The sequence below is a fragment of the Aotus nancymaae genome, unplaced genomic scaffold, assembly GCF_030222135.1.
Source record: "Aotus nancymaae isolate 86718 unplaced genomic scaffold, 86718_ANA_hifiasm-v0.15.2.pri h1tg000016l, whole genome shotgun sequence".
NCBI classification, from domain to species: domain Eukaryota; kingdom Metazoa; phylum Chordata; class Mammalia; order Primates; family Aotidae; genus Aotus; species Aotus nancymaae.
This window is the reverse complement of record NW_026988428.1, coordinates 63,462,306-63,594,758: the sequence shown is the minus strand read 5'-3', so window position 1 is coordinate 63,594,758 and position 132,453 is coordinate 63,462,306. Positions and strand designations below refer to the sequence as shown.

General features: G+C 42.0%; 4 protein-coding genes and 1 long non-coding RNA gene across 17 annotated transcripts; 2 read left to right on the top strand and 3 right to left on the bottom strand.

Annotated features, from left to right (window-relative positions):
• Positions 1-32,183: 32,183 nt before the first annotated feature.
• On the bottom strand, positions 32,184-41,884 carry LOC135275411 (uncharacterized). The gene is made up of 3 exons (XR_010343027.1): positions 40,733-41,884; positions 39,608-39,803; positions 32,184-32,698 (listed from the first exon to the last, which is right to left on the bottom strand). It is a non-coding gene; the product is annotated as an uncharacterized LOC135275411 (long non-coding RNA).
• Positions 41,885-42,403: 519 nt separating this feature from the next.
• Positions 42,404-70,296, top strand: PHC1 (polyhomeotic homolog 1). 4 transcript variants are annotated; one of them, XM_064377451.1, is made up of 15 exons: positions 42,404-42,481; positions 45,282-45,442; positions 47,095-47,205; positions 48,308-48,388; positions 48,921-49,070; positions 49,951-50,106; positions 59,872-60,364; positions 61,983-62,764; positions 63,582-63,729; positions 63,985-64,196; positions 65,119-65,233; positions 66,523-66,631; positions 66,840-66,990; positions 67,420-67,651; positions 68,867-70,296. In XM_064377451.1, the coding sequence occupies exons 2-15, from the start codon at positions 45,329-45,331 to the stop codon at positions 69,019-69,021; spliced, it is 3,009 nt and encodes a 1,002-aa protein (XP_064233521.1). In that variant the 5' UTR covers positions 42,404-42,481; positions 45,282-45,328; the 3' UTR covers positions 69,022-70,296. The 4 variants fall into 4 exon arrangements, with proteins under 4 accessions (XP_064233521.1, XP_012313819.2, XP_012313818.2 ...); XM_012458396.3 differs by lacking the exon at positions 42,404-42,481 and adding an exon at positions 42,932-43,722 and having other exon boundaries at positions 49,975-50,106; XM_012458395.3 differs by lacking the exon at positions 42,404-42,481 and adding an exon at positions 42,932-43,722.
• On the bottom strand, positions 54,441-54,860 carry LOC105721351 (large ribosomal subunit protein eL28-like). Its single transcript, XM_064376742.1, has one exon. The coding sequence runs from the start codon at positions 54,858-54,860 to the stop codon at positions 54,441-54,443; it is 420 nt and encodes a 139-aa protein (XP_064232812.1).
• M6PR (mannose-6-phosphate receptor, cation dependent) lies at positions 69,930-79,625 on the bottom strand. 3 transcript variants are annotated; one of them, XM_012458399.3, is made up of 7 exons: positions 79,296-79,625; positions 75,697-75,876; positions 74,905-75,071; positions 73,607-73,716; positions 73,212-73,342; positions 71,959-72,085; positions 69,930-71,486 (listed from the first exon to the last, which is right to left on the bottom strand). In XM_012458399.3, the coding sequence occupies exons 2-7, from the start codon at positions 75,873-75,875 to the stop codon at positions 71,364-71,366; spliced, it is 837 nt and encodes a 278-aa protein (XP_012313822.1). In that variant the 5' UTR covers position 75,876; positions 79,296-79,625; the 3' UTR covers positions 69,930-71,363. The 3 variants fall into 3 exon arrangements, with proteins under 3 accessions (XP_012313822.1, XP_064233522.1, XP_064233523.1); XM_064377452.1 differs by lacking the exon at positions 79,296-79,625 and adding an exon at positions 79,162-79,272; XM_064377453.1 differs by lacking the exon at positions 73,607-73,716 and having other exon boundaries at positions 79,296-79,623.
• A 345-nt stretch (positions 79,626-79,970) lies between these two features.
• Positions 79,971-123,485, top strand: KLRG1 (killer cell lectin like receptor G1). 8 transcript variants are annotated; one of them, XM_021673802.2, is made up of 9 exons: positions 80,047-80,369; positions 101,939-102,058; positions 110,122-110,197; positions 110,439-110,504; positions 111,092-111,190; positions 113,921-114,025; positions 117,244-117,413; positions 121,851-121,951; positions 122,595-123,485. In XM_021673802.2, the coding sequence occupies exons 5-9, from the start codon at positions 111,109-111,111 to the stop codon at positions 122,704-122,706; spliced, it is 570 nt and encodes a 189-aa protein (XP_021529477.1). In that variant the 5' UTR covers positions 80,047-80,369; positions 101,939-102,058; positions 110,122-110,197; positions 110,439-110,504; positions 111,092-111,108; the 3' UTR covers positions 122,707-123,485. The 8 variants fall into 8 exon arrangements, with proteins under 8 accessions (XP_021529476.1, XP_021529477.1, XP_021529474.1 ...); XM_021673799.2 differs by lacking the exon at positions 110,439-110,504; XM_021673801.2 differs by lacking the exons at positions 80,047-80,369; positions 101,939-102,058; positions 110,439-110,504 and adding an exon at positions 79,971-79,989.
• Positions 123,486-132,453: the final 8,968 nt, after the last annotated feature.

The window sequence follows — 132,453 nt, the reverse complement described above, 5'->3', positions numbered from 1 at the left end:
ATCACAATGTCTTCTTCTATTTTTTGTTTGTTTGATTGTTTGCCTTTCAGGACAGAAGCTGGAAAGAGACTCAGTCCTCTGTGACGTTACTGGAGGGTGGAACATTCTTCTGTCTGTTGAAGAAGAACTCATTCAATCAAATCATTTAATTTCTTTGACTAGTAAATGGGTAACAGATGAATATATCTGAATCTCAGCTATAACACTTTCTACGTCCTTCACAGGGAGATAGGATAGGAACAATCACACAAAGGAGGCATTATATGGGGAAGGTCATAGGGGGAAGAAAGTTTATTTAGCCATTTTGTTTAGCCATTTGTTTCTCCAGAGAGGAGACAGTGGTAGAGGGTGAACCAGGGAAGATAAGAATGTCTTCCAGGCCGGGCACAGTGGCTCACGCCTGTAATCCCAGCACTTTGGGAGGCCGAGGCGGGTGGATCACGAGATCAAGAGATCGAGACCATCCTGGTCAACACAGTGAAACCCTGTCTCTACTAAAAATACAAAAAAAAATTAGCTGGGCATGGTGGTGCGTGCCTGTAATCCCAGCTACTCAGGAGGCTGAGGCAGGAGAATTGCCTGAACCCAGGAGGCAGAGGTTGCAGTGAGCCGAGATTGCGCCATTGCACTCCAGCCTGGGTAACAAGAGCGAAACTCTGTCTCAAAAAAAAAAAAAAAAAGAATGTCTTCCTAGACCAAACGTGGTGGCTCATGCCTGTAATCCCAGCACTTTGAGAGTGCAAGGTGGGCAGATCACTTGAGGTCAGGAGTTCGAGACCAGCCTGGCCAACTTGGTGAAACCTCATCTCTACTAAAAATACAAAAATTAGCTGGATATGGTGGCATGTGCCTGTAATCCCAGCTACTTAGGAGGCTGAGACAGGATAATCGCTTCAACCCTGGAGGTGGAGGTTACAGTGAGCCAAGATTGCACTACTGCACCCCAGCCTGGGCAACAAAGAGAGACTATCTCAAAATAAAATAATAATAATAATGTTTTTCTGGAGTTTAAGGCTATGGAAAAATGCGATTTCAGTCTTTGGGAACTGGCTAAAAAAATAAAATTGGAAAAGAAAATCTGTGCTTTAGTTCTATACATATTTCTTTGGATACCAAAAGTTCTTTTAAAGATGATGATTATCCTTTCCCAAAAACTCACAAGGTGGCTTCTTCCTTAAACTTTTTCAACCCAGACTTCTCAAAGAATCATCTTAAAGATGTGGGGACAGGTTAGAATAGAGAATTTTAATTATGGGGCTGTGCTCATCCAGCTCGCTACTGCAGGGCAAACAGTGATCGATTACAGGAAAAGTGGCTGGCCAGAATGCCCTCTCCATCTCTGTTGGTTTCTCTTCTGCATGTTTCTCCCAGCCTTTCCCCACATGCGATATCTATCACTGTGCAGACACGTCCTCAGAGCAATGCTTTTGTTTTGGAAACAGTTTTGTAGGCAAAGGAGTAAGAGAAGTAAGATGAATGATATTTAACAGAAAAGATTCTCTAGGCAGTTACACCCTTTTATCCTGGGTATCCACTGGATTCATTGTTTTCATTCATTCCTTGATTATAAATTCTGACTGAAAAGTCAGGGAAAATAAGTAGATAATACAAAAACAGAAAATGACAGATGGGACCTACTTAAACCAAAGAGCTTCTGCACAGCAAAAGAAACTACCAACAGAGTAAACAGCCTACGGAATAGGAGAAAATATTCACAAACTATGCCTCCAACAAAGGACTACTATCCAGAATCTATAAGAGAAAACAAATCAACAAGAAAAACAAACAAAAAATCCCATTAAAAAGTGGGCATACCAGCCTGGCCAAGATGATGAAACCCCATTTCTACTAAAAATACAAAAATTAGCCAGGTGCGGTGGCATGTGCCTGTAATCCCAGCGACTCAGGAGGCTGAGGCAGGAGAATTGCTTGAACCTGGGAGACAGAGGTTGCAGTGAGCTGAGATAGTGCCACTGCACTCTAGCCTGGGCAACAGAGCAAGACTCTGTCTCAAAAAATAAAAATAAAAAAAATAAAAGTAAACAAGTGGGCAAAGGGCATGAGCAGACACTTCTCAAAAGAATAGTACAAGTGGCCAATAAACATATGAAACAATGCTCACCATCACTAATCATCAGAGAAATGCAAAATCAAAACCACAATGAGATACCATCATCTCACTAATTAGAATGACTTATCAAAGTCAGAAAATGATAGATGTTGGCAAGGTAGCAGAGAAAAGGGAACACTGACATACGGTTGGTGGGAATGTAAATTAGTTCCACCACTATGGAAAGCAGTTTGGAGTTTTCTCAAAGAATTAAAAATAGAATTACCATTCAACCCATCAATCTCACTACTGGGTATATAGTCAAAGGGAAATAAATCTTTCTACCAAAAGGAAACATGCACTTGTACGTTTATCGCAACACCATTCACAATAGCAAAGACACAGATCAGCCTAGATGTCCATCAATGGTGGACTGGATAAAGAAAATGTGGTATGCATATACCAGGGAATACTATGCAGCCATAGAAAAAGAATGCAATCAGCCCAGTGTGGTGACTCACACCTGTAATCCCAGCACTCCGGGAAGCCCAGGCTGGGGCAGCGGCCGGGGGAGGGTCACCTGAGGTCAGGAGTTTGAGACCAGCCTGGTCAACGTGGCAAACCCCATCTCTACTAAAAATACAAACAATTAGCTGGGCATGGTGGCAGGCGCCTGTAATCCCAGCTACTCAGGAGAGTGAGGCAGGAGAATCGCTTGAACCCGGGAGGTGGAGGTTGCAGTGAGCCGAGATCGCACCACTGCACTCCAGCCTGGGCGACAAGAGCAAAACTCTGTCTCAAAATGAATGAATGAATGAATGAATGAATGAATGAATAAATAAATAAAATGTAATAATGTCCTTTGCAGCAACATGGATGCAGCTGAAAGCCCTTATCCTAATGAATTAATGCAGAAACAGAAAACCAAATACTGCATGTTCTCACTTGTAAGCGGGAGCTAAACATGGTGTACACATAGACACAAAGATAGGGACAATAAACACTGGACATTCCAAAAGAGAGAAGGGAGGAAAGAGGGCAAGGGGTGACACCTACCTTCAGGTACTGTGTTCACTATTTGGGCAATGGGATCACTAGCTGAAACCTCAGCATCACGCAATATACCCACGTAAAAAAAACCTGCAAATTTACCCCCGAATCTAAACCTGCATATGTACCTCCTGAGCTTAAAATAAAAAAAGCCAGACATGGTGGCTCACACTTGTAATCCCAGCCCTTTGGTAGGTGAAGGTGATGGCTCACTTGAGCTCTGACTTTGAGACCAACCTGGGCAACATGGCAAAACTCCATCTCTACCAAAAATACAAGAATTAGCCAGGCATGGTGACGTGTGCCTGCAATCCCAGCTACTGGGGAAGCTGAGGTGGTAGAATCGTTTGAACCCAGGAGGCAGAGGTTGCAGTGAACCAAGATCGCACCACTACACTCCAACCCGGGCAACAGAGCGAGACCTTGTCTCAAAAATAAATGAATGTGTATGCCGAAGAGAATATTTCCCCAAGCCCAGGGTCACAGTTGCATAAATTGTTCTGTCCCTTTCTCCTTGACCCTTGTGTCTGTCCTGGTTCTTCTAGGAGTTCCCATAGTGAGGGAAGATGGGGGAAGATACCCGAAGGAGGTCATTCCCAGGCTTGCCTCTCGGGTAGCAGAGGAAGAGAACAGAGAAAACTCTAAAGAAAAAAGGTAGCCACAGAAGCCCCTTCCACTCACTAAAAGCTCCACCCCATGTACATGTGGGGTCTGCAGCACTTACCAGACCATCCCTTCTTTTGGAACGAAAAGAAATGGTGATCCTCAAGACTTAAGAAGTCATGTGGGCAGAATACATCTTAAATGATTATGAAGACTCTTTATTCCTGTATCTTTTGTATTTCGAATAGGATAAAAAGAATATTATTGGCCATGCACAGTGGCTCACGCCTGTAATCCCAACACTTTGGGAGGCTGAGGCAGGTGTGGATCACAAGATCGGGAATTCCAGACCAGCCTGGCTAACATGGTGAAACCCCATTTGTACTGAAAACACAAAAAATTAGCCAGGCATGGTGGCATGCACCTGTAATCCTAGCCACTCAGGAGGCTGAGGCAGGAGAGTCACTTGAACCCAGGAGGCGGAAGTTGCAGTGAGCCGAGATCGCGCCAATGCACTCCAGCTTGAGCAACAAGAGCAAAACTCTGTCTCAAAAAAATTTATCAACCACACTGAATAATAAGATGTCAATGAGAAAATGTACATTGTCCAACTCATTGAAATACAAACATTCGTGCATATTTGAAAAGTAAAGTGATTGTGAGGAATAGGTGGCATTTAGCATTCAAGTGACACTTGGTATTATAGTACTTATAGCAAATACCGATATACATATATTTATTATATGTCAGGTATTGTACCAGGTCTGGGAATACAAAGATAAACAAAATGAAGTTTCTATCCTGAAGACGCCGACAGACTTGTGGAGGGAGGAAACAAACAGATTAACAGTCATAATATACTGCGACAGAAAAGAATGATAGAAGAAAGCACAAAAAGCTATTGGAGGCTGGGCACAGTGGCTCACGCCTGTAATGCCAGCACTTTGGGAGGCCAAGGCAGGCAGATCACCTGAGGTCAGGAGTACAAGACAAGCCTAGTCAACATGGTGAAACCCTGTCTCTGGTAAAAAAACAAAAAATTAGCTGGGTGTGGTGGCAGGCACCTGTAATCCTAGCTAATCAGGAGGCTCAGGCATGAGAATGGCTTAAATCTGGGAGGTGGAGGTTGCAGTGAGCAGAGATCGCACCACTGCACTCCAGCCTGGGCAACAGAGCAAGACCTTGTTTCACAAAAAAAAAAAAAAAAAAAAAGAGGATAGGAGAAAGCACAGTATTCACCCAAGTAATTCACCGTACTTATGAATTGTGTGTGTGTGCGTGTATGTGTGTGTGGGGGGGGTGTGTCCTCAAAGTTAGACTGGGCAAACAGATTGGTTAATGACTTGCTTTTCAGAAAGATGATTCTAGCAGTAATGTGAAGAATGGCATGGAGAAGAAGCTGAAGTCCTTGAAACCGTTTAGGAGACTGCTATAGTTCTCCAGGTAAAAGCTGGTGAACAGGCGGTGGGAGGGAGAGGAGGGGACATTCAACAGCTACTCAGCTTAGGAGGTAGAATCAGAAAGACTTAATGATATCAAAGACAAAATGTACCAGACAATTACAGAGGTGGTTTTATTCGGGCCTTTGCAATCAAGAGCATGTTCATTAATTAATAACACCTCAGAGAAAAGGAAGGGGACCTGAGGTTTTATAGAGGCATGTTGGTCAGGCTGGTCTCAAACTCCTGACCTCATGATCTGCCCACCTCAGCCTCTCAAAGTGCTGGGATTACAGGCATGAGCCACCGCACCTGGCCACGAAAGGTGCTTTCTATCATGCTTGAAAAGCCTTTCTCTCTTCTGCCTGGAGGACTTACACTAGTCTTACAAGGAATGGCCTCCAAGGTGTGTTTCCTACTCTGGCAAATCTTCCCTAAGAGTTCTCTGCTCTTATATCACCTGTGCTTCCAGCAGAGGATTTACCAAGCTGGGTTCACGCTTTCTGTTGACCCTGCCACCTCCCCCATCAGAATGTCAGATCTCTGGAAGCTTGGACCTGTGCTGGGTGCTTCCAACTTCCCACCACCACGCCCCATTATCTATTATCTTTATCACTGACAAAAAGTACAATTTTATGTGGAGCAGCAACGTACCCAACTAAAATTGGCACCTTCTCAGAATCGCTTGCAGTTAGAGTTAGCCATGTGACAGAATTCCAGCCTACAAAAAGTAACCGGAAGTCCCTGGAACGTATTTCCTTCTTGAATAAAATGACAAAGCCTCACAAAGGAAAAGCTTTTGGTTCTTCCACCTCGTTACTGGGGCAAGGACAAGATACCCGGAGGAATAGTAGCCATTTTGCGACAGCGCTGGTAAAAACCACATGCTGAAAGCCGGGCATGGTGGCTCGCACCTGTAATTCCAGCACTTTGGGAGGCCGAGATGGAAGGGTCGCTTGAGCTCTGGAGTTCGAGACCAGCCTGGGCAACATAGCAAAACCCAGTCTCTACAAAAAATAAAAAGTTAGCTGGGTGTGGTGGTGCACTTGTGGTCCCAGTCACTCGGGAGGTTGTGTTGGGAGAATCGCTTTGAGCCAGGGAGGTTGATGCTGCAGTGAGATTGTGCCACTGCACTCCAGCCTGGGCGACAGAGCCAAACCCTGTCACAAACAAAAAACCAAACAAACCTCCCAACACCAAAAAAGCCATACACCAAAGATGAGAGGGCAGAGACCAGTGGAGCCCAGCTGCTTGAGGACTTCATGGATTCAGCCTGGATGTGCACCCTTGGACATCCTGGATGACCAATGAGAAAAATAAATGGTTTTTTTTTTTTGAGACGGAGTTTCGTTCTTGTTACCCAGGCTGAAGTGCAATGGCGCTATCTCGGCTCACCGCAACCTCCGCCTCCTGGGTTCAGGCAATTCTCCTGCCTCAGCCTCCCGAGGAGCTGGGACTAAAGGCGTGCACCACCATGCCCAGCTAATTTTTTGTATTTTTAGTAGAGACGGGGTTTCACCATGTTGACCAGGATGGTCTCGATCTCTTGACCTCGTGATCCACCTGCCTCTGCCTCCCAAAGTGCTGGGATTATAGGCGTGAGCCACCGCACCCGGCCCCAAAGTAAATGGTTTACTTTTTTTTTTTTTTTTACCTTTTTATTGAAGTATAATAAACAGAAAATAAACATATAAGTGTACTTCAGTGAATTTTCACAAATCGAAAACATCCATATAACCAGCATCCAAAACATTTCCAACATTCTTTTTTTAAAATTATTTAATTTTTTTGAGACAGGATCTCACTCTGTCACTCAGGCTGGAGTGCAGTGGCACAATCACAGCATGCTGTGGCCTCAACCCTCCAGGGGTCAAGTGATCTTCCTGTATCACTTTCCTGAGTAGCTGGGACTACAGGCCCGTACCACCACGCCTGGCTAACTTTTGCTTTTTTTTTTTGTAGAGATGGCGGTTTTGTCTCACATTGCCTAGGCTGTTCTTGAACTCCTGGGCTAGAGTGATTCACCTGCCTCAGCCTCCCAAAGTGTTAGGATTACAGGCGTGAGCCGCCATGTCCAGCCTCCAGCATTCCTGAAGCCCACTCGCCAGTTTTGGTCAACAGTCTTCAGGAGCAACCATTACACTGATTTCTAAGAGCATAGATTAGATTTGCCTGTACTTTTTGCCTATAAAAACAGGCATATGTAGGCCGGGCACAGTGGCTCACACCTGTAATTGCAGCACTTTCAGAGACTAGGCGGGTGGATCACCTGAGGTCAGGAGTTCGAGACCAGCCTGATCACCATGGAGAAACCCCATCTCTACTAAAAATACAAAATTAGCCAGGCATGGTGGCGCATGCCTGTACTTCCAGCTACTCCGGAGACTGAGGCAGGAGAATCGCTTGAACCCAGGGGACAGAGGTTACAGAGAACCGAGATCATCCCATTGTACTCCAGCCTGGGCAAAACAGACAAGTTTCCAGACAAGAGTGAAATTCTGTCTCAAACAACAACAACAACAAACAGGAATATGTACAAATTTGTAGTTTTATTTCTGGTTTATTTCATGCAACAATGTATCTGTGATATTCATCAATATTGTGCATAATTATAGATTATTCATTCTATTGCTACATAGTATTTCGTTGTATGAGTATGCCTCAGTTTATTTATCCATTATACAATTGATGGGTAGTTTGAGTGCTGCTATTGTAAAAGCAAAATAAATCTCCCCAAAATCAGTAGGCCAAAGGGAGAAGTCGAGATGGGAACTGTGTGGGGCAAACCTGCCTCCCATTCTATTCCTAAAGAAGAGAAAGAGAAAAAGAAAGAAAGAATGAATGAATGAAAAAGAAAGAAAGAAAAGAAAGGGAGGAAGGAAGGAAGGGAAGGGAAAGGAGGGAGAGAGAAAGAGAAAGGGAAAGAGAAAGAAAGAAAGGAAAGAATGAACAAAAGAAAGAATGAAAGAAAAGAAAGAAAGAAAGAAAGAAAGAAAGAAAGAAAGAAAGAAAGAAAGAAAGAAAGAGAGAAAGAAGGCTATATACCTCCCTCACAATTTACCCACAGGAAAATTCCTTGTTGACAAAGGACAGGCATCCCTCTGCTTACATGAGACAAATGCATATCTGATTGCTGCCTTTGCCTGTTGCTTCTATCTATCTATGACCTGGAAGAATAAGAAAATTCATAGAGATAGAAAGTAATCTATCTATTACTTACCTACCTGAGACCTGGAAGCCCCCTCCCCACTTCAAGTTGTCCTGCCTTTCCAGACTAAACCAATGTACAACTTACATATATTGATTGATGTCTCATGCCTCCCTTAAATGTTTAATTCCAAACTATGTCCCGACCACCCTTGGCACATGTTGTCAGGACCTCCCAAGGAGGTCCTTGTGTCACAAGCGTGTCCTTAATCTTAATAAACTTTCTTTTTTTTTTTTGAGATGGGGTTTCACCATCTTGGTCAGACTGGTCTCGAACTCCTGACCTCAGGTAATCCATCCGCCTTGGCCTGCCAAAGTGCTGGCATTACAGGTGTGAGCCACCACGCCCGGCCAACAGAACTTTCTAAATTGATTGAGACCTGTCTCAGATACCTTTTGGTTTACACTACTACAAATAGCACTGCTACGAATATTCTATTTTTTTTTTTTTTTTAAGACAGAGTTTTGCTGTTGTTACCCAGGCTGGAGTGCGATGGCGCAATCTCGGCTCACCGAAACCTCCACCTCCTGGGTTCAGGCAATTCTCCTGCCTCAGCCTCCTGAGTAGCTGGGACTACAGGCATGTGCCACCATGCCCAGCTAATTTTTTTTTTGTATTTTTAGTAGAGACGGGGTTTCACCATGTTGACCAGGATGATCTCGATCTCTTGACCTCGTGATCCACCCGCCTTGGCCTCCCCAAGTGTTGGGATTACAGGAGTGAGCCACCGTGCCCGGCCCCAATATTTCATTTTTTTAATGGTCAGATAATATTCAATTGTGTGGATATGCCACATTTTGTTTATCCATTAGTCTGTTGATGGACACTTGGATTGTTTCCATCCTTTTGCTATCATTTTTTTTTTTTTGAGATGGAGTCTCACTTTGTTGCCCAGGCTGGAGTACAACAGGTTAGCAATTCTTCTGCCTCAGCCTCCCGAGTAGCTGGGACTACAGGCGTGCACCACCACACCCGGCTAATTTTTGTTTTTTTAGTAGAGAGGGAGTTAGGCAATGTTGGCTAGGCTGGTCTCAAGCTCCTGACCTTGGGTGATCTCCTGCCTCGGCCTCCCAAAATGCTGCCATTACAGGCTTGAACCACTGTGCCTGGCCTGCTATTATATTTAATGCTGCTATAAACATGCACATTGAAGTTTTTTAATTCTTTTTTTTTTTTGAGACAGAGTCTCACTCTGTCACCTAGACCGGAGTGCAGTGGTACAATCTTGGCTTACTGCAACCTCTGCCTCCCAGGTTCAAGAGTTCAAGCGATTCTTATACCTCAACCTCCCAAGTAGCTGGAATTACAGGTGAGAGGCACTATGCCCGGCTAATATTTTTATGGAAACAGGGTCTCTCTCTGTCACCCAGGCTGGAGTGAAGTGGTGTGATCTCAGCCCATTGCAACCTCTGCCTCAGCCTCTCCAGTAGCTGGGCTTACAGGTGTGCGCCACCATGCCCAGCTAATTTTTTTGTATTTTTGGTAGAGACGGGGTTTCACCATATTGGCCAAGCTGGTCTCAAACTCCTGAGCTAAGGCAATCCTCCCGCCTTGGCCTCCCAAAGTGCTGGGTTAACAAGCATGAGCCACCATGCCCGAGCAGAAGTTTTTTTTTTTTACTTTTATTTTAGGTTCAGGGTACATGTGCAGGTTTGTTATGTATGTAAACCTGTGTCATGGGGGTTTGATGTAAAGATTATTTCATCATCCAGGTACTAAGCCTAGAACTTAGTGATGTAGAAGTTTTTAAGTGCATGTGTGTTCTTATTTTTCTTGGGTGTAAATGTAGGAGTGGAACCGCTGAGTCATATGGTGACTCTGTGTTTAATCATTGGAAGAATTGCTAGACTGTTTTCCAAAGTGACTATACCATTTTACATTTCCACCCACAGTATATAAGCTGACTCCTCCACATCTACTTTGACACTTGTTTTTGAGACAGAGTCTCGCTCTGTCACCCAGGCTGGAGTGCAGTGGTGCGATCTTGGCTCACTGCAACCTTTGCCTCACGGGTTCAAACGATTCTTCTGCCTCAGCCTCCCGAGTAGCTGGAACTACAGGCACGCACCACTACATCCAGCTAATTTTTGTTTTTTTAGTAGAAACAGGGTTTCACCACATTGGCCAGGCTTGTCTAGACCTCCTGACCTCGTGATCCGCCCACCTTGGCCTCCCAAAGCGCTGGGATTACAGGCGTGAGCCACTGCACCCAGTCTTACTTTTTAAAATTTATTATTATTATTATTATTATTATTTGAGATGGAGTCTTGCTCTGTCACCCAGGCTGGAGTGCAGTGGCATGATCTTGGCTCATTACAACCTCTGTCTCCCAACTTCAAGCAATCCTCCTGCCTCAGCCTCCGAATAGCTGGGATTATAGCCATGTACCACCACACCCAACTAATTTTTTGTATTTTTAGGAGAGACGGGATATCACCATGTTGGCCAGGCTGTTCTGGAATTACTGACCTCAGGTGATCCACCCACCTCGGCCTCCCAAAGTGCTGGAATTATAGGTGTGAGCCACTGCACCCAGCCTATCTGTTTTTCATGTTTTATTTATTTATTTTTTGATACAGCCTCGTTCTGTTACCCAGGCTGGAGTGCAGTAGCATGATCTCAGTTCACTGCAACCTCTGCCTCTGGGTTCAAACAATCCTTTTTCCTCAGCCTCCCAAATAGCTGGGACTACAGGCGTCCACCACCATGCCTGGCTAATTTTTGTATTTTTGTTAGAGACAGGGTTTGGCCATGTTCATCAGGCTGGTCTTGAACTCCTGGCCTCAAGACATTTGCCCACCTTGGCCCAAAGTGCTGGGATCACAGATGTGACCCATCATGTCTGGCCCTGTTTTTTAATTCTAGTCATCCTAGTGGATATGAAGCAGTATGTCATTGCGGCTGGATATCCTCTGATGAAAAAGGGTCTGCTCAAGGCTTTTGTCTATGATTCTGGGTTGACTTTCTTCTGAAATTCTTTTTTGTTTTTAATATGTTTTTTCTTTTTTTAACTTTTTCTTTCTCTTTTAACTTTTATTTTAGGTTTGGGGTACATGTGAATGTCTGTTATGTACGTAAACAAGTGTCACAGGGGTTTGTTGGACAGATTATTTCATCACCCAGGTATTAAGCCCAGTGCCCAATAGCTATCTTTTCTGCTCCCCTTCCTCCTCCCATCATCCCATCTCAAGTAGACCCCAGTGTCTGTTGTTCCCTTTGTGTTAGTAAGTTCTTACCATTTAGCTCCCACTTATAAGTGAGAATGTGTGAGATTTGGTTTTCTGTTGCTGCATTAGTTTTGCTGAGTATAATGGCCTCCAGCTCCGTCCATATTCCTGCAAAAGACATGGTCGCATTCTTTTTTTTTTTTTTTTTTTTTTTTTTGAGACGGAGTCTCGCTCTTGTTACCCAGGCTGGAGTGCAATGGCGCGATCTCGGCTCACCACAACCTCCGCCTCCTGGGTTCAGGCAATTCTCCTGCCTCAGCCTCCTGAGTAGCTGGGATTACAGGCACACGCCACCGTGCCCAGCTAATTTTTTTGTATTAGTAGAGACGGGGTTTCACAATGTTGACCAGGATGGTCTCGATCTCTCGACCTCGTGATCCACCCGCCTCGGCCTCCCAAAGTGCTGGGATTACAGGCTTGAGCCACCGCGCCCGGCCTCTTTTTTTTTTTTGAGACAGAGTTTCGCTCTTTTTACCCAGGCTGGAGTGCAATGGTGCAATCTTGGCTCACCGCAACCTCTGCCTCCTGGGTTCAAGCAATTCTCCTGCCTCAGCCTCCCAAGTAGCTGGGACTACAGGCGCGCGCCACCATGCCCAGCTAATTTTTGTATTTTTAGTAGAGACGGGGTTTCACCTTATTGACCAGGATGGTCTCGATCTCTTGACCTCGTGATCCACCTGCCTTGGCTTCCCAAAGTGCTGGGATTATAGGCTTGAGCCACCGCGCCCGGCCCTGGTCTCATTCTTTTTTATGGCTGCATAGTAGCCCATGGTTTATATGGACCATATTTTCTTTATCCAATCTGCCATTGATGGACATTGAGGTTGACTCCATGTCTTTGCTATTGTGAATAGTGCTGCAATGAAGATTTGCATGTATCTTTATGGTAGAATGATTTATATTCCTCTGGGTATATATCCAGTAATGGAATTGCTGGGTTGTTAAATTCTTTATACATCTAGGTAAGAGGACTTTGTGAGATTTTCAAACTTGCAGAAAGTTCAGAACAAACTTTAGTATGGCAAATATCTTCTTCAGTCTGTGGGTTGCCTTCTCACTCTTTCAGTAATGTCTTTGGTGAACAAAAGTTCTTAATTTTAATACAATTCAAGTGAGAATCTTGTCTGGATGTGATGGCTCATGTCTGTAATCCTAGCACTTTGGGAAGCTGAGGTGGGAGGATCACTTGAGGCCAGGAGTTTGAAACCAGCTGTCTCTACAAAAAAAAATAAAGAGAAATATTTACTTCAAGGTCAAAAAATGTTTTCCTTAAGTTTTCACATGAAAGTTTTTTGGTTTTTTTTGTTTGTTTGTTTTGAGACAGGGTCTCACTCTGTCACCCAGGTTGGAATGCAGTGCTGCAATCTCAGGTCATTGCAACTTCTGCCTCCCCAGCTCAAGCAATCTTCCCACTGGGCAAAGATGCCTCCTGAATAGCTGGGACCACAGGAGGCACATACCACCATACCCTGCTAATTTTTTGTGTTGTTTTGATAGAGTTGGGGTTTCGCCATGTTGCCCAGACTGGTCTCGAACTCCTGGACTCAAGCAATCTGCCCACCTTGGCCTCCCAAAGTGTTGACATTACAGGTGTGAGCCACTGCGCCCAGCTAAAAGCTGTTTTTGTTTTAATTTTGTCTGAAATTGCTTTTTGCACATGGTATGAGCTAGGTCAAGAGACTTTGTTTTCCTACGTGAATATTTAATATGACTCAGATCATCTATTGAAAGAGCATCCTTTCCCCACTACATCACAGCATGTGGCTTTTATCATAAATAAGGTAGCCATACATGGGAGTTTATTTTTGGATTCTGTTTTGTCTTATTGTTTACTTCGCCTATCCTTGCAACCATATCACACACACACACACACACACACACACACACATACTATAGTTTTATTATAGTTCTTGATTTTGGGTAGTGTGATCCTCTAGTTCTGTGATTCTTCTTCAAGATAGCCCTAGCTGTTCTTGGCATTTTGAATTTCCATATAAATTTAAATCAGTTTGTTAATTTCCTCAAAAAACCTGCTGGGAATTTAGGAGGATTGCTTTGAAACTATAGAGTTGAAGATGACTGACATCTTTATAATATTAAGTTTCCAATTTATGAACATGCTCTATCCCTTAAGCATTAAGTCCATCCTCAATTTCTCTCAGCAGTGTTTTGTAGTTTTCAATGTAGTGGGTGTTGCACATCTTATATTAAATTTATTCCTAGACAGTTGGTTCTTTTGATGTTATATAAACAATATCAGTAATAACATCTAATTTCCTATTTATTTTGTATTTGGACTTTGAATCCAGCAGCCTTGCTAAATTTGCTTATTGCCTTGGATTTATTCTTAGGTTCTTGTTTTTTTTTTTTTTTTTGAGATAGAGTGTCGCTTTGTCGTACAGGCTGGAGTGCAGTGGCACGATCTCAGCTCACTGCAATCTCTGCCTCCCGGGTTCAAGCGATTTTTCTGCCTCAGCCTCCTGAGTAGCTGGGATTACAGGCGCGTGCCACAACGCCTTGCTAATTTTTTGTATTTTTAGTAGAGACGGAGTTTTACCATGTTAGCCAGGATGGTCTCGATCTCCTGACCTTGTGATCCACCCGCCTTGGCCTCCCAAAGTGCTGGGATTACAGGTGTGAGCCACTGCGCCTGGCTCATTTTCTTAGGTTCTTTTAAATTATCCTGGTACACAATTGTGTGGTCCATGAATAATGACAGCATAGTGGACTCTGTGGCGCAGCACCCAGAACCACCGCCTTTCAATCAGAAGAATTTTTTCCTTCAATTCCTTGGAGTGCTAAGGGCTGACAGCTACCAGTTGTGCCCCCACTGGACTTCTGCTCTCAGCTATTGTCCCCCCATTGCCAGGGACAGCCCATAATCAATAACTAGCTAATCTGGAGGATAAAGGCTTTGCCCATGCCTCATTCAGGATCACTTTGCATGACTATCTCAGCTCTGGAGCTCCTCACAGGAGTTATCGTGACTGAGTTGAAGCCCAGCTTCTCTCTCTGCCTAAAGTCGCTTCTTTCACTTCCCCATGGATGTTGATCTGGAGAGTGTTAACTAATTTCCTGCATGCTGATCTATATCTCAAAGTCTGTTTCTTGAACAAGTGACCTGTAACAGTGTTGACAGAATTGGCCTAAGAAAGCAACCTTAAATTGTGCTTTGGGAGTGAACTCATCAACTGATCAGCTGCTGAAGAGGACCCCATCACTGCAGGCAGGTGGAGCCTTGATAGCCCCGGCATAGTTAGCAGTGCCATTGTTGAAATTTCTACCGGTACTGAACTGAATATCTGTGGAAGCAAATGCAGGGGGCTGGGCATTGTGTCAGGTGTTTGGGACATACAGGGAAAATAGGATTTATTTACTTATTTATATTTTTTTGAGACAAAGTCTTGTTCTGTCACCCAGGCTGGAGTGCAGTGGCATGATCTCAGTTCACTGCAACCTCTGCCTCCTGGGTTCAAGCAATTCTCCGGCCTCAGACTCCTGAGCAGCTGGGACTACAGATGTGCGCCACCATGCCTGGCTAATTTTTTTGCATTTTTAGTAGAGATGGGGTTTCACCATGTTGGCCAGGCTGGTCTCAACTCCTGACCTCATGATCCATCCGCCCCGGCCTCCCAAAGTGCTGAGATTACAAGTATAAGCCACCGCACCCAGCAAAAATAGGATTTATAAAAATAATGGATGGCCACACAGCTGTGGGTGATCACACCTATAATCTCAATACTTTAGGAGGCCGAGGCAGGCAGATACTTGAGATCAGGAGTTTGAGACAAGCCTGGCCAACATGGTGAAACTATGTCTCTACTAAAACTACAAAAATTCGCCAGGCATGGAGATGTTCACCTATAGTCCCAGCTACTTGGGAGGTTGAGGCAGGAGGATCGCTTGAACCCAGGAAGCAGAAGTTGCAGTGAGCCAAGATCATGCCACTGTACTCCAACCTGGGTGACAGAGCAAGACTCCGTCTCAGAAAAAAGAAGAAGAAGAAGAAAAAAAGACCGGGAGCGGTGGCTCATGCCTGTAATCCCAGCATTTGGGGAGGCAGAGGCAGGTGAATTACCTGATGTCGGGAGTTTGAGACCAGCCTGACCAACATGGAGAAACCCCATCTCTACTAAAAATACAAAATTAGCCGGGCATGGTGCTGCATGCCTATAATCCCAGCCACTTGGGAGGCTGAGGAAGGAGAATAGCTTGAACACGGGAGGCAGAGTTTGCAGTGAGCTGAGATCGCGCCACTGCACTCCAGCCTGGGCAACAAGAGCAAAACTCCGTCTCAAAACAAACAAACAAATAGAACAATAGAATTGGATGGTTTTTGGTAAGGCCCAACAGATGTTTACAGGAAAGATAATTATATGTTGAAGGTGGTTAAGAAGTAATTAAATGCCAAGTATAGAAGTCACAGGGCTCCTGGCAGATACAAAAATGTTCAATGTCTGCAGCCAGAGGGCAGGAAAAGCTGAAGACCAGTTCCAAGATTTCATTATAAGAGGAGCAGTTCCCGAGCCAGATGCAGTGGCTCACGCCTATAATCCCAATACACTGGGATGCTGAGGCAGGTGAATTACTTGAGTGCAGGAGTTTGAGACCAGCCTGGGCAGCATAAGAAGACCTGTCTCTACAAAATATACAAAAATTAACTGGACGTGATGGCACACACCTGTGGTCCCTGCTACTCAGGGGGCTGAGGTGAGAGAATCACTTGAGCCTGGGAGGTGGAGGCTGCAGTGAGCTGTGAGCGCACCACGGCACTCCAGCCTGGGTGACAGAGTGAGACCCTATCTCGACAACAACTAAAAAGATTTTGGGTTTTGCAAATAATGTTAGAAAAATGTAGCATGAGGTTATACGCAAATGTATCTATCTATTTTTGACAGGCAAGAATTTTGTCACATTTTGTAAGCGGAAAAAACTGCATTTCATTCTTTCCCTTCTAAGGAGAGGTTACAGTCATGGTCAGAGAAGACATAACTGTGGTGATTCTGCTGGCTCTTTGAAATAGAGTTGATGACACTCAAATCATGAGATTGTTTTATCTTCTGGGGATTTCCCCTCTGGGGTCCCCTTCCACACTCTTCATGGAAGCATGGAAGTTTTCTCTCTTCTCCTTTTTTTCTTTCTTTCCCTAAATAAATGACTTTTCTACTATATATATATATATATTTAGCTTTGTTGCAGCTATTTGCTAATTTAGGACTTTATCATGTAAGGATAGCCCTGATAGTCATAAGTCATGGGACTTTCTCTCAGGGCTATGGTCCCTACCACTATATACTTGTCATAACAAAAGATGGAGTGACTTAAACAACAGAAATTCATTTCTCAGTCTGGAGGGTACAGATTCAAGATCCAGGTGTTGGCAGGTTTGCCTGGGGCCTCTCTCTTTGGCTTGCAGATGGCTTCACATGGCTTTTCCCCTGTGATTACACATTCATAACTCTCTTCTTCCTCTTCTAAAGACATCAGTCCAGGCCGGGCACTGTGGCTCACACCTGTAATCCCAGCATTTTGGGAGGCTGAGGCAGGAGGATCCCGAGGTCAGGAGGTGGAGACCATCCTGGCTAAGAGGGTGAAACCCTGTCTCCACTAAAAGTACCAAAAATTAGCCGGGCGTGGTGTTATGCACCTGTAGCCCCAGCTACTTCAGAGGCTGAAGCAGGAGAATCACTTGAACCTGGGAAATGGAGGTTGCAGTGAGACAAGATCGCGCCACTGTACTCCAGCCTGGGCAACAGAGCAAGACGCTGTCTCAAAAAAAAAAAAAAAAAAAAAAAAGACATCAGTCACATTGGATTAGCCACCCTCATGGCCTCATTTCACCTTGATTACCTCTTTAAAGGCTGTTTCCAAATACAGTCACATTGGGGGTTATGGCTTCAACACATACATTTGGAGGCCAGGTGTGGTGACTCATGCCTGTGAGCACTTTGGGAGGCCAAGACAGAAGGACTGCTTGAGCTTAGGAGTTAGAGATCGGCCTGGGCAACATAGAGAAACCTTATCTCTACAAAAAAAAAAATTAACAAAAAAATTTAGTGGAGTGTGGTGGTGCATAACTGTAGTCCCAGAAACTTGGGGGCTGAAGTGTGAGGATGGCTTAAGTTGAGCAGATATCATGCCACTGCAGCACTCCAGCCTGGGCAACAGAGCGAGATCCTGTCTCAAACAAAACAAAAAATAAAACAAAAAAAAATCATGTAAATTTGGGGGAACATATTCAGTTCATAACACATCCCTGAAGAGATTTGGGTTTGACCAATCAGAACTAATAATTGTGTTTTCTATGACACAAACATCAGGAAACATATGAACTCAAACATTTTTTATTGCCTACTTCCTATAATTTTTTTAAAAAAAACACATTCCTGTCCAGACGCAGTGGCTCACGTCTGTAATCCCAACACTTTGGGGGTCCAAGGTGGGTGGATCACAAGGTCAAGAAGTTCAAGACCAGCCTGGCCAAGATGGTGAAATCCCGTCTCTATTAAAAATACAAAAATTAGCTGGGCATGGTGGCATGTGCCTGTAATCCCAGCTACTTGGGAGGCTGAGGCAAGAGAATCGCTTGAACCCGGGCGGCAGAGGTTGCAGTGAGCCGAGATCTCGCCACTGCATTCCAGCCTGGGCAATAGAGTGAGACTCCATTTGAAAAAAAAAAAAAAAGCACACATTCCTTTGCATATTTTCAGTCAACATCTTTTTTTTTTTTTGACAGGATCTCTGTCACCCATGCTGGAGTGCAGTGGTGCAATCACAGCTCACTGCAGCCTCAAAATCCCAGGCTCAAGCAGTCCTCCTGCCTCGGCCTCCCGAGTACCTGAGACTACAGGTGTGTGCCACCACACCAGGCTAATTTTTGTATTTTTTGTAGAGACGGGGTTTTGCCATGTTGCTTAGGCTGGTCTCAAATGCCTAGGCTCAAGCAATCATCCCGTGTCAACCTATCAAAGTGCTAAATTACTGGTGTGAGCCCCCATGCCTAGTCTTTGTCCACTTTATCACAGAATTTTAATTAACATGTTTTTATGCTTAAAAGTTTTGTTGATCATCTTATCAAAGTTTCTGCCATAAAAATACATATATAACTTCAAATATCAAAGCATTTTTATTTTACAGGCTCAAATATATTCAAGGCTTCTTGTGGATTCAGTTAACATCACAATTAGACATATTGGATCAAAACAGCACACAGTTTAAAAATAAGAAGTTAAAAAATATTTTTTAAAAACTATATTTGTTTTGTTTTGATACACAGTCTTGCTCTGTCACCAGGCTGGAGTGCAGTGGTGCAATCTTGGCTCACTGCAACCTCCACCTCCCAGGTTCAAGCAATTCTCCTGCCTCAGCCTCCCCAGTAGTTGGGGTTATAGGTGCGTGCCACCACACCCAGCTAATTTTTGTATTTTCAGTAGAGACAGGGTGTCACCACATTGGCCAGCTGGTCTCAAACTCCTGACCTGAAATGATCCTCCCACCTTGCCTCCCAAAGTGTTGGGATTACAAGCATGAGCCACTGCGCCTGGCCAGAAAATATCACATATTTTAATAAATAAATATTAGACATAATAAAAAGTAAAAATCAGAAACACATTTTCTTTTTTTTTTTTTGTCAGACAGAGTTTCACTCTTGTTACCCAGGCTGGAGTGCCAATGGCGTGATCTCGGCTCACTGCAACCTCTGCCTCCTGGGTTCAGGCAATTCTCCTGCCTCAGCCTCCTGAGTAGCTGTGATTACAGGCACGCGCCACCATGCCCAGTTAATTTTTTGTATTTTCAGTAGAGACGGGGTTTCACCATGTTGACCAGGATGGTCTCAATCTCTTGACCTCGTGATCCACCTGCCTTGGCCTCCCAAAGTGCTGGGATTACAGGCGTGAGCCACCGCGCCCGGCCCCCTCAGAAACACATTTTCTAATGCCATGAATGTGGTTGGGATTTTTTCAATTATCCAATAATATATTAATGCATACATTCACAGATGATTATTGCTTCTTTCTTTTCTTTTCTCTCTCTCTTTCTTTCTTTCTTTCTCTCTCTCTCTCTTTTCTTTTTGACATACAGTCTGGCTCTGTCCTCCAGGCTAGAGGTGCAATGGCTTGATCTCAGCTCACTACAAGCTTCGCCTCCCTGGTTCAAGTGATTCTCCTGCCTCAGCATCCTGAGTAGCTGGGACTACAGGTGCCTGCACCACGTCTGGCTAGTTTTTGTATTTTTAGTAGGGATAAGGTTTCTTTTTTTTTTTTTTTTTTTTGAGATGGAGTCTTGCTCTGTCACCTAGGCTGGAATGCAGTGGTGCCATCTCGGCTCACTGCAACCTCTGCTTCCTGGGTTCAAGCAATTCTCCTGCCTCAGCCTCCTGGGTAGCTGGGATTACAAGCATGCACCACCATGCGTGTCTAATTTTTGCATTTTTAGTGGAGATGGGGTTTCACCATGTTGGTCAGACTGGTCTTGAACTCCTGACCTCAAGTGATCCACCTGCCTTGGCCTCCCAAAGTGCTGGGATTACAGGCGTGAGTAGCCGTGCCTGGCTGATAATTGCTTATTTCTAGAATGAGACCAGAATCAAGATTAATTCTTTTTTTTTTTTTTTTTTTTAAAGAGAAAGAGAGAGAGAGAATAGGAAGGAGGAAAAAGGAAGAGAAAGAGAGAGAGAGAATGGGGAGGAGGGAGAAGGAAAAGAAAGAGGGAGAGAGAATGGGAGTATTGCTTTCTTGCCCAGGCTAGAATGCAATTTAGTAATGGGTATTGAAAACCTCTTTTATACTGATAATTATACTTAATGATGTAGTCAGGAAGGAATAAGGGAAGAAGATAACAAACAAACAGCCAACCAATATTTAATTTAAACCTATGAAATGCTATGCGATTACTGAGGAGTGATTTACTTCCAATTATATAGTCACCTTTGGAATAGGTGTGAGGTGGTAATGTATGTTTTGTGTATTTGAAGTGGAGAGTTCTATAAATGTTTATTAAGTTTACTTGTTCCGGGTCTGAGTTCAAGTTCTGAATATCCTTGTTAATTTTCTATCTCGTTGATCTATAGAATCGTTAGCTCTTCTTGTTGCATTGATCCTTTTGCCATCATGTAATGTCATTCCTCGCCTTTTTTGATCTTTGTTGCTTTAAAGTCTACTTTATCAGAGGCGAGAATTGCATCTCCTGCTTTTTGTTTATTAGTTTATTTTTACTCTCTGTTTGATTGGTAAATCTTCCTCCTTCTCTCTGAGTCTTTGTGTATTGTTGCATGTAAGATGGGCCCGGATGCAGCGTACCGATGGGTTTTGGCTTTTTTATCCAATTAAAATATATATAAGTTTAATACCGGCGTTTGATGCTAGCTGGCTGTTTTGCCCATTAGTTGATGTAAATTTTTTATTGTGTTAAAGTTCTTTGCTTTTTGATATATTTTTGGAAAGGCTGATATTGGTTGTTCCTTTATATGTATAGTGCTTCTTTCAGAAACTCTTGTAAAGCAGGCCTGGTGGTGGTGAACTCTCTAAGTACTTGTTTGTTCGCAAAAGATTTAATTTTTCCTTCGCTCATAAAGCTTAGTTTGGCTGGATAGGAAATTCTGGGTTGAAAGTTCTTTTCTTTAAGGATGTTAAATATTGGTCCCCACTCTTTTCTGGCTTGTAGGGTTTCTGCTGAGAGATCTGCTGTAAGTCTGATAGGTTTCCCTTTATGGGTAACCTGACCTTTCTCTCTGGCTGCCCTTAGTATTTTCTCCTTCATTTCAGCCCTAATAAATCTGGCGATTATGTGCCTTGGGGTTGGTCTTCTTGAAGAATATCTTTGTGGTGTTCTCTGTATTACCTGGAGTTGAATATTACCCTGCCTTGCCAGGTTGGGAAAATTTTCCTGAATGATATCCTGAAGAGTATTTTCCAACTTGGATTCATTCTCTTCATCACATTCAGGTACACCTATCAAACGTAAATTAGGTCTTTTCACATAGTCCCATATTTCCTGGAGACTTTGCTCATTCCTTTTCATCCTTTTTTCTGCATTCTTGTCTTCTCGTTTCATTTCACTGAGCTGGTCCTCGACTTCTGATATCCTTCCTTCTGCTTGATCAATTCGACTGTTTAAACTTGTGCATGCTTCGCGAAGTTCTCGTGTTGTGTTTTTCAGCTCCATCAATTCACTTGTATTCTTCTCTAAATTGTCCATTCTCGTTAACATTTCGTCAAACCTTTTTTCAAGGTTCTTAGTTTCTTTGCATTGGGTTAGAACAAGTTCTTTTAATTCACAGAAGTTTCTTATCACCCACGTTTGGAAACCTGCTTCTGTTATTGGAACACACTCGTAATCTATTAAGCCTTGTTCCGTTACTGATGAGGAATTGCAATCCCCTGTAGAGGGAGAGGCATTCTGATTTTTAGTATTCTCTACCTTTTTACGCTGGTTTCTTCCCTTCATTATATATTTGTCCGTCTGTTATCTTTATAATTACCGACTTTCTAACTGGGTCTCTGACGTCCAACTTGTTGATTCCCTGCGCTGAAATCTGAGCAATCCACTGAGCCGGCCAAAACAGCGGTGTTAAGATTGATGGTGCTTTTCTGCCCGGGAATCTCCGGACTCTGCACCAAGAACTGGCGTGCTAAGGCACCAGCAAAACCGCCACGCCGGCCACAAGAGTCGCCCTGGCGACCCGTGGAGCTCCTCCACTGGGAATCTCCTGGTCCGTGAGCAACTAATATTCGTCTGAAAGTGTGGCGTCCTCTCGTTCTTTGCGCTTTCACTGGGAGGTAGGTGCCCGAGCTGCTAATCATCAGCCATCTTGGATCCGAATCAAGATTAATTCTATTCCAATTTTTAATTTCTTTAGGCATATTATTTGAGAAATCTCATTCATATAAATAGGAATCGAAGGCATTTAGGTTTAGCAATGCCAGTGAATTTTGTGAACTTTTTCAAGTTATATGCCAAAACCGTATAATAATCTTTCATCAAAAATTAGCACTCAATTTGATTTGCTGCTCCTTTAATTTGATTGAAATAATTGTAAATCTTGACTTCTGAAAAGATTTTTCATTAAGGTACTTTATCTACACAAAGTGACAATATTTCAAATTATCTTTGGTGGTCAAGAGGTTGTGTGTGTGTGTGTGTGTTTACCCCACAACAACATACCATGGAATGGATGAGAGTTTCAGTAACCTTTTGTAAAGTGAGCAGGGAGAGGAGAAAGAAGATGCTTTGACACCTAGAGCCCGTTCTTGGTGAAGTGTCAAGATGGAGACTGCATGTGGAAGTCAAAAATAAAAAAATCTTTCATTTTTTTTTTTTTAAAGATAGAAACAGGGTTTCACCGTGTTGCCCAGGCTTTTCTTGAACCCCTGGACTTGAGTGGTCCACTGGCCTCAGCCTCCCAAAGTTCTGGAATTACAGGCATGAGCCACTCTGCCCAGCCTGTTTTAAAAATCTTAATTGGCATTTAATATGTGTTCAATGAATATTAGCTATTATTGTGAAGAGAGATTCTGGACCCTTCTTACCAGGAGTTAAAATTTCCGGTTTCAATCTAGGCCCCAGATGTTTCACTGAGGCCTTTCTCTTTTCTCTTCAGCGTCCCCAGCCCCAGGAAGGGTGGAGGCTGCTTGTACCTAGGCCAGAAGGCGACACCTTCTGGTCAGAGAGGAGATTACACAATGGTGTCCTGCGTTTAAACTTTTTGTTTTATTCTGTTTTAGCGTTTATTTTCGAATAGGCAGTACTTGCCCATGTAAAAATTCAAAGGTCCAAAAAGACACTTTCCACATTTCTTCTCTCAGTTCCCTCCTCGGATGTAACCTATACTATTAGTTTGCCAAATGTTAGCGCCCTGAAATACCACCTGAAATCTCAGATACGCAAAACTGGGTTTATTCACAGCGTTAGCAAGGGAGCCTTGCGAACTCTAGCAGCATCTGAGAGGGGACAGCAAAGGGAGGATATTTATGAGTTTCTAGGTTGGATTAAGGCAGGCCTTTCAGGAAAGGGCTTTTATTAAGTTTGGGTACAGATCATGATTTAGCAAGGTGAGGGTTTCAAAAAGTTTTTGAGCTCGAATAAAGTGCACTGGAAAACTAAGCAGTTTAAAATACGCTGTCTGAATATTCCTGAAACGAACAATACCATTATTTGCAACTTTTATTTTAAAACTTCTTTTTAATTAAAAAAAAGTTAAAGGCATAAGAATGATACAATGGACTTTGGGGACTCCAGGGGGAAGGGCGGAAAGGGGTGAGGGATTAAAAAAACTACAAATTGGGGCCGGGTTTGGTGGCTCATGCCTGTAATCCCAGCACTTTGGGAGGCTGAGGCGGGCAGTCACCTGAGGGCAGGAGTTCGAGACCACTCTGGTCAACATGGTGAAATCCCGTCTCTACTAAAAATACAAAATTAGCCAGGTGTGGTGCATGCCTGCAATCCCAGCTACTCCGGAGGCTGAGGCATGAGAATTGCCTGAACCCAGGAGGCGGAGGTTGCGGTGAGCCGAGACTGCGCCATTGCACTCCGGCCTGAGCAACAAGAGTGAAACTCCGTCTCAAAAACAAAAACGAACAAAAAAAACTACAAATTGGGTTCAGTGTATACTGCTCAGGTGATAGGTGCACCAAAATCTCACAAATCACCACTAAAGAACTTACTCATGTAACCAAATACTACCTGTGCCCCAAAAACCTATGGAAATAAAGAATTTTTTAAAAAATTTGTGAGTGCGGAGTAGGTATATGGGATAAATGAGATATTTTGATACAGGCATGCAAGGTGTAATAATCAAACCAGGGTAAATGGGATATCCATGACTTCAAGCATTTATCCTTTGTGTTAAAAACAACACAATTGAGGCCGGGCGCAGTGGCTCACACCTGTAATCCCAGCACTTTGGGAGGCGGATGGATCACGAGGTCAAAAGATCGAGACCATTCTGGTCAACATGGTGAAACCCCGTCTCTACTAAAAATACAAAAAATTAGCTGGGCATGGTGGCGCGTGCCTGTAATCACAGCTACTCCGGAGGCTGAGGCATGAGAATTGCCTGAACCCAGGAGGCAGAGGTTGCGGTGAGCTGAGATAGCTCCATTGCACTCCAGCCTGGGTAACAAGAGCGAAACCCCGTCTCAAAAAAAAAAAAAGAAAAGAAAAATACAATTAGGCCAGGCTCGTGCCTGTAATCCCAGCACTTTTGGAGGCTGAGGTGTGTGGAACAGTTGAGGTCAGGAGTTCAAGACCAGCCTGGACAACATGGCAAAAACCCGTCTCTACTAAAAATACAAAAATTAGCCTGGCATGGTGGTGGGCACCTGTAATCCCTGCTACCTGGGAGGCTGAGGCAGGAGAATCTCTTGAACCCAGGAGGCAGAGGTTACAGTGAGCTGAGACTGAGCCACTGCACTCCAGCCCAGGTGACAGAACGAGACTCTGTCTCAAAAATAAAAAAAAAGAAAGAAGGAAAAGAAAAGAAATATGATCTTTTTCCCTTTACCAGTTGTAGAAATCCAAAAACTGAGTATGAGATATTCCTTAAATAATGGCAATCCGGCCAGGCGCGGTGGCTCACGCCTATAATCCCAGCACTTTGGGGGGCCGAGGCAGGTGGATCACGAGGTCAAGAGATCGATGAGACCATCCTGGTCAACAAGGTGAAACCCCATCTCTAGTAAAAATACAAAAATTAGCTGGGCGTGGTGGTGCGCACCTGTAGTCCCGGCTACTCGGGAGGCCGAGGCAGGAGAATTGCTTGAACCCAGGAGGCAGAGGTTGCGGTGAGCCGAGATCGCGCCATTGCACTCCAGCCTGGGTAACAAGAGTGAAACTCTGTCTCAAAAATAAATAAATAAATAAATAAATAATAATAAATAATGGCAATCCAACAGCATTTGCTCTGTGGTAATATGTGATGTACTTTCCCGAAGTATGTATATTTAAGTATTTTGTGTTGAATGGAATTACTGTTTGAAGTATTGTAGTGTTTTCCCTCTTAGCAGTTTATCTAACAGACTATGGTTTTGGCAAAATCTGTGGGTCACATTTTCTTATTCCTGATTTCCTCTTCTCCATCACAAAGCAGAGTGCAGGGCTGAGTGGCAGGGAACAGAAATAATGATTCCATAAGCACTGAAATCTGAAGGCCAGCAAAGGGGCCTTCATTAAATGCGAACCTGTTGGACACCCACTGAGTGACAGGCACTGCACTGGGGACAGGATGAATGTGACAACCACACTCCCTACCCTTCCCAGGCTCGCAGCTTAGTGAGGGAGAGCAACGCTGCCTGCCCTTCACGAGGGGATGAATGTGACAAAGGACAGTCATATTGTGGGAACCTAACCTAATCTTTGGGCTGAAGTAAGAATTCCCAGAAGTGACACTCAAGTCAGGGGAGATAGCCTATGCCTTCTCTGGAACTGAGATTACTTTTCTTCCTTTTTCTGGTTTCTGTGTTCAGCCACTTGTTCTGTACATCTTGTGGTCTGCTTTCCAGAGATTTTCAATAGGAATGCACACATAGAATTTCCAAATGAGCAAGTCAGCATCCTAAATACATAAGAATCCATCCTGTGACTAACGTCCCTCATCGGCAAGAGCCTCTCATGTTAGTTCTCCTAGGGAGAGATGACCCTGTACCTTTTTTAGTTCTCAGAAGATGGAGTAAAGACCATTTCCTGCATTCTGGATAAAGTTCAAGAAATGCCCTTCATTGGCGGAAGGTAGAATTATAATTTCTTAGAAATCATGTAATCAGGTCTCTTCCACTGAAAAATGAGGAAACTGAGATCCAAAGTGCAGAATTCTTTTTTAAAAAAGTTTAATTATTTTTCGGCCGGGCGCGGTGGCTCAAGCCTGTAATCCCAGCACTTTGGGAGGCCGAGGCGGGTGGATCACGAGGTCAAGAGATCGAGACCATCCTGGTCAACATGGTGAAACCCCGTCTCTACTAATACAAAAAATTAGCTGGGCATGGTGGCGCATGCCTGTAATCCCAGCTACTCAGGAGGCTGAGGCAGGAGAATTGCCTGAATCCAGGAGGCTGAGGTTGCGGTAAGCCGAGATCGAGACCATCCTGGTCAACATGGTGAAACCCCGTCTCTACTAATACAAAAAATTAGCTGGGCATGGTGGCGCATGCCTGTAATCCCAGCTACTCAGGAGGCTGAGGCAGGAGAATTGCCTGAACCCCGGAGGCGGAGGTTGCGGTGAGCCGAGATCGCGCCATTGCACTGCAGCCTGGGTAACAAGAGCGAAACTCCGTCTCAAAAAAATTTAAAAAAAAAGTTTAATTATTTTTAAATTATTATTAATATTTTTATATTTTTTGAGATGGAGTTTCGCTTTTGTTTTTCAGGCTGGAGTGCAGTGGTGTGATCTCGGCTCACTGCAACCTCTGCCTCCTCGGTTCAAATAATTCTCCTCTCTCAGCCTCCTGAGTAGCTGGATTACAGGCACATACCACCAGGCCTGACTAATTTTTTGTAGTTTTAGTAGAGATGGGGTTTCACCACCTAGGCTGGTATCAAACTCCTGACCTCAGGTGATCCACCCACCTCAGCCTCCTAAACTGCTGGGATTACAGGCATGAGCCACTGCATCCAGCCTAAATTATTATTAATACTATTATGATTATGATTATTTTAAGAGACAGGGTCTTGCCCTGTCTTCTGGGCTGGAGTGCAGGTGTGATCACGGCTCACTGTAGCCTCAAACTTCTGGCCTCAAGCGTTTCTTCCACCTCAGTTTCCCAAAGTATTGGCATTACAGGGGTGCATCACCTTGTGGGGCCCCACAGTACAGAATTTTTTATAATATCCAGGAGACCCGAGGGTTGTAGAAACTTTGTAATCTTGAAGAAAACCAGATGTGCTGATCAAACGACTCTCTCCTCATGAGCCTTCTGGGATGTGTGGGAAGTGGGGACCACTTGAAAGAAAGGATAAGGTAGCTGGGTGCAGTGGCTCGCGCCTTTAGGGCCGGTATTTTGGGAGGCTAAGGTGGGCGAAATGCTTGAGCCCAGGAGTTCGAGACCAGCCTGGGCAACATGATGAAACCCTGTCTCTACAAAAAAAAAAAACAAAAATTAACCATGCATGGTGGTGCATGCCTGCAATTCCAGCTATTTGGGAGGCTGAGGTAGGAGAATCACCTGAGCATGGAGAGGGTGAGGTTGCAGTGAGCCGTGATCATGCCACTACACTCCAGCCTGGGTGACAAAGCAAGACCTTATTAAAAAAAAAAAAAAAAGAATAAGGTATCCTAGACTTTTCTTTTCTTTTTTTGAGATGGAGTCTCGCTCTGTTGCCCAGACTGGATGCAGTGGTGCAGTCTCGGCTCACTGCAACCTCTGCCTCCTGAGTTCAAACAATTCTCCTACCTCAGCCTTCTGAGTAGCTGGGATTACAGGTACCCACCATCACACTCGGCTAATTTTGTTTGTATTTTTAGAAGAGATGGGGTTTCACCATGTTGGCCAGGCTGGTCTTGAACTCCTGACCTTGTGATCCGCCCACCTCGGTCTCCCAAAGTGCTGGGATTACAGGCATGAGCCACCATGCCTGGCTGACTTTTCTTTTTTTTTTTTAACTGGAAAAATGATTACAAACAGAACAGTGAATTCCATATTGTCTGTATTAACATAAGTACAAAAAGACTTCCCAACAGATGAATGGGAGTATTAAATTCTTGTACTGTGTTACTACTGTAATACATTACCACAATCTTAGTAGCTTTAAATAGCACACATGTATGACCTGACGGTTCTGGAGGTTGGAAGTCTAAAATAGGTTTCCTGGGCAGCAGCCAGGGTGCTGGCATGCCCATGCTGCCTCTGGAATTCACCATATTGGTCAGGCTGGTATTGAACTCCTGACCTTGTAATCCACCCTCCTCAGCCTCCCAAAGTGCTGGGATTACAGGCGTGAGCCACTGTGCCCGGCCTGTTCCTGTTTTTTCTAGTTTCAGAGCTGCATTCCTTGCTTTCCTTGGCTCACGGCCTCCTGTTTACTCTCTGAAGGCCACAGCAGGGCATCTATAAATTCCTACGCCTCTGTCAGCACATCATACTGTGTCCCTCTGATCTCTTGCCTCCCTCAGGACTCTGTGATTACACTGAGCCCATGCAGACAATCCAGGATAATCTCCCACCCATCTCAAGATCCTTAATTTCATCATGTATGCAAAGTTTTTTCTGCCACATGAAGTAGCATTAATGGGATTAGGATGTGGACAACTTGGGGACCATTATTCAGCCTGCCACAATGGCATGGATTTTTTTTTTTTCTTTGACACTCTGTCTCCTAGGCTGGAGTGCAGTGGCAAGATCTTGGCTCACTGCACACTCCACCTCCCAGGTTCAAGAGAGTCTCCTGCCTCAGTCTCCCAAGTAGCTGGGATTACAGGCACTCACCATCATGCCTGGCTAATTTTTGTATTTTTGGTAGAGACGAGTTTCACCACGTTGGCCAGGTTGGTCTCAAATTCCTGACCTCAAATGATCCGCCTACCTTGGTCTCTCCGAGTGCGGGAATTACAGGCATGAGCTACCGCGCCTGGCCAGGCGTGGATAATTTTAAGGAAAATAATTTATAAACTCAACTTCCAAAGGCACTTTCCCAAAACTGCCCACGGGTGTGAAAAGAGTGAAGCAGCCAGATTGTTTCTTCTTTTTCACCTCCTCTTTCACAATTGCCTCCTCAACCTTTGCAAAAGAAAGGCTTACCTTCTGTACTCCTCCAAATCTTACTCTAAGTGCATTATCCCAGGGTGTGGACACCTCCCCAAAATTCAAAAACAGCTACAAATAAAAATACTGGTGTTGATATGAGAGAGTAAATTACTTTAATGACTGGATAATAAACCTTTGGAAAAATTATGTGGCTTCAATTCCTTGTTTTCATATGACCTACTTGAGTTATTAGCTAATAGATCATCATGAATAATTTTCAATGATAGATCATTATGTAACTTTTGGCCTAAGACATAGGAGTTAAAAAACAAATTCAGGCCAGGTGCGGTGGCTCAAGCCTATAATCCCAGCACTTTGGGAGGCCGAGGCGGGTGGATCACAAGGTCAAGAGATCGAGACCATCCTGGTCAACAAAGTGAAACCCCATCTCTACTAAAAATACAAAAATTAGCTGGGCATGGTGGCACGCGCCTGTAGTCCCAGCTACTAAGGAGGCTGAGGCAGAAGAATTGCTTGAACCCAGGAGGCGGAGGCTGTGGTGAGCCGAGATTGTGCCATTGCACTCCAGCCTGGGTAACAAGAGCGAAACTCCATCTCAAAAAAAAAAAAATTCAGTGACATTACTATAACAAGACCTTTTCCCTTTCTATCTACTTTTTCTTTTCTTTCTTTTCTTTTTTTTTTTTTTTTTGATCTTGCCCTGTTGCTCAGGCTAGAGTGTGAGGACACAATCACAGCTCACTGCAGCCTCCAACTCCTGGGCTCAAGCTATTTTTCTGCCTCAGCCTCCCAAGTAGGGGAGATTACAGGCACCCGCCACCATGCCTGGCTAATCTTTGTATTTTTTTTGTAGAGATGAGGTTTTGCCATGTTCCCCAGGCTGCTCTTGAACTCCTGGGCTCAAACAATCCACCTGCCTCAGCCTCCAAAAGTCCTGGGATTACAGGCTGTGAGCCACTGCACCCACCCCAATCTATCTACTTATTCATGTGTGCCACTTATACCTATCAGACAAAATGACAGGAATATAATTGATGTGAACCCTAGCCCATTCTAGCAATAAATTCTAACTATTCAATCAACTAATTGTAAGAAAAAAAGAAAAAAGACTTCTACATGACATCCATTTAATTGAGCTGGATTGCCTTTTTTGTTTAATAATAATTTATCAAAATTCACATTATTATTGTTTTCACCTAATTATGTACCACTAATAATTGTAATGATTACTGAGTCTGGAATGTACTATCAAGACACTTCAACCTTCAGGATGACAAGTTATTTCTTTTCTTTTTTTTTTTTTTTTTTTGAGACAAAGTTTCACTCTTGTTGCCCAGGCTGAAGTGCAATGACACCATCTCTGCTCACTGCAAACTCTGCCTCACTGGTTCAAGTGATTCTCCTGCCTCAGCCTCCCAAGTAGCTGGGATTACAGGCATGCACCACCACGCCCAGCATATGCCACCATGCTCAGCTAATTTTTGTAGTTTTAGTAGAGAGGGGGTTTCACCATGTTGGTCAGGTTGGTCTCAAACTCCTGACCTCAAGTGATCTGCCCACTTCGGCCTCAGAAAGTGCTTAGATTACAGGTGTGAGCCACCGCACCCGGCCATGATTTCTTTTTTAAAAAACATATTTTATGGATGTAGTTTCAGTTTAGTTTCTAGCGCTGGAGGTCAGAAGCCTGGTTTTACTGGGCTGAAAACAAGTTGTTGGCAGGGCTACACTCCCTCCTTAGGCTGTAGGGAAAAGGCGATCAATCCAAGCATAAAATAGATCACGACAAAATCTGTGAGAAAAATGGAATGCGAATACTAGATCAAAGAGGAAAAATGGCATTTTTTTTTTTTTTTTTGAGACAGAGTTTTGCTCTTTTGCCCAGGCTGGAGTGAAGTGGCGTGATCTCGGCTCGCTGCAACCTCCGCCTCCCAGGTTCAAGTGATTCTCCTGCCTCAGCCCTCCCAAGTAGCTGGGACTACAGGTGCCTGCCACCATGCCCGGCTAATTTCTTGTATTTTTAGTAGAGCCAGGGTTTCACCACGTTGGCCAGGCTGGTCTTGAACTCCTGACCTCAGGTGATGCACCTGCCTTGGCCTCCCAAAGTGCTAGGATTACAAGCGTGAGCCACTGCACCCGGTGACAAAATTTTAATGTTAAAAACAACACTTTGATTAAAATAAAGACCTTTTCAGCTGCTGTGGTGTCTCGCAACTATAATTCCAGCACTTTGGAACTCTTGAGGTGGGAGCACTGCTTGAGCCCAGGAGTTCAAGACCAGCCTGGACAACACAGTAAACCACTGCCCAACCCACAAAACAAATGACCAAATAAATAAATAAATATCTTTTCATGTATTTTTTCATTAGGTTATAGCCTCTAGCTGTTGTCTTTTACATGTATTACACTGAATGTGTTTATAAGAATAATGTTTAATTTAAAATCATTTTTTTACAAATCTGCCAGAAATTATATGTTTTGCAACATTTAAATTTGTGATGTCAAATTTTAGACGTCAACTTAAAAATATAAGCCGGGCACGGTGGCTCACGCCTATAATCCCAGCACTTTGGGAGGCCGAGGCGAGTGGATCACGAGGTCAAGAGATCGAGACCATCCTGGTCAACACAGTGAAACCCCATCTCTACTAAAAATACAAAAAAATTAGCTGGGCATGGTGGCGCGTGCCTGTAGTCCCAGCTACTTGGGAGGCTAAGGCAGGAGAATTGCTTGAACCCAGGAGGCGGAGGTTGCAGTGAGCCGAGATCGTGCCATTGCACTCCAGCCTGGGTAACAAGAGTGAAACTCCGTCTCAATAAGAAAAAAAAAAAAAAAAAAAAAAAAAAATATATATATATATATATATATATATATATATATATATGGGGCACATATAAAATATTTTCTTTTGATATACACTTTAATATTTAAAAATTAATTTTATAAATGGTGATTCTTTGAATTCTCATGTTAACTCTTTAAAATTTTATTTCCTTTAGGGGAAATATATTACGAACCACAAAACTTCATCTTAAAACATAGAGATGCTGTAGAAATGGATGACATTTACTTAGCTCTCTTTCTTTCCCATTGTGACCACAAAAATGTCAACAAACAGACAAGAGACCTATACAAATGTCTATGATAAGCAGTCGACTTATCACTCACCTCCAGTGTCATGAAGAGAAAAGAACTGAGGCAGAGTGCACTGATGGGGCAATCCATTCTCTCCAACTCTGGCAACTCTAACAGTTTCCTTAGTCAGATTTATAGTTGCCACAAATATTCTCGGAAAGTTGGAAATGGAAGGAAGAGGCTGGTAGGTCTTATTTCAGTTCAATACTGGGCTCGTGTCTCTGGTTCCCATTGATTCAGTTACTTCACAAGTCAGAAGAGGCAGAGAGTAACTAATAGATGCAACTGGCTGCTGTCTGGTGGTGGAAAGAAAAATCCTGAAGGTTATCATTCAAGATCCTACAGGACATTAACCATTTTTGTATCCAACCCAGCAATCTTACTAACATTCCTTTGTTAAATTGCCTAGAAACACCCATGCTTCTCAAATGCACTTTGAACTGATTTTGATACTTTACAGATTCTTTCATTAATTAATAAGTTGTAGAAAATCTTTGACATGTATTCACTTTATATTTGCATGAGTAATGACTCTAGCATTTTGAAAATTATATTTTAATATGACTTTTACAGAACTAAAATGCTGCCACTTAAAATGATACCTGAGCACTTACTCATTGATTAGTCCAGCCTTATGATGACATGAATCTCCCTGTCACCAGCACACTAATGCAGTTGGCAACTGACTAAACTTCAGGCAGCGGAGAATGTTTAGCTGCTTGCTGCTTTTTGAAAAATAAATAAAGGGCTTCAGAATATGCCACCCCAAAATATGCTGTTTTGGCATAGTCATTTGAGCTGAAGGCACAGGAGAAACAGCTGAGGCAGGAAAAGCTCTCTGATTCTGTCTTTCTACCTAAAAACAGGTACAATTTTCCATGAGAATCGTGCCTTCTGTGTATGAGGAATAGAACATTCTTATCACCGCAGAAAGGGAATTGACACTGGAATAGATCTATGTCAACGGTCCTACTAAAATAACCTTTAACTTCCACTGGTTTACCCCTTTATATTTCCTAGTCACTGTCCCACAATTTAGTGCCATTATACCAAGCCCCTTTGTTTTGCCACATCTCCATAATTTATAATTCTTTGTGTAAAAAGGTACATCATAGTTCCTTGGTATCTGCAGGGTATTGGTACTATTGCCACCCGTCATATATACAAAAATCTGAGGATACTCAAGTCTCTTATATAAAATGGCATAGTGTTAGCATATAAGCTATGTACATCCTCCCATATAGTTTTTTTTTAATTTAATTAATTTTTTTTTTTTGAGACAGAGTTTCGCTCTTGTTACCTAGGCTGGAGTGCAATGGCGCAATCTCGGCTCACTGCAACCTCCGCCTCCTGGGTTCAAGCAATTCTCCTGCCTTAGCCTCCCAAGTAGCTGGGACTACAGGCGTGCACCACCATAACCAGTTAATTTTTTGTATTGTTAGTAGAGACAGGGTTTCACCATGTAGACCAGGATGGTCTCGATCTCTTGACCTCGTGATCCACTCGCCTCGGCCTCCCAAAGTGCTGGGATTATAGGCATGAGCCACCGCGCCCAGCCCAATATTTTTTTATTTTATTTTATTTCTTGAGAAAGATTTGCTCTGTCACTCAGGCTGGAGTGCAGTGGTGTGATCTTGGCTCACTGCAACTTCTGCCTCCTGGATTCAAGCGATTCTTGTGCCTCAGCCCGTAGCTAGGATTACAGGCATGCACCACCACACCTAGCTAATTTTTATATTTTTAGTAGAGACAAGGTTTTGCCAGTTGGCCAGGCTGGTCTTGAACTCCTGGCCCTAAGCAATCCACTTGCTTTGGCCTCCCAAAGTGCTGGGATTATAGGCATGAGTCACTGTACCTGGCCCTCCTGTATACTTCAAATCATCACTTATACCTAATACAATGTAAACGCTGTGTAAGTTGCTGTTATACTAAATTGGAGTTTTATACATTTGTATTTTTTATTTATTTCTAAATATTTTTCATCTGAGGTTTGCTTAATCTATGGATGTGGAACCTGCAGATATGGAGGGCCAACTGCCTCTTTGGGACTTTTTTTTTTTTTTTTCTTGAGATAGTCTCTCTCTGCCACCCAGGCTGGAATGTAGTGAATGGTATGCTGACAATTCTGAAGGCATTTCTATTTTTATTCCACCAATAATTTTAAAGCTAGCCGGTTAAGTTACACTTTAAGTCACATGAACTTGAAAATTGCTTAGACTTATTTACTTAATTTCTAAGTGCTCTTTTACTTTTAAGCCAATTTGATAGACACAACATATAACAAGTATACCTACAAACAAACACATCTAGACATGTATATACACACTATACACACACATCAACGAAGATCCAATACCTTGTCACCTTAGCCATAAGATAGCAGTACAAGCTTTTGGTTTTGCTTCAACCTAATAGATAATACAAGGAAGGCTGTGAATCAAAATTTCAGATAAAGCAGTCTCCACAGCAGTTTGATATTTAAAGGCTAGGCCTCCCAGCCTCCCCAGACTTCAAGAAGCTCTGGGGCCAAACAGTACCAAAGGAGGGCATCACACATTAAACCAGCCACACCCCTGCCCTTAGAACAGCAGCACAGAAGCCTGGACAAATGCAATGCCATTCCACTTTCCAATTAGACAGTAAATTTCAGATTCTAAACAATTTTGGGGCCAAGCAGCATTGCAACTGTGAGAGAAAATTCTTTTTTTTTTTTTTTAAGGACAGAGTTTGGCTCTGTCACCCAGGCTGGAGTGCAGTAGCACCTGATCTCGGCTCACTGCAACCTCCACCTCGTGGGCTTGAACAATTATTTTGCCTCAGCCTCCTGAGTAGCTGGGACTACAGGCATGCACCGCCACGCCTGGGTAATTTTTTTTGTATTTTTCGTAGAGACAGGGTTTCACCATGTTGGTCAGGTTGGTCTCGAACTCCAGACCTCAAAGGATCCACATGCCTCGGCCTCCCAAAGTGCTGGGATTACAGGTGTGAGCCACCGTGCCCGGTCTGCGAGAGAAAATTCTAAGAAGGGTTTAATACTAGACCTCAGAACCTCTGCCAAGAGCGTCCTGTTTGGAGAGTTTAAGTTTCGCAGAACCCAGGGAGCATTCTCCTGTGGGGTCCAATCTTAGAGTTCCAGACGTCTCTGGCCTAAGGTGGGCGCACCAAATGCAAGTTTCCCCTCCAAAACATACTATGAGATTTATAAGAATAGCCATGGACTGTAATGAGAACTGGATGCCTGGTGAGCCTTTTGTCTGTTAGCCAGTAGGGTATCACAAGGAAGAATTTAGCATATGAAAAGAAGGTTTAAATTGCCTGAAACAAGTGCCAGTTTGCTCTGCACTGTGCAGCACATAGAGATCAGGGACTATGCACCGAAAAAATTAAAAACAAAAATGTCCTAGGCGGGGCGCACTTCGGGAGGCCAAGGCAGGCGGTTCACCTGAGGTCAGGAGTTCGAGACCAGCCTGACCAACATGGAGAAACTCCATCTCTACTAAAAATACAAAATTAGCCAGGTGTGGTGGTGCATGCCTGTAGTCCCAGCTACTCGGGAGGCTGAGGCAGAAGAATCTGGGAGGTGGACGTTTCGATGAGTCGAGATTGCCATTGTACTCCAGCCTGGGCCACAAGAGCAAAACTGTCTCAAAAAAAAAAAAAAAAGGGTAAGCTGGGCGCGGTGGCCCACGCCTATAATCCCAGCACTTTGGGAGGCCGAGGCGGGTGGATCACGAGGTCAAGAGATCGAGACCATCCTGGTCAACACGGTGAAACCCCGTCTCTACTAAAAATACAAAAATTAGCCGGGCATGGTGGCACGTGTCTGTAGTCCCAGCTACTAGGGAGGCTGAGGCAGGAGAATTGCTTGAACCCAGGAGGCAGAGGTTGTGGTGAGCCGAGATCGCGCCACTGCATTCCAGCCTGGGTAACAGGCTAAACCAAACCAAACCAAACAAAACAAAAAAAAAACAGGAGGGCGGATTGTCAGAGCTCAGGATTTTGAGACCAGTCTGGGCAACACGGTGAAACCCCGTCTCTTCTAAATTAGCTGGGTATGGCAGCGTGTAGCTGTAGTCCCAGCTACACGGGAGGCAGGAGGCTGAGGTAGAAGAATCACTTGGGAGGTGGAGGTTGCAATGAGCCAAGATTGTGCCACTGCACCCCAGCCTGGGTGACAGAGCGAGACTCGGTCTCCAAAAAAACCCCAAAAAACAAAAAAACAAAAAAAATTGGGCAGGGTGTGGTGGCAGGTGCCTATAATCCCAGCTACTTGGGAAACTGAGGCATGAGAATTGCTTGAACCTGAGAGGTTTAGGCAGCAGTGAGCTGACATCATTCTACTGCACTCCAGCCTGGGTGACAGAGTAGACTGTGTCTCAAAAAGAATATAATAAAAATTAAAATAAATAAATAAAACAAGAAAGAAAAGAAAGAAGTCTGACACGCCTCTCACTGGGTGAAAATCAAGGTGGCAGCAGGGCTGTGTTCTTTTCTGGAAGCTCTGGGGAGGATCCATTTCCTTGCTTTTTCTGGCTTCTGAAGGCTTCCCACATTACATGGCGTGTGGCTCCCTTCCAGTGTCAAAGACAGCAATGACAGGTTAAATACTTCTCACATCATTCAACCTGTCTTTCTTGCCTCCTTCGACGCTTGTGATTCCACTGGGTTTGCCCAGGTAATCCATGATAATCTCCCTATTTTATAAGGTCAACTGATTAACAACCTTTATTCCAATTGCAACTTTAATTTCTTTTTGCCATGGAGCATAACATATTCACAGGTTTCACAGACGGGGGACATCCTTGGTGTGGGGCATTATTCTGCTTACTACAGTTTATCAGTAGACAAGAGAGAAAACAGAGAATTTAGGGAAATAATATATACATCTCTATTTTCTGCTGAGACATCTCCACAGTGTCTTTATAGACTGATAACTAGAGCTATTTCTCTAGTTAACAACGGCAGAGTGGGCCTTCTATTGCAGGTATTTACCATGGCAAATGCCAAGCTTCTTTGTGCAAACATTTATGTATGTGCTAAGCATTTTAAACAGATCTTTTGCAGCACTCTATTTTCACACTGTGAAGGATGTAATGTAGTTATGAGCTTTGAAGTTGGACAGACCTGAATTTAAATTCTGACTCCGTTACTTATTACCCCTATGAACCTTGAGCAACTTAACTAATCTTCTAGAGCTTTAATTTCCTCATCTGTAAATTAGGGATTAAAAACAGCTAGCAGAAAAGGTTATTGAGTGAGTTGAATGCAATAATGTATGTGAAGCCATGAGCAGAGGCTCTAAGTATATTCTGAATTGTTTTTCCTGTAGACTTTTTCCCAGGTACCTGGCTCTCTTGCCCTAGGACACACAACCCCATAGGGTATAAACCTAGTGCTTGGTCCCCCATGGTTTTGCTCCCTAAATCCTGAAACAGGAGACTAGAAGACACATTTTAAGCCTGAAAGAGGTAAATTTAGTATACAAGGAAGGGAATACTCTTTTTCTTTCTTTCTTTCTTTTTTTTTTTTTTGAGATGAAGTCTCACTCTGTCACCCAGGCTGGAGTGCAATGGCACAATCTAGGCTCATTGCAACCTCTGCTTCCTGAGTTCAAGAGATTTTTCTGTCTCAGCCTCCCAGGTAGCTGGGATTACAGGCATGCGCCACCACACCCAGCTAATTTTTTTTGTATTTTTGTAGAGACGGGGTTTCACCATGTTAGGCACGCTGGTCTCGAACTCTTTACCTCAAGTGATCCACCTGCCTCGGCCTCCCAAAGTGCTTGGATTACAGGCATGAGCCACCCTGCTCAGCCGGGAATACTCTTTTTCATATAAAATAATAGTAAGTTCATGAACTAAACTAATTAATGCATAACTCAACTAAATTGTGAGTTAATAAGGTTGTGATGTAAGCTGAATAAAACATAAAGGGTAATTTAGTCATATTTGGTGATGACAAAAATATATTAGTTACTAAGGAAAATTAATAATAGCTTGTGCTATGCATCAGGTCCCATGTGAAGTGCTTTATAAACATCTCACTTATTTACACCAACTACCAACTGTTAGCCCTGTTTTACTGAAAGCAAACCAAAGTTAAGGGAAGGTGCATAATTTGAAATCATAATAACTGTCTAAACTGATGAAGCGTATGTCATTGTTAGTCTTATGCTCCTTAAGGATGTGGCGGTACATCTATATCTTTTGTGGGCAATGATGATTGGACTATTGGGCTGACCAATTAGTATGTTAATTTTAAACTTCTGCTTGAAGAAAGGAACTATGGAAGGTATTAGTAGCAAGGGATGAGAGGTATCTTTATATCTTTTAATTTCATATTCTTTTCTATGAGAGAAGGGCAAGAATCTAGGAAATTAATTCAGTTAACTAATATTTATTGGACATCTGCTGTTTGCTAGGGATTATGAAATATCTCTCTTCTACATTTATCATTTAGACTTCATAGACTTCAATTTTCTTCACTGAAAATTGAGGGGCTTAGGTTTTTTTTTTTTAGATGGAGTTTTGCTCTTGTTGCTCAGGCTGGAGTACAATGGCACAATCTCGGCTCACCGCAACCTCCACCTCCTGGGTTCAAGCGATTCTCCTGCCTCAGCCTCCCAAGTAGCTAGGATTATAGGCATGTGCCACCATGCCTGGCTAATTTAGTAAAGACAGGGTTTCTCTATGTTGGTCGGGTTGGTCTCAAACTCCCAACCTCAGGTGATCCACCTGCCTCGGTCTCCCAAAGTGTTGGGATTACAGGTGTGAGCCACCGTGCCCCACCTGAGGGGCTTAGTTTTAAAGTTCTTTTTTTTTTTTTTTGCCTTTTTGCTTTAAATATCTAAGATCCCATAAATCCACTCAATCTTCATTTTCTCCCAACTAGACCTGAAAGTGGCATGCAGAATTAGAGTGAGATATGGGTGGGATGTGTATGGTGGTTCACAAGCCACAGCTGATGGTGGGCAGAGTAAGGTCATGATTTTCTTTTTTTTCTATGTCTTCCTATTCATATTTGCACAAAAACATGGTCACACATTCTTACGTGATGATTTGTAGTTAGACACATGCCAATGATGCTAACACTTTTGGGTAAAGGACATCTCTTCCTTCACAATTTATTGCAGAATGCTGGGTTTACAGAAGCTTGAGGAATGCTTAAGCAATGTTCAGTTGATATGAGGAGTTTTATTAGCTTACCTTCTAGTCTGTTTTCTTTAGTTGCTGCCAAACATCCTTTAAAATCAGGATCCTTCCTTATTTAGAGAAGTTTGCAGGAGGGCTTCAATTTCTATACACCAGATTAAATGCTTTTCCTTCTCACCTGTTTAGGTTAATGGCCCTCAGTGTTATGCAGAGTAAAGAAATTATGTAGCCTCCATGCAGAAGAACCATACTGTTTGAAAAAGAAAAGACTAATTCCAGCAGAGTCATTAAATGAAAATGAGAAAGTTTAGAAAAATAAAAAATAAAAAAAAGTCAGTTGAGTGTTCTCTGGGAACACAAATTGTTTTGCTGTTTAGACCGAGATAAGCGCTTCAATGCCTGCTCTCAAGCTGATTTAGTCTATGAAAATGATTTTCTTATGAAGGTTTTCCTATATCATTATTTTGCTGTTGATAAATTTTTTTTATACTAAATCTTTTTTGGTGGAAACTGTTTAGACCTATGACCTTAGAATACTGGCCTGACTTGGAGAAAAATGAACTTGAAAAGAATACTGTGGCAAATGGAACACACACCTTTACATATAAAAGTTAAACTACCGGCCCATAGTCAATATAGCATGCCCCATGACAGATTCTTCTCAGGATAAATTTACAACAGGCACGCAACAAAATATTTATCGCTTATTCCCTAACATTATCGAGTAGCTGTAGGAGCCGGTGACCCAGTAAGCACAAAAAAAAAATCTTCAGCGGTAGAATGTTAACTATACGCAGTAGTAGTAATTCTGCTCCATTTGTAAGGAGGCTGAAATGCAATATGGTCATGTACCTACCCTCCTGGTATGCAAGTTTCATAGGCTATTGAAAAACAAGTGCATACCTTCTGGTATCTGCATTCCTTATTCTTGGAATAGCTTAGAAACCTTCTTTAGACACTTAACAGTGATCATTCTCCCAGGGAAACCAAGGAAGCACGAGTCATGTTTCTTGACATTAATGTTGCATAATCTGAAAAATCTATAGATGCTTTTTTTCATTGGTGCTAGAAAATTCCGCTTAGGCTCAACATCCATTTCTAAATTTCTGCAAGAAAGCTTTAACTCCTTTGACATGCCAAAAATCCAGGTGTGAATTAAACAACTAATGCTTTATTTACCTCGTTTGCACCACTAGTTCTCCCAGTCGGAATCTTTTCAATTCATCCTCAGCCAATGCCTGTCATCACACGGCCTGGCAACACACCCTTTCACCTCCTCAAACCCCGTGTCTTCGCTCTTCCAGTCCTTTGGCTGCCCTCCGGTTTCTTCCCGCACGTACTTGTCTGACTAGTTCCTAGAAGCCTGGCAGAGATCGTTCTCCGATTTAAATCTGGCTGCCACAAATTAAGAGCTTGAAGTCCAAGTATTCCTCTCTCAAAGCAAAATCGAAATGGATATAATTTATAAGCAAAGATAATACTTTTTTTTTTCCTCTAAAAACAAACCATGCATGGGCTTTTAAAGGAGAGAAAAAGAGTGGATTGACAAGAGAAAATAACGGCTGGGACAGAGGTTAGGAAAAGACTGATAGCAAGAGAAGAAGCATCAATCCCAGTTGTTAATCCACGAGGCATCCTCCAGCCCTTCTGTAAAGGTTAATGAAGGCAGTAAGGCAGTTTTGTTTTGTGCACTGATGCAATCCAGGCTTCCATGGTTTAGCACATAGTAGGCGCTCTATAAATACTTATTGAATGTTGAAGGACTGAGAGAATAATTAAAAACCGGTAAACTGATATCATAAATACAATGACAAAGGCTCCCCTATCAAATGTTTAGTGTTCCCAGAAACAGCCCCATTGTTCTACATCTCTTTATACTCTGGCCTTTTCCCGTTTTTGTCATTCGAACTCTTATGTATATATTTAAATCGAAGCACACACAAATTCCTGAAATGACAAACTTAAATGCTATCCAAAGGAAGTTATATTAGGTTGCTGCTTTGAAAATGAAGTCAACTCCTAATGGGTTCGCTGTTTCTGTAGCATTCTTTCCCGCCTTCTTGGAGTTGAGGTGAGGGATTAAACAATCAACCTTCTCTCTCCTTTCTCTCATTCTCGAAGTTTTCCTTTCCTGTGCTTCATTTCCTTTCCCAGTCTATCGCTTCTCTAGGGTTGTTGCTTTGCTCTTCCTCCCTCTCTGCCTGTTGCTGCCTTTGATCCTTTCTTTCTACCCCTTATTCGCAGCAGCTCCAGAAAATACCTTCTTTCTCCCCTTCTCACGTCACTTCCCTCCCTTCTCCCGCCTCCCTCTCTTCTCCGAGAGGTGCGTTCCCCACTAGAGGCCAGCACTTTCTTAGTTTCGTCCCTCCAACCGGCGAGCAGAACTCGGAGAGAAAGAAGGGGGAAAAAAGAGGAGAAAGAGAGCGAGAGAAGAAAAAACCCCGGGGCCTGGAGCGCAGAGGCCCGGGAGCTGCGTCGCCATGGCAACGGGCGCCGGCAGGAAACGAGGGACGCGCGGGAGGGAGGGGGCGGAGGGCGCCGAGGGGAGGCGGAGGGACGGGGGAGGGGTCCGGCTGCCCCGGAAGCACCTCCCCGCAGCCCCCTCCTCTAGCCCGGCCCGCAGCCCCCGGCCTGCGGCCCCCACCTTCTCGGCCAGGCAGGAAGTGACAGGCCCGGAGCGAACCCCGGAGGTCTGGCTGAGCCGCGGCCGGGCCCGCACCCGGAGCGGCGGGAGGGGCGGGGAGCGGCGGCCGCGCCGGGCACCTCCCACCCCGCCCTCGGCGCCCCCGCCCCTCCAGGAAGGGGAGGAGGCGAGGGGAGCCCGCCGCGGAGGCCGAGCGAGCCCCCAGCCCAGCCTGGCGACTGGGGACCCCGGCACTTGAGGTGGACGCCCCCGGGAAGGACTTGGGCGCGGAGCCAGGCGAGAAGGTAACCGGGCGACCGAGGGCCGGGGAGGGGCAAGACCTCTGGGGGCTTGGCTGCGCGGGGATGTTTCCTCAGCCACCTCCATCTGTGTAACGCCCCAGGTACCTCCCCCAGTTGCTTTCCCTGCCTACCTTTGGCGCTGAGCTCTGCGGTCCTTCGGCTCTGCCTGTCCGAGTCTTCTGGCTATTCATTCCGCTGCGCTTCATGCTGTCCGTCCGTCACCCTAGCTGTCTCTGACTGCTCGTTTTCTTATTCATTTTTCCTTCTCTGACTTTGGTCCTTTCAGCCGAGCATGCTGTCCAGTTATCTCCCTGCTTTCGTGGTCCGCTGGGTTCCTCAGCCTCCCGTTGCTATCTGTATGCACATGTCCCTGCTCACTTGGGTCACTTCACTCCGGGCGCACCACTGGATCCACCACCTTTCCCCGGTGTATTTGATTTCTCTTTGAAACATCATTTTCATTAAGGTTCTGTATATGAACGAGGACCCCTGGGCGTCTATTCTCCCTGTTCCCCTGATTACTACCATGTCTTTGGCACAGTCTTCCCTGAACTACCCCCTTCTCCCGTCCGCCTTCCTCTGTCCCATCCTTTCTACATAAGAGTTTCGTGCTTAGGGATACTTCCTCCAACTCTCGACCCCAATACCAAGTCCACCTCAATGTCCCTTTCTAGCTCCCTTCGGTAGGTCTGTGCGCCTATCCAAACCATGTACACCTCCATGCTACCTTTTAGGATGACTGTGGCTTAGCTACTCTGGGGACATCTGTGGATCAGCTTCTCAATCTCTTCCAGTTTAATTTTGAAAATTTTAATTCCTGGTGCTGCCCAAACTGTTTGTTGTCTTCATTTTTTTGTATTTAATCTTGTAATCGTAATGTTGATCACAAGTGAATACATTTATGTGCCCAGGATCCAGGAATCCTGGTTTTGATGGCAATTTTCTTTGATTTTATTGAGACTTTTAAGCTGGTCCCTTTACATCTCTATTTCTGTTTCACAATCCAAAAACAAAACAAAACAAAAATTATTAATAAGAATTCGGTTTTGGGGGAGACGAGGGGTCATACAGTTTGTAAGTATTTTCACATGTGAATGTAGACATTATGGTCTCTATACCTAGTAAAGGGGTCTCATGTCTCTGAGTCCAGTGAACTAAATCCAGTAACCTATAAAAACTATGCCGTGCTGCCTCTAATCCTTACCCACTTTTTTTCTTCACATGCTGATAATGAGGATTCATGGGTCTGTATCTGTTTAGTGCTTTGATATTTTGGCAAAAGATGTGGGGAGAAGGTAGATTAGTTGAAGCTGATATGATTTTTCTTATGTACTTTTTGGGTTATATACATGTTTGCAGTGACGTTTTCTAGTCCTAAATGAAAATAAAGATTTGGGGGGGGATAATGGTGTGATCGGATGATACTGGGAATGATAATAAGAAATATCCTCAGCTTTATTGCCAAGGCCAAGCAGTTTGATTTTGTTTACTTTGCTTGTTTGTTTGTTTTGGATGCAATCTTAAGACCAGTCCATTCACCCTAATAAAACTGTTGACAACCCTTAGCAGAAATTCTGGTTTGATGTTTATATTCTTAAGCCAAATAATATTTTGGCGACCTGATATTTCTAGTGGCCCAGTGCCTCAGAAGTAGAGAAAATAGTGTGTAGCGTAACAAAAGAGAAAAACAAAAGAATGAGTAAAAACCTTATTGTCATTTAGTGCTGCTTTGGAAGAATATTTCTTCTCATCTCTTGTTTCTTTGCTTGGTTCTTAGCAATGTTTTCATATGTGTCTTTTTGCAAATTTAAGTGTAGTCTCCAGTGGGTAAATTCTGACACATTAGTAGACTAAAAAGTTGCATCTTACTTTCTTGAGGATTTTCATTGTGTATATTTCTATGTTTCATACTTTGGAGTCATTTCTTAAAATGGTATATTACATTCAGTATGAAGCCTTCTTTGCAGTGAGGCAACAGGTATAAGGAGGGAAAGCGACATGCCCGAGGTGTTATTAGTAGCCTGAGCTGGAACCAGGCGGCTATTTGGGCTATGTGGGCTGCAGGTGAGCTCTTCTGCCTCCTAGTTTTATGACCTTCCATGACTCAGTAAATGTGTTAGTATCTTAAGGTCCTTCTCCATAAAATGAGGGTAATGAGTACTCACTATCATAGTGAGAGACACTGCCTTAATCACAGCTTGGTTTGAAGAAGCATGTATTTGTGTAAAGACTTGATACTTACTAGGACAATTTCTTTAACCTCAGAAAACCTCATTTTCAAAGTTGTAAAATCAGGATAATAGTGTTTACCTTACAGCACTGCTATGAGAGATAAAATATAGGTGAAGTGCCTAGCCCAGTGAAAGGAGGCAATTAGTGGCTCACCAGTAAGTGGTGACTCATTCGGATGATAAGAATGCAGATGCAGACAAAAATGAGATAACCAAAAATTTTAAGTGGGAAGATTTTAAACTGTTAAAAAGTGCTGTGGGAATATCAGGTGGCTTTGGTATTGTAAGGTGCCATCTCACATTCTGGCCATTTTATTTAATGACACCCATGAGGGAATATGTAAAGGTTGTTTCTTCGGAGACTGCATAGCTTCAAAAGATGGTAGCATGGGGAAGACATGGTTGCAAGAGTGTATTAAAGATTTGGGAGTTCTAAGATGAGAAATCATGGCTTATGGAAGAGGAGGAAGACTTGTAGACAACTTATGGATTTCCTGTGTTCTTGAATAGTAACATGAAATAACAGCTTGGGATCAAGATATAAATTTTAACCTTTTGCTGCTTCCATCTAGGTCTTGAGTCAGAGCACCAGCCTTGGGGACCCTGGACCACCACTATCATGGAGACTGAGAGTGAGCAGAACTCCAACTCCACCAATGGGAGTTCCAGCTCAGGGGGCAGCTCTCGGCCCCAGATAGCTCAAATGTCACTATATGAACGACAAGCAGTGCAGGTGAGGCTCACTTGGCTCTGAGGGACCGTGGTCTGTGAGTCTTGACTTATATAGGCAGTGATGCTGGAAAATAATTGTGCTCAGTTCTTTTTCAACAAACTGGGGAGAGTTGGGTTAGACGATGACTAAGGTCTCTTCCAGCTCTGAGACTCTTAGGAGTTTATAGAGGTTTGGGCAAGCAAACAGGGAAATCCAGTCTTTCAAATAAGGATTTAAAAAATACCTTTCAGTTCATGTAGCTAGATTCTGACTAACCCTTTCTCATCCTGGATTGCCAGGTTTTTAATCTTTGGTCATTCTTGTAAATCCCCTTGAGTAATAGAAGTATCATGGAACTCTTTAGAGACTTATTTTTAAACAAATAGCAAATTCCATGTTTTTATTAATTCTGTTAGGGAATGAGGTCTTTTAGCAAATATTTTGGTTACTAGAATAACTATACATATTATGCAAATAGTTCTAATTATTAAAGAATAAGAATACAGAAAAGTCCAGTTAGCATTAAAATCAAAATACTAGTTTCATTTTATAAATATGTATTAGCACTGTACTTTAGATGTGTGAAAATGCCAATTAGTTGAATTCATTGAAAATTTTACCTGATGAAATCTTTTAGAAGCCACTATTTATTTTTTCATTATTTCCTACCCATTAGGGCTGTATTATCTTTACTGTATACCTAAAATATACTTCCACATTTTCTCATTTTATTATTATTATTTTTGAGATAAGGTCTAATTCTGTTACCCAGGCTGGAGTGCAGTGGTGCTATCAGGGCTCACTGCAGCCTCAAACTCCCAGACCCAGGAGATTCTTCCATCTTATCCTCCTGACTAGCTGGGACGATAGGCACATGCCACCGTGCCCAGCTTTTTTTCTTATTGTCTTTACATTAATTGACATCTTGTTTGTTTTCAAGCTATCTAGTCTTTGCTATGGCATGTATTTCCAGCTCCCAGTTGGAGAAATAAGAGTTTGTATAAATTGCACTGCTTTACTTTTCTTACATATGAGAATAAACCATAGATTTACAGTCATGCCTCAGTTAATGACAGGAATCCATTCTGAGAAATGTATTGTTAGGTGATATGTAGTTGTGTGACTGTCAGAGTGTACTTACATAAACCCAGATTACATAACTTAGTGTACACCTAGGTTATATAGTATAGCCTGTTGCTCTGACCACTCTTGTATATGACTGTAATTGTTTCTTCCAGTCTTTAAAGGACTATATAGACTTACTGAGGCAGAAGTATCTCTTTAGGCCAAGAGTTCAAGGCCAGCCTGGGTAACACAGCAAGACCCCGTCTCTAAAAAAATTTTTTTAAAAATTAGCAGGACATGGTGGTGCACACATGTATTCCTAGCTACTTGGGAGGCTGAGGCAGTCAGGAGGGTTGTGTGAGCCTAGGAGTTGGAGGTTACAGTAAGCTATGATCATGCCACTGCACTCCAACCTGGGTAATAGAGCAAGTTGACCTTGCTCTAAAAAAATAAAGGAAAATAAGCTGTTGACAATTTAGCCCAGTCTCCCATCTTTTCTGGTTTCTGTCCTTCCCTTGGCCACCTTTCACACAAATACAGTGATTTACATAGAATAGGAGCTAGGAGTGGTCCATTCTAAATATTTTATCCTCTCTCTCTTTTCCTAGGCTCTGCAGGCACTGCAGCGGCAGCCCAATGCAGCTCAGTATTTCCACCAGTTCATGCTCCAGCAGCAGCTCAGTAATGCCCAGCTGCATAGCCTGGCGGCCGTCCAGCAGGTGAGAGGTCAGCAGCCAGCTGGCCCGAGAGGGAGGGAACAGGCACCACAGGTGGGTAGGGAAGATTTTCTGGGCATATTGCATCCTATACTAAGCCAGGCTGCGGACGGTCTCCTCTACCTTCTGTCCTGTGGGAGGATGGATGCATCTTAGCTTCTGGGCTTGCAGTAAGAACTGTAGAATCACTTTTTAGATACAGAGTGGCTATGTTCTAGACCTGCACTGTCTAATATGTTAGCCACTAGCTACATACTGCCATTGAGTGCTTGAAATGTGGCTAGTCTAAATGGAGATGTTTTATAAGATTTTAGAGTTAGACTACTAAGTACAAAAAAGGTAAAATATCAGTAATTTAAAAACATTAATTACACTTGAAGTGATATTTTATATTGGGTTAAATAAAGTAAATTGTGAAAGTTAACTTTTCCTGTTTTACTTTTTAAAAATTTTCATAGTAGAAAATTACATATGGGGTTCACATTATATTTATATTGGATGCCTTGGGACTAGACTTTCATTGACTCATGATATGACCTGACCAAAAGATCTTTTTCCAGCTGGGCGTGGTGGCTCACGCCTGTAATCCCAGCACTTTTGGAGGCCAAGGCAGGTGGATTACTTGAGGTCAGGAGTTTGAGACCAGCCTGGCCAATATGGTGAAACCCCATCTCTACTAAAAATACAAAAATTCGCTGGACATGGTGGTGTATGCCTGTAATCCCAGCTACTCCAGAGGCAGGAGAATCACTTGAACCTGGGAAGCGGAGGTTGCAGTGAGCTAAGATCACGTCACTGTACTCCAGCCTGGGTGAAAGAGCAAGACTCCCATCTCAAAAAAAAAAAATCTTTTTCTACCTAAAAGAGAGTGGGAGCAGGACAGGTTGCCTCTCTGCCCCAGGAGAGTTATGTGGGGCTAACTGGTTAGCATATGTGGTAATGTGAGGATTATTGGCCTTGTGAATATACTTTTTTTACCTTAGAGTGGAATCTCTCTGTTCATAATGTGAAATCTCTGTTTCATGCTTGTGATTTATTACTAGAAGACTGAGGGCTTTTTCCTTCACTGTCTTTGCTATTTCTTGTTTCCCTTTCCCTTTAACAGGCCACAATTGCTGCCAGTCGGCAGGCCAGCTCCCCAAACACCAGCACTACACAGCAGCAGACTACCACTACCCAGGCCTCGGTGAGTACTGCGTCTCCCACTGAGAGGCTTCTCTGCCTGGGTCTTTGTCTCTGGGTTAAATTACTTTGTGTTGCTGATCTGAGAGTGTTTTTTGAGCCATCAATGGTTACTGCTCTTAAGTAGAGAATATTAGTACAAGGGAAAGTAACCAACATTAATCTATATTGGAGTCTCTAAAGAGAAAGTCTAAGGAAGAAAGAAAAGCAAATCCTGGGGAAGAAGAGGAGATGACAAAATAAAGGGACTAATTCCTGGACTCTTCAATGAGAGAAGTAAAATCTGTTCTGTTTCAATATTTTGTCTTCTTAACTGTTAACACTAGTGGTTAGAGACTGTTGGGTTTTTTCACTTTGGTAATACCCTAAAGTAGCCAGGATGACAGTTTCAGATAGGAAGACATTATTCATTTCCCCTGACTCCCTGAAAGTGAAAAATTCTGTTCTTGACTGTGTGACTCTGAATTTGTCAGTCATGTACATTTCCTTTTACTTTTCCTAAATCCTTAGTCTTGGTTCCTTTCTATACCACACAGATCAATCTGGCCACCACATCGGCCGCCCAGCTCATCAGCCGATCTCAGAGTGTGAGCTCTCCCAGTGCTACCACCTTGACCCAATCTGTGCTACTGGGGAACACCACCTCCCCACCCCTCAACCAGTCTCAGGCCCAGATGTATCTACGGGTAAGCCACAGATGCAGTCACCATTGCCCCAGGGGCATAATTATCTGGCCCTGGCAAAGACTTGAGTGAAAGCCATTTTTTTTTTTTGCGCAACAGAGTCTCGCTCTGTCACCCAGGCTGGAGTGCAGTGGCGTGATCTCACTCACTGCAGCCCTGCCTCCCTGGTTCCAGCGATTCTTCTGCCTCAGCCTCCCAGGTAGCTGGGATTACAGGCATGTGCCAGTACACCCAGCAAATTTTTATATTTTTAGTAGATACGGGGTTTCACCATGTTGGCCAGGCTGGTCTTGAACTCCTGACCTCAGGTGATCTGCCCACCTCAGCCTCCCAAAGTGCTAGGATACAGGCGTGAGCCACTGTGCCCGGCCAAAAGCCATTTTTTTAAACCATGGTTACCCAGATGTCTTGAGACAAACTGGGATCTGCTTCCCATACTTTACTTACTCTAGAAGTGATGCTCCGTGTTCACAGGTAGCCTGTAGATTAAATTAAAATCTTATGCTAGAAAATGTTGGCCTAACATTTGACTAAATTAGTGTTAGATATAATCTACCTTTAAAACTATGGCTCAAGTATACAAATTCTGTGTTATCCTACCTACTTACCATATATAAGTACTTGTTCTAAAATCCTAATTTTCTTTACTTCTTTGATGTGTGACTCTTTGACATCAATCTGTAGTTTTCTATGCATTCTAGGTTTTTTTCTGGATGACTCGTCGCATGTGGAGAGTATGAGGCTCCTGGGTTGGTGTGGAATGGGCGGGGCACAGCTGTTTAATATCTTCCGTTTATTTTGTCTTGTGGTCCTTCCTTTCCATCTCTTCTGTCTCTTCTTTGCTTCTTGTCTTCTTTGCTCTTTCTCTTCCTCTCCTTGCCAGCCACAGCTGGGAAACCTATTGCAGGTAAACCGAACCCTGGGTCGGAATGTGCCTCTAGCCTCCCAACTCATCCTGATGCCTAATGGTGCAGTGGCTGCAGTCCAGCAGGAGGTGCCATCTGCTCAGTCTCCTGGAGTTCATGCAGATGCAGATCAGGTTTGTGGCAACCACTTTACCTATGGGTGGGCACTGGGCAGGATGAAAAGAATGACCATCGACCTGGGTCCACCCTTCTGCCCCATTACACTTTTCAGAATTCTTATTTTTGTGTGTTTTTTTTTTCCTTCCTTTGATCACCATAGAACTTGAATCCCATATAACCTTTGAGTTAATTTGAGTTAGAAAGACAAGGAGATTTACCTGAAAATAGTCCTGTAGATCTGGGACGTCTTAGTTTCAAGATAGGATAAATTTTCCCACCATCCTTCTAGTCCTCTGTGAGTCAGTTTTATTTGGAGAGTGTTTTTTCATTTTTTTGTTTTGTTTTGTTTTTGAGACAGAGTTTCACTCTTGTTGCCCAGGCTGGAGTACAATGGCATGATTTTGGCTTACTGCAACCTCCACCTTCCAGGTTTAAGTGATTCTTCTGCCTCAGCTTCCTGAGTAGCTGGGAGGGATTACAGGCATGCACCACCACACCCGGCTAATTTTGTGTTTTTAGTAGAGATGGGGTTTATCCATGTTGAACAGGCTGGTCTTGAACTCCCAGCCTCAGGTGATCTGCCCACCTCGTTCTCCCAAAGTGCTGGGATTACAGGTATGAGCCACCATGCTCGGCTGTTCGGAGTCTTAATTCTCTCACAGTACTGTCAGAAGAGAAGAGATTGTTGAGGGAATTCTTCTGTTAGTTAGATGTAAAGCTGACCTGGCTGAGTTACTGGAGGAATGTTTGATGGCTTCTGTTTGTGAGTTACTCTAGTTCTCAACTCTTTTAGTCTCCACTTCCTGTTCGCTTTTTTTCGCGTAAAGGTCTTCCTCACCATTACTTCCCGTGACTTATTCCCAAAATACATGTATTTTTGAGCCTGAATTTTTAGCTTCTTATGGATGGGACACAACTAGGATCTTCCCTTTAGTTTATCAGTAAGCTGGTAAAATGTTGAGTTCTTCCTAGGTGCACTTTTGTCCCTCCCTGTTTGTGGGTTCCGTACCTGTAGGTTGTGCATCTGTGGCTTCCACATCCACAGATTCAACCAACTGCAGATTGAAAATATTTGAGGAAAAAAAAAATACAAGAATAAAAAATAATACAAGTAAAAACACAGCAGAGTATGACTATTTACATAGTACTTGCATTGTATTAGATATCATAAGTAATTAAGAAATTATTTAAAGTATACAGAAAAATGTACTATGTGCACAGATTATATGCAAATACTACTCTGTTTTATAAAACGGACTTGAATGTGTGCAGATTTTAATGTCCATGGGCCTGGAACTAATCCCCTGTGGATACCAAGGAATAACTGTATTAGAAATTTTGCAGGGTTGGCTGAGTGCAGTGGATCACACCTATAATCCCAGCTCTTCGGGAGTTTGAGGCAGGCAGATCATGAGGTCAAGAGATTGAGACCATCCTGGCTAACATGGTGAAACCCCGTCTCTACTAAAAATAAAAAAATTACCTGGGCGTGGTGGCGTGCGCCTGTAGTCCCGGCTACTTGGGAGGCTGAGGCAGGAGAATTGCTTGAACCCAGGAGGCAGATCGCGACATTGCACTCCAGTCTGGTAACAGAGTGAGACTCTGTCTCAAAAAAAAAAAAAAAAAAAAAAGAAATTTTGCAGGAATAAAAAAGAAATGTGAGTCAGGTCTTTAAAGAGCTTAGAGAATGAAAGTGCTAAGCTAGGCTGGGCGTGGTGGCTCACTCTTGTAATCTCAACACTTTGGGAGGCTAAGGTGGGGTGGATCACCTGAGGTCAGGAGTTTGGGACCAGCCTAACCAATACGGTGAAACCCCATCTCTACCAAAAACACAAAAACTAGCCGGGCGTGGTGGTGTGCGCCTGTAGTCCCAGCTACTCGGAGGTTGAGACAGAAGAATTGCTTGAATTCAGGAGGCAGAGGTTACAGTGAGCCGAGATCGTGCCACTGCACTCTAGCCTGGGTGACAGAGTGAGACTTTGTCTCAAAAAAAAAAAAAAAAAAGAACAAAAAAAAGAAAGTGCTAAACTAAATAAACTAAATGGTACTAACTTTGAGTGACATGAGTTTGGAAGAGAGTTGGTTTCATTACTTTGCAATGCCTTATTGGGATACTTGAGCAGAGTCTTGAAGGATGACTGGATTTGATTTGGAGTGAGAAGAAAACAGGAGAGAACAGCAAGCGTTAAGATAGTCATATATTTAAATATGAGTATGTGTGGTGGGCATTGGAGATGAAGGGATAAATTAAATAGAATCAACAGGCCTGATGATCGAAGAGAGGTCATTGCTAGTGTGGGGCATAAAAAACAAGTAAAGGAGGTTGTAGTTAACTTTATAGGTTGCAGGGACCATTGCTAGCTATTGAACAGCAGATTAAAGGATGTGGAAAGTACTTAGAAAGAACTATAGAACTATAGGAGAATAACTGTTCTGACAGTTTCTGAAGAAGAAAAATAAGGGAACGTGCTAAGAAACTCTTGGGGTCATCTAGCTATAAGGCAAGACTTTATTTTAGACTATGGTGGTACCAGTGGGAGCCAAGAATGAGGTCGGTCCCATTTCTATATCCGGTTCTTTGATTTATCCACCCATTCATTCATCAGGTATTTGAGTGTCAATATGTGGAAGAACAGAGGGCAGTAGTTAAAAATATGCATTTGATGTTTGGGTCAGATTCTAGCTCCACTACTTACCGTGTGACCTTGTGCAAATGATCTGACATCTTTCGGTTACCATTTTTTTTTTTTTTTTTTTTTTTGAGATGGAGTTTCGCTCGTTACCCAGGTTGGAGTGCAATGGCGCCATCTCAGCTCACCGCAACCTCCGCCTTCTGGGTTCAGGCAATTCTCCTGCCTCAGCCTCCTGAGTAGCTGGGATTACAGGCACGCGCCACCATGCCCAGCTAATTTTTTGTATTTTTAGTAGAGACGGGGTTTCACCATGTTGACCAGGATGGTCTCGATCTCTTGACCTTGTGATCCGCCCGCCTCGGCCTCCCAAAGTGCTGGGATTACAGGCGTGAGCCACCACGCCCGGCACCATTTTTTAAAATCTGTAAAATAGGTATTGTAATATAACTACCTCAGGGTGTGTTGTGCGGACTAAATGAGTTGCTATGTTTAACTGCTTGAAGAGTGCCTGGACGTAGTGAGTGTGTAGAAGTAACTACTATTGCTAATATATCAAACATTTCTTAGCCTTGGATGCCCAAGAAAGTCATGATGACTACATTTATGGAGATCATAGACCATTGAAACACCAGACATTTAACTAATAATCACCTGAATGCGGAAATAATTGAGAAAGTACTGAGTACTCTGAGAATCTAAAAAGGGATCTAATTTAGCTTTGGCATGGGGTCAAGCAGGTGACATTTAACTTGGGGTCTGTAGAAGTTAGCCAGATAAGGATGTGGAAGGACAGTGTTGGAGGCAGGAGAGCATTGTGTCCAAAGGCCCTGAGGAGGGAAGGAACTTGATTCGTTTGAGGAATTAAAAGTCTTTTTTTTTTTTTTTTTGAGGCGGAGTTTCGCTCTTGTTACCCAGGCTGGAGTGCAATGGTGCGATCTCGACTTACCGCAGCCTCCGCCTCCTGGGTTCAGGCAATTCTCCTGCCTCAGCCTCCTGTGTAGCTGGGATTACAGGCACGCGCCACCGTGCCCAGCTAATTTTTTGTATTTTTAGTAGAGACGGGGTTTCACCATGTTGACCAGGATGGTCTCGATCTCTTGACCCCGTGATCCACCCGCCTCGGCCTCCCAAAGTGCTGGGATTATAGGCGTGAGCCACTGCGCCCGGCCCTTGAATTAAAAGTCTTATATTCGACTGGGTGGTGGCTCACGCCTGTAATCCCAGCACTTTGGGAGGCCAAGGTCGGCGGATCACAAGGTCAGGAGATGGAGACCATCCTGGCCAACATGGTGAAACCCCGTCCCTATTAAAAATGCAAAAATTAGCTGGGCTACATAGTGGTAGCCTGTAATCCCAGCTATTCGGGAGGCTGATGCAGGAGAATCACTTGAACCCGGGAGGCGGAGGTTGCAGTGAGCCAAGATTGCGCCACTGCACTCCAGCCTGGCAACAGAGCGAGACTGTCTCAAAAAAAAAAAAAAAAAGTCTTGTATTCTTAGTTTGGCAAAGTGGGGCTAAACAGGTAGGAGGAACCTTATCTTGCAGGGCCTTGGGGGCTGTGTTAGGGATTTTAGGCTTTTTGCAAAAAGCAATTGGAAGCTGTAGAAGGATTTTAAATATGGAAGTGTCATGGAGAAATTTGAATATATTTTTGTTTAGTTTTGCTTTTATTTTTTTGAGAAGGCCAGCTGACTATTGCTTTGGGAGCAGGGGGCTCAGGAGCTCTTGGTAGGGCGAGTCCGCTTCCTCTTCACGATCACAGGCTTCTGGCTGCGCAGGATGGCGCTGGCCCTGCGGATAGCTGCCATGCGCAGGTCGAACCGGTACTTGTTCTTGCGCATCACGTGTCTGATGCTGATGAGCGTGGCGCGAGCATTCTTGTTGATGGTGGTCCGCACGTATGAGGTGGCAGGCTTCCGCTGGCCGGATCTCCGCTTCATGACCACCACGACACCTTTGCGTCGGCTGCCGGCTGCCGGCTCCACGCCCACAGTCTTGCGGTGAATCAGCCCATTGCAGCGGAAGGAGTTGCGGGCCTTCAAGTTATTGGGCTCGGTGCTGTAGGTCTGCTTGTTCCTCTTGATCAGGAAACTGGAGCAGTTCCGCGCAACCATCCATTGCAGATGCGCAGACATGGCGTTGGCTCCTCTCGGGGCGGCGACCTGAGGCGGAAAGAGCTTGTTTTGCTTTTTAAATGCCGTGGTGATTTCCTCTATGGAGACTAAACGGATATGGTGTGAGTGCGACTGAAGGGAAAGTAACTGTTCTAACAGTTAAAGGAAAGATGGTGTTTATATTGGGGAGTAGCAATGGAGATGGACAGAAATACATAGACTTGAGGATAACTTATCTATCATTGAAGAGGGTGAACTAATTTAGTAGATGTGGGTATTGAGGGAGATACCAGATATGAGATCTGATGTAGCAGTGGGGTGGCTGGTGGTGCTGTTTATGAGACGAAGAATGTAGAAGTGTATTTAGAGTGATGTTCAGTGTTGGACATGCAGACTTAGAAGTGCCTGTGAGCCATCCGTGAGGAAATACTGAGACTGCAGTTTTATTATGTGGTTCTTGAGCTCAAAGGAGAGGTCTGGGTTGGAGATAAACATTTGAGAGTAGTAGGCATATAGATGATAATTGAAATTCCTCATCTACTAAATTAGTTCACCCTCTTCAGTGTTTAAAATTGTGTGGGGAGGCAGCGTGCTGTGGCTCATGCCCATAATTCCAGCACTTTGGGAGGGCGAGGTGGGTGGATTACCTGAGGTCAGGAGTTTGAGGCCAACCTGGCCAACATAGTAAAACCCCATCTGTATTAAAAATACAAAAAAAATTAGCTGGGCATGGTGGTGCGTGCCCATTGCCCCAGCTACTCGGGAGGCTGAGGGAGGAGAATCACATGAATCTGGGAGGTGGCAGTTGCAGTGAGCTGAGATTGCACCACTGCACTCCAGCCTGGGTAACAGAGGAGACTCCGTCTTAAAAAAAAAAAAAAAAAAAAGAGCTGGGCACAGTGGCTCATAGCTGTAATCCTAGCACTTTGGGAGGCCGAGGCAGGTCAGGAGTTCAAGACCATCCAGCCTGATCAACGTGGTGAAATCCTATCTCTACTAAAAATACAAAAATGAGCTGGGCGGGGCGGCGCATGCCTGTAATCTCAGCTACTTGGGAGGCTGGGCAGGAGAATTGCTTGAACCTGGGAGGCGGAGGTTGCAGTGAGTTGAGATCACGCCATTGCACTCCAGCCTGGGTGACAACAGGGAAACTTTGTCTTAAAAAAAAATTGCCTTGGGTGATAGTATGCATTGAAGAGAAGAACGTTTAATATGGGACCCTGAGGTAGGATGAACCTCCCTTTGGAAAAGGTGTTGAAGATTGGTAGAGGGTAATGGGCTGACAGAGGGGAATGAGGAAGAGCAGCAGATAGGAAAATCTGGACTGTGTAGTTTCATGAAGGCAGGGGAACCGATGTTACAAGATGTGCATGTGTGCATGCATGCGTGTGTGTGTGGGCAGGGAACATACTCTTTCTAATGTAGAGAGAGAAAGAAAGATGGTTTTATTAATATGGAGAGAGCTGTTTCAGTTGAGTTTGAGGGGTGGTGAATCCGAAGTAGTATAAGTTTGAGGGGTGTGAATGGCTTGTGGGAATGAATATATTGACTATAAACAGCTATTGAGAGTTTAGCCGCACTAGGAAAGGAAGGTGGAACTGGAGAGGGGAATGGGCAGGTCATACATGGTGATGGGGTAGCCAGTGGAGAGGGAGAGGTTGAAGACGAGGCAGTGGATATTATATGCTTCTTGAGATGGCAGAAGGAGATGGGATACAGAGTGCACAGAAGGATTGATTGCCTTTTGATAGGAAGGAGAAGAGAAGGGAGAAGGGGAAGTGATGGGTGTGTATGCAGATAAATGTATAGATTTGGTGGTGGAACTGATGAAATAACGCTTATATAATGGTTTTTGTTTTCTCTAAGAGGTGAAGAGTAGGAGAAGAAAGAGAAGGTAGTCTGAGGTATAGGGAGAGAGTGGGAAAGTTTGAAATAGCCATTATGGAAATGAAGCTGATGGAAAAACTAGATATTAATAATTGTCAGATAATATTATGTGCTCTAGCACCCAATTCTGATGATTCTTGTAAATATCTCTCAAAAGCCATCAACTCTTCTCTTCTTTACTGCTAGTTTTTTTTTTTTTTTTTTTTTTTGGATACAGAGTCTTGCTCTGTTGCTCAGGCTGGAGTGCAGTGATGTGGTGATCTTGGCTAATTGCAACTTCTACCTCCTGTGTTCAAGCAATTCTCATGGCTCAGCCTCCTGAGTAGCTGGATTATAGGCGTGTGCCACTATGTTGGCTAATTTTTTGTATTTTTAGTGGAAGACGGGGTTTCACCATGTTGCCCCTACTGGTCTCGAACTCCTGAGCTCAGGTAGTCTGCCCACCTTGGCCTCCCAAAGTGCTAGGATTAGAGGCGTGAGCCATTGCACCCAGTCTATTGTACTAGTTTTCTAAACGGTCTTCTTGACTTCAGTCTTACCTGCTTGTAATTCTTTTCTGCATTACTCTCAGGAAACTTTTACTAACTTCTTTTTTTTTTTTTTTTTTTAAGGCAGAGTCTTGCTCTGTCGCCAAGCGCCAGGCTGGAGTGCAGTAGCGGAGTCTTGGCTGACTGCAATCTTCGTCTCCTGGGTTCAAGCAGTTCTCCTGCCTCAGCCTCCCGAGTAGCTGGGACTACAGGCGCATGCCACCACGCCCAGCTAATTTTTGTATTTTTTTTTTGTTGAGACGGAGTTTCACTCTCGTTACCCAGGCTGGAGTGCAATGGCGTGATCTCGGCTCACCGCAACCTCCGCCTCCTGGGTTCAGGCAATTCTCCTGCCTCAGCCTCCTTGTATTTTTTAGTAGAGATGGGGTTTCACCATGTTGGCCAGGATGGTCTTGATCTCTTGACCTTGTGATCTGCCCACCTTGGCCTCCCAAAGTGCTGGGATTACAGGCGTGAGCCACCGCACCCAGCCAACTTCTTTTTGTAAAATAAGAAAATATATGTTGTTACTACTAATTTTTTAATTGTACTTCTGGTACACAGAATTTGATAAAATTATAATCTTTGGGTCATGACACTTTCTCACAGTTGTTCTCATCATAGCCTTTTAAAATTTATTTAGTAATTTTTAATAATGTAATAAGCAGTATGCAGTTTGATCTATTGCCTTCCCTTGCCCATAGGAATGAGCTTTCTGATTTCTAAGTCTGTTCTTCCCTTGAGTCCTTTTTATATAGTTTTATTGCATCTCGATATTTCTAAAAAGCCCTTTTTATTATAAAAAATTTTAAACATACAAAAATAGAAAAAGTATGAATTCCTATGTACTTACCATCCAGCTTCAACAATTATGGATACATGGCCGGTGCATTCAGGCCCTTCTCCACCCATGGAATATTTTGAAGCAAACCCCAGACACCATATATATATTTTAATTGCATTGAAATATATAAGGTACTTGTGCTGTATGTATACTTCTGGAAAGTGCTTTCTTAATAACATATTGTCACAATTCATTTGTTTTGTTGTAGTCATTGTAGTTTATTAATTGTAGTTTCTATATACTGTTCCATTGTTTGAATATACTATAGTTTATAATATTCTCTTCTGTAGATGGCCCTTTGGGTTGATTCCACTTCATGGTTGCTAAGAATAGTGCCACTGTGAACATTCTTATACATGCCTCCTGTGGTACATGGCAAGAGTTTCTCTTGTGGAATTCCTGGGTTGGAGGGTGTGTGAATGTTCAACTTTAGGATATGATAACAAGTATTTTCTAAAATAGGAAGTGTATTGATTTATACTTCCATCAGAAATGTATAAATGTATAAACGAATGTTTATTCTGATTAATAACCTTTATTGGCTTCTTATAATCAGTTAAGCGGACATCATTCTTTCCTTTTATCCATATTTTGGAGTACTGACGTGCCGGAACTGTGCTAGGTGCTTGGAATATAACAATGAATAAGACAGATAAACTTGCTGTTCCCAAACTAAAGTTCAGATTCCTATTTCAGCACACCAGGCCCTTGATGGCCCAACACCTTCCTTCCTCCCTAGCCACAACCTACCTTCGAAGGTTCATTTTCTTTCCATTCCTGATAACTTACCCAAACATAATGAAGTATTTATAATTTTGAAAAATGCTCACAGCCTTTTTAGAAATTATACAATTTTTTAATAATATTTAAAAATAATATCCCTTTTTTTTTCCCCCAGACAGGGTCTCACTTGGTTACCCAGACTGGAGTGCAGTGGCAGGATCTCAGCTCACTGCAGTCTCTGCTTCCCAGGCTCAAGTGATCCTTTCACCTTGACCTCCCTGGTAGCTGGGACTACAGGTGTTTGCCATCATGCCTGGCTAATTTTCTGTGTTTTTTTGTAGAGGCAGTGTTGCTGGTCTCGAACTCCTGAGCTCAAGCAATCTGTCCACCTTGGCCTCTCAAAGTGTTGGGATTACAGGCGTGAGCCACCATGCCCGGCCTAAATAATAATCCTTTTTTAGTTCTGGTCTTGCAAATGCTGTTACCAGTATCTTTAAACCCCCACCTTCACCATTACCTACTAAGGGTCAGATCAGTTTCACTCGTTTTAGGAAGCCCTTCCTTGATCTCCCCAGTCTTAGTTGTTCTTCCTCCTCTGTACTCCTATGGTACTGGGTGCATATCTATGCATATTATTGTATCATAATTGATCATTTTTTTGTCTTCTCTAGTAGAAAGTAATCATTAAGAGCAGACTATGACTTTCCTCTGCATTTCCAGTATCCAGTGTAGTACCTGAAGCATAGTAGGTTTTTGGGAGGTGCTGAATGATTGAATGGAGAGGAGAGGGATAACTGAAGAGATAATTTGAAGGAATAAATGACCACACGATGATAAACTTGCTAATGAATGAAGGTGGCTGAAAAATCAGATATGGTTCCAGAGTTCCTCCCTAGGAGGTAGGAAGGCCTTAAAGTATTTTGTAAAGGCAGAGATTCAAGCTGAGGTAGTCTGTGGAATATGACACAATAGCTGTCTTGACTGCTTTTGAATCTTTGACCTTCACGCCTCTAGTCCTCCTTTTCTCAATCTGTTTTTTCCTGTCTTTCAGGTGCAGAACTTGGCAGTAAGGAATCAACAGGCCTCAGCCCAAGGACCTCAAATGCAAGGCTCCACTCAGAAGGCCATTCCTCCAGGAGCCTCCCCTGTCTCTAGCCTCTCCCAGGCCTCCAGCCAGGCCCTAGCTGTGGCACAGGCTTCCTCTGGGGCCTCAAGCCAGTCCCTCAACCTTAGTCAAGCTGGTGGAGGCAGTGGGAATAGCATCCCAGGGTCCATGGGTCCAGGTGGAGGTGGCCAGGCACATGGTGGCTTGGGTCAGTTGCCTTCCTCAGGAATGGGTGGTGGGAGCTGTCCCAGGAAGGGCACAGGAGTGGTGCAGCCCTTGCCTGCAGCCCAAACAGTGACTGTGAGCCAGGGCAGCCAGACAGAGGCAGAAAGTGCAGCAGCCAAGAAGGCAGAAGCAGATGGTGGTGGTCAGCAGAATGTGGGCATGAACCTGACACGGACAGCCACACCTGCACCCAGCCAGACACTTATTAGCTCAGGTAAATTGTCACTTATAATGTCATTATTCTCTCAGAATTCATGTGAAAGTTTCAGAGTATATTCTTTGCCTTCCCCCTGCCCGTTTCTGTTGGCCCCTAAATAGTGGAAGGAATGGGAATCATATCAGCCTTGAACATATTAGTTCAGGGTCCGGAGGACAAGTGACAGAAACAGATCTTATCTGTTTCTACCAGGCAGTAGTCTGCTTTCAAGTTGCCATGTCCACCTTCTTAGGCCATGAGTTCTTCAGTTTATCACTGCCTATTCATTCATCCTATCTTACTGGATTGCCTACTGTGTTCTAGGAATTACTAGGGATATGTTTTGAAAAGCAGATTCCCTGTCTTCGTGTAACTTAGCATTTACTATAAGGGATGAGTTCTTTCCTCATTGTTTAATGTGGTTACTTGGTCCTCTGTAGAGCAGATACAGTACAAATGCCTTAGAGCACTTAAGACTACTAGACAAAGAAGCAGGGTGCGGTGGCTCACACCTGTAATCCCAGCACTTTGGGTGGCCGAGGTGGGTGGATCACTTGAGGTCAGAGTTCGAGACCAGCCTGGCCATCATGGTGAAACCCTGTCTCTACTAAAAATACAAAAATTAGCTGAGTGTGGTGGTGCATGCCTGTAGTATCAGCTACTTGGGAGGCTGAAGCAGGAGAAAGTTTGAACCCGGGAGGCAGAGGCTGCAGTGAGCCAGGATCGCACCACTGCACTCCAGCCTGGGCAACAGGGCAAGACTCTGATAGTTTATACTTGCCTTCAGATTGCGGGTTAGATGTAGTTAGATGTGTATATCTTATTTGGTAATGTTGATTTTTGCCTTTTTTTGTTTCTAGCACTTTAGTCATTGATATATTTAGGTAATTTACTCACAAAAAATTGAGTTAATTAGTTATTACTATACTTGGTATTTACATACTGTAGCAATTCTATTTCTAAAGTCCTTTCTTACCATGATTTGCTTTGATCTTTGGACAATCTAGTACAATATGGAGAAGTAGAGATTGTCAACCCCAGTTTACAATGGAGGAAACTGAGTTAGGTCAGCGCTTACAGGTGCTGACTCTTAAGACTTTTAGATGGTGATCTAAGCTGATGATTTGTAAAATCCAAGTCACTGATGGGAAGACATTGGTATCTTTAACTCTGGGTATCTATTCTTTCAGTGCATATTAAGTGCTTCTGAAGTGTCAGGCCCTGGGCTGTGTTCTAGGGATGTGAAAATGAATAAAACATGGATTTAGTCTTTGAGAAATTCCAAGTCTAATGGAGGAGGGGCTAACCATTCTTCTTTGCTGAGTATAGAGTAAAAGAATACAATATTTAAGTATGGCAAAGATAAGAGGCACAAGAAATTGCTGAGATCTTGAAATGATTGAGCAAGGGAGTTCTTTCTTTGAGGTCTTTAAGACCAGTGGCAGTTGGTAATGTCTGATTCAGTGGAAAGAGTATGGATGAAGTGATGTCCAAGTTTCATACTGGCTAAATTAGTTTTCATTGTATGATTCCAAAACTAGGTATATCTTGGAAAAATGATTTTACTTTGAATTTAGACTGATTATTATTCTCTGCTCTTTTTTCTCTTTGTTCTATTCTGGGATTGTTCCTACAGCCACCTACACACAGATCCAGCCCCATTCACTGATTCAGCAACAGCAACAGATCCACCTCCAGCAGAAACAGGTGGTGATCCAGCAGCAGATTGCCATCCACCACCAGCAGCAGTTCCAGCACCGTCAGTCCCAGCTCCTTCACACAGCCACACACCTCCAGTTGGCCCAGCAGCAGCAACAGCAGCAACAGCAGCAACAGCAGCAGCCGCAAGCCACAACCCTCACTGCCCCTCAGCCGCCACAGGTCCCACCCACTCAGCAGGTCCCACCTTCCCAGTCTCAGCAGCAAGCCCAAACCCTGGTCGTTCAGCCCATGCTTCAGTCTTCACCCTTGTCCCTTCCACCTGATGCAGCTCCTAAGCCACCAATTCCCATCCAGTCCAAACCACCTGTAGCACCTCTCAAGCCACCTCAGTTAGGGGCTGCTAAGATGTCAGCTACCCAGCAACCACCACCCCATATCCCTGTGCAAGTCGTAGGCACTCGACAGCCAGGTACAGCCCAGGCGCAGGCTTTGGGATTGGCACAGCTGGCAGCTGCTGTACCCACTTCCCGGGGGATGCCAGGTACAGTGCAGTCTGGTCAGGCCCATTTGGCCGCCTCGCCGCCCTCATCCCAGGCTCCTGGTGCGCTGCAGGAGTGCCCTCCCACATTGGCCTCTGGGATGACCCTTGCTCCTGTGCAGGGGACAGCACATGTAGTAAAGGGTGGGGCTACCACCTCCTCACCTGTTGTAGCCCAGGTCCCTGCTGCCTTCTATATGCAGTCTGTGCACTTGCCGGTGAGTGATGTCTGATGGTTTTGAGGGCACTATTATGCATGAAAGTGGACCTGGGGCCGAGTGGAAATAGAGCTTAGTTTAATAGGGGAATAAAGAGTTAAGAGGGTTAATACTGGTGTTTATCTGCTGCTTCTGTAAGAGAGTGACATTATTGTATATAATACTTGAACTTTATATTCCTAAATGTGTTGTTATTCTGGATTTTTGGATATGTAATACTGTTAGATCAAGATAGCCTTAACCAAATCAGTCTTTGAAAAAAATAGCAGTTCTTGGTTGGTCTGCATGAATACAGGGTCTCAAGACCTAGGTCAGGACTCAATCATGTTACATTTTCTTTTGTCCTGATGTAAAGTTATTAGGAATGACCAGGAATTTTAGTGTGCCGTGGGAAGTAGACAAATTGGGAAATCTGGAACCAAGAAAATTTTCTTTGAAAGTATAGTAATAATTCGGTGGCTCACGCCTGTAATCCCAGCACTTTGGGAGGCCGAGGCTGGTGGATCACGAGGTCAAGAGATTGAGACCATCCTAGTCAACATGGTGAAACCCCGTCTCTACTAAAAATACAAAAAATTAACTGGGCACGGTGGTGCATGCCTGTAATCCCAGCTACTCGGGAGGCTGAGGCAGGAGAATTGCCTGAACCCAGGAGGCGGAGGTTGCGGTGAGCTGAGATCGTGCCATTGCACTCCAGCCTGGGTAACAAGAGCGAAACTTCGTCTCAAAAAAAAAAAAAAAAAAAAAGAAAGTATAGTAATAATTGTGGTTCTTTATTATCCTTCATTTGTACATCTTTGTTTCCTTCACTATATAGGGTAAACCCCAGACATTGGGTGTCAAACGCAAGGCTGACTCTGAGGAGGAGAGAGATGATGTCTCCACATTGGGTTCAATGTTTCCTGCCAAGGCATCTCCAGTAGCAGAGAGCCCACAAGTCATGGAGGACAAGAGCAGTCTTGGAGGTGAGTAACTGACTTCTAAAGTGCTGTTGGAGTGCACACAGTAGAGAAATATTCTGAGTGAGCTAAAAGATAAATCTGGTTGAGTAGAAAATGGGCCAGAAGTTGGTGGACAAATAAACAGATCCAAAAACAGGGAATTCAGAGTGAATTGCCAAGAGTGAACGTATATTATTGTGGAAGATCATGCTGGCTCAACTAATACATGGATCAATATGTCATCTCATGTCTGTTCCTTAATCTGTGTTTGTTTTTCAGAAAAAGCTGAACCAGTGGCTAATGTGAATGCTAATACCCCAAGCAGTGAACTAGTAGCCTTGACCCCCACCCCATCAGTACCACCTCCTACATTAGCCATGGTGTCTAGACAAATGGGTGACTCAAAACCCCCACAGGCCATCGTGAAGCCCCAGATTCTCACCCACATCATTGAAGGCTTTGTTATCCAGGAAGGAGCAGAACCTTTCCCGGTGAGGGCAGGGCCATAATGTGGGACTTTGAAGCAGGGACTTAGTCTGATTTTTGTCTTTTCAAACTCCAGTAAAAATAAAAGGTACAGGCCAGGATCAGTGGCTCACGCTTGTAATCCCAGCACTTTGGGTGGCCGAGGCAGGCGGATCCTGAGGTCAGGAGGAGTTTGAGACCAGCCTGACCAACGTGATGAATCCTCATCTCTACTAAAAATACAAAATTTAGCTAGGCGTGGTGGTATGCATATTGGAGCTACTTGGAGTAGCGCCTTCCAGCTACTTGGAGGCTGAGCCATGAGAATCACTTGAACTCGGGAGGTGGAGGTTGTAGTGAGCTGACATCATGCCACTGCACTCCAGCCTGAGTGACAGAGCAAAACTCCATCTCAAAAAAAAAAAGGCACAGAACTATTTAATTAGAGAATGATTCAATTATGCTATTCAGTTAAAGAAGGAAAGGAAAAGGAAGAATAGAAAAAAAGGAAGAAAGTAACCTTTAAAACCATAATGTTTAGATAGATAACTAGTTTGTTTTATAATGAATAAAATTATAATAGAGAAGTTAAGGAGCTTTCCTAGGGTTTGCAGAACCAGGACTAGAACTGAGGTGTCTTGACTCCTAGTGCATTCTCAGCACCATAGGAAGGAAGAGGACAAAATAGGTAGCCAGTGTAGAATCCTGTTCTCCAATGGCTTATCTGGAAGAAAAAAGCCAGTGACTTTTTTTTTTTGTATTTCCAAACATTCTGTAGAGACCAGTTGCTACCCTTGATTACCATATTGAAAGTGATTCTCTCTGAACCAGACTTGGTCATTAAGAGATCCAAGTAAAGACATAATATTGATTAGGAAATGTTGAGGAAAGCTATAGAGAGGCAGAAAGGAATCAGGCTAACTTAACTCTTAACATTTTCTGGGACAGGTGGGTTGTTCTCAGTTACTAAAGGAGTCTGAAAAGCCACTACAGACTGGCCTTCCGACAGGGCTGACTGAGAATCAGTCAGGTGGCTCTTTGGGAGTGGACAGCCCATCTGCCGGTAAGTATTTATTTAGATACCCATTTGGGGAAGGAGGCTCATGGAGATGTGTTTGAGGACTCAGTATAAAATAGTAGTTACCTATTTATTTGAAGTAGAAATAAGGCTGGTGGCTCATGCCTATAATCCCATCACTTTGGGAGGCTGAGGTGGGCGGATCACCTGAGGTCAGGAGTTCAAGACTAGCCTGGCCAACATGGTAAAACCCCATTTCTACTGAAACACAAAAATAAGCTTGGTGTGGTGGCATGCGCCTGTAGTCCCAGCTACTTGGGAGGCTGAGGCAGGAGAATCACTTGAACCTGGGAGGCAGAGGTTGCAGTGAGCTGAGATCGTGCCACTGTACTCCAGCCTGGGCGACAGAGCAAGACTGTCTCAAAAAAAAAAAAGTAATAAAGTGAAGTCCATCTACACATAGAAACCATATTATATATCAGAGTATGTAGAATCACAGAAAAGGAGTTATATAAAATAAGGGGAATTTTATCCAGCTAAAGTAACCTTTGGAATTACTCTTTAAAGATGTATTTTTTGACCGCATGTGATGACTCACCTATAATCCCAGCACTTTTGGAGGATTGCTTGAGCTCAGGAGTTTGAGACCAGCCTGAGCAACATAGCAAAACCTTGTCTCTACAAAAAAATATAAAAATTAGCTGGGTATTGTGGTGCATGCCTGTAGTCCCAGCTACTTGGGAGGCCAAGGTGGGAGGATTGCTTGAGCCCGGGAGGTGGAGGTTGCAATGAGCCAAGATAGTGCCACAGCACTCCAGCCTGAGTGACCCTGAGTGAGACCCTGTCTCAAAAAAAATTTTTTTTTTCAAAAGATAATCTAAAATAGAACATTTATATCCTTAAACTCCAGTTCTCCTTATTCTGGATTTTATAATCTATCTTAAGGACTGTTATTTACATTTTACCCCTGTTTTTGGAAATCTTTGTGGTAGAAGGATCTTATATCTTTCTAGGCATTAATAATTAGTTCCTCTCTCCTACTCAGAAATGGAATCATATCTGAAATCTCAGACTATGAATTAGGATAAAATTAGTAAGACATTGAAAATGTAAACAGTTTGTCTTTAGGTTAGTAAGACTTCATAAAGTTCTCAAGGGACAAGTCTTCATGGTTTTAGATTTTGAACTTTGTGTTTTAGGGATTCTCAACCTAGGTTGTGTAGGTTTTTTGGAATAAACCCTGTGAATAATTTTAGAATCCAGCTCTGAGCCTAATGATTTCCTGAGGGGCAGCAGAAACCCATGCTGACTGTCCAGCATGCCTTGTTTTTTAGAGTTAGATAAGAAGGCGAATCTCCTGAAGTGCGAGTACTGTGGGAAGTACGCCCCCGCAGAGCAATTTCGTGGCTCTAAGAGGTTCTGCTCCATGACTTGCGCTAAGAGGTACTTTAGGCACCCTCCTTGCCCTCAGCACTGATATCTCCATCTAATGTTACACCCCTTCCCCAGGATCACCTCATAGCTGATATTTCATGTCTCCCTCCTTGCTTTTATTCCCTTCCCCAAATCAGTTCATAAACAGCAACTCACATTTAGAGCAGGGTAGTCTTCTGTAGCACCATTGACATCCTATATATGCCCTGTCCTGTAGGTACAATGTGAGCTGTAGCCATCAGTTCCGGCTGAAGAGGAAAAAAATGAAAGAGTTTCAAGAAGCCAACTATGCTCGAGTTCGCAGGCGTGGGCCCCGCCGCAGCTCCTCTGACATTGCCCGTGCCAAGATTCAGGGCAAGTGCCACCGGGTGAGCTGCTTGTTGCAGAGCCAGATGCCTTTAAACTGGGTCTTTTTTCTTTCCCTACAGGGCAATATGTTTACCCAGGTCAGAGGGTGTGAGATGAGAACTCTGGTTTCACATTGGTTGCATTACTCCAAATTCCAAGAGATTCTGACCCCCAAACTCCTCTTACCTAACTACTGGTTCATGTATCCATTCATCCTTATACTGTACTTGAGTAGAGAAAATCTAGATCCATTGTAGGTCATGGGGAAAATCAAGGAAGTGATTTCTATTTGAGAGACACTTGAGAGTAGATTTCAGGCATTTGCAAATAAAGTGCTGCTTATTTCACATAGTTTTTCCTCTACGCCCAACCCAAGGTGGTTAGCGAAGAGAGAGAAACCAACTTATGACACTGTTGTTCCTGACCTCACTCGTCTATTTTCCCTATAGGGTCAAGAGGACTCTAGCCGGGGTTCAGATAATTCCAGTTATGATGAAGCACTCTCTCCAACATCTCCTGGGCCTTTATCAGTAAGAGCTGGGCATGGAGAACGTGACCTGGGGAACCCCAATACAGCTCCACCTACACCGGAATTACATGGCATCAACCCTGTGTTCCTGTCTAGTAATCCCAGCCGTTGGAGTGTAGAAGAGGTGTATGAGTTTATTGCTTCTCTCCAAGGTACCCTCTCTTCAACATAACCCAGAGTGTTTTCTATGTCATCCCACAGGAGCCTTGATAAGAGGGAAAGTAATTGACTTTTAAGCAGTAGGAGTTTGAATGCTAATATAGAGACTCTACTCCTGATAATTTATTCAAGTTAACTTCCTCATTTTTCTGGGTTGACATTATCTTCTATAGTGTCAGCAATTTTACAGTGATTCCTGTATCTTACGATGTAGCTACATTTCTCACTAAATTTTTGGATAAAATATTTTTTATGTATAATTAACTATGATACCTCCCATGGAGAACATTTTTCAGTGGAGCAGGGTATTAGAAACTAAGTGGCCATTGTTGCCCCACTCTTCAAAGAGGGCTTGTTTGCTATTCTTTTTTTAAAAAACAGAGATAGGGTCTCCCTGTGTTGGCCACGCCGGTCTTGAAGTCCTGGGTTCGAGAGATCCTCTTGCCTTGGCCTCCCAAAGTGCTGGGATTATAGGCATAAGCCACTGCACTCAGCCTATATGCTATTCTTGACAAAGAGTTTTCTCCAGAAAAGAAAATCACCCTACCCTTCTTGATATTTGTCTGAATTCTGGGCCCTTAAACAAAAATATCACTAAGAATCTTTTTGCCAGTACAAAAGAAGACACGTTTCTATTTTTGTCCTCTCCCTTCCCTTGTCTCCAAGCTATTTGAAGTTATTTCTATGTTTAAACCATTTACTTGCTTTTCCTTTCTTGATCTTGGACCTTAGTTTTTGTTGTTTTGAGACAGTCTCACTCTGTTGCCCAGGCTGGAGTGCTGTGGCATGAATTTTGACACATTGCAACTTCTGCATCCTGGGCTCAAAATGATCCTCCTGCCTTAGCTTCCCAAATAGCTGGAACTGTAAGCATGCATCACCATGCCCAGCTAATTTTTGTATGTTTTGTAGAGTCAAGGTTTTGCCGTGTTGTCCAGGATGGTCTTGAACTCCTGGGCTCTCAAGTAATCTGCCCATTCTGGTCTCCCAAAATGCCGGGATTACAGACGTGAGCCTCTGCATCTGGCCATTTTTAAAAATAGCCAGTTGCTTTCTGATTTCATTTTGCTTTTAAAGCTTGCCATCTGACTTCGTATTACTGAATTTAGGACAAGTACTTTGGAACTAATCATTGCTAGACCTGTTTCACTTAGTTTCCCTCCGCCTATCATCTGGTGCTACCTACATGTTCTTACCATTTCTTCTAGGCTGCCAAGAGATTGCGGAGGAATTTCGTTCCCAGGAGATTGACGGACAGGCCCTTTTATTACTTAAAGAAGAACATCTTATGAGTGCCATGAACATCAAGCTGGGCCCTGCCCTCAAGATCTGCGCTAAGATAAATGTCCTCAAGGAGACCTAAGGTGGCCCTCTTGCACAAACCAGCCTAAGGCAGACACTCCCCACTGTCCAGGTTATAACCTGGTATCAGCAGAGACTTTGCAGGGAAGATACGAGCTGTTCCAATCATCTAACCTTTCGTAGGGGATTATTGAGACAGGGAAGAAAAGTGCAAGAATTGGTTGCTGGTGCTACACGGCGGCAGCTTTGACATTTTCTCTGGGTTCTATTTTATTTTACAATTCTCACCATTTCTACCTACCTTAATCCAATCTTTACGAGAGGCAGTCTAGAGAACTAGGACTGCTCGGCCTTATCCTGGAGTGGAGCATTTAGCCCAGGTCTCAATTCTCTAAGAGGAGGATTACGTAGTATGGTAAGGCAAGGAAATGGGTGGAATATAGGTTGCCTCCCCAATGGGAGAGGTAGGGTTTTTCTAGCTTGTGTGACACAAGTAGGAAAATCTGGTACTCCCCCTCTTCCCTCTGGTTTGTCCCAGTGTAGCTGTGGCTCAGAGCTTTCTCTTTGCTGTCACTTACTCCCTTATGATTGAAGATTTTGTTCTGCATCCATGGCAGGATCTCCAGCCAGTGTAGAGACTTGGTTGGCATCTTTCTTATGCTGCAGGGACTGAAAGTATTTGACCAGGACACATGTGGCTGTTGTCATTCTTTCTGCATCCCACTGTTCTCCTCCAACTTTTGTGTTATTTTGTACCCTACTTTTCAGTTCCAACTCTGCTCTGTCCTATAGCTGTATAAAACCAGAGTGTGTGGGGCTGAGATCAGGAGTATAAGTACCTGCCTTAGGCGCCATTCCTTATACAACAAAAATATTATTTTTTCTTCCTCAGTAAAAGGATGAAAATTGGTCTCAGTTGTCTTACTCTATTCCAGTCTCTGCCCACTTTCACACAAATGACTAGGCCAATGTGTTTTGTTTGTTTTTTAATCATTAAGAGTTTTTGTACAAAAAGTGGTATTTTTTTCTTCATTTTAAAACACCAGGGTGTGGGGGAGGGATGCAAACGAATAACAAAAAAGATGCTTTTATAACATTATTTCCCCTGTTTAGAAAGAAAAAAAATCACTCCAATAGTATTGAAAAGTCCAAAGATACCATTTTCTTTTCCTAAGGCTTATAAAAGGCCCCCTGCCTATTGATTCCATCCCTCTTTTGTGTCCAGTGGTGCCATGTTACTCTTCAGGCCCAGGGGTTCACTATTACAGAAAGATCAGTCCAGGTTTCTGGGCACATGGCCTAAACAGGAAGATGGAAGCATCAGAGGATTAAAAACCTTTCCCCACAGAAATGTGGGCAAGAAGACACTTCCCTGAGCCAGCAGAAGGGACAGGTGCAGCAGCATTCCACACCCAGCGCAGAGGACAGCAGAGCCCTCGATGTCCCACTTCTGCTTCCATTCCCTTTCCAGAAGATTGAAAAAAAGGTCAAAACCACATGCCTGTGAAGAAAGTGCGACATATGTTTAGAAATACTGGCATAGGGAAACAGGAGTAAGAAAAGCTTTACCAGCTTTTACTACAAATGAGAGAAGAAAGCCATCAGGATCCCACCACCAGAAGGTAAACTAACTTCCCTTTTCTGGAACACCTGTGGCACAAGAGTTCCAATTTTCCTTTCCAACGGACTGGATTTCTGGAGAGGCTATATGTGGACAGATAAGACCACAATCCATGGCCCAGTCCCAGCTATAAAGTCGCCCCAATTTCCACAAATGATGTGATGGTACCTTATGATCCTGTAATAGGGAAATTTCACATTTTTCCTGTCCTAATCCCAGAGGTGGGAGAAGCAAGTCTAGAACATCTCCAGGCTCAGACTAAACGAAAGTACTTGGACTGCAACCAAGTAATCACTGCAAATTAGTTCCAAGCAGCAAGAAATACCAGATTCTCATGGAGACTACTATAGGGTACAGAATAACAACATGAAAGCAATCAAACCTGTATAAATAATGTTTCTGGCGGTTTTTTTTTTAATTAAAGAAATCCAGTGTCTCAAAAACTTGTGAAAATGTGTTTAAAAAACAAAGGGCCAGTGAGCCTGTCACATCAATCTGCCCTTATGCCTACTGTACCTTCTAATGTCAATGGAGTGCAAAAGCCTGTTTTCACAGGCCCTATTTTAACTCTCACAACTGTACCTCTCTAGAGAAAAAACAGAAAATAGAGAACAAAAGGAAGGCAGTTCTACTAGTGAGAAGATGCAAATTAAAAGCAAACTGGAAAGCAAGAGCAGTAGTAAGGGTGAGATGAGAGACTGGAGTTGGGACTGCTTGAGAAATCTGGCTATGTAGCTTTGGTTTGGGGGACCAAGGAAGAGGCTGGACATAAAAAGTGCAATCTACATTGGTAGTAAATGGTCATCCCTTTCTTCTGACTCCTCCCCCAGCTGGTCATCCCCCACACCACGATATGCTGCAGGCACATTTCGAGGTTTAGAACGGCAGACAAAGTCGCAGCCATCCTGTAGAGAAAAAAAAGAAGGAAATAATTTGGAGCATCCAACTTAGAGTATGAGAAAGTGTACATAAGGTCTAGAAATGTGGTAAGAATTGGTTCTCTACAGGGATAATGAGAAAACCTAAAAGATGTGATGATTAGCCTAAATTCAATTGGGGGTATCAGGAGTAAAAGTTTCTTCTAATTAGGCCTCACCTTCTTCCTACCCAGGCCCACTTAAAAGCTAAATCAGATTTAGAAGAGCCTACCTGGTCATTGTGTTGCTCTTTCAGCAATGTCTTAAGGCCAGAAACAGAGGCTATGCTACTTACTACTTTGTACTAGAGCAACTGACTGTCTTGTTGGCTGGGACTTTTGTGGTTTTAGCACTCAATGTCCTGTGTCCCAGGAACCCCCTCAGTGTGAGCAAACCAGGATGGTTGGTCACCCAACCTTGCGTGCAGGCTACCAATTCACCCAGCTACCCTGTTACTTACTGCTACCAGGTTGCCAAGATCCTGCCAGAAGGCTAAGTGGGGAAACTGCTCCATTCCTTTGGCTCCCACCACCAATCGCTGGTATAGGAACCCCCCAACAACATAAACAGCAACCAGTGATGCAAACCTGTATAAAAAGAGACATCTATCGTTAAGAACCGAGTAACAGTAAAACTCAGGTTAACATCTATATTTATTGTTAGCTGTTTCCTAAACTACATTCCCTGAAAATGAAAAATAAGGAGTGATGTTAAATGAAAATGGAGGCTGGTAACTCTTAGAAAATCAATTAGAGTGCCGTTAGTCCAAGGGAAGCAAAGGCCCAGACAAAATGTGAGTGTGTGATTCTGACTATGGCCAAGAATAATCACCATTAAGTATATGATTACATTTCTCTAAAAGTTTTAATAATCTAATGAAATAATATTAAAAATTGCCTAGTCCAATGCAAATCTATACTGGAAACTAAACATTAAATCTCATTTTAAAGAAACTTGCATAGTCAGAATTTTTTTTTTGAGATGGAGTTTTGCTCTTGTTGCCCAGGCTGGAGTACAAAGGCACAACCTCGGCTCACTGCAACCTCTACCTCCTGGGTTCAAGTGATTCTACTGACTCAGCCTCCCAAGTAGCTGGGATTACAGGCATGTGCCATTGTGCCTGGCTAATACTGTATTTTTAGTAGAGATAGGGTTTCACCACATTAGTCTGGTCTTGAACTCATCACCTCAGGTGATCTGCCTGCCTTGGCCTCCCAAAGTGCTGGGATTACAGGCGTGAGCCACTGTGCCCTGGCAGAATTATTTTATAGCCAGAGGATTTAAAAAGTCATCCCCGTCAATTTATTTTTTTTTTTGAGACGGAGTTTCGCTCTTGTTACCCAGGCTGGAGTGCAATGGCGCGATCTCGGCTCACCGCAACCTCCACCTCCTGGGTTCAGGCAATTCTGCCTCAGCCTCCTGAGTAGCTGGGATTACAGGCACGCGTCACCACGCCCAGCTAATTTTTTGTATTTTTAGTAGAGATGGGGTTTCACCATGTTGACCAGGATGGTCTCGATTTCTTGACCTTGTGATCCACCTGCCTCAGCCTCCCAAAGTGCTGGGATTACAGGTGTGAGCCACCGCGCCCGGCCATCCCCATCAATTATAGTATAACATATACACATACAAGTTGTGCTCATTTATCACCATATAATTACTGACCTTAAAAACAAAAAGAAGGTCTGTTCTGATAAAGGAATGCATACTCACGTGACAAGTAAGATAGAACCCACGCTGAGGTGAGAGATCTCTGGGGAACAGGCCAGGCTGCTATCCATCTCAAAGAGGTAGAAACAATCTTGGACTTTGCCTCGCTCCTCAGACACAGGGTTAAAATTGTCCTGATGATGAAATGGCATAACACAACATTTAGGTGGTAAAATATTTTGACTCCTATTCAACAAAATAAAAAACACAAAAAACATCTGATCTTTCCTGGTTCAGCGGCCTATTTTCCATGGACGATGCTTGTCTGACACAGACACTGAGCTCCTAGTTTTCTCATGTCCATCCCAATGTATCGTGTCCCCTCTGGATATTCTCCCCCACCTCAGGTCATTCCTTTCAATCTCCTCCCTAGGCTTATACAACCCAGGGTGCCTCACCGCTAGGGTGTGTCGATTGCAGGAGATCATCACCACTGCACGACGCTGCTCCTTGCCACAGTGGTTGTCATATTCATCACCCCCTTTATAGATCAGCATGATCCAATTACCTGAGGAGGGACAAGGAAAATGGAGCTACGGGGTGGGGGAAAAGCAGAGGCAGATCTGGGTGGTATGGCAGAGTGGTATTGAGTAATTCATTGCAATTGGTTATAAGTAAAACAACCCTCATCAGTACAAATTCGGTATACCAGAAATGCCAAGCTAAAACTTATTTCCATACAAAGCCTTGTGTTCCCTTAAGACAACCAAGAATCAGATACTCATTTAAGAAGAATCTTAATTTTCAACACTAAAGGTAGGCAAGTGACAATGCAAAACCATTATGATCTATACTTTAACACTGATTCATTTTCTGAATACCTGCTAAAAGCAAAAAAAGAGGTTTCATACAATTGCTGAGCACCAGAGGTAAGCCCATCTAATATTTAAGCTTAGCCTCAGATAAATTCAAAATGGTTAATATTTAAGACTGGAATGCATTTCTCTTTAGCATTTACTGTGTTCAAAATTCTTTTTCAAAATATCATTTGATTCAATAATTGTGAGGAGAATAAAGTGAAGATTCCGCTCCTAGTTTTGCCTATGAGAAAAGGTCAAAAGGTGATAAGACTTTTTAGTCACAGGATTAGGAAATAGGAGAACCTGGTCACATGACCCCCAAACCCTTTTGTTATTTTTTAATTGTATTATTTATCAGGAGTAAACAGCTACCCTGTATAATTTAGTTATTTATCTGTATGGGAGGGAATTGGACCATAGGTGCTTACATAGTCCCCTCCAGCAATATGACTTTTAAGAAATATCACCACCATAGCACAAAAGTCAGTGGGTAAAGTTTTGTAGACTGACTAGTTTGCAAAAAAAAGTTTGACCTCTTAAAATTTAATTGGTAAACTTTGATTAATTTCATGAAAAATGGTGGTGGTTGATATTTTTAAGTTTAGTGTGAAACTCATTAAAAGTATTTGGGTGAATAAAAGGACTCCAGGCTATAGAATTCTAGCTGGAGTCTTCTTTTTGCATAAATTTTTCACTTTAATGCACAAATGTCCTGAGCTGTGGCTACAAAGGAGCTGTAGAATTAGGCATCCTGTGGCACTTTATAGTCTCAGGTGTGCCGAACCACACATATGATATACTGAAGAGCCTGGAAAGGGCCAAGACATATAGGATTGTCAGAGGGATTAACCTGGGATCAATTAGTCAATCAATGGTAGGAAGGGGAGTTTTCTTACTTCCATTGAAGATGTGAGTCTCGTTGAGTCTCCCTACCACCGTCTCCTTCCCATTACTTTTGTTGATTTGCACGAGGCCTGCCCCAGAAGTGTGGTTGCCAGCTTCCCGGCACACCCTGAATATGTAGATGTATGTTTCTGAGCCCTGGCCCACAGTGCTCTCAAAGCTGTAAAGAAAAGTGGGAAGAAAGAAGAGGACAGTTACTAGCTATCAGCCTCAGGAATAACAGTACCCCTTTCCTTTAATTAAAACAAAATATAACAATGTGCTCGATTTACTTATCTGAGGTCATGGCTGAGTGAATATTTGTTTAATTGTAAGATATTCATAAACTTGACAGATTATGCTGATGATGAATTATTAAAATACACCACCCAAGACAGCTCGATATTCTAGTTATTTTTAGAATGCCTGTTAGTAACCATGTCCCCATGAATAAAGGTCCATGTTCATGGGATACTCTCATTTCTTAGGGACTAACTTCAGATTTATGTATCTGAAGATTCCTGACACTTATAATGACATGTGTAGACCTAAATATGTTTATCTGCTATTTCTAAAGTCCTATATGTAGATACCAAATAATGCTTAAATTTCTACAAGCTGGTCTCTTGGATCCAGTCTTGGAAGCAGCTACTCTTCTGTGAAAGATGAGAAAACTGCACACGGCAACTAAAAACTGGGCTGTGAATTTGCTCTGTATTATAAAAGAGAGCACATTATGAAATAAAATCAGTAAGAGGAAGACACTTTAATATTTTCTCAAGCTCTTTAAGGTTCTTCTCATTTACCTTTTATTAAACAGTGGTTTCAACCTCTTCACTAGAGCCAACTCTTTCTCTGATTCTTTACCCTTTTCTCCTACCAAGTCGCAAGTTTTTTCTTCTGTCTGCCAGGATTCTCTCACTGCCACAGCCAGGAGTAGCAGCAGTAGCAGTCTAGTCCTCCAGGAGCTGTAGAAAGGGAACATCCTTTTGGGAGAGAGTGTGTGTTGGGGAGGGCAGGTAGGATCAGGAGAGGGGAAAGAGATGAAGCATATGAATGTTAATAAATGGATGGCATTTTGATTATGCAGAAAGTACAAGATTCTCTGGCATATGCAACACAGTACATTTTAATATTTCTGTAACAAGAGCACCTGCAGCAGAAAACTCATTTATATGTAACTTTTAGTTGAATGTATAGGTGAGTCTTTCAGACCAAACTACAAGGTTGAAAAGAGGGTAATGAGGAAAGAACGAAAAAGAAGGATGACAGCTTGGATGGAGCCATCTTTGCCACTTCACTGTTTGATGGCTTGATGAAGTCTTCTGAAACCTCTTCGGCCTTCATAGGTCACAAATCTCAAGGGTATCTAGACTTCCAATAAGTACAGTTGTCTTTCTACACTGCAAATCAATGACAACAAAGTGGGAATCACCAAGCCACTTTACAATTTTGTAAATTCAATTCACCTGCTGCTTATACTGCTCTAGGAATAAAAACACACAGCTCTCTATCCCAAACTTACTAGGTTGGTACAAAGGATTTTGTGGTTTTGGCAATAAAACAAAACAAAACAAAACAAAAAAACCCCTAATATTTTCTTTTCTCTTACCACTTTCATACCCAGGACTCATTTACCCTTGCAAAACAGTTCACTCTGGTATCTGTTAATGATCTGTCAGGCCACTGCTACTTGTTTATTCCAACAGTATCACAAAAAATTTCCTGATTTAACTCCTCTAAACTTTTCTCACTTAACAATAAAATGCTGCAAGTCTGGACTTTGGTTTGAATACTCTCTTTTTTTTAAAACAGAGTCTTGCTCTGTTGCCCAGGCTGGAGTGTTGTGGTGTGATCTCGGCTCACTGCAACCTCCGCCTCCTGGGTTTAAGCAATTCTCCTGCCTCAGCCCCCCGAGTAGCTGGGACTACAGGTGCATGCCACCACACCAGGCTAATTTATGTTTTAATTAATACTTTATGTTAATAAATTAATATTTTATATTTTTAGTAGAGACGCAGTTTCACCATATTGGCCAGGCTGGTCTTCAACTCCTGACCTCGTGATCCGCCCACATTGGTCTCCCAAAGTGCTGGAATTACAGGCGTGAGCCACCATGCCTGGCCTGGTTTGAATACTCTTTTAAAGTCCTCTAGTTCTTTCTCATGCTGCTCCACTGACTCCACCGCATTTTTAAAACATAAAACTTGAAATAGGCAGAATTTTCATGAGTATTAGTGAGTTTAAAGATTGGAAAATGGAAGTTCCAACCCTGACCCTGAATGCACTTATCCCATTCCCCTAAACAAACTAACATCTGACCTTCTATTTCCCACACTCACTAGGGCAACGAATGCTGGGAAACTGTCTACTTGACTTCCTGTACTCCAAACATCAATTCTCTACTGTAATATTATGGTATTTTCCACAGAATATATATCTAGCCAAGAGGTCCAAGGCCCTCATAACACATTTAAAGCATGGAAACCACAACAGCAGGAAACAACAGACTACTGCCTTGGGCCAGGTGCTGTTCCAAGCACTTAACATATATTAATTAACTAATTTATCCTCACAACAACCCTATGAGTAAATACAATTATTGTTGCTATTCTACCAATAAGAAAACTGAGACACAGCTAGTGGAGTAAGCCAGAGAGTCTGGCTCCAGAACTCACGGTCTATGTTTAACCACTACATGTATATTTCCACTCTGAAAATAATAAGTTTTTGGAGATGACAGTAGGCAGCCAAAACTGTGGTTTCTTGACCCCCGCCCCGGACTAAGAAGTGAAGGGAAGTGATTCCTCACATAGTTGACTGAATGAGGTGAAATAAAGAACTCAGACCTCAAACTCCACCTTCCCTAGGTTAACCCATTGCTCAACACACAACTTGACCAGCTGATTCACTAAAAAGAAATAGGAGACTCCTTTTTCTAGACTTAGCCTGCCATTTTCCTTACATTCTCTCAAGGACCTAATTAAAAACTGACAGTTGATAATATCTTTTCCTAAATTAGAACAAAGAATCTCACAAAATTGGGAAGAATGAAAGGTTAAACACCTCATTAGCTGAGTTGAACTATCTTTCATTTGCTTATTATTCAGAAAGTTAGGATGATAAATTTATACTCTTCTTCTTTCCTGCTTAAGGGTTAGCTATAAATTTAAGCTGCTTCTCTTTGATTCAATAGCATAAGCGCTAAATGTTTTACCTAGATTATATTCATTAATCTTCACGAACCAGAAAAATAGGTATAATTTTTCATACTTCAAAGACAAGAAAACAGATGCTTTACAGAATTACTTGTTAAATTACTTGCTGTACATTACAGAGATATTAAATGTGTGTGAAGTTACTGGGGCAATTTAGATGATTCGTGGCATAAAGCTATCTGCTGGAAAACTTAATAAACATGGGTGCAACAATCAGGAAAATAATGAAATGCGAGGGATGGGTAGCCCCTTTTTAATATGCTACAATTAGATTCTCAAAGTAAAAGAGTTTGTCTAGATACTCTGGAAACAAGCAGGATTTTATGACCTTGAAAAATCTCTTTCAATTTTCTTATTCTCTAACAACACATCTATTTTAATTGGCAATGCTAAAAATTCTCCTTTAATAGGGTGGCCAATGACAAAGCCAGCAACTGGGAAGCAGCTTAAACCACTGGGCCTCTGTAATACTAACTTCCCCATCTGTTAAGACAGCCATGGCCATTTTCCAGTGGAATTTCTACGGTCTTCCCGCTGGCTCCTTTCTGATGTAGCCTTTATCCCTTTTCCTCCAGCAGCCTACACTTTTAGAAAAGCAGCCTCAACTGGCTAAAAGGCCTAAAGCTGAAAGAACTCAAGAGAGAAGGAGCTTCTGAGAAGTAGTGGCTATGTCCCAAGAGCGGAAGCTCCCCACAACGGAGAACACAAGATAATCCCTCCATCAGCCATTCTTATCCACACCATAGTCGCATCCCCTCAAACTTCTCCCAGGGTGCTAGAAATTCTCGCTCCGTCTAGTGTCCCAACTTTCGAACTGCTTGGAGCCGTTATCTTCTCCAAATGATGCTACTTGACCTCCCACCGTGATGCAGGCTAAAATTCCTTCTATAAATAAATCCGCGAACACCTCCAACGGACTCCATACTTGGGGAATCTTCTTTTCCCTGCTTTCCAAATATCGTAAATCCCCTCTCTGGTCTTGGAAGTCCTTTCTCTCTCAAACCTTTCGGAACTCCGTGACTCTCAACCCTCACGCCTCCGCCTCCATTCTACCTGTCAGGGCTCCTCGGCCAGATTTTTGGCTAGAACCATGGTCAAGGGAGACTTTGCAATCCCGGCTCCTGTCGTAGACGCTGAGGTGTGAGCGCACCCCAGCCCGCCTCCTTCTCCACGCCCCTCACACTCACGTGTCGCGGGAAACTGGAGCAGCCAAAGCTCAGAATCCCCGGTGAATATTCGTCTGGGGATGGGAGACGGGGCCTGCTAGAAGCCGGCCGCAGACCCCGGTCCCGGAGCTAGTGTCAGAGGCCAGCGTCGCCCCTAGCGCCTCGATGTGCCCCACTCTGGAAACCGGAAACAGGAAGCGCCAAGAAGCTGCTGGGCAACCGCTCCTCCCACCAGACCCTGCAGCATGTGACCATAGAACCATTTCGCCCCTTTCCCCTTCCCGGTCTCCCTGATAATCTTAAACTCTGATTGGCCAGTGATCTGGGAGTTTAGCTCCGCCCTCGTTCCATTAGTTCCAATCACTATCGAGGTTGTCTAGTTTCGACTTTTCTGCTCGTCTTTCTCCCAATGGGGGGTCCCAGAGTTCCGCCTGCAGGGCCTCTCGGCTCGCGCGCCCCGGTCACGCGGGATCACGCGCCGGACCGCTCCTCGGTAGGGTCCGAGAGAAGAGGGTGCGAGGGGCGGCGGAAGCGGAAGTTACGCAGAAGCTCCCCCTCGGGCTCGGCGGGAGTTGTAGTTCTCGCGCTAGGTCTCCTCCGGAAGATTCCCTAGACCGTTCGCCGCCTGAGAGGGATGCTGTTCCGCCGCGTGGAAGCTTCGAGTCTCTACTCCACTGTTGGCCCCTAGACTAGAGTAGTGCAGCGACGGGGCCATGTGCGTCCTGGCTTTCTTTTTCTTTTTTCTTTTTTTTTTTTTTTTTGAGATGGAGTCTCACTCTTTCGCACGGGCTGGAGTGCAGTGGCGCGATCTCAGCTCACTGCAACCTCTACCTTCCGGGTTCAAGCAATTCTCCTGCCTCAGCCTCCGGAGTAGCTGGGACTACAGGCGTCCGCCACCACGCCCAGCTAATTTTTTTGTATTTTAATAGGAGACGGGGTTTCACCGTGTTGCCCAGGCTGGTCTCGAACTCCTGAGCTCAGGCAATCCGCCCTCCTCAGGCTCCTAAAGTGCTAGGATTACAGCCCTGAGCACCCGCGCCCGGCTTATGTCCTGACTTTCTTGACGACACCTTTCCTCTGTACTTCCTTTTCCCAGTTGAGTACCTTGGGGTGAATTATGACTGTTACTGTTACCTCTGTCGTTCCTTACTGCCTCGTGGCATTTTGCTTAATTAGCATGCTCTGCAACCACCTCTGTTCGCCAGAGGTTTCTTTTGCAAGGTAGGAAGAAACGAGTAAGCCGATGGTAGTCTTTGTGCCTTTGCTAAGATCCTTGGCGGGTTCCTTGTGTCTTCTTAGCCGCTTGTTGAAGTCCTGCTCGTTCTTAAACGCTGTTCAAAAATTATTGCTCCTGCAACTTCCTGATTCACTCTCTTCAGAATTAACTATGGACCCCCACTTGTGGCTTGTACCTACCCAGCTTTAGCATGTTTTCATTCCACTTACTCTCTTAACGTTGCTTTTATGTGTGCCTCACTGGCTATATACGGATGAGTGGATTTTGATCCTTACCTCTCTTATTAGAGCTACTACAGTGTTTTGAGTCTAATAATAATAAAAGCTAACGGCTGCATCCCTCAGTGGTGCCCCGCAGTTTTATAAGTGCTTTAAACGATAATTAATTCACTTGATCTTGACACCAACCTTATGAGAAGTATCTTATCCCAAATTTACAGATGAGTAAATTAAAGCAGATAAAAGCTGAGTAACACCGTGGATTCCACAGCTATTAAGTTATGGAGCTAGTATTTAAATATGGAGCACTACGCTGTACCTACTGTATGCCATTCTGCGTTTCTTTGTTTATTAATAATACATTCAGTTCAGGCTGGGTAGTAATCATATCTAGGTTGGATGTTGCCTCAATCAAAAAATAAAATGGAAAGATTATTTTCTTTCTGAAAATGAAAGTAATTTGTGATCAGATAACACAGGAAACAAAACAAAAATCATACATAAACTCACCAGGAGGGTGTGTATTTCTTTAATGAATATATGTTGTTTCCATTTTTCAAAAATTTCATGTATCAGCCTCACACTGGCTTATGCCTATAATTCCAGCACTTTGGGATTCCAAGGCAGGAGGATCACCTGAGGCCAGGAATTCAAGACTAGCCTGGGTAACATAGTAAGACCCCTTCTCTCAAAAAAAAAAAAAAAAATTAGCTGGGCATGATGGCGCATGCCTGTATCCCCAGCTGCTTGGGAGCCTGAGGCTGGAAGATTGCTGCAGTTGGAGGCTACAGTGAGCTATGATTGTGCCACTGCCCTCCAGCCTGGGTGACAGAGTGAGCACCTATCTCAAAAATATATGTTTATGTCAAATATTTTTCCATCTCCTTAACTTTACAAATAAACTTTTTAATAACATAGTATTTAGTTCTATGCATTGCTACTTAACCAATGCCACCAATGTTGAACATTTATTTCTACTGACTTGCTTTTATCAAGTAATTCAACACAGCTTTACCAAGCAATTACTATGTGCCAAAACCACATAATATATAATATAGGTCTTGGGGATACAACAGAGAAGAAAGACAAAAGTCCCTGTTACAATCTATTCTAGAATTGATGTTCGTTTGTTGGTGAATTCAAGTTTTGATTTAAGAAATCTTGCCTCTTGGTCACTGCCTAGAGTAGCATTGGGCTAGAGAGGAGGAAGTGTTTTATGTTGGAAACGGAGAATGAGCCAGAAATGCAATTGAGTAGGTTGAATAACTTGTTTGCTGTCAGAGTGGAAGTAGGGTGGGTTTCCCTTTCCAACCAGAGGCAAGCAACCTGGGTCACTTCCTTGCTTCTCAGACCTCAGTGCCCCTTCTGGGTGCTCTCTGTGTTAAAACGCTTACCTCTGAGAACTGAGTTCGAGGTTCTTGCTGGGGCAAAAATCGAAATGAGCAGGGATTTGGTTGTTGTTGTTATTTGCATTACTGGCCTGCCTCTTTTCTAGCCTCATTTTCTAGCACAATCCCCACAATAAACCTATATTCACACTCCCTTCTCTCACACAACGTAAATTGTTCACTTTGTTTAGAAAGCAGCCCTAGGATTGTTGTCCTGAAATCAAATGGGAAGGATGCCTCCTGTTCAGTATAATCCTAAGAGAGGAAGGTAACTAACAGACCCAGAACCTCAGATTCCTGAGTAGCTGGGCCATAGGCGCAAGCCACCATGCCCAGCTAATTTTTGTATTTTTTGTAGAGACAGGGTCTCACATTTTTGCCCAGGCTGCTCTCAAACTTCTAAACTCAAATAATCTGCTTGCATCAGCCTCCTAAAGTGCTGGGATTACAGGTATGAGCCACTAGGCCTGGATCAGATGCTTTTCAAAATGATTATGTTTACCATATTTCAAGGACTTTAGTTTTTGATAACTTTCAATTTTAATATAATTTATCATTTATAGAGAAGATGCAAGGATAGTACAAAGAACTCTGGTACACACACTACTTAAAAAATTCATCTCTTTCCTTTCCATATACATTAGTTAATTTTGAACAGGTTGAGAATAAACTTCCCATTGCCATTCTAAATATGTCAGTGTGTATTTCCTACAAACAAGGATATCCTCTTATCAAAATTAGGAACTACAATATTAATACAATATTATCAGATCCATGGTCTATATTCAAAATTTTATCACGTGTTTCAATAGATGCTCTGTATAATTACTTCCCATTTCCCAGCAATCATAGGAACAAAGCCAGACTCACACATTATAATTGTCATTGATCTTACTTTACTTTGAAATTTTGATAGGTACTGGCCACTTGTTTTGTAAGATGTCTTTCATTTTGGTTTTGTCTAATATTTTCTGATGTAGGATTTTTCTTGGTCACTTTGCCAACTGGGAACCCCTCCATGGCTAGTGACCCTCCCTGCCCCCAGGCCTCACTCAGCCCGCTGCCTATGTTTAGTTTGTACCTGCATGTTCGCTGGTTCCTGGACTCCTGTCTTGCATCCAAGAAGAATGAGGATATGCTGACAATTTGAAGGATGAGGATGAAGAAGAATTTTATTGAGTGATGGAACAGCTCTCAGTGGAGAGGGGATGCCTGGGTAGAGGTTGTCCCCTACCCCTGCAGTCAGGTGGTTTCTTACCCAATGTGGCTGGGTCTGGGCTTTCATGGGTTCAGAATGAGAAGTTTGTGCTGACTGGTTTGTGAGTATGCAAAAAAAGTTGAAACGAAGACACCACTGAAAGGTGGGCACAACAGTGTAGAAAACCAATTAGGAAAGGGTAGGTATATGTAAAATAGGTGAAAGGTGGGGATCAATCAGAGAAAAATGTGCCAATTGGGAAGAGAGGTTCTTATTCCGGTCCTTGGATTTGACTTTCAGGCTTTAAACTGTCTTCAGCTTAAAGATGGGGTTTCACTGAGGACCTGCCCTTATCTGCCTAGGCATTTGTCTGCCTCCTGCCGCTATAATTTCCTCATGATTATATTTAAGTAAGCATTTTTTTGGATAGAAATGCAAGAGAAGTGATACATTTTTCTCTCAGGGTTCATTTGGAAACAGATACCATATTGGTGATTTCAACAGGAAAATTTTAAAGAATTGTTTTCTAGTAAAAGATGATCAGTTACTAAAAGAGGATTCTGTTACACAGAAGTAGCAGCTACAAAATGGAGCCGTTACTTCTAAACTGAAGAAGTGTTAACAAAGGAGTTACTTAAAGGAAATGCTCCCTTACCCAACTGCAAGATCAGAGATTCAGATCTCTGAGGGGAGGGTGTGGTTCCCACCGCAGGAACATGCAGCCCGCCCACTGATGAGGCAGAGAAGCTGCTGGAGATTGTGGGCCTGTTGAACAGCCAATGGGAGCCTTTTACTGGTGGCTCCTTTATCCTTCTGACATGTCCATATCATTTTTTGAGGAATTCTTTACTTTCAGGCACATAAGGTGTTCCATGTTTATCTGGTTGCGTTCAGCATAAATGGACCTGGAGGACATCATGCTGAATGAAATAAGCCACACACAGGAAGAAAAATACCAAATGATCTCAGTTGTATGTAGAATCTTTAAAAAAAAAATCACCACAGAAAAAGAGTAGGAAGATGGTTACCAGGGGTGGGAAGATGTAGGTCAAAAGGTACAAAGTTGCAGTTAAATTCTAGTGGATAACATGAGGACTGTAGTTAATATTGTATTGTATACTGGTACTTTGCCAGGAGAGTACTCTTAACACCAAAAGAAAAAAAAAGAAAACTACATGAGATGATAAATTTGTTAATTTGCTCGACTGTAATAATCACTTCACTATGTATATGTGTATCAAAATATCCTGTTGTGTGCCTCAGATGTTTATTAAAAAAAAAGTCTTTTAGTTCTCTTACCCTTATCCTAGAATCAGTTGTTTCACCAAGGGGTCCTGGTTCTTTCAGTGGAAAATGGTATTGAGAAACCAAGATGTGTTTATGATTTGTGTTTGTTGCTACTTGTGTGTCACTGCTTCAGTCCTTCTCAGCAGACAGAGCTAGGAAATTGTGTATTTCCAAGAATGAACCAAGTTCCCATTATGCTCAATATATATATATATTTATTCACAGATAAGAAAGCACAGGAAGTGGTTTTATAACTGATAAGCCATACAAGCCATACGATTGTGTAGAGCAAGCCTATTAGCAAGAGTTCCATATTTGTTTAAAGTTCTGTTTTCTCTTGTTAAGGCAAAATATATAAATCATGGAATGTACAACTCTTAAGGATACAATTCAATTAATTTCAACAAATGCATCATAGCTGTCACCCCCCTATAATCATGATTTAGATTTTCATCATCCAAGAAAATTTCCTCATGTTCCTTTCCAATCATTTTCTCCTATTCCTAGAGGCAACTATCAATCTCACTTTTATTTTTTTTGAGACAGAGTCTCTATCACTCAAGCTGGAGGGTGATGGTGCAAACATGACTCACTGCATTAACTGCCTTCCAGGGTCAAATGGTCCTCCCACCCTATCTTGTGAAGTAGCGGGGACCACAGGCATGCGCCACCATGCTAGGATAATTTTTTAAGTTTTTGTAGAGATGAGCTTTCCTATTTTGCCCAAGCTGGTCTTGAATTCCTGGGCTTAAGTAATCTTTCCACCTCAGCCTCCCAAAGTGCTGAGATTATAGGCATGAGCCACCAAGCCTGGTCTTTTAAATTTTTTTTAACTGTAGATTAGTTTCACCTGTTTTAGAACTTAGTATAAATGGACAGATACTGATAGTGGTGGGAAGTAAACAAATTCCTAGGCAAATAGGGGCAGGTCCCTGGTGAAACCCGAACTTCAAGCCAAAGACAGCCTGAAGGCTGCAAACCTGGTTGCCAGTTCTGGGTAGAATCCAAGATCCAAGTGAAAATTTCCTCAATGTCTTTTAGCCAATCAAATGGTGCTTTTTCCAGGCCACCTATGGACCAATCAGAATGCACTCCCCATTCTGAGCCCATAACATGCCCCCCCGACACACACACTGACTCAGCCACACAGTAGGACTACCTACCTTTGGGTCCCCTCTTCCCTGAGAGCTGTTCTGTCGCTCAATGAACGTTCTCTCCACCTTGGTCACTCCGCAGTTGTCAGTGTAACCTCATTCTTCTTGGATGTGGGACAAGAGCCCGGGACCTGCCGAACAGCAGGTGCAAAAGAAGCTGTAATGCTGTAGCCATTCTGCCCTTTCCTGGCACCACGTGGCTACCCCATATTACAGGAAGTGATGGTGGGGCCAGGCCAGCCTAGGAGCTGCAGGCTGGCAGGACTGAACAAGTTGGGACATGCTCCCGTTTGCCGAAGCTTGTGGATGGTAGGAACAAATGAACTGTAACAGAAATGAGCTGAGATTCTTCTGGGGTGCACGCCTCGGGATTCCCTAAGCCACAGCTGTAACACCCCCACCACACACACTTTTTTTTTTTCAGACAGAGTCTTGCTCTGCCACCCAGGCTAGAGTACAGTGGTGAGATCATGGCCCACTGCAATCTCTGCCTCCTGGGTTCAAGTGATTCTCCTGCTCAGCCTCCCAAGTAGCTGGGATTACAGGCACCTGCCACCAGACCCAGCTAATTTTTTGTATTTTTAGTAGAGACAGGATTTTGCCATGTTGGCCAGGCTGGTCTCAAACTCCTGATCTCAAGTGATATGCCCACCTCAGCCTCCAAAAGTGTGGAGATTACAGGCATGAGCCACCACACCTAGCCTTTGAGGTTCCATGGTTGCTGATGTCTCTGAGTTTTTTTGGGAACCACTGCATTCTGTTTGTCCATTTGCCAGAGTCCAAAGCAGAAGCTGCTTGCAGTATACCTGATCCAGCTACAGCTTCACATAAAGCTGGTGCCTGGAGGTGCCTGCCCTGCTGTAGCAGCTAGCATGCCTGGCTTGCCCTTGGCAGGTGTGAGATCTGGGCCAGTAGTGTGAGCCAAGCGAGCCAAGCACAGCCTGCCAAGCCCAGTGGGTGGAGCCAGCCCAGTAGTCATGAGTGAATTTTGAACAGGGTCTCTCCCCGCCCCCTGCCTCAGCTGTGGAGGTCTCTAGCTGTGGAACGACATAAAAAAATCCTGTGTCAATACCATGTTCCTTTTGCATTTGTTTGTTTGACTTCTTTCAGTGTAATATCTGTGAATTTGTAAGTATCAGTAGTAGGTTTTGTTTTGTGTTTTGGTGGGGTAGTATTACATTTTATGAGTACAGTAGCCTTCCTTTCTCAGGGGACGTGTCCCAAGGCCCCTGGCATGGACAGCACCTAACCCAGTTGCCTTCAATGAGAATATGTTTCTGTTTGTATCTTCCACCCACAAATTTAATGCCTTTTCCATCTTAACTAAGCACTTACCATAGCCCATGGCAGTAACTTTTGCAGTTTGAGTTGTGACAGCAAAACTAGCACATATTTCTTTTCCTTTCTTCACAATTTAACAGATGGAGGATTTATTCTTACCATAGATGTTAGCAACAGTTTTTTTTTTTTTTTTTTTTTTTTTAGTAAGTCGAGAACCTTCACCTTTTTATTTAAAGGAAGCACTTTTCACTTCTCTTTGGCATATCTGCATAGCCAGCATTACTACTCTTGAACTTTGTGGCCATTATTAAGTAAAATAAGAGTTACTTGCACTGCAATACTGTGGCAGTCAATCTGATAATTGAGAGGGATGGTAATGGGCAGGGAGTGTCCACAGCGTGGCTCCACTGGATGAAGGGGTGATGCATGTCCCAGGGGAGATGGAGCAGGACAGTGCATAATTTATCATAGTACTCAGAACAGCATGCAATTTAAAACTTATGAGTAGTTTATTTCTGGAATTTTTCATCTGGTAGTTTTAGACCTTGGCTGACCACTGGTAACTGAAGTTGTAGAAAGCAAAACTGCAGGCCAGGCGCAGTGGCTCACGCCTGTAATCCCAGCACTTTGGGAGGCTGAGGAGGGTTGATCATGAGGCCAAGAGATCAAGACCATTTTGTCCAACATGGTGAAACCCATCTCTGCTAAAAATACAAAAATTAGCTGGGCATGGTGGCGCGCACCTGTAGTCCCAGCTACTCATTAGGCTGAGGTAGGAGAATTGCTTGAATCGGGAGGTGGAGGTTGCAGTGAGTGGAGATCGCACCACTGTATTCCATCCAGCTTGGTGACAGAATGAGACTCCGTCTCAAAAAAAAAAAGTGCAAAACTGCAGATAAGGGTGAGGAACTATTGTATTTCTCATCTTATCCATTCTTGTTTTGGTAGGCATTTGGGTTCTATCTATGTTTTCTTTTAAGAATCCTTGGTGACTTCTCCAGCCCCTCCTGTCGGACCGCAGAACCTTGCCCAGGAGCTGATTAAATTTCTTGATTCCAATAACTGGCTAAGCAGTAAATCCAGATTCGGCTGTATTCTTGGCTCCTGTTTCTGCTCCTATTTCTTAACTCTCTTATCTCTCTCTCTCTCTCTCTCTCTCTAGATAATGGCCATTTCTTGCTTTCCTCTAATTTTGACATGTGGCAGATAGCCCTAGCCCTGTCTTTTTTTGTTTTCTTCCTGAAAAAAAAAAAAAGAATCCTTCTAGTTTTATGTTTACGTCTGTAATTTATTTTTTAAATTTTTTAGAGACAGGGACTTGCTATAGTGCCCAGGCTGGTCTCAAACTCCTGGCCTCAAGTGATCCTCCCAACTTGGCCTCCTGAAGTGTTGGGATTACAAGCATAAGCCAGTGTGCCTGGCCTGTGATCTATTTTGAATTAATTTTTGTGTATGGTTGAGGTAGGGCTGAGGGTTTTTTTTTCCCATATGGATATATAATAACTTCCTATAACATTTGTTGACTGTTTTTTCCTCCCTTAATTACTTCAGAGCTTTGTTGACAATCGATTGTATAAATGTAGTTCTATTTCTGGACTTAAATCTATTTAATTGATATCTTTGTTTATTATTATGCTAATAACACACTGTCTTGATTCTTCTAGTTTTATATTAAGTCTTGAAGAAAGGTACTATAAGTCTTTCTTGTTTTTTCAAGATTGTTTTGGCTATTCTAGGTCCTTTGCATTTCCATATATACTTTAGAGGCAATTTGTCAATTTCTGTTAGAAAATCCTGCTGGGGTAAGGCACAGTGGCTCACACCTGTAATCCCAGTGCTTTGGGAGGCTGAGATGGGAGGATCACTTGGGCTCAGGAGTTCAAGACCAGCTTGGACAACATGGTGAGACTCTGTCTCTACAAAAAAACCTAAAAATTAGCAGAACATGGTGGCATGTGCCTGTGGTCCCAGTTACTTGGGAGACTAAAGTAGGAGGATCACTTGAGTCCAGGAGGTGAAGGCTGCAGAGAGCTGTGGTTGTACCACTGCACTCCAGCAGGGCAGCAGAGACATACCCTGTATATAAAAAAAAAAAATTCTGCTGGGGTTACAATTGGGGTTGATATGAATCTGTAGATAAATTTGGGGAAAGTTGACATCTTAATGTTGAGTCTTATAATTAATGAATATGAAACCACCTTTGCAGAACTTTAAGTAATGAGAGAAGTCTAACATGGTTGAGTCCATCTTGCTTCTAACCTCAGAGGTTAAATTGTTTTTTTTTTTTTGTTCATTCTAATGTGGGGGCCAAGGTAACTGTGAGGAATTTAGTTTACAGTTAAACTTTGAGACAAGGAAAACTCACCTCACTTCCGTTCAGAGATTGAAGCCACATTCATAAGACAAAGTTAAAATTATGGTAGGGGCTTGAACTTTGCTAAAGAATAGGCATAGTTAAACAATGATGCGCCATTGCTTAGCTTGTTTTTGTTATATAAGTTGCTTACTGCCCGAGTCATGTATCCGGGGTGGCAAGATTCAGAGCTTCTCCAACTACTCCTATAGGCAATACTACTATTGTAAAACCTAAAGAACTGGTCTTCGAGACATTTTTCAGATTTAGCGTTTCAACAGACCAAGAGACGCCACCTGGTCCTGAGACCTGTCCCAGGAAATGACTTGGCTGCATGAATACAGTTTTAGACACCCCTATGATTTCATTCCTAGCCAGTCAGTTGTTTCACTTCTCTAGCCCCCTGCCTGCCAAAATAGTAGTTAAAAAACCCTAGCCTCTGAACTCTTGGAGGGCGATGGGTTTGAAAAGTGTCTCTCCTTCTCCTCACTTGGCTGGCCCTGCAATTATTAAACTCTTTGCTGCAACACCTGCTGTTCTCATTGTTTTTTTCAGGGCAGCAGGCAAGAAGAACCCCTTGGGCTGTGACAAATAGGGTACAACTCTATATATGTAGGTCTTAATTTTTTTCAGCAATGTTTTACAGTTTACAGTGTAGAGGACTTACCTGTCTTTTGTTACATTTGTCCCAAAGTACTTTATTTATTTTATTTATTTACTTTTTATTAAAAATTTGTTTTTAATCAGGTGGGGACTGAGCCTGACGAGGCTGCAGGGCTGCGAGGCCCTGCCCCCTCAAACTACTTTTTTTTAATGGTTTTAAAAATGAAGTTATTGTGAAAGATATTTCATGAATGTTTGCTGGTGGTATATAGAAACACAATTGGTTTTTGTATTTGTAACTGTATTCTGTTACCTTGCTACTTATTTTGGCTGTTGCTTTTTAGATTTGTTAGGATTTTACATATAGACAATAAATTTCTCTGCTAGTATCTATTTTCAGACTTCTGCTTCTGTTCATGATAGTATAACTGGGACTGGATTTATTCTTCCATCTTAAAAAACTGGCAAACCGGGGGAAATATATGGAACAATGGCTTTCTGATATTGGACAACAGATAACACAAGACAGTGATTCCTGAGAGGAGGGGAGTTAGGTGAGAACCACAATTCCCCCTGCTTAATGCATGGAGAGACTATCTAAGGTGCAGTGCAGGAAGGGGCCCCAAACAGCCTGGCAGTTTCACTGAGCTTCAGAAGGAGAGAGTGTGGAGTGTGGGAAGACTAAGGCAGCTAAGATTTGTGGGTCAGAGTACCAGAGAGAAGAGAGATTTGCAGAGTGAGCTCTAGGTAACTACAGAGGAATCCTCTCAAGCCTTTGGTTGAGTTCTGAGCTGAACCACTTCAAAGGCGTAGGCAGAACAACTCCTAGATCTCACACAGGGCTGGGAATAGTCAGTGTTTTCACCTACCAGAGTGGAAAGATGTTCTCAATATATGGGGTTTTCAGTAAAGTTCTGAGAAGACTTTTGACTCACTAGCAGGTTCAAATTAGTACTAAATTTATATAAAGCCCTGATAAAGCTTTAATATGGTAGAAAACAATTCTCCATGGATCACTTACATTTTTACATGTCTTGCAAGCAGAGACAGTAACTGACCTTTTGTTCCACGCTGTCTTTTCAAGGATATTTGAATAATGAACAACCTTAGAATACAGAAATAGTGTCTCCTTCTGGGGCCAAGGGCAGATTTGTTTATTGTCCAGTATAATAAAGGTCATGTATCCTTCTGGGACAAAATATAATACTGCCTGTAGCACATTATAAAAAATTCAGATTCCCTAAGCTCAAAGGAGATTCCCTAAGGTCTCCTTTCATTTGACCCACTCAATGTTTTGAGGTAGTTTGGTTATTTGAGGGGGCAAGGTGTAGGAGATGGCAAAGAAAAGGAGATGTGGAGAAAGAACCCAGTGTCATGGATTTGAAGGTGTTCCACCTCTGAGGTCACTGGCTTCTCCTTGGCAGTGAGCTGCCTATGGTAGCAGTTGAAAGTGTGGAAATTCTGATTGAGCTTGCTTATTCTAGAAAAATAAATAAAGTCTCAAATCAATGATCCAAGCTTTCACATTGAGGAATGAGAAGAAGAGGAGCAAATTACACTTAAACTAGGCAAAAGGAAGAATCTAATAAGAGGCACAAGACATCTATGGAATAGAAAATAGAAAAACAACAGAGAAAATGAAGCCATGATCTAGTTTTTTGAAGTGATCAATAAAATTGATAAAATGTTGACAAACTGATTAGAAGAAAGGCACACATTTCCATTTATCAGGAATCACAGAGGTAAAATCACTATAGATTCCAAGCCATGAAAAGAATAATAAGGGCCGGGCACAATGGAGCTCATGCCTGTAATCTCAACACTTTGAGAGGCCAAGGCGAGTGGACTGCTTGAGCCCAGGAGTTTGAGACCAGACTGGGCAACATGGTGAAACCCCATCTCTACAAAAAATACCAAAGTTAGCCAGGTATGGGGGTGCATGCCTGTGGTCCCAGCTACTCTGGAGGCTGAGGTGGGAGGATTGCCTGAGCCTGGGAGGTCGAGGGTGACAGAGGGAGAACTTGTCTCAAAAAACAAACAAACAAACAAAAACCGACAGTAAGCGGTTGATAAAGTCTGGCATGTGTGCCAAATTTGGCTTGCCATCTCTTTTGCGAGTAAAGTTTTATTGGAACACAGACACAACTATTTACATTTTATCTATGGCTGTTTTTGTACTATAGTGGCAGAAGTGAGTAGTTATGGGAGACCACATTGCCAGAAAAGCCTGAAATATTTACTATGTGACTTTTTACAGAAAACGTTTGCTGACCCCTGACTTAGATGAAAAGAACAAATTCATTGACAGACACTAACTACCAAAGTCACTCGAGGAAATGTAGATAGCCTGTATATTCCCCATCCCCTGAAGAAATTGAATTTACAGTTAGAGTTTTCCCACAATGAAAACTTTGGGTCCAGATGGCTTCACTGGTAAATCCCACCTCTTCCTTTTCATCTTTTATTTATTCGCTTTTCTCTAGGATTTTAGTACAGTGTTGCACAGAGTTGCTGAAATCTGACATCCTTGCCTTGTTCTTAATCCCACTGAGATAACATTCAATATTTCACCTTAAGTGTGTTAGATTACTTGTAGGTTTTATGTAGAAGCCATTATCAGATTGAGAAAGTTTCCTTCTGTTCTTTTGCAGACCTTATTTATTCTGAATGGATGTTGAATTGTTTTATGCTTCTTTCTGCTTCAGTTCACATGATCTAAATCTTTTTTCTTTTTCATTATGTAAATATGGCAAACTACATTGATTGCTTTTATAACGTTAAACCTACATTGTACATTTCTGGGATAAACTGCAATTTGTCATGATTATTTCTTTCTTTTATATTTTTATAGATATTTTGTTAAAGATTTTTGTGTCTATAATCTTGAAGGTGGAGTGTCTGTAATTTTCTTTTCTTGCAATTTTTTTGGTCAGGTTTGGTAATCAGAGTCATAATGGCCTCCTAAATCAAATTGGGAGAGTGTACTTACATTTTCTATTTTTTGAAGGAGAAGTTTATTTATTTCTTAAAGTTTAATGTGGTATGCTATTGAAGTCACCTGAGCACGAAGTTTTCTTTGTGGGTAGATTTGTATTAATCAATTCCTTTTTTTTTTTTAAGTGGTAACAGAGCTATTCAAAAATTTATTTTGTGTGTGTGTCAGTTTGTTAAATTGTGGGGTTTTTTTGAAAGTTTTTAATTTATTAATCTTCTAGTCAAAAATCCACAATGACCACAGATAACATCATTGCAGCACCTTTACTCCTTTGGTTGTGATCCAATCTCCAACTCGCTTTTTGCCAGTGCCAACATTGGCCTTTGCAGTCCCCCTAACTTCCTTCATTCTATTCCTGCGTTCCTTTCGTTGCTTTCTTGAGATCTTTTTCTTCTCACACAAGCCACCTCTTGCAAGTCCGTGTTGGGTTCATTTTTCTTTGCATAATTCAGGGACTCATCAATCATGCCAAAGCCAGTTGTCTTGCCATCACCAAAATGAGTTCTGAATCCTAATTAGAAGATGACATCCAGTGTGGTCTTGTACATTTTGGCTAGTTTTTCCGAAATTTCTGTCTTAGGCACTGTTGCCTTGCCGGGGTGAAGGACATTAATGACCATTTGTTTCCTCTGAAGTAGTCAGTTGGTCACGAATTTTCTAGTGTGGATAGTTACTGTGTCATTTATGATGGCGGCCTATCCTCAGAGAGCCAGGGAGGAAAAGAGTAAATTGTATTTTTTAAAAAGAATTTGTCTACTTAATCTAACTTGTTAAATTTATTGACATGAAGAGACAATATTACCGTATTATACTTTTAACGTCTTTAAAATCTATAGGAATATATCCTCTCCATTCTTGATATTGGTAATTTGTGTTTTTTTCTCTTTGTTATTTTTGTTTGTATTTATCTTTTGTTATGAGACAGAGTCTTGCTCTGTTGCCCAGGCTGGAGTGCAGCGGCTCCATCTTGGCTCACTGCAACCTCTGCCTCCCAGGTTCAAGTGATTCTCCTGCCTCAGCCTCCCAAGTAGCTGGGATTACAGGCACACGCCACCATAACTGACTAATTTTTGTATTTTTAGTAGAGACGGGATTTCACCATGTTCGCCAGGCTGGCCTCGAACTCCTGATCTTAAGTGATCTGCTCGCCTCAGCCTCCCAAAGTGCTGTGATTAGGCATAAGCCACTGCTTCCGACCTGTTTTTTCTCTTTGTTTCTTGATCAGTCTTTTACAAATGTGTGTTATTGGCCAGGCACCGATAATACACATTTAAAAAAAATTATTTTTTTACACATTAAAAAAATTATTTATCATTATTTTCATTTTTATTTTGTCCTTGCCAAATAGTTTAGGAGAGACTTTTTTCCAGCATTATTGAGATATAATTGACAACTAAAAACATAGATATTTAAGGTACACGACTTGATGTTTTGATATATGTGTGCATTGAGAAATATTACAATCAAGGTAATTAACATACTCATCACATTTTTTTTTCATAATGAGACACTTAAAATCTACCTTCTTAGCAAAATTTAAGGATACAGTACAAATTGTAAACTGTAGTCACCTAGCTATACATTAGATCTCCAGAACTTATTCATCTTGCATAACTGAAACTTTGTACTTTTTAACCAACATTCTCCATTTCCCTCTCCCTCCACCTTCTAGCAGCCAACATTTTACTCTCTGCTTCTATTAGTTTGACTATTTTATTTATTTATTTATTTATTTATTTATTTATTTATGGTGATGGGGTCTTGCTGTGTCACCCAGGCTGGAGTACAGTGGTGTGATCATAGCTCACGGTAGCCTTAACTTCCCAGGCTCAAGCGATCCTCCCGCAGCAGCCTCCTGGGTAGCTGGTACCACAGGCATGTGCTGCCACACCCAGACAATTAAATTTTTTTTTTTTTTTTTGGTAGAGACAGGGTCTCCCTACGTTGCCCAGGCTGGTTTTGAACTTCTGGGCTTAAGTGATCCTCCTGCCTTGGCTTTCCAAGGTGTTGGGATTACAGGTGTGTGCCACCACACTTGGCTGAATTTGACTATTTTAAATACCACATATAAGTGAGATTACACGGTATTTGTATTCCTTTGTCTGACTTATTTTATTTATTATAATGTCCTCCAGTTTCAGCATGTTATCACAAATGGCAAGATTTCCTTTTTAAAGGCTCAATAGGCCAGGCTTGGTGGCTCATGCTTGTAATCCCAGCACTTTGGGAGGCTGAGGTGGGAGGATCACCTGAGGTCGGGAGTTCGAAACCAGCCTGACCAACATGGAGAAAACCCGTCTCTACTAAAAATACAAAAAAAAAAAAAAAATTATTCGGGCATGATGGCACATGCCTGTAATCTTAGCTACTGGGGAAGCTGAGGCAGGAGAATCGCTTGAACCCAGGTGGCAGAGGTTGCAGTGAGCTGAGATGGCACTCTTGCACTCCAGCCTGGGCAACAAGAATGAAACTCCATCTCAGAAAACAAATAAGGCTGAATGATATTCCATTGTGTATACATATACTCATCTGACAAATGTTTAGGTGATTTTGCATTATCTTAACTATTGAGAATAGTGTTTCAATAAGCAGGTGAGTGCAGGTATCTCTTTGAGATACTTATTTCATTTCCTTTGGATATATACCCAGAAATGGGATGGCTGGATCATATGGTGTTCTATTTGGAATTTTTTTGTCATGTCTCCATACTGTTTTTCAGAATTACTGTACCAATTTACATTCCCACTAACAGCATACAAAGTTTTCTTTTTCTACACATCCTCCCCAACACTTATTTTATTTTACTGAGATGGAGTTTTGCTCTGTTGCCCAAGCTGGAGTGCAGTGGCGTGATCTGTGCTCACCACAACATTTGCCTCCCAGGTTCAAGTGATTCTCTTACCTCAGCCTTCCAGGTAACTGGGATTACAGGCATGCACCACTATACCCAGCTAATTTTGTATTTTAAGTAGAGATGGGGTTCCTCCATGTTGGTCAGGCTGGTATCGAACCCCTGACCTCAGGTGATATGCCCGCCTTGACCTCGTAAAGTGCTGGGATTACAGGGGTGAGCCACCACACCCAACCCCCAACACTTATTTTTTATCTTTCTAATAATAACCATTCTAATAGGTGTGAAGTGATATCCTATGATGGTTTTGACTTCCATTTCCTTGACTATTAGGGATGTTAAGTATCTTCTCCTAAACCTGTTGGCCATTCATATTTCTTCTTTTGAGAAATACTAAGACCCTTTGACTATCTTTTTGAGATAGTTATTTTATTTTTATGGGCTATATATACACAAAAGTGAAATTACTGTGTATATATATATATATATATATTTTTTTTTTTTTGGCTATTAAGTTGTATGAAACCAGGTGCAGTATCATGTGGCTGTAGTCCCAGCTACCTGGGAGACTGAAGTTGGAGGATCGCTTGAGGCCAGTAGTTTGAGACAGCCTGGTCAATATAGTTTGACCTCTGTTTAAAAAAAAAAAGGTTTGTATCAGCCATTTACGTATTTTGGACATTAACCCCTTATCAGATATATGGTTTACAAATATTTTATCCCATTCTATAGATTTTCTTTTCCCTCTGTCAATTGTTTCCTTTGCAGTGCAGAAGTTTTTAGTTTGATGTAATATCATTTGTCTATTTTTACTTTTGTTGTCTGTGTTTTTGGTGTTATATCCAAAAACTCATTGCCCAGACCAAGGTCAAGAAGCTTTCCCCCCTGTTTTCTTAGAGTAGTTTTATAGTTTCAGGCCTTATGTTTAAGTTTTTAATCCATTTTAAGTTGAATTTTTTAATATGGTATGAGATAAAGTTCAGTTTCATTCTTCTGCAGGTAGATATCTGGTTTTCCCAACACTATTTATTGAAGAAACTATCCTTTGCCTTTTTTATGCTTTTGTCATCCTTGTCAAAGATCATTTAACTGTAAATGCATGGATTTATTACTGGGCTCCGTATTCTCATCCATTGGTTTGTATGTCTGTTTTCATGTCAATATCATACTGTTTTGATTGCTGTAGCTTTCTGATATATCTTGAAATCAGGAAGTGTGATGCTTCCAGCTTTTTTCTTCTTGCTCAAGATTAGTTTGGCTATTTGGGGTCTTTGGTGGTTCCATATAAATTTTAGGATTATTATTCCTATTCTATAAAGAATGCCATTGAGGGCCAGGAATGGTGGCTTACGCCTGTAATCCCAGCACTTTGGGAGGTCCAGGCAGGCAGATCACTTGAAGTCGGGAGTATGAGACCAGCCTTACCAACATGGAGAAACCCCATCTCTACTAAAAATACAAAATTAGCCGGGCATGGTGGCGCATGCTGGTAATCCCAGCTACTCAGGAGGTGGAAGAAATGCTTGAACTCAGGAGGTGGAGGTTGCGGTGAGCTGAGATCACGCCATTGCACTCTAGCCTGGGCAACAAGTGAAACTCCGTCTCCAAAAAAAAATAACAAAAAACAGAATGCCATTGGGTGCTGGATGCAGTGGCTCATGCTTGTAATCCTAGCAATTTGGGAGGACAAAATGGGCGGATAACCTGAGACCAGCCTGGGCAACAACGTGAAACCCTATCTCTACTAAAAATTAAAAAGTTAGCCGGGCATGGGTGGCACACACCTATAATCTGAGCTACTTGGGAGGCTGAGGCAGGAGAGTCACTTGAACCCAGGGGGCAGAGGTTGCAGTAAGCTGAGATTGTGCCATTGCATTTCAGCCTGGGCGCGACGGAGCAAGACTCCGTCTCAAAAAAAACAAAACAAACAAACAAAAAAACAAAACAAAAAAAAACAGAATGCTATTGGGACTTTGATTAAGACTGCATTTAATCTGTAGATCACTTTGGGAGTGCTGTGCTTTGAATGTGTCCCCTCAAATTAATATGTTGAAACTTAATTGCCAATATGATAGTATTAAGATGTGGGACCGCTGGGCATGGTGACTGACACCTGTAATCCCTGCACTTTGGGAGGCTGAGGCAGGTGGATCACGAGGTCAGGAGTTTGAGACCAGCCTGACCAATATAGTGAAACCCTGTCTGTACTAAAAATACAAAAATTAGCTGGGCATGGTGGCACACGCTTGTAATCCCAGCTACTCAGGAGCCTGAGGCAGGAGAATCGCTTGAACCTGGGAGGTGGAACTCGGGAGGCTTAGGTTGCTGTGAGCCGAGATTGTGCCACTGCACTCCAGCCTGGGCAACAGAGCAAGACTCCATTTCAAAAACCAAACAAACAAAAAAAGATGTGGGAACTTTAGGAGGTGATTGGATCATGAAGGCTCTGCCCTCGTGATTGGGATTCATGACCTTATAAAAGGGCTGGAGGAAACCAGGTAGACCCCTTTTGCCCTTCTGCCTTCTTCCCATACGAGAACAAGTGTTCATTCGCTCTGGTGGGCATAGCAGCAAGATGCCATCTTGGAAGCAGAGACTGGCCTTCATCAGACATTGAACCTTGATCTTGGACTTCCAGAGAACATGACAAATAAAATTACCCAGTCTTAGGTGTTTTGTTATAGAAGCACGAATGGACTAAGACATAGTATGGACATTTTAACAGTAATAGTTTTTCCAATCCGTGAGCATGTGATATCTTTCCATTTATCCATGTCTTATTTAATTTCCTTCATTAATGTTTTATAATTCTCAACGTGTAAGTTTTCCAATTCAACTCTTTGGCTAAGTTTATTTCTAAGTATTTTATTTTATTTTTCTTGCCATTATAAATGGTATTACTTTAAAATTTTCCTTTTCAAATAGTTCATTGTATATAGAAACATTAACGATTTTAGTATGTTGATTTTATAACCTGCAACTTTACTAGCTCTAATACTTTTTTTATTGAGTCTTTTAGTTTTCTATATAATTGTGTCTTCTGCAAATAGATATAATTTTACTTCTTTCTTTTAAATTTGGATGCCTTTATTTCATTTTCTTCTCTAATTGCTCTGTCTAGGATATCCAGTATTATGTTGAATGGAAATAGTAAGAATGACATCTTTTCCTTTAACCAGATCTTAGAGGCAAAACTCTGTTTTTTCCTGGATTGATTGGGATGTTAGCTGTGGGCTTTTTCTGTATGGTTTTTATTATATCGAGGTACGTTCTCTCTATACCCATTTTTGAAGAATGGTAATTATGAATGAATGTTGAGTTTTGTTACATGCTTTTTCCGCATCTATTGAGATGATCAAGAGGTTTTTCTTTCATTATGTTAATGTGGTGTATTATATTAACTAATTTGCTAGTATTAAACCATTCTTACATTCCGGGGATAAATTCCACTTGGTCATGGGGCATGAGCCTTTTAATGTGCTGTTGTTATTTGGTTTATGGGTATTTTATTGAGGATTTTGCACCTGTGTTTATCAAGGATATTCATCTGTAGTTTCCTTTTCTTGTGGTATCTTTGGTATCAGGATGTTGCTTGCCTCATAAAATGAATTAGGAGCCATTTCCTCTTTTTTTTTTTTTTTTTTTTTTTTTTTTTGAGACAGAGTCTTGCTCTGTTGCCCAGGCTGGAGTGCAGTGGTGCAATCTAGGCTCACTGCAAACTCTGCCTCCCGAGTTCAAGCAATTCTTCTGCCTTAGCCTCCAGAGTAGTTGGGATCACAGGCACCTGTCACCACGCCTGGCTAATTTTTTTTTTATTTTTAGTAGAGACAGAGTTTCACCATGTTGGCCAGACTCGTCGCAAACTCCTGACCTCAAGTGGTCTGCCTGCCTCAGCCTCCCAAAGTGCTGGGATTACAGGCATGAGGCACCACACCCAGCCACCTCTTCTATTTTTTGGAAGAGTTTAAGAAGATTGGTGTTAATTTTTCTTTAAATGTTTTGTAAAATTTATCCATTGAGTCATCTAGTCCTGGGTTTTTCTTTATTGGTAGAGTTTTGAATACTGATTTATTCTCCTAATTTATTATTGATATTTTTAGGCTTTCTAGTTATTCTCAATTCAGTTTCAGTTGGCTTTATGTTTGTAGAAATTTATCCATTTCTTGTAGATTATCCAATTTGTTGGCATATAATTATTCTTAAGTGTTTCTTATGACTCTTTCTATTTCTGAAGCATTCATTGTAATTCCTCCTCATTCATTTTTTATTTTATTTGTGTTTTCACTCCTTTTCTCTTTTCTTTTTCTTTTGAGACAAGGTCTTGTTCTATTGCCTAGACTGGAGTGCAGTGGCTCAGCCATGGCTTACTGCAGCCTTGACTTCCCAGGCTCGAGCAATCCTCCCACCTCAGCCTCCTGAGTAACTGAGACTACAGACATATACCATCGCACCTGGCTAATTTTTGTATTTTAGTAGAGATGGGGTTTTGCCATGTTGGCCACTCTGGTCTAGAACTCCTAACCTCAGGCGATCTGCCCACCTCGACCTCCCAAAGTGCTGGGATTACAGGTGTGAGCCACCAAGCCCAGCCTTTTTTTCTTAGACTGTTTGTTGATTTTATCTTTCCAAAAAATCAGCTCGGCTTTGTCAGTTTTCTTCTATTGTTTTCTTTTCTTTATTTCATTTATTTTTGTTCTAATCGTTATTATTTCCTTCCTTTTGCTAACATTAGGCCTAATTTGTTTTTCTTATTCTGTTTTCTTAAGGTGTGAAGTTAGATTGTTTATTTGAGATCTCTTTTTGAATGTAGATATTTATTGCTCTAAATGTTCATCTTAGTATTTCTTTTACTGAATCCTATAAATTTTAGTATTTTTTGTTATTTTTGTTTGTCTGCAATTAGTTTTAAAATTTCCTTTTGATTTCTTCTTTGTCTTCTTTTTTTTTTTTTTGAGATGGAATCTTGCTCTGTCACCCAGGCTGGAGTGCAATGGCGCAATCTTGGCTCACTGCAACCTCCGCCTCCTAGGCTCAAGTGATTTTCCTGCCTCAGCCTCCCAAATAGCTGGGATTATAGGGATGCACAACCATGGCCAGCTAATTTTTGTATTTTTAGTAGAGATGGAGTTTCACCATATTGCCCAAGCTGGTCTTGAACTCCTGACCTCAGTTGCCTTGGCCTCCCAAAGTGCTGGGATTACAGGCATGACCCACCATGCCCAGCCTGATTTCTTCTTTTACCCAGTGGTTATTCAAGAATGTGTTTTTAAATTTCTATATAAAGGTGGATCTTCTCATTTTATTAGTTATTGATTTTTATTTCATTCCATTGTAATTGAAAGAGGTAGATATTTGGAATGATTTGTATCTTTTTACATTCGTTACAACTTGTTTTGTGACCTGACATGTGAGCTATCTTGGAGAATGTTCTCTGTGATCTTGAAAAGAATATTTTTCTGCTGTTGGGTGAAAAGTTCTGTATATATCTGTTGGGTCTGTTTGGTCTATCATGTTGTTTAAATCAACTGTTTTTTTAAATTTATTTTTTGTCTACATGTTCTATTCATTACTGAAAGTGGGGGTAGTGAGGTCTACTAATGTTATTTTATTGCTGTCAATTTCTCTCTTCAAATCTATCAATATTGGCTGGGCATCGTGGCTCACGCCTGTAATCCCAGAACTTTGGGAGGCCGAGGCAGGTGGATCACTTGAGGTTGGGAGTTCAAGACCAGCCTGGCCAACATGGCGAAACCTTGCCTCTACTAAAAATACAAAAAATTAGCTGGGTGCGGTGGCAGGCGCCTGTAATCCCAGCTACTTGGGAGACTGAGGCAGGAGAATTTCTTGAACCTGGGAGGCGGAGGTTGCAGTGAGCGGAGATTACGCTACTGTACTCCAGCCCAGAGACAGTGTGAGACTCCGTCTCAAAAAAAAAAATCTATCAATATTTATTTTATATATTAGATTCTCTGACATTGGGTGCATATGTATTTGTAATTATTATGTATTCCTATTGAACTGACCTTTTTATTAATATAAAATTATCTTCTTTAGAGAATGTTTTTGACTCAAAGTTTACCTTTTTTTTTTTTGAGACAGAGTTTCACACCTGTTGCCTAGGCTGTAGTGCAATGGCCAGCATCTTGGCTCACTGAAACCTCTGCCTCCTGGGTCCAAGTGATTCTTCTGCCTCAGCTTCCTAAGTAGCTGGGATTACAGGTAGGTGTCATCATGCCTGGCTTATTTTTTTGTATTTTTTTAGTAGACACGGGGTTTCACCATGTTGGTCAGGCTGGTCTTTAACTTCTGCATTCAAGCGATCCACCTGCCTTGGCCTCCCAAGTTTCTGGGATTACAGGTGTGAGCCATTGCACCTGGTCACCTTTTTTCTGTTTGATGATTTTTACAGTTAATTGCTTTGATTCTTTTCTGTAACACTTTGTGGTTACTTTGAGTCTGGAATAAAATAACTTTTAGTTAAAATAATCTATTTTGAGTTGATAATTTAATTGCATACAAATCTGTGTGGTGTTACTTTCTCTGCCTTAACTTCGTGTTTTTGAATTAAGAGTTTCATTCTCATCCTTTTGAGACAGGGTCTCACTTTGTTGCCCAGGCTGGAGTGCAGTGGCACAATCTCAGCTCACTGCAGGCTCTGCCTCCCAGGTTCAAGTGATTCTCCTGCCTCAACCACCTGAGTAGCTGGTATTATAGGTGTGCACCACCATGTCCAGCTAATTTTTGTATTAAGAGTTTCATTCTCTTTATAGTGTGCATTGGTTAACAAATCTTTATTTTTTTTAAACTTTTATGTTAGGATTAAAACTAATTTATGTACCACTATTACAGTGTTAGATGATTCTGTATTTGTGTATATACCTTCACCAGGAGATTTATGCTTTCACTTTGCTAGTTAGCATATTTCATGTTGCTGTTTAGCATGTTTCAACTTGAAGAACTTCCTTAAGTATCTCTTGTAAGGCAGGTCTAGTGGTGAGGAACTCCCTCAAGTTTTGTTTATCTAGAAAAATATAATCTGTCCTTCATTAAAAATTTCTTTAAATATTATAATTATTTTTACATTTTTAGTAGAGATGAGTTCTCACTATGTTGCCCAGATGTGGGGATCAAATGATCCTACTGCCTCAGTCTCCTAAAGTCCTGGGATTGCAGACATGAACCACTGCACCTAGCCTGTCCTTCATTTTTAAACAATAATTTTTCTAGGTATATCTTGGTTGGCTGTTTTCTCTTCCAGTACTTTGAATATTTTATCCCTTCCTCTTGGTCTATGAGGCTTTTGCTAAGAAATCTACTGATGGTCTTCTATGTGATGAGCCCGCCTGCCTGCCTTCCTTCCTTCTTTCCTTCCTTCCTTCCTTCCTTCCTTCCTTCCTTCCTTCCTTCCTTTCTAGGTGGAGTCTCACTCTGTTGCCCAGTCTGGAGTACAGTGGCACAAACTTGGCTCACTGCAATCTCTGCCTCCTGGATTCAAATGATCCTCCCACCTCAGTCTCCTGAGTAGCTGGGGCTACAGGCATGTGCCACCACACTGGGCTAATTTTTGTATTTTTAGTAGAGACAAGGTTTCACCATGTTGGCCTGGGTGCTCTTGAACTCCTGATCTCAAGTGATCCACCTGCCTCAGCTTCCCAAAGTGCTGGAATTATAGACATGAGCCACTTCACCTGGCCTGTCCTTCATATATATATCTGCCCATCCTCCCCCCCTTTTAAAAAATGATTTCTGTCACACACACACACACACACAAACACACACATATATATTTAGATGGAGTCTCACTGTGTCACCCAGGCTGGAGTGCATTTGTGCTATCTCGGCTCACTGCAACCTCTGCCTTCCAGGTTCAAATGATTCTCCTGCCTCAGTCTCCCAAGTAGCTGGGATTACAGGTGCCTGCTACCATGCCTGGCTAATTTTTTTTTGTATTTTTCATAGAGACAGGGTTTTGCCATGTTCATCAGGCAGGCCTTGAACTCCTAACCTCAGGTAATCTGCCTGTCTCAGCCTCCCAAATTGCTGGGATTACAGGTGTGAGACACTGTGCCTGGACTGTCTTTCATTTTTAAAAGATAATTTTTCCAAATATAATATTCTTGGTTGGCTGTTTTTTCTTTTAGTACTTTGAATATATCATCCCATCCTCCTGGCATATAAGGTTTCTGCTGAGAAATCTACTGATAGTCTTATATGTGATGAGTCATTTTTCTTGTGCTGCTTTAAAAATTCTCTTTGTTTGACTTTTAACAATTTAATTACACTGTGTCTAGGTGTAGACTTCTTTATGTTTAACCTACTTGGAATCTTTCAGGATTCCTGAATCTGGATGTCTATGTTCTTCCCTCAATATGAGTAGTTTTCAGTTACTATTTTGTTACATATATTTTCTGCTTCTTTCTGTATTCTCCTTGTGGGACTTCTATAATGTGTATATTGGTTTGCACATTCATGTCCCCTAAATTCTAGAGGCTTTCTTTTTCATTTTTTTTTTTCTCCTCTGACTGGTTAATTTCAAATAACCTGTGTTTGAGTTTTGCTGAATCTTTCTTCTGTTTGATTGAGTCTGCTGTTGAAGCTCTCTACTGTATTTTTTATTTTACTCATATATTCTTCAGCTCTATAACTACTGTTTGTTTGTTTGTTTGTTTGAGTTGGTGTTTCGCTATGTTGTCCAGGCTGGAGTGCAGTAGGGAGATCTCGGCTCACTGCAACCTCTACCTCCCGGGTTTAAGCAATTCACCTGCCTCAGCCTTCTGAGTAGCTGGGATCACAGGCGTGTGCCACCATGCCAGGCTAATTTTTGTATTTTTAGTAGAGATGGTGTTTTGTGTTGGCGAGGCCGGTATCAAACTCCTGACTTCAGGTGATCTGCCCACTTCAGTCTCCCAAAGTCCTGAGATTACTGGGATTACAGGTGTGAGCCACCATGCCCACACTCCCTGACCTTTTTAAAAATGATTTCTATCTCTTTGTTGAACTTCTAGTTTTGTTAATATATTGTTTCCTTGATATCACTGAGTTGTCAGTCTATGTTATCTTTAGCTTACTGAGCCTCTTTAAAATACTTTAGCTTTGAATTGCCGGGCAATTCATACATCTCCATTTCTTTGGGATTGGTTACTTGAAGTTTATTGCATTTTTTTGGTGATGTCATTAAAAAAAATTTTTTTTAATGTTCCTTGTAGCCTTGCAATGGTGTCAATGCAATTGAAAGAGCAGCCATCTCTTAATGCCTGCAAGGGTGGTGGCTGGGTGAGGTGCATGGTGCACTGGGTCAGCATTGGACTGGAGACTGGTGTGGCACATATGGGAACTAATTCTAAAATTCTAAAGGGTGTGTCATGGCATTGGGTCTGATAGGTGGGTGCACCCACGCAATGCTGGGCTTAGGGTGAATAATCAACACTCACCCTGGTTCCAGAGGATGTGACTGAGGCCCTGGTTTTGGAGGGGGTGCAGCAGTGTGAGTTCTGGGCAGCTCTATTGGCTGGTTTCAGCATTTGTGAAGACTGTGGGGATCCTTGGCAGTTAAGGTTGTATTTGTGGCAGTGAGGATGGCTGCTAGAGTCCTGAGTGGCAAAGGTTGCATGGGTTCTTCTGCTCTCCTTTTCACCTTGTGAGGAAGTCACAGCTGATGGTATTCCTCTTGGTGTTGAGCTGTGCCTGCCTGGGCAATGGGGTTACACAGATAAAATGCTTTCTACACTTTTCTGCATGACCATCCTCAGTTTTTGTGCTTCACTGAATTGCATCAGCTTTTTAATTGTACTCCAGAACTCTCCTAGAGCTATTTTCATCAGTGGATAATTGTTAAATTGTTGTTGTTTTGTGGATATATAAGGACTGGTACATCCTCGTCTGCTGTCTTGTTGTTTCAGTCCTCTTGCTCAATCTTATTAGAAGTTTATCAGTCTTAATCTTGTCAAAGAACCAACTTTTGGCTTTCTTATTTTTTCTAGTCTTTGTTTTGTAATTTTATTAATTTTGCATTTTAAAATTCTGTTTTCTACTTACTTTGGTTTTAATTTGCTCTTCTTTTTTTAACCATCATAAAGTATGAACTTGGATTATTTATTGTTTTTCTTTTCTATTAATTTAAAGCTACAGTATTCACTCTAAGACTGTTTTAGCTGTGTTCTTTATATTTTCATATTCTATTTTCATAATCATTTAATTTAAAATATTAAAATTTTAACTTATTTTTTCTTTTACCCATGGGTTTTTTGAAAGTGTGTGTTTTAATTTCCAAATATTTAGGAATTATCTAGATTTTTTTCTTTGTTATTGATTTCATTGTGGTTATAAAATATATGTGTAAGATTTTAATATTTTGAGATATATTATGGATGAGTATGTAATATATCCTTGTGAACATTTTATTTATACATAAAAATATATATTCTTTAATTGGTGAATGTCATTTTATTGGGTTAATTTAATTTGGTCAAGGTGGTTGATGGTGGTGATGAGATTTTTTTATACTATTACTGAATTTTGTTTAATAGTTTCATCAGTTACCGAGAAAAGGTTTTTAAAATATTCAGCTATGATTATAGATGTTTATTTTTCTTTAACTCAGTTTTTGCTTCATATGTTCATATGTTTTGAATTTCAAAATTAGGTGCATACTTATTTATAGTTGTTATATATGCTTGATGCAGTCAGTGACTCATGTAATTATGAAATGTACCTCCTTACACTCATCTATTTTTGTCTTATATTAATATGACCACTTGTGGAAGGCTAAATAAATGTATCTCCCCACTTCAAATATGTTAATATCCTAATCCCTTGAGCCTATAAATATGTTACCTTTTATGACAGATACTTTGTAAATAGGATTAAGATAAGAATCTTGAGATGGAGAGATTATGCTGGTGTGTTCATATGGGTTCAGTGTAATCATGAGGGTCCTTATAAGAGGGAAGCAATACAGTCAAAGTCAGAAAACAGAGATGTAACAGTAAAAGCAGAGGTTGGAATTATATACTTCAAAGGTGACAGAAGCTTCAGGACATCAGCCCCTCCCCCTTGTTACCCCAGTATAGGGCAGGACCCTCTCTGGGGAAGGACTTAAGACTCACAATCAGAAAGGCAGGGGAAGATTAGAGTCCTGCCTTGAGGCAGATGAAAGGAGGGCAGGAGAAGGCCAGAGGCCTTCCCCTTGAGCCCTGACACACTCAACATTATAAGAAAGGACTATAACGAGGACCATAGGAGTTAAGAGCCAGGAACTATGGATGAAAACCAATAAATAGATATATCATAATACCACCCCAGGGTTGTGGATTTTGGGGAACAAACCTTAGTGGTTAGGTGCTTTTATCATTGTATCATATTAGCGGGTACATGATGTCAGCAAGATTCATCACTGGTGGTGATGAATCTTAAAGGCTCCATCTCCAAATACAGTCACACTGAGGACTAGGGCTTCAATATGCGAATCTGGGGGAGGCATTCAGTCCACAGTAATACTTAACACTACTAAATTGTATGCTTTAAAAATGATTAAGATCATTTAAAAAAAGGTAGTCAACCCTGTTCATGTGGCTGAAGTGGTATTTGCCAAGATTCTCTACTGAATAGTTACTGTTTTCTTTTATCCATACTTTACTCTTTAGAAGTGACTCTCTTATCACTGACTACCCTCAAAGATAGGAGAGTTAAATTCCACATCTTGAATGGGGAGTATCTGCATATATTATTTGGTATCTTCTGTAAGGAATATTGTCACTTCTTCCCTATTTATTGACTCATTTATTTATTTAAATCAGTATGGATTTATATATTTTTTCCCTTTGTGTTATAATTCAGTACTTTCATTTATTTTGTTGTTCGTATTGCTCCACTGGGAACTTTTCCAGGTTGGTTCCTGTGTCCTGATATGCTCCTATCCTTTTTTTTTTTAAACTTGCTTGTTTTTTAACATTAAAAGACTAGAAGATCCTCCAAGCTTATTTTGTATTTTCCCTGTCCTGGCCCTAAATTAGCTATTTCTTCAAAGAGCCCCCGATTCCTGTGTTGCTTTCTGATATGATTTGGATAATTGTAATCTCCAGTGTTAGAGATGGGGCCTGGTGGGAGGTGACTGGATCATGGGGATGGTTTTTCATGAATGGTTTAGTACCATCTTCCTAGAGCTGTTCTCCTGATAGAGTTCTCATGAGATCTAGTTGTTGTTTTTCTTGTTAGTTTTTTTTTTTTTTTTTTTTGAGATGGAATCTCACTCTGTCGCCCAGGCTGGAGTTCAGTGGCACAATCTCGGCTCACTGCAACCTTTACCTCCAGGGTTCAAGCAATTCTCCAGCCTCAGCCTCCCAAGTAGCTGGGACTACAGGTGCGTGCCACCACGCTTGGCTAATTTCTTTTTGTATTTTTGGTAGAGATGGGGTTTCACCATGTTAGCCAGGATGGTCTCATCTTCTGACCTGGTGATCCACCTGCCTCCACCTCCCAAAATGCTGAGATTACAGGTGTGAACCACCTCGCCTGGCCAATCTGATTGTTTAAAAGTATGTAGCACCTACCCCCTCTCTCTCTTGTTCCTGCTCTGGTCATGTAAGACATTTCCCTTTGCCTTCCACCAAGACTGTAAGTTTCTGAGGCCTCCCCAGAAGCAGATGCCACTATAATTCCTGTACATCCTGCAGAATCCAAGCCAACTAAACCTCATTTCTTTATAAATTATCCAGCCTCAGGTATTTCTTTATAGCAGTGCAAGAATGCACACATACACCTTCCTTTTTTTAAATGATCTTAATCATTTTTAAAGCATACAATTTAGTAGTGTTAAGTATTACTGTGGACCGAATGCCTCCCCTAAATTCACGTATTGAAGCCCTAATCCTCAGTGTGACTCTATTTGGAGATGGAGCCTTTAAGGAATTAAGGTTAACTCAGGTCATAAGGGTGGGGTCCTGATCTGATAGGATTAGTGTCCTTTTAAGAAGAGAGAGCAGAGCCCACTCTCTTTCTCCCCTTGTGCACACACTGAGGAATGACCTCTTGAGGATATAGTGAGAAGTCTGCAACCCATGGGGGATGCACTCTCCAAACACCAACTCTGTTGGCATCTTGATCCTAGATTTTCAGTCTGTGGAATGATGAGATAATAAATAAATTTCTGTTGTTCAAGTCACCCAGTCTATGGTATTTTGCTGTGGTAGCCCAAGCAAGGGAATACAAGAATATTCACATTATCGTGCACCACATCTCCAAAACTTAATCACACTGCAAAACTGAAACTCTGTACCCATTAAGCAACTTGCTTTTCCCTCGAAACTTCTGTCAGAAACCATTCTGCTTTCTTTGTCTATGAGTTTAACTGCTTTAGATACCTCATATTCTAAGTGGAATCCCATAGTATGTGTCTTTTTGTGATCAGTTCATTTCACTTAGTATCATGTTTTCAAGGTTCATCAGTGTTGTAAAGTATGACAGGATTTCCTTTCTAAGACTAATATTCCATTGTTTGTTTTGCCTTCATCTTAAGGGTGTGAAAATTTGTTCTCACAGGCAGCTAAACTGTTGTTGGCTTTTTTCGGTGATGTTAAGTATGGCTTTGTTTTCGGTTAGTGCTACTAAGCAATGCGTCACCTCTGTTTTCTCTGTTCAGCTCTTGGCCCTGCAGGAACTATCTCAGCTTGGACTTGCAGAGTTTTGTCCTGTCTCTGTGCAGCCTGGCACTTAGCCACAGACATATGGGGAATTCCTACATGGTCTTCAGGGTACCCCTCTCTTGTGAATTACCCTGCCCTGCAAATTCCAGTCATTTAAGCAGCTCAAAACTCCAATCTCTGCCTACTCCTTTTAGTAAGACTGCTGTTCTGTTAAGGATTCGTTTTTGTTCTCTGTACTAGAAAGTGGTCCTAGAGGCCAGCCACAGTGGCTCATGCCTGTAATCCCAGCACTTTGGGAGGCCAAGGTGGCCAGATCACCTGAGGTCAGGAGTTCAAGACCAGCCTGGCCAACATGATGAAACCCCACCTCTACTAAAAATACTAAAATTAGCTAGGTGTGGTGGCGGGCACCTGCAATCCCAGCACTCAGGAGGCTGAGGTAGGGAGAATCGCTTGAACCTGGGAGGCAGAGGTTGCAGTGAGCCAAGATTGCGCCATTGCATTGCAGCCTGGGCAAAAGAGTGAGATTCTGTCTCAAAAAAAAAAAAAAGAAGAAAGAAAGAAAGAAAGAGAAAGAAAGAAAGTGATTCTAGATAGAAAATTGTGGTGATCATAGCACTCACCTTTGTGTGTTCTTTCAAGGATCACAGTGCTGCCTGTGTGTTCCTGAAAATAGCCGCCTCGTGTATTTTGCCATGTGTAATCTTCTGATTGGAAAGTAAGTCTAATGCCATTTTGTCATGGCTGGAAGCAGAAATATATTTGTTTTTATTAATTTGTACTCCCTGTTTCTCTTCTCTTTCTTTTATCCTTGTACAGTCTATCTTGATGATTTTATCCATTCTTAAGAGTTTTAATACCCTATTTTCCTTACTTTAACATTTTATTAACTTTTAACCTACTAAAAATAAATTACTAAGATGTTAGAATGTATTCATTTACTTTGCTCTTCTTTTTAGTTATCTTTGCATGTAAAAATAAGACAACAAAGAGAAAATGTAATGGAATTTCTGACACTGTGAAAGGTAAAGACGATAGCACAATTCAGACAATGTTTTGGGGAAGGCATGGTTATGTCTTATTCACAACATGTATCTAGGCAATAGTCAGTTTCTCCCATGATTCCAGGCATATGCACCCAACAGTCCATTTCATTATTGCTTATCACTGCCCAAAAGTTCCAAGAAATGACTAAATCAGTCTCATTTGGCATGCAGCTACTTTTTCAGAAGGAAACAAAGCAGAGAAAAAAAATCTGAGATAAATTCATAGCTAGTAACCACTCTCACTTTTATTGTAGCTTTTGTAACTGAAATTGCTGGACTTGAGAGCAATTTTCCCTTGCTCAACAGAATTAGGTGAGATGGCATCTCACCTAATATATTTTTAATATATTTAATTATATATATTTAATGAGCATCTAGAGTGTCATGGAGCAAAAAAATAACAACTTAAAATATTAATTTCTATAGGTAGCCCCAGAATTTGAATCATTTCCTGAAAAATTACTTCTGCTTTTGTCAAGTTTCCTGCTAGCAGTTTAGAGATTGTGCTGTTTCTTCACTGATACCTGTCCCTTCTCACTTCTGTAATTTAACTCTCTCAACTGTAGGTGAAAGATCGCTGGAGATGACTGACAGTGTTATTTATTCCATGATAGAGTTGTCTACTGCAACCCAAGCCCAGAATGACTACGGACCACAGCAAAAATGTGAGTTAACCAAGATAGCATGGAAGACGACGAATAGTGACAGTAGGTTATGGATGAATGGGGAATAGAATAAGTTTGAAGCAGAGGGTGCAGAAAAATCGAGGATAATTTCAGGAAATACTTTTGGTTCAGTTTGAAGCCCAGAGTTGGAATATGAAAAGTTAGTTTTTGGTACAGGATCTGATGGTAGGTCTAAGGTAAAACTCTTTTCTAGCCATTCACTTCTTCGATCCCGTGTAAGAAACCCAACCTAGGGCAATGCCATTATTCCTTGTTGCTCCTAACTAAAGCAGGAACTTTGTTGGGAGAACTTTTTCTTTGGTTATATTTGGAGTAACCTTGGACCAGCTGTTTAAATTCTAGGTATGGCTGTTTTTCTGACTATGGAATGAGAAGGACACCAGTAGTTATTCTGGTGGATAATAGTAAGATTTTGTCAGGAAAGAAACTGATTTACATATCTAGATTTTTTTTTTTTTACCTCACAGTGTTGCACTAGAATGGTGACAGGGAAGAAAGGTATCAAGAACACTGAAGATAATTGTCTCTGTGACTGAGGATTTGAAGACAAAAGAGCCATTTTTATGTAGAGCCCTGAGAGAACATTATCTGAGACAGACAGTTAATAGTGTAAATGCCAAAATTAAATCTTGATTTTGTATCTTAGGCAGTAAACTCCCACAAGGTATATTCTTTAGGGTAGTTCCCTAAGCTTTCTTTCTTTTTACTACATAGTTTTACTATTATAGTTTGTAATGTATTTTGAGAGTGTTGTCTTAATTTGCTAGATCATTCTAGTATACTTTATTTGTGTAATCTTTTCCTATTTTTGAATTATATCTGTGCTAATTGCTAAGGAATAGAAATACTAAGTTAGAAGTAATGTATATGTCAAAGTATATGTTCAAGGTCACACACACAACTGGTGATAAATTGGAACCTTGTTGGAACTATTTAGAGGCTTTTAATATACACTTAAAGTAAAATTTTAAAAATTTATTTTACTTTCTTGAATTGGTTTGTGGTTACACAAATACAATTATGCTTTGATACCTTTTTTAAATTTAGCATAACACAAAAACGAACATTTGTGTATTTCATTAAATGTTCTTCTGTGATGCAATGTATTTTTAAAAGTTTTATTAGAAATCTAGTGTTTTTGGATTCATCAGTCCAAATGTTTATTATGCAGTATTCTCTCTTTATGAAGGCATCTCTCATTATGAATTTTTTTTTCTTTAAGAAGTTCAGAATCTCCGTCGATACCCACATATATAGAATAATTTATCTAAAATTTAGACAAGAAATTGAAGGCCAAATGGGCAAGTTTAATTCCTAATCAAAGGCTATTAAACAAAGGAATCAAAATTAGAACTTCAATATCATCTTAATTTACTGAGTTTTGCTCATTACATGTAATTTCTATGACTGTGAGATACCTTCAATTTTCAAATAAAGATTTGGTAACTTACTGCTCTTTTAATAACAACAGTTTACAAAGCACTTCTGAAATGTAGATTATTTTTATTTAAATTTTATGTATTTAAATGTTGAATAGATAATGTTTATATGGTTCAAAATTCCAAAGGTACAAAAGAAAATAAGGTAAAAAGTCTTTTTCCTATCTTCTCTCCAGTGACCTTTTTTTTCCGTTCCAGAGGCAAACAATGTTATCAGATTCTTGGGTGTGCTTGCAGAGATACTTGTATACCCTGTTCTGCAGATGTTTCTTTGTCTTGACTATATATCTTACAAAATATTCCTTATCAGTTAAAAAAAAAAGCCAGTCTTTATTAGAAGCTGTATATTCACTTTATGGATATATCAAAATATATTTGACTGGTCTTTTATTGGTAGAATTTAGATTGTATTCAGTCTTTTCCTCCTACAGTTATTGCTGCCATGAATAAACATGACTTTTTGCACGTGTGCCTATCTGTAGGAAAAATTTCTTAAGGAGAAATTTCTAGGCCAAAGGGTAAATGCCTTTGCCACTTTAGTAGATATTGCCAAATTATCCTCCAAAGAGCTACCAATTTGTATTCTCATCACCTAAGTATGAGACAGTGTAAGCCACAATTTCTTTTTTTTTTATTCTTAAATATGGTTTAATACTTTTCTCCATTTCTGTACATCACAACACCAAGATTTTGCTGCTTAGGCTCTCTCTGCAGAGGCTATAGAGAATGCAAAGGCTATGGTTTTCACCCCCTCTTATTTGTGTTTGTATGTGTAAATGTAATACATATCAATATATATTGATACACACATCAATATATAATGCAATATATATCACCGAAGAGAACACATTGATTAAAGAAATACAAAAATTTGGCATCATTTCCAAACTTAAATAGTAAAAATAAAAACTACAAAAGGAGCTGCATACCCTAAATGTATCATGTGAAACAACAAGCATATTCAAAAATGTAGATTTACATCCAATTTCTCTGGTCTTGTCATATCACATCAGACCCAGTAAGCCACAATTTCAAAGGAAAAAAGCATTCTTTAACTTGATAAATAGAGTATGTTCCTTGATACAGGTGTTGGTGGTTACCTTAGACTTTAGAGCAAGTCCCTGACACATCCAGAAAAGGAGTCTTTATGGCCTGGATCTCAGTTCCCACTAGGCCAAATTGCTTTCAGATGCGACATCCTTCCCTGACTTTCTCTTTTCTTTCAGCCTTTCTTCCGACTCAGGATTGTGCTTTGACTCTGTTGTTGCAGCTTCTTCTTCCAGGTCTTCTTGTTCTTGCCTTGTGGCAATAGCTTTGGGGCTTCTAACTGCAGTTCTTATGAGTGTGCTGCTACACCAGTGGATCCTGTACCAGGGTAAGTGCAAACTTAAACCAAAATTAATCTTTCATTTTATATTATAAAAGCAATATAACGCAGCAGGAAGTTTGAAAAATCAAAATAATTCAAACAAAATAAATCACCATCTGTATACAGCTATTTCCTGGGTATAGTCTCCTCATCTTTAACCGTGCACATTCCTGTAAGCATGTATTTTCTTTTTTCTTTTTGTTTTTCAAAGGCTCTCCCTCTGTCACCCAGGCTGTGGGTGACAGATTTGTGTGCTGCTATACCAGTGGATCCTGTGCCACTGTGCAATCACAGCTCACTGTGGCCTTGACCTCCTGGCTCAAGTGATCCACCTCAGCCTCCTGAGCAGCTGGGACCACAGGCACATACCACCATGTCTGGCTAATTTTTGTATTATTATTTTTTTTTGTAGAGACATTTCACCATGTTGCCCAGGCTGATCTTGAACTCCTGGGCTCAAACCATCTGCCCTTCTTGGCCTCCCAAAGTGTTAGGATTATAGGTGTGAGCCACTGCACCTGACCATATTTTCTTAGTAGAGCTGCAGCAGTCAAGTCCTCTCAAAATTTCTCCCACCTTTCTTTCTTTCTTTTTTTTTTTTTTGAGACGGAGTTTCGCTCGTTACCCAGGCTGGAGTGCAATGGCGCCATCTCGGCTCACCGCAACCTCCGCCTCCTGGGTTCAGGCAATTCTCCTGCCTCAGCCTCCTGAGTAGCTGGGATTACAGGCACACACCACCATGCCCAGCTAATTTTCTTTTGTATTTGTAGTAGAGACAGGGTTTCACCATGTTGACCAGGATGGTCTCAATCTCTTGACCTCATGATCCACCCACCTCGGCCTCCCAAAGTGCTGGGATTACAGGCGTGAGCCACCGCGCCCGGCCCCACCTTTCTTTCTTTTAAAGGAAGGCTGGAAATAGTTCTGATCATAGCATACTCATAATTTTGGATATTGCTTTTTAATTTTATGTTGCCAGAAACATTTCCTACTTAATTCCATATTTATTGTGATAATTAAATTATAATATTAGTGAATTATAGTATTAGTGGTTTAACTTTTCATTAATAGATATGTCATAATGTAATTAAACATATTCTGTGTTTTTTTTTTTTTCTTGCCATTGAGGTGCTTTCACATTTTCTAAAATGAATTTTTCTAAGTTTAGTTCTTCTAGGCCCTCAAACCTAGTGATCTAGAGGGCTCTCAGTTTATTGTTTTACAGTCTAGAGTCCTAGCTTAGGTTTGTGTTTTTAGGGAATGATAGTGACAGATTATGCAAAAGTGATTTATTAGGATTCTAAGAGTTCAGCTCCAGGGTTTCTACCTTAGATCCAAGTCCGACCTTTGACAAAATGAAACACCTAGGGAATTGGGGAATTTCTAATCCAGGCTGAGCAATGTCACAGTTGTATGGAAAAAGCACACCTCTATAAGGTGCCAATTTAACAGCTTGATCTTCAGAACTCATATTGGTTGCATGCCAGGCCTTCTTAGAGAATAATTATCTAATCTTTATATGAAAAGTACTACTTTCCCCACTTTGTAATTCCCAAATCTAGAGTAGATACATGCTCTACTCTGCAATTATATATCTACACATGTGCTCATGGAGTATAACGACTCATACTTGCTCTCTATAGAATTGTGCTGATGGTGAGTTTATGCAAATATGTGTAAGCATGGAAACTGAAGTAGAAAATCAATAGAATTTTGGAATCTTGGTTGGAATTACCTTGAAAGTCTATTCAATTCCCTTTCATCTTTGATTGTTTGCTTTTGAGACAGTGTCTCTCTCTGTCACCCAGGCTGGAATGCAGTATTGCGATCTTGGCTCACTGCCACCTCTGCCTCCTGGGTTCAAGTGATTCTCATGCCTCACCTCCCAAGTAACTGGGATTACAGGTGGGCACCACCACACCTGGCTGATTGTTTTGTATTTTTAATAGATATGAGGTTTCACAATGTTAGCCAGGCTGGTCTTGAACTCCTGGCCTCATGTGAGTCACCTGCCTTGGCCTTCCAAAGTGCTGGGCTTACAGGCCTGAGCCACCATGCCTGGCCAGTTCCCTTTCATCTTGACAGAACTATGAGCCGACCATTTTAAAGGAATGCGGATCTTCCACATTTAAGAGCTCAGTCAGGGCATTCTATCACTTTTCACTTTAACACTGTTATACTTCTCTACCAGAAAACCCTTCAAAAACATATTAGTTCTTTTTGCCGAAATATGTGTTTTTTTCCAATTTTCAATGGTGAGAGACCGTTACATCTGTGATAATAAAAAAACAAAACTTTTCATTCTGGTTAAGTTTGCTTTTCCTAGTTTTTCTTTTTTTTTTTTTGGCATTTTCAGTTGGGCATTCTGAATAATTCTGCCTGATTTAAGCAATATACGTTATGCAATTATGCAATATATACACTGAGCAAAGACCGTACACAGATACATATCATGCAAATGCACAGTTATCTGGTGTGTTTATATCACATGTGCACAGAGATCTCTAGCACAAGTACAGTACTTGCTCCAGAGTTCTCAGGCAGAGTGTTCTACGTTTTCTGCTCTGTTCCTTCAGTTATAGTCACATTCTTGTGTAGTAGAATATATACTAGCAGATGATGGGGTTGGACATTATGAGGTATTCAAATCGAGAACATGCGTTGTTACACATTTCTCTCTCTTTTTCTTTTCTGTTGGGATTGTGCTTTATTTATTATTACCATTTTTTAATTGCATTTTAGGTTTTGGGGTACATGTGAAGAACATGCAAGATTGTTGCATAGGTACACACGTGGCAGTGTGATTTACTGCCTTCCTCCCCTTCACCTATATCTGGCATTTCTCCCCATGCTATCTCTCCCCAACTCCCCACCCCCCGCTGTCCCTCCCCTATTTGCCCCCAACAGACCCGGAAAATGTGGCACATATACACCATGGAATATTATGCAGCCATCAAAAACAATGAGTTCACGTCCTTTGTAGGGACATGGATGAACCTGGAAACCATCATTCTCAGCAAACTGACACAAGAACACAAAATCAAACACCGCATGTTCTCACTCATAGGCGGGTGTTGAACTGTGAGAACACATTTCTCTACCCTCAATCTGAGAAGTGGTGGAGCAGGGAAGACCCGGGACTGCCAGATTCCATTTTATCTCCCATTTAATTTCCAAGACTGAGTGGTCCATAAAGATGTGAACCAGGTCCTCTTCTTTCCTAGGCTCCAACTACTCCACTTGTGCCAGCTGTCCTAGCTGTCCAGACCTCTGGATGAGATATGGTAACCATTGTTATTATTTCTCAGTGGAGAAAAAGGACTGGAATTCTAGTCTGCAATTCTGCCTGGCCAGAGATTCACACCTCCTTATCATAAGGAGCAACCAGGAAATGGTAAATGCAAACATTTAGAAAATGTAGGGGTTTGTTTTTCTTAACTACTGATTAAATGTATCATGTATCCTCTTTTGAGGAACAGAAGGAATCTGTGATTTGGGGGGATACTATATTCTTCCCCTTCCCTCTTGTTCTCTTTCCTCTTCTTCCCTCCTCCTCTACTTTTGCCTTCTTCCCTCTCCTTCCCCCACTCTTTACCCTTATGCTGCCTGACCCAACAAACTTCAGTTACAGCAACCCAGATGCTTGCAGAGCATGCAAGTGTGTATGTTGGGGGAGGAGGTAGGAGGATGGTGAGTGTTTTGGAGAGGAATTAGACCTGAAATAAAGGTATAGTTAAAATAAGTCTTAGGTCCAGAAATATGCAGGTCCAACGACCAAGAGGCAGCAGATTTTTATACAGTGGAACTTGGGAGGGAGGGAAAAATAGAGATCAGGGGGACAGAGTGATTGTGGCAAGGTCTTAAATGCCTTCTTTAAAAATGTTTTCCCTTCATTCACTGAAATCCAGGAAGTTCCAGACTGCAATGTCCAGAAAGTTGGGATATAAGGAAGGAAACGTGTGTGTGTGTGTGTGTGTGTGTGTGTGTGTGTGTGTGTGTGTTGGCCTCCACTTCCTACAGCCCCCTCAGATCCTTCCTATCCACCCTGCAATCTCTTGGAAAACAACTTGCTATTGGTCCTAGACCATCTCAAGGCAACACAAGGAATTGACATCCTGAGGTTGCCTGGTATAAATATCAATCAAATCCTAATTTGTCAACATAAATAACATCTTTCGTGCTAATTTAATACTGATTTTTGTGTTATGTTATTGTTTTCTGTTTTCTTTTTGGGGATAGACTCTAGTCACAGAGAACAGTTTATTGAAAATTAAACTATGTTAACTTACCCCAGAGGTAGTTACTCTAAAGCAGTTGGGAAGAACGTATAGTTCCTAAATTTTACAACTATGTATATAGGTACACATATAGGGCACATAGATTCTTGTTTTCTGTCAAAGGAACACTTATTCCTTTGGAATTCTACATAGAATCTAAACTCTAAATTATTCCACATTTGTGACTTACGTTTTTTTTTAATGCCTTCTCTAAGTGAGGTGGCAGAATGCATTGAGGTCTACTCATTAGACACGGGATCTTTTATGGCCTCTGGCAATATAGCCCTGCTTTCTGGACCTTGTAGAAACTCCTATTCTCATTCTGATATAGTGACTGAGGATTTGAGCTGACTAACGTCAGTAGCAGAAGTGAGCCATGACCTTGAAACATTGTGGGCAAAACTGATAAACAGGAGTTATGAGTCATAGCACAAGACACTGCGACAGAAAATTGTGGTGTAGCAGCTACTATAAATTTCACAATGTGATCATGAGAGGAGAGGAGGGAAAAGATGAAGCGCACAGAATATCTGAGAAAATAGCAATATTTCTGTTTCCTGAGGTACTCAGAGGAAGGGCAGGATCATTAGAGGGATTCCTTCCTTTGTTTCCTTACATGCCCTGGTTCCTGAGACTATTGTAGAGTAAAACAGCAGTTACATTCACTGGATTTCCAAATTGAGTTTATTTTCCCTTAAGGCTCTTTGGGGCCAAGTCAGTGCTGGAGAGGGTGGAAAGTCCCTGCTAGATGTCATAAGTTTTACTTTTGACATTCCCGTGGAATCTTACTTGATTCTCTGGTTTAATTCTTTTTCTGGCTCCAGCTTTTGTCAGATCCTGTAGAACCAAATTGACTTTTATGTGACCTGCTGAGTCTCTTGTTCTAGTGTTATTATTCTTTTGTTCTCAGGGCAAGATTTACATACTATTTTGAGGTATGTGCAATGTTTCCAGTATCATACTGGGGTCTGAGCCACTGCCAAAACAGCAAAAAATAAAAATAAAAATGAGAGCTCTATGGATCTCTTAAAACTGAAGTTTTTCAAACTGGCATTCCATCGGTGGAGAGTGCTGCTGGAGAATTTGGTTGCTATATGTAGAATCTACAGGCCTATGCAAAATTTCCCTCTCATGCTGTTACACAGTCATCTTTCAGTGAGATACTTAAGTAGAGTTCACCTCCTACCTTAGATCACTAACGGTAAACTGTACAATAATAACAGAGGCTACCATGGATTGAGCACCTGCTTTTTGCCAGATGTTTTAGGTATAGTATTCTTTTTTCTTTCTTTTTTTTTTTTTTTGAGACGCAGTTTCACTCTTGTTGCCTAGGCTGAAGTGCAGTGGCACGATCTCGGCTCACTGCAAGCTCCACCTTCAGGGTTCAAGTGATTCTCCTGCCTCAGCCTCCCAAGTAGCTGGGGTTACAGTTGCCCACAACCACACCCAGCCTTTTCTTAATCATCACAGCAATTCTAAAAAGTAGAGTTCAACATCCTCATTTTGTTGGTGAATGAATAAAATCCAGAGGAACTGGCTGGGTGTGGTGGCTCCTGCCTGCCATCCAGCACTTTTGAGAAGCTGAGATGGGTGGATCGCTTGAGGTCAGGAGTTCGAGGCCAGCCTGGCCAACATAGTGAAACCCCGTCTCTGCTAAAAATGCAAAAATTAGCTGAGTGTGGTGTCGCACACCTGTAATCTCAGCTTCTTGGGAGGCTGAGGCACAAGAATCACCTGAACCCAGGAGGTGGAAGCTGCAGTGAGCCGAGACTGCACCACTGCACTTCAGTTTCAGCAGCAGGGTGAGACATTGTCTCAAAAAAAAAAAAAAATCAGAAAATGAATAAGTCCAAGGCTACAAATCTGGCAGAGCCAAATTTTAAATTCCACTTTGGTGGGCACGGTGGCTGATGCCTATAATCCTAGCACTTTGGGAGGCTGAGGTGGGTGGATTGCTTGAGTCCAGAATTCGAGACCAAAAAAAGTATTGATCTCAGAACAGAGGATAGAAGAAGCTGGGAAGGGTTGAGGAAGGGGAGGTTAGGGAGAGTTATGTTAAAGGATACAAAATTACAACTTAAGTGATCTGCCCACCTTCGCCTCCCAAAGTGCTGGGATCACAGGCTTGAGCTGTGCTGGCTCCTCCCTCAACTTTAGAAGAGCAACTCTTTATTTGTGCTGGTGCAGTGCCCAAGGGGGCAAAGAGAGACAGTTAAGAGCAGAGCCCATACATTCTTACTCTTCAGCAACCGCCTTCTAGGAGTCTAATAAAAATGACATCAAAATGGGACATCTGGTGCTATCATAATAAGCACAGGCAGTTGAATTGTATTGCTTTCTTAGTAGCTTCTAGATAAAAAGCATATTTTATTCCAAAGGTATTTAACTAATTAAGCTGTTATTCAAAAATATTGAAAATATAATTATTAATTACACCAACATTAAATCCTACAACAAAATTAACCTTGGATTATCTTTTTAACCTTTTATTTTAATCTTTTAATATTTTATTTCATTTATAGAAACAATTCTCTTAGGATATAAACTTCTTCATTTGAATGTCAGACTTAGCAGATCAAAGCATCTTTTATCTCTTCTTTTGGGTAACATGGCACACAGAAGTGGTGTAGCCAATTTAACTTTACCTTAAACTGTGCCCTTAAGAACCGTTTTTTTCTTACCATATACAAGATTGATGAGGACATGGAAAATGAGACTTTAGTGGGGGGAAAAAACCAAGAATATTGCTATAGGCTTCATCATAATTTATGTATTTAATGATGATGGGAAAAATGACCACTTCTGCAGCAAATGTTTAGCTTCTTTTTTTTTTTTTTTTTTTTTTTTTTTAGATAATCTGAATACCCATCAGGTGCTTTTCTTTAATTAAGGAGAAAATTGCAATGGAAAGTAGAGATGTAATATTATCTTATTTGCTACATTATAAGAATCCAGTTACAGATAGAAAGGTCAATTTCAGGATGCTGCTCCTCTCTATGTTAATCTTTAGAATTAGACGTTAAATGAGAAATTAGTTATTTATAGTGAATAGTTGTCTTAGCTTGGACTGCTGTAACAAAATACCATAGACTGCGTGGCTTAAACAACAGATGTTTATCTCTCTCAGTTCTGGAGGCTGGAAAGTCCAATATCAAGGTTCTGTGGCCCCTGGTGGGGGCCCACTTCTGCTTGCACACGGCTGCCTTCTTGTTGTATCGTCACTTGGCAGAGAGTGCGCTCTGGTCTCTTTCTCCTTTTATAAGGGCACTGATTGCATCATGAAGTCCCCACCCTCATGGCCTCATCTAAACGTAATTACTTCCTAAAGGCTCCACATCCAGATACCATCACACTGGGTGTTACGTCTTCAAAATGTTGATTCTAGGAAGACACAAGCATTCAGTCCTTCAGAGTAGTGATGATGGAGGGTGTAAAGAATGATAGCTTGTCTTTTAATTAATTACTTAAGTTAGTATTAGGAATCCAATGGGGAAAGGAATAATTGTTTGACTGTGACACTAGGTCCCTTTTTTGGTTTTCAACCTCTCCTTTAGAGCCTGGTCAAAAGTTTCCTCAGTGAGGCCTTTTGCTGGATTGGACTGAGGAACAATTCTGGCTGGAGGTGGGAAGATGGATCACCTCTAAACTTCTCAAGGTAAGGGGCTTCAAAGGAGTGAAAAGAGAGAGAGAGAGGAAAAAGGAAAGATAAATTATGTTACTTGGGGAATAGATTCAGAAGAGCAGATGGGGCCGGGCGCGGTGGCTCACGCCTGTAATCCCAGCACTTTGGGAGGCTGAGGCGGGTGGATCCTGAGGTCAACAGATCGAGACCATCCTGGTCAACATGGTGAAACCCCGTCTCTAATAAAAATACAAAAAATTAGCTGGGCGTGGTGGCACGTGCCTGTAATCCCAGCTACTCGGGAGGCTGAGGCAGGAGAATTGCCTGAACCCAGGAGGCGGAGGTTGCGGTGAGCCGAGATCACGCCATTGTACTCCAATCTGGGTAACAAGAGCGAAACTCCGTCTCAAAAAAAAAAGCAGATGGAAAGGAGAGGCAAGAGTGAAAAGGAGAGGAAATAGGGAGCAAGGAGGGGAATGAACAATAGGTAAGGACAGAAACAAAAAGGATGACATTTTAAAGAGAGGCTGATGAACCATTTTTATTCTTCTGCTGTTTGGGGGAACTAGGACCTGAATAGGGAAAAAGAATTTGCTCAGTTTTTGTCCTTTCATGCCTTTCAACTCCTTTTCTGTGCATGTGGCCTTAAGTGATTAACTTTTCTGAATTCTTACAGGATTTCTTTTAATAGTTTAGTGCAGACATGCGGTGCCATGAACAAAAATGATCTTCAAGCCTCAAGCTGTGAAGTTCTTTTACAGTGGGTGTGTAAGAAGGTCAGACATTGATGGATGGCCACTCGTCCTGACCCTTGGATCTGTCATGTATCCCTAAAAGGAGGGAGCCGTCCACTGGCTGTTGGGAAAGCCATGAGCATATGGTTAGCAAATACTGGACTTTCTCAGATATGGCATTACATGCAAGACAACCTCCTAGGGATTGATGCCTAACTGATGGATTCTCTTGGAGACTATTTAGGTATGTGAACAATTTAAAGACCAGATCTAAGCAAACTTTTGAAATAGATGTTTGTTTTTTGTATTTCTCAGTATGCCAACTAATGCCATTCTCCCACCCTCATCCCCTGCCCAACCATCTGTAAAAAATACATCTTTTTCATATTATATTCTGAGCTTACCTGATAAAATCTATGCCCATATATACTATTGCTTATGTGCTAGAGAAGTACATTATTAGTCCTCTAGTACATCACCGATCCCTGGCAGTATACTTTTATCCTAACAGTGATCCTTGCAGATCAAACTTTATTCTAAAGAGTAAACCTAGCTGGGCATGGTGGTGTGTACCTGTAGTCCTAGTTATTTGGGAGACTGAGGTGGGAGAATCGCTTGAGCCCAGGAGTTTGAGGCTGTAGTGGGCTATGATTGTGCCACTGCACTCCAACCTGGGAGATCCAGCAAGGATCTGTCTCTAAATAAAAAAAATGCTAATGGTGAGAATATAAATTGTGGGAAGTGAGTGAAGGCAAGGTGGTACTTCCTCCTTCTTAGGTCTTCACACTTAGGTCTTGGTTGATTTTTTTTTCTGAGTATGCATAGATGTGGTTGAATTAACCAACGTATAATTGTATCTTTTCTATTCTGTGACTATGTGACCTGCATATTAATTTCAAGATAGCAATGAATTCGATAAGGCATTTTCATAGAGGAAAGTTTACAGAGACAGTTTATGTGGTTGGATCACCAAATTATCTTAGGCACTAATGCCTCAAAAATAAGAAAAACTTTATTATTTCTCCTTAGTAGAGTTTAGACATACATAAGGAGAGAGGTGTAGTAATGAAGCAGACCATAATTCTTTTTGTCTTTATCTGTCATAGTTTTTGTTTTAAAAAACGTGTACTATATCTTATCTACCACTGTATCCCAAATACCTAAGAGAGTGCTCACATTCAGTGACTATTAAATAAATAAATGGATGAATAAATAAGAATGAAAACTATTGATTCAGTTGTTTCTGTCCATAAATTAGAGGAATTAAAGATGAGAAAAACAGTATATCCCAATCCTTCCTAACCCACCCTAACTCTAAAGAGGCAAAGGGCCAGTTAATCTGGATACAATGCTCATAGAAGGAAGTCCTGGAAACAAGCTCCTGTCCCCGAGTGATTGCTGTCCTTTGGTTCTGGTGCAGGAAGTATCCCTTAGTTATGGATGTGATCGTAGTGACTCTCACTTCATTAAGGATGTGATGATAGCGATTCCATGTGGGCCATGGCTTGGCTACTTCAGGGTGCACAATTTCATTTACTTATTGAAAGATAAGAAAAGGAGAACTACAGTTGGGTCTTGAATTTTCACCTGAGCAGGCAGGATGTGTGCAGTCCTCCTTTGTGACTAAGGTTCAGGCCTTTAATAAGGATTTATCCACCTATCATCAGAATTGGGTGTAGTTCTTCACTGCTTTGTCTCCCTTAAGAATGTTACAAGAGAAGTAACAGTTTACTTTCTGGTTGCTTATTTATTCCTTAGACTTATTTATTAGGGGCTGGGATCAGTTAGTAACTCAATTCTTGTGCCTTGCCTAGTGAAATAAAGTTTGGTAAAACTAGAAACGAATGTTTTTTGATTAGCACTTACGTTGCACAGCGGGCTCCTTTGATGAACATTATACATTAAACATATCTGGAACATTCAGTGTTTGGAATAACACATTTATTAAAGATAATAACAGAGCAGTCACAAAATTGAAATGAAGAAAATCCAGGAACACACAGGAGGAGTTGGAGCAAGAAGCCTCCACTGATTGTCCCCCTGCAGGAACACAAATGGAACAATTTCCTGCGCAAGAAAGCACCTTCATAAGAACCAAAAATCAGGTAAGCAATTACAGTACTGGTTTTAACATCATATCAACAAAAGAGGCACTGAAGGGGGCAGGAGAGACAGTCTTGAATTGCCAATGCCACCCCTTCCCCATCTCCCAGCAGCAGGTGTGTTGTGGAGAGAGAGTCTGTGCTTCGGGGAGGAAGAGTGCAGTGATTACGGGACTTTCCATTGGAACTGAGAGCTGCCTGGTCAAAGCAGATAGCGACATGGGACAGAATTCAGTCAGTGCCCACAGAGGAAGCGTTTAGACCAGCCCACGGGGGAATCGCCCTTCCCAGTGGTGGGAACCTGAGTTTTCACTTGTCCCACCACTGCAGGGTAAAGCACTCTAGGGTCCTAAATAAACTTGAAAGGCAATCTAAGCCATAAGGACCATAATTCCTGGGCAAGACCTGGTGCTATGCTGGGCTCAGAGCCGGTGGACATGGATGGAATGTTGGACACAATGAGCTCTAAATTTCTCTACAAAGAATCAGTATGTTAGTATGTTCAGTTCTTTGTCCTCCATTTTAAAATTTAAATTCCTTGTAGTTTTAGTAAACAACCTTTTCCACCAGCTCTAATCAGTAGTTCACATCTGTTCCCCCATCCCCTGCTTCATCCTGACTTATCCAAGTCACCTGCTTTGGTCACCTGCTCTGGTCACCTGCTCCAGTCACCTGCCCTGGTCACCTGCTTTGACCTGAGTCATCCCAGTCACCTGCTCTGACTTGTCCCATAACTGTCCTTCCCACCAAACTACTCACCCTGCCACTTTGGCTCATACTGCTGCTCTCTTTAAAATAGCCAATCAGAATTAGCTTAGGCTATGTGCTCTAACCCTAGCCAATGGGGGAACGACACAGCAGGAGGGGCTACCTGCATCAGGAATAAGAACCCCTTTCCTTCCGTTGTCCATGTGCACGCTCACCATTGCTCCACCCTTCTATAGAAGTAAACTGCTTTGCTGAGAGGATTTATATTCGAGTGCTCTTTCTTTTGCAGCATTGAAATTTTGCATACAACAGGGAACATGACCTAGTGAGACACCAGCTGGGTGGCCAAGGGAGTGCTTGTGTAACCCCTCCTCCAACCCCAGGCAGTGGAGCTTGCAGCTCTGGTACAGACTCCTTCCTTCCACTTGAGGAGAAGAGACGGGAGGATAAAGAGGACTTTGTCTTGCAAGGATACAGCTCAGCCACAAAAGGATAGGACACCACCACGCAGAGTCCCAAGGTCCCTATTCTGGGACCTAGTTTCTGGATGACATTTTAAGACACACTCTGGATCAGAAGGGAACATGCCTTGAAAGGAAGGACTCAGTCCAGGCAGGATTCAAAACCTGCCGACTAAAGAGCCCTTTGGCTCTGACTAACCAGCAGCAGTGCCCAGGCAGTATTTGCCATAGGTATTGGGTGAGATCCAGGGCTACGCTGGCTTCCAGTGTGACTCAGCACATTCTTAGCTATGGTATCCATGGGGAGAGACTGCTTCTGCTGGAGGAAATGAGAGGGAGATTGGACATAGATAAGGAGAGATTTAACCCGAGACTAATGGGGACTTTGTCTTGCAGCTTAAGTACCAGCTTAGCTACAGTGGGGCAGAACACCAAGTAAGCACCTGGGGTCCTCTATTCTAGGCTCCTGGACTGCATTTCTGGACCTGTCCTGGGTCAGAGGGGAAGGAGCACATTGCTCCAAAGGTGGAGACCCAGGCCTGGCAGCATTCACCATAAGGTTACTGAAGAGCCCTTGGACCTTGAGGGAACATCAGTGGTAGCCAGGTAGTGGTCACCACAAGCCTTGGGTGAGACCCAGTGCTGTGCTGGCTTCAGGTCTGACCTAGTGCACTCCCAGTGGTGGTGGCCACAAGGGTACTTGTGTCACTATTCCCCCAGCTCCAGATAGCTCAGAATGGAGAGAGCGACTTTGTTTCCTTGGTGTAAAGTAACAGAAGATAACAAGAGTCTTTTTCTGGTAATCTAGTAAGTTTTCCTGTATCATACCCAAGACCACCAAGGTGGTACTTCTATAAGTCTGCAAGAGTCACAGTGTTACTGGGTTTGTGGTGCTCCCTAATGCAGATATAGCTGCAGTGACCAAAGACTTAGATCACAACACTCAGTTCCCTTTGACTGGTTGAAAAGCTTTCCCAAGAAGGATGAGTACAAATAAGCCCAGACTGCAGACTATAATAAAAACCTAACTCTTTAATTCCCAGACACCAACTGGTTTCCAGCTTTATCCATGTCCCTACAAAGGACACGAACTCATTGTTTTTGATGGCTGCATAGTATTCCATGGTGTATATGTGCCACATTTTCCCTGTCCGATTTATTATTGAGGGCTTTTGGGTTGGTTCCAGGTCTTTGCTAGTGTAAACAGTGCCACAATGAACACATGTGTGCATGTGTCCTTATAATAGAATAATTTATAATCCTTTGGATATATACCCAATAATGGGATTGCTGGGTCAAATGGAATTTCGATTTCTAGGTCCTTGAGGAATTGCCACACTGTCTTCCACAATGATTGAACTAATTTACACTCCCACCAACACTGTAAAAGTGTTCCTATTTCTCCATATCCTCTCCAGCATCTGTTGTCTCCAGATTTTTTAATGATCACCATTCTAACTGGTGTGAGAGCCCCACCAATTTAAACTCTCCAGCAACGTATAAATTTGGGTGCCTGTTTCTTTCTTTTTTTTTTTTTTTGTAAATTTACACAGTAAACCCAATACCATATAGACTTTTAGTGATATTTTGGTATTTAGTAAAAGACTAAGATCTCCTTGTAGAAAGATATTTCGCCAAGTATTTGCCATGTGAGTTTGACTTGTTTTGGCCTGCAATGTAAATGATCCTGATAGATATCTAGGTTCTACTGGGTTCCACAGCAATCCATTAGCTAATGGGGTCTTGTATTCAACTTATATTTATCACATCCTTCTAATTTCACTTATCTCACCCTGGCTCTTATTATTATCCCAAGCAGATAGATACATTAGTATCTCAGTCTTTTTTTTTTTCTTTTTTTTTGAAGAAAAAAAGGAAGAAAGAAAGAAAAAGAAAGAAGAAGAGGAAGAAAAAGGAAGAGAAAGAGGGAGAGAGAACGGGAATATTGCTTTATTGCCCAGGCTAAAATACAGTCTAAAAATGGGAACTGAAAATCTCTTCCATGCCAATAATTGTGCTTAACAATGGAGACAGGAAGGAATAACGGAAGAAAATAACAAACAAGCAGCCAACCAATATTTCATTTAAACCTATAAAATGCTATGCAATTATTGAGGAGTGATTTACTTTTGGAATAGGTGTGATATGGTACTGATAAGAATGTATGTTTTGTGTATTTGAAGTGCAGAGTTCTATAAATGTTTATTAAGTTTACTTGTTCCGGGTTTGAGTTCAAGTCCTGGATATCCTTGTTAATTTTCTGTCTCGTTGATCAGTCTAATATTGACAATATGATGTTACAGTCTCCCACTATTATTGTGTGGGAGGCTAAGTCTCTTTATAATTCATTAAGAACTTGTCTTACGTATCTGGGTGCTCCTGTATTGGTTATGTGTATATATAGGATCATTAGCTCTTCTTGTTGCATTGATCCTTTTACCATTATGTAATGTTCTTCTTTGTCTCTTTTGATCTTTGTCGCTTTAAAGTCTATTTTATCAGAGGTGAGAATTGCAACTCCTGCTTTTTATTTATTTATTTATGTTTGCTCTCCGTTTGGTTGGTAAATCTTCCTCTGTCCCTTTGTTTTGAGTCTTTGTGTATCGTTGCATGTGAGATGGGTCTGGATACAGTGTACCGATGGGTTTTAGGTTTTTATCCAGTTAATAATATATATGAGTTTAATACTGCCATTTGATGCTAGCTGGATATATTTTTGGAAAGGCTGATACTGGTTGCTCCTTAATATGTATAGTGCTTCTTTCAGAAGCTTCTGCAGGCCTGGTGATGGTGAAATCTCTAAGTACTTGCTTGTTTGCAAAAGATTTTATTTTTCCTTCACTTATGAGGCTTAGTTTGGCTGGATATGAAATTCTGGGTTGAAAGTTCTTTTCTTTAAGGATGTTGAATATTGGCCCCCACTCTTTTCTGGCTTGTAGGGTTTCTGCTGAGAGATCTGCTGTAAGTCTGATAGGCTTCCCTTTGTGGGTAACCTGACCTTTCTCTCTGGCTGCTCTTAGTATTTTCTCCTTCATTTCAACCCTAATGAATCTGACAATTATGTGCCTTGGGGTTGGTCTTCTTGAGGAATATCTTTGTGGTGTTCTCTGTATTACCTGGAGTTGAATATTGTCCTGTCTTACTAGGTTGGGAAAGTTTTCCTGAATAATCTCCTGAAGAGTATTTTCCAACTTGGATTCATTCTCTTCGTCACATTCAGGTACACCTATCAAACGTAGATTAGGTCTTTTCACATAGTCCCATATTTCTTGGAGACTTTGCTCATTCTTTCTTATCCTTTTTTCTCTAATCTTAACTTCTCGTTTTATTCCGTTAAGTTGGTCTTCGAACTCTGATATCCTTTCTTCTGCTTGATCAATTCGACTGTTAAAACTTGTGCATACTTTGTGAAGTTCTCGTGTTGTGTTTTTCAGCTCCAGTAATTCACCTATATTCCTCTCCAAAGTGTCTATTCTCATTACCATTTTGTCAAACCTTTTTCCCTATTTCTTTATTTCCTCATAAGGCAGAGATAAGGTGAACCCCAGGCTCTTCATGATTATGATGACTTCAATTCTGGTTCCATTTCTGCAGAATAATGAGGGGTTTTTACTGAGAAGGGGGTCTTTCAGATTCTTCATGTTTAACATCTATAAGACACATCTTTCCCTTGCTAGTAATGCTCTCATACAGCAAAGTTTTGATGATAGTAAAGTCTTTATTTCTATATTAGCACTGAGAAGGGAAAGAAAATCAAGAGGAGGGAAGAAAACTCCTGGCATAGAGGAATGAGCAAAAAAATGATCTAATAAAACCTAAAGAAAAAATGGTTTTCAAGGGGGAGGGAGCACTCTTTAGAAGCAAATGCCAAAGAGTTGTAAACATAATGAGAGGAGACTATTTAATGGAAATGGCAATATGAAGGGCACACCTATCATCCTTCATTGGTGTTGTGGTGACAGGTGAAATTTCAGCAGGCCGATAAACAATACAAGATAAGGAAGTGGAAACAATGAGATTAGATGGTCCTATTTGAAGTTTGGTTAAGAGAGGAAGGAAAGAGATAATATCTAAGTAGAGTTATGTGTAAGGTCAATATATCTTAAAATACAGATAGAAGACAGTAGCACGTTTTGTAACTTGAGGTAGAAAAAATGTTGAAAAGGAGAGATTACAAATGCATGTGAGTGTGGCCGGCTGCGGTGGTTCATGCCTGTAATCCCAGCACTTTGGGAGGCCAAGGCAGGCAGATCACTTGAGGCTGGGAGTTTGAGACCAGTCTGACCAACATGGTGAAAACCTGTCTCTACTAAAAATACCAAAATTAGTCAGGTGTGGTAGCACACGCCTGTAGTCCCAGCTACTCAGGAGGCTGAGGCATGAGAATCACTTGAACCCGGGAGGTAAAGGTTGCAGTGACCCGAGATCGTGCCACTGCACTTCAGCCTGGGTGACAGAGTGAGACTTCATCTCAAAAAAAAAAATGTGTGTGAGAGTGTGAGACAGGACACTTTATAGACCAAGATCCTTGAGACAGTGGATGAATGTGAAACTAGCCAATGATACTTCTGGTAGCAGCAGTGGCTAGGGCAGTGGCAGGAGATTTTAATTAGGAAACAAAGCTTAGCAGGAGAGGAGAGCCAGAGAAGTCACAGGGAAGCTACAGGAAGCAACAGATTATATAGACCAAGATCCTTGAGGCAGTGGATGAATATGAACCAGATCAGGGTTCTTTTATTGTCTTATTTATTGACTGGACATCTGGAAGAAGTAACCTTGGGTAGAAAGAGTGCCCCTTCCCCTGGAAGAAGGAAAGTGGGTGAGGATTCTGATGTGTTTATTATAAGCGATAGGGAGGTAAACTGTTCTTGCCTGGTGAACTTCATTTTCTCAGTGAAATCAAATACGAGGTCATGTGCTAAGAAGGAGAAAGGAAATAAAAGGGGGGTCTATGGACAGCAGAATTTTTGAATAATCACAAAGGGGAAAGAGAGGCATCTGCCTAGAGACACGACATTGCTGGGTAGCCCTGCGAGCTTGGGTGAGGCAGGAGGTCATACATTTTTAGTGACTTCAGCCTGTACTATTGCATGATTTTAGGCAGTAGCCCACACAAGGTTAGTTGTAATAACAGAGAAATCAAATGGCAAGAAGGATGGAGGAAGAGGATGTTACAGTGTGATTTCAGGGGAAGAAAAAAGGTGTCAGGAAAGAGAGTTAGCCAGAAGTAGGCAAGAAACCCAAATAATGAGGGCCCTAAAGTGAGGGACGTGTAGAGGGAAAGATTTGGGAGTAATAGTGTAAGAGATGAAATAAAACGCTGCAGTGAACGTTTTTGTACATGTATGCTGTTTCTCTATAATAGATTCCTAAAAGTGAGAATCATGAGCTAACACGTGTGCCGAATCAAAAATGTTAATAGATACCACTGGATTACTTTTCCAAAAGGCTGAAGCAATTTTACCCCCACTGGCAATAAATGAGGGTGCCGGTCCCAGGTCCTTCTCAGCTCATGTGTTCTCAATGTTTTGAATTCTGGCTAATTATTATTATTACTATTTTTGTGGGGAAGAGGGATGTTATAGCTTTGTCATTGTTTGTGCTTTCCAGACTAGTACTGTCTTTGAGCATCTTCTCAAGTAAGTGAGTTATCTGTGTGTCCTGTGAGTTACATGTTTATATCCTTTGGCTATTCACTCTATCAGGGTTCTTTCACTGTCTTTTTTCTCATCAATCTGTTGGCACTCTTTGAGGCACATGCTGCCTGCTTATTTGTCAGTCATATGTGTTGCAAATGTTTTATATTATTTGTTTTCTTAAAACATTATGAGTTTTTTTTCTTTCTAGTCATGCATTTTACGTTTTAAAAAAATTGTGTGTGTGTGCGCGTGTGTGTGTGTGTGTATGTGTGTATTTTAGAGACAGGGACTCACTTTTTTTGCCCAGGCTGGAGTGCTGTGGTATGATCATAGCTCACTGTAGCCTCAACCTGTTGTGCTCAAGTGATGCTCCTGCCTCAACCTCCTGAGTAGCTGGGACCGCAGGTGTGCATCACTGTGCCTGGCCTGTTTTTTTTTTTTAATTGATAGATACAAATTGTATACATTAAAATGTACAACATGTTGTTTTGAAATATATATACATTGTAGAATGGGCAAATGAGTTAATTAACATATGCGTTACCTCACATATTTGTGTGTGGGAGTGAGAACACTTAAAATCTGTTTTCTTTCTTTCTTTCTTTCTTCTTTCTTCCTTCCTTCCTTTCTTTCTTTTTTTTAAAAAAGGTGTTTATTCAGCATCACGATCAGACTATTACATTTAGCAATCAACAGCATGGATGCAAAAAAAAGTCTACATTAAAACCCTTGGTTGGAATGCTTTACACTTTCCACAGAACAGAAACTAAAATAACCTGTTATACAATTAGTCACAAACACAGTCCTCGAGGTTTTTTTTGCCCATACACATGAGTATTTGTCTAAATCATGTCTTCTTTGTAGCAGCTACGTTCTGCCACCACTGCGTTT

What these genes read in the sequence shown, in the direction of transcription:
- PHC1 (XM_012458395.3), top strand. An exon ending in TGCAGTCTGTGCACTTGCCG is followed by an intron (nt 62,765 to 63,581) that starts GTGAGTGATGTC and finishes TTCACTATATAG; the next exon opens with GGTAAACCCCAGACATTGGG. An exon ending in TTCAGGGCAAGTGCCACCGG is followed by an intron (nt 66,991 to 67,419) that starts GTGAGCTGCTTG and finishes TTTTCCCTATAG; the next exon opens with GGTCAAGAGGACTCTAGCCG.
- LOC105721351 (XM_064376742.1), bottom strand. Translation starts at nt 54,860, where the DNA reads ATGTCTGCGCATCTGCAATGGATGGTTGCGCGGAACTGCTCCAGTTTC.
- M6PR (XM_012458399.3), bottom strand. Translation starts at nt 75,875, where the DNA reads ATGTTCCCTTTCTACAGCTCCTGGAGGACTAGACTGCTACTGCTGCTA. An exon ending in GCAATCGACACACCCTAGCG is followed by an intron (nt 73,343 to 73,606) that starts GTGAGGCACCCT and finishes TTTCATCATCAG; the next exon opens with GACAATTTTAACCCTGTGTC. An exon ending in ATCTTGGCAACCTGGTAGCA is followed by an intron (nt 71,487 to 71,958) that starts GTAAGTAACAGG and finishes TTTTCTCTACAG; the next exon opens with GATGGCTGCGACTTTGTCTG.
- KLRG1 (XM_021673801.2), top strand. Translation starts at nt 111,109, where the DNA reads ATGACTGACAGTGTTATTTATTCCATGATAGAGTTGTCTACTGCAACC. An exon ending in CTACGGACCACAGCAAAAAT is followed by an intron (nt 111,191 to 113,920) that starts GTGAGTTAACCA and finishes CTGTTGTTGCAG; the next exon opens with CTTCTTCTTCCAGGTCTTCT. An exon ending in TCACCTCTAAACTTCTCAAG is followed by an intron (nt 121,952 to 122,594) that starts GTAAGGGGCTTC and finishes GAATTCTTACAG; the next exon opens with GATTTCTTTTAATAGTTTAG.